Genomic DNA, 121,896 nt, shown 5'->3' with positions numbered 1-121,896 from the left:
GTAAGTCTTAGATATAGATGAAATTTTACAGTATCTACCTTGATCATACTGCCTCATTCACACGATTTGATCTTGAATGTTAGCAGAATTAACTACAGCTTTGATGAAGGTTTACCACTTTGAAGATATTCAGAATGCTAGAGGCTTACTTGGTTCCATCCCATGATAGCATTGTTACGTGTGTGTGGTCTCCCAGGGTGCTTTGGGGACAGTAGTCACTTAGATATTAGAAGATTAGATCTCTTTATATTATACCTTGTAATCAAAGCTCATATGGCTTTTGTACTTCCCTTAGGAGTGACACTTGTCCTTGTTGATAGACTCTTTTCTACCAAGGGGGCGCCATCGAGCACATCAGTTCTTAATTCAGCTTGAGGACATAAACTGGTACACAGTGAATACAGACTGACTTCATGTTTGCCATTCAGGTACCCTCTCCTGGTTTTATGATCTTGCTGCAGCGGGAAGGCAAGGTGATCTTGATCCAAAGATGTTGGAAGAAACTGGGACCATCAGATTTTAAGGTGTCATTGAAAATTGAAAATGTGAATGGGCTTGTAGCGATTGTGAATGTGGCTCTTAGTTTCTCTTTTGTAGGAAACTTTGCCGCACAGAGCAATAGGAAGAAATCAAGGTGTGCCCTTTTTTGTCTTTTAAAATACATTTTAGAACTCGGTGTGTTTTACAGAAACTTTCTGCCAAACCTTTTCATTAAAGGAGGGTTACTCAAAATCTGCCAGATTGTTCTGATATGTGAAATGTAAAACCTCAGGTTTGATATTTGAAACCTAATAGCATTAAACTTGAAAGATTTAAACTGTAGCCTTCCCAAACAAAACAAAATCGAGGGAACAAAATAAAACCAAACTAATCTTACTTAAAATTGCCAAAAGGGACAGAATTCTGTGAATTGAACTTACTAATTGACATCTATAGACTTTTCTTATTTGGTTTTCACAGAATTAAGCAGTTATTCGTTCACTTAAAGGAGCAATTTTTATTTCCTTTTTTCTAATTCAGTGTTCATCTATTCATCTGTATGACTACAGAGAAGCTGTGTGGTTTTCCTAGTTGTCTGTACATATTAGTTCATATGTACATGTGTAATGTTTTCATTTCCAGTGAGCAGTTCACGCCCTAGATACTGTACTGGTGTTTGTTTTTCTGCTGAGGTCTCCCACATTTTAAATGCTTTTTCTGAGCTATTCCTCTTGAAGGAACACTGTATACTGTACTGGAGCAAATGAGGCTTTTCTTAAACTTCCAGTCTTGGGTTTTGCACGTAGCATTGCCATTCCTTATGCAGATGAATGGATTCTTTTTCACCCACTTTACGGCCTTGCCTTATGGAAAGAAATAGGGCAGTGAAAGGAAAATATTTTGAGGCTTGCCTGGTCTCTATAGGGAGTTTGTGACACTTAAAATTTTAAATGTTCGGTTTATACCTTTCCTAAATTTGGTTGCAACATCCAGTTAGGTACTAAAGTCCTAATAGGTGGCATGATTTACAAAAGAAAAAAAAAAAAAATCTCAGCAAAGGGAGATTTTGTGTGAAGTGCCCACCCAGGGTGGGTGTTGTGAAACGTGGGTCCTGGGCTTACCAGAATCACTGCCTCCATGGTAGGACTGTGTGAGAAGTATAGTGGAGTCACGCTGTCATACATGTGTGATTGTTCAGAGCTGGGACAAAAGAAAGGTGCCTTTTAAAGAACTGAGTTGTGCTTAGCGTTCATTCAGTGAGGGCAGCCCCAGGGTGAGCTACCAGCGTACTCAGGGTCTCAGTTCCCTTTGTCTTCTAATGGTTCAAGTATCCTGGCAATACAGTGAGATATTCTAGTGTTTAGAAATAATTCATTTTTAATAATAAATTTTTATGTGGTGCTAAGGATTGAACCCAGTGCCTCACATGCTAGGCAAGCACTCTGCCACTGGGCTATAGCGCCAGCCCTAGAAATACTTTCCCAAACAATGTAGTCCCCAACTGTATTAATTTGTCTCATTTGTCCCTTGGTATCCACAGGGGATTTGTTCTAGCCCACTCCCCACTGCCATGGACACTGACCAAAATCTGCAGATGCTCAAGTTCCTTACATGCAGTGGTATAATAGTCACAACCTATAACATCTCCTGTGTACTTTAGATTACTTACAACAGTACAATGTAAATGCTATGTAAATAATGACAGGGAACAAAGTCTGTCTATTCAGTACTGATGCAGTTTTTAAAAAAGTATTTTCAGTCCAAGATGGTTGAATCTACTGAGCCAAAATCTGTGGATACAGAGGACAGCTGTACTTCATTTGATTTCAGCTAAAGAAATAGGAATCTATTCTGATATTGGAGGGAAGAGCAGCAATTTTTTAAAATTGAAACATGGTGGCATATAAGTCTTTGTGATTTGTTAATGCCAATGTAAAAGTTTGTGTACCGTGTACTTTGGTGACTTAAAGGAATTTCAAAGGCAATTTTGACTAAGCAAATTAAATATGTAATTGAGAATAAGATGCAACTAAGTGGCTCTGACTCTTCCAACATCTGGAAATTTACCTGGTATAAGATGATCATTTAAAGCTTTTTCATCCATGTACTAGGACATTAGAAGATTAAAATAATATGGAGACAAGACTACTAAGAAGGGCTAGAAATTATCCAACAGTGGGATGATTTCATATGACTAGGGAGTTTTTTGTTTATTTTGTTTTGTTTTTAGTACTGGGGATTTGAACGCAGGGTTGCTTAACCACTGAGCCATATCCCTAGCCTTTTTAAAAAATATTCGGACACAGGATCTTTCTAAGTTGCTTGGGGCATCGCTAAGTTGCTGAGGCTGGCTTCGAACTCACATTCCTCCTGCCTCAGCCTTCTGAACCACTGGGATTACAGACATGCACCACTGCACCTGGCATGACTAGGAGTTACTAATTTTATCTGCCATCTCCTGTCACTGGAATGGGCAGTCTCCTTTGGCTTGAATCTGGGTTTAAGAAAAAATGGTGCTTTTTCTGAGAGCGGCTGGTAGAACAGATTGAAACAAATGTGCTTTCTACACCAGCGGGTTGAACGCACCTGCTAATGGAGCACCGGCTGCAGCTGCAGTGGGAAGTGGTGCTGTTTCCCCTTGAGGAGTGACTCGGGATCCCAGGTAGGTGAACAGGGGCCAGTAATCCTGAGTCCACTTAGTTCTAAGTCAACTTTTCTTTCCTTTTTTTTCTTATTCTCCTAGAATCTTACTGATTTTCTGTGCCTTTGCCTTATCCTCTGACTTGGTGTAGGGTCTGTATAGGGTTGAGAAATGTGATATTTGGCTGCCCTGACAATAGGAGCAGCACCCTGAGTCTTGAATATTTTAAAGCAGATTGGAGGGATGCTGACTTGATCAAAGCAGCTGTAGCACACCTAACACTGGCATTTCATCTGGGCCTCTGAGATCTTTACTACTAAAATTGGCCAGATATCAACTAAGCTAACCAACAGGGCAGAAGCAGTAATATTCCCAGTTAGACCTGGCCAATCACAGTTTGTGGTTGGAGTGTTGAGTGTTGACTGGCACAAAAAAACAAAAGCAAAACAAAACAACTTTATAACTCAGACACTTGATAAACTAAAGGAGTGACTTTATGGATAAATTATTGTGGGAAAACCACATGCTATTGTTATTATCTTAAAATCAGTTAATACAGTGCAGTAACTATGGGGGACTACTTTTTCCTTAAGATGTATTTAGTAAGCAACTGATTGTAGAAATTGGAAATATGTAGTGGCAGCAAACTCGGAAGGACTGAGAACTATATCCAGCTATGCAGCAAGGGCATCTCATGGGAAAAGAATGGCTTGGTCTACAGGACGGAGAAGGCCTTACCTTGCAGAGTGATTTTTCTCTTTGGGAGTATTTATTGAGCAGTTACAGCTTACCACATTGTAGAAGTTACCAGGGGAATTCGAGAGACACAGGCATCTCCCTCCCCTCAGGGGGCTCACCAACATGAAGGAAGTGATTGGCATGTTGGACCTTTGGGTCATAGTACTTTGTCTTCTCAGGAATGAACTACTCATTAAATCCAGAAGCAAGCCAGCATAATACCAATAATGTGGTCTTTTTAAAAATATTTTTTTAGTTGTAAATGGACACAATAACTTTATTTTTATGTGGTGCTGAGGATTGAACCCACTGCCTCACACATGCTAGGCAAGTGCTCTGCCACTGAGTCACAACCCCAGCCCTTAGTGATGTGGTCTTAATTGTAGTTTTGGTCTCCCTAAGACAGATATGGAAGTTTTCCCTCCTTCCTACATGTAGCCAAGGCAATGGTATTTCCAGTTAGTGAGTGGAGAGAGAGCAGCTATTCTCAATGTGTCTTTTCACTTCCTTTTCCTTTGAACAAAGTGAATAATGCCAGCCTCTCTGCTGAAGGGGAACACTTTTTTTTTTTTTTTTTTTTTTTACAGAATTGATGTCAAAGGGGAGCCATTGAAAAAATGGAAGCCATTGTTTAAGACTAAATCAAAGTAGTGATGAAAGGGTACTGATTGCCACAAAGAGGACCTATGAAGAATTGCCTTTTTGTGAAGAGAACTTAGGATTAGAAACACTTGAGATGGCTCAAGTTCTGGATAGGATTCCCCCAAAAGAGATGTCACTGGTTTCACCATCTGCATAGGTGGGATGATTTGGATATGTCCTCCAACTCCTAAGAAGCAATTGCAAGTAACAAAACCTAGTGAGGCTAGTCAGTATGGGAGGCTTCGCCCCTCAGGGGCAATTAAGACAAACTTGCTTTTTTCCCTGTCTTGAGAAAGAATTGATTGGAAAGACCAGACCAAGGAAGAGAAATCAGTTTTTGGTTTCTTGAGCTGTGATGCTAAGGCAGGTAGGCAGGCAGCCAGGGAAGAAGACACCAACAGCCCAGCTCATGCCTGAGGCGGTTGCAGGGTCCCTGCACTTCAAGGTGTAGATGGCAGAATCTTCTGGCAGGGCGCCTCAGTGTGGTTCTGGGGTGTGGGCTCTGGGTGGGTTTCTTTGCCTGTGGTTCAGATTGTGCTCTGCGCAGCTCCTTTGACTGATCCAGGTGGTTCACTTGTGTTAGGCCTGATCAGTGATGTTACTGACCTTCGCCCAGGCTGGAAAAGTGTCCAAATGGAAGAGGCTAATGCCCCAGGTGTTGATGGCCACCATCACTATCACCAGGCCAATGACGTTGACTCCCAGGCCAGCTTTCACCTGTAGGACACAAGCCAGTACAGATCCCTAAGTGAGCATTTTCTAGGTCCCCATCGAAGCCTTGCTCCACCCAGGTGGCCCTCATTGTTCCTGGGGCTGCCCACGGGTGCTCTAGTATTGCCTTGTGGGGTGACACAGGACTGTGGAAGGACTGGAAAAAGAAGAGGGATTAGGACTGGGTGAGGGCACCTAGAATCATCTGCACTTCTTGCCTGTAGTCTTCCCTCTAGGAAGTGGAAGCCCAGGAAGTCTGTTAGTTAGGATGTCGAGAGTTGTTTTTGCAGGAAATGTGTTAACAAAATTAAAGAGCTCTTTAAAGCGGGAACTCCGCAAAGCCTCTCATGTGCTCATACACACAAGGAACTTGGAGGGGCTTTATTATATGAACCTTTGCCACTGTTACCTTTTTCCCCCTCCCGGGAACAGCTTAGGGAATTAGAGTGCCTTGGGTCACCTGGGGGAACAGGTCAACTGTCTCTGCTCAGCCCTCTAGTAGCTGCACCGGGGCCTTTGCTTCTTCCCTCGGGGGAATTTTACCTTACTGAGTGTGACCTATTTCATTTCTGACCTGGCCTTGACACTCACAAGCTGAAGGGGGATGTGAGGGATGATGGACTGGCCAAGCTAGGGCCAGTTGGGAAGATGTGTACAGTAAGGACAGCTGGCATCCTTCCAGGGAGTAACCAAGCACACAGTGTGTAGCTGAAACAGGTCTCCTGCCTGCCAGCAAATCGGGAAAATTAAAGGGAAAAAACAGATGCTGGAAAATTGTCCCAAGCAAATGACTGGACATGTCCTCTGTCCTGCCTTTTGACTGGAGCCATGGACTCCTCAGTCAGCCTGGCCCCCTGGACCTTTTGGCGTGGAGAACAGCTTGTGCTTCTCAGCATGTTCTAAGGAGCTAAATTAAGGTCCTTTAGAGCTGAAAGGGACCGCAGGGAGTATCTAGTTGGAACCTCCTCATTTAGCAGATGAGGAAATTAAAGCCTTGAATTAATGGCCCCGCTGGTACTAGAACCCAGGACTGGCTTGCTTCTTGTCATTCAGTGCCTTTGACAAGCAGTGTCTCTGATGACTGGATTCCTGTGTAAATGACTAGGGCTGAACCATGGGTCACACAGCAGAGGAAGCAGGAGGCAGAAGAGCTGGGCGGAGCTGTGTGAGCAGCAGACTGGGAGCAGGAGTGAAATAGCACCTGAAATAGCACCGTCCCTGAAATAGCACCGACCATACAGATGAGCAGCTTGACTGGACTTGAGTATCTACTTCCAGCCTGAAAGCACTTTCTTTTCTTTCATTTGCTGTTTTACAGGGCTGCTGAGAACAAGTTTCGATGGTGGAAAAACTTCTTTCTCACCTCAGTAAGGGTGACTGGGCTCTATTTATATCAGACAGATGGGCCTCAGTTATTTCTATCAGTTTTTTTTTTTTTTTTTTTTTTTTTTTTTTTTTTTTGCGGTACTGGGGATCAAACTCAGGGCCTTGTGCTTGCAAGGCAAGCACTCTACCAGCTGAGCTATCTCCCCAGCCCTCTAGCAGTTTGTTTATCCTCTCCCCAACCCCCATCAGCCTGGATATTAAGAACAGCAATGAGCATGGGTTGAGTAGAGGGTGGATACATTCAACCATAAAGTCAGTGGCAAAATGTCTTCTTAAAGTGATTTTTTTTTGGCCAGGGAAGAGGTGGGTGCCTGGAGATTGAACTCAGGGGCACTCGACCACTGAGCCACATCCCCAACCCTGCAACTCAGGGTCTCACTGAGTTGCTTAGCACCTCACCATTGCCAAGGCTGACTTTGAACTCTCAATCCTACCTCAGCACCCCTGAGCCACCAGGATTACATGCATGCACCACCATGCCTGACTCAAAGCCATTTTTTATAAGCCCTTGACAATTAGAAATAAAGGGTGATGCCTCATTTTTTCATTGTTGCTTCAGTGCTTTCTTACTGGGGGAAAAGTTGAGCAGAAGGATCCTATTCTTACAAAACACTTTTCAGCCTGGATTTACTTTGCTCATGCTTCATTTTCTATGAATAAACCAGTGGCTTTTTGAATGAATATCCCCAATAGTCCAGTGAAGAAATGGAGGCAGAGATTTGTGTAAGCTCATACCTTCTGGAACTGGGCCACACACAGTGCCTGCTCCAGCTTTTTCTATCATCTGCCCACTTTCCTCCAGCTGAGCGTTGGGAAGAGCACATTATTAGTATTCTTAGAGCTTATGTACCATTCAAGAACCTTTTTACAGGTACATTCTTTCTACCACACGAGATAGGGTGTGGCCAGGACAGAGACACTGCTACAAAAGAAACTGGGAGAAGGTTGTGCAACTGGTCTTGCCCACCCTCATGGTGGCTGAACCTGGTGGAAGCAGGCACCTGCGACTCACCATGTCCTTGATCTGGCAGTGCCCGTAGCTAAAGACGATGGCATTGGGGGGGTTGCCCACCGGCAGCATCACTGCAAAGGAGATGCACATGGTGACTGGGACCAGGGTGTAGAGTGGGTTAATGTGCAGCGTTTCAGACTAGGAGAAGAAAGAATTCACAGAAACGTTAACTCTGACGTTAGGCATGCACTTCCTGTGCATGAACATGCTTGAAATGATGGCACGGTGTGGTCTAGCCTTCGCTGGACACCATGTACTAGGGCTAGTTAGTTCCCTCCCCTCCAGGGCATGCAGGGCCCTTGGCAACCCAAGTGGCTAAAGCTTTGAGGCACTTTCTAGGATGAGTGTTTGAATTTTTTTATGCTATTCTAAGGAAGTAGTTCTTAAACTTTATTCTTTTGTTGAAAAATCCTTCCTTCAAACAAAAAAATCTCATTAATAAGTTGCTTTGATGAAAACAAGGATGCCTCACCCTCCGGGTACAGAACTGAGTGCTTTTTTCTAGGAAGCATAATTGTTTCATTTGGGATTCGAACCCATGATATTGCTGTTACTGTTGCCAAGTTTTAAATGAGTGCACTCCCAAGCTCACACACGCAAGATGGTGGAAGAAGTTGGAGACGTCTGACCAGTGGGCAGAGAGAGTGACCATGTGGAGTTTGGGGTTAGAAGAGCAGGAAGAGGCTATTTTGCTAAGATGGGGAAGGGGCCTTCATTTCCTAGATTTCACCTCCCAACGTGGACAGATGCTGCATTGGGTCAAGTTCATTACCTGGTGGTTGCCCTCTATCCCTGTTCCATAACCATTGGTCTGAGGCCATGGAGTAAGGCTGACCTTGCTCCCAATGCTCAGAACCTTCCAGAGGACTTGGGTGGAGGTAGTGATGATCCTGAGAGCTGTGGGTTTGGTTTTTGCAGCTGTGTGTGTTTTGACTCCACTTTCTGTGGTTACTTCTTTGGTCCTACTGTTAGGTTGTTATCTTAGCAGAGAAAGGTTGAGGATCGTGGGGAAATGGAATTCTGGGGTTTTCTTTTTTGGCAGGCTGAGTGAAACCCAGAGCTTTGCATATGCTAGGCAAGCTCTCTACCACTGAGCTGCGCGCCCAGCCCTTTTTATTTTGAGACAGAGTTTTGCTAAGCTTGCAGTCTTCCTGCCGCGGCTCCCAGGGAGCTGATCCTGTAGGTGAGCACCACCACACCTGGCTGTTTGGTCCATTTTCTTTTCATTTGGGGCTGCCCCTAAATTAATCTTTTGGAAAAAGGGTTTCTAGAGTTCTTACTATGAGACTTACTAATGTATCTTTTTATTTTTTAATTGCTATTGGAAACATTTTTTTCAAATTTTGCTTTTAAATCAGGCAGTGAAAGCTGTTGTGGGCAGTGAACAGAGAAGAAGGTGCAGCTGTTGCAGGCCCTAGGGCACCTGCTCAGACACCCGGGAGCCCTGCTGTACTCACCAGGCTGCACAGGATGGGCAGGAAGATGGTGATGGTGGCTGGGTTGCTCACAAACTCTGTGACAATGGACACCAGGATGCATGCCAGCAGGGTGACAGCCCAGGGTGGCAGGCTGCTCAAGGACAACATCTGGTGCCCAATCCACGTGGAAAGACCAGAGCTCTGTAGGAAGAGGTGTTACTGTAAGAAAGATGGAGGAAAAGCACATTCCAAAGGAGCTTAGACTTCAGAGCGTCGGGATTGCTGGCTGGAAGGGACCCCCAGGATTCATCCAGTCTGTCTACTTTAGTCTGAGCGGAGACAGATGCAGTCCTAGTTTCATGCTTAGATCATTTTTGTAGCCCAGAAATTTCTGTGATTGTACGGTATTCAATCTCCGGATATCTCGATCAATTGACTGTCATACGGTGTGTGTAGCCACATCTCATTGCTATGATTCTTCCCAGGACTTTTTCTTAGCAGGGGTTGGAGATCTTTACCCCTCATCTTTAGCCCCTCAACATCATCCTCACCCTATGTAGCCTCTGACACCTTCACAACTCATTGATCACGTTTCACAGAGTCCAAATGTAATCCTTTCTTCTGCCTTTGATATTGGGGATTGAACCCATGTGCACTTTGCTCTTGAGCTACGTCCCAAATCTTTTAGTTGCTGAGGATGGCCTCACATTTGAAATCCTCCTGCCTCGGTCTCCCAAGTGGCTGGGGTTATATAGGTGTGTGCCACCATGCCAAGCTCCTTTCTTCTGTTTTTGATGCCCATTTCTCTTTATCACTCAAGAAAAAGAAAAAACTACTAATCTCTTTATGTAGTAACCATGTGCGTGCGTGTGTGTGTGTGTGTGTGTGTGTGTGTGTGTTGTTGGGAGGTGAGTGGGCCAAACTGAACATTGATAGTTCCACATTATTTCACATGAGTAATGAAGGAGAGAGGGATTAAAAGTCTCTCTCTGAAACTACAGAATGAGATAAAATCTTTGCTAGTTACTCTTCTGACAGAGGATCAACATCTAGAATATATAAAGAACTCAAAAAAACTTCAGGCCAAAAAATCAAATAACCTAATTAATAAATGTGCAAATGAATTAAACAGACACTTCTAAAAAAATAAAATACAAATGACTAACAAATACATGAAAAAATGTTCAACATCACTAGCATTAGGGAAATGCAGATCAAAACTCTACTGAGATTTCACCTCACACCAGTTAGAATGGCAGTCACCAAGAATAAAAGTAATAATAAATGGTGGAGAGGATGTGGAGAAAAAGGAAAACTTTACACTGTTGGTGGGACTGTAAATTAGTACAACTGCCATGGAAATCAATATGGAGGCTCCTCAAAAGACCTTTCATGAAACTACCATATGAATCAGCTACACCACTCCTTGGTATCTATCCTGAAGAATTAAAATCACAGTACTAGAGTGATACATGAATATCTATGTTTATAGCATTCACACTGGCCAAACTATGGAACCAGCCTAGGTGTCCATCATAAGATGAATGGATAAAGAAAATGGGGCATATATACACAATGGAGTTTTATTGAGCCATAGAGGAAAATGAAATTATACTATTTGCAGGAATATAAATGGAACCAGAGACCATCATGTTAAGTAAAATAAATCAAACTCAGAAGATTAAGGGTCATGTAAATTTTCTCATATATGGAAACTAGAGAGGGAAAAAAAAGTGGGGGGTTCTCATGGAAATCGAAGGGAGGTCAGTAGAGGAAAAAGACCAAGGGGTGGGAGGTAGGTCATGCTAGGGGTGATATTGGCCAAATTATATTGTTATATTGTGTGCATGTATAAATACGTAACAACAAATCCCAACACTATGTACAACTATAATGCACCAATAAAAAATGTGGGAGAAAAAATGGGAAAGATGCCTCCTTCCTTGCCTATAGCATAAATCCAAATGGTTGGGTGCAGTTCCCATCATGGTTGACAAGTACATCTGTCAGTGTTTTCTGCAGACACAAGATATAAAGGCATATTACCCAGTCTGAATCTTTTCCATTAGCAACCATTATATGTATCCACTCAAATAAATGAATATTCCCACTTGGAATGACTCACTGAATTGGAAGATACTCATCTGCCAATGGTACGTCTCCTCTTCTAAAAAATGAAAGCCACCAGTGAGTTTTTGAACTATAAGTCCCCAGGTTGCCATATGCATTCTCCTCCCCTCTGCTCCCTCCTCCTCTCCCTTCTGTGACTGACACACTCCAGCTCTTGCTGTGGAACCCTAGATGCCAAGGCAGTAGGGAAATGGCAGTAGGGGCAGAAAGCAAGGCGAGATGTTTTATGATTCCTCAACTTAAAGTCGTGCTACTCAAATTTTACTGTTAAAGATTGCCTTCACTACACTGTCAGCAAGCCACCTTTTCTCCTCTTTCCCAAATTCATCAAAAGCTCATTTGATCTCTACACTTCCCTTACCAGCTCACTGCAAGCTCACAGATGAATGGTGACCAAAGGCCTCCAGAATTCTCTCTGTTGGAGCCCTCTCACCTTGGAGAACTTTTCTTCCTTTTTCTTCCAACTAACTGAGAGTTAGAAACTGAATATGTGAAGATTGCATCAATTAATGGTTGGTACAGTGCTTGCAGCCTGCAGGAACTCTGCTTATTCCCTCTCACAACATTAAACCTAACCCACTGGACAAAGGCAGGGGAGGAAGAGCAGTTAGTTGAGTGGAAACAGTACAGTTTGTGAAAAAAAATGGAGTTTTATTTACCAAGTCATCCCAATAGTACTCATAAGTAAAGTTAAAATTAAATTTTAAAAAACGTATCCCATTTGTTTATAATAAAAATAAATTTTAAAAAAGTAAAGTGACATAATTTAATGGCAATTATTTTTCCAGAACTCTTTTACGCTATAATTTGAAGTAAGTTGATAAATCGGACTGCCAAGTTAGACAAAACGAAATGAAGGAAGTCTTAATTTTTTTAAACCCCTTGGTATGAAAACATTTCACATTGAATTTTCCTCACTAGTGTGAAGACTCTGAAATTATTTCAAACTCAGTAGGAATCACATAGATTGTACCTGAATTACTAAAGTTTAATAATTGGTAGATTCAAACCTATCCAAATAGGTTTTACAGAAACATCAACTATACTATCTGAAATACATACACAATTTTGATTTAAAAATAGGTCTTCATGGCTAGACTCAGGCCAAAACTAACAACTGAAATTCAATAAAGATAAATGTAGTATCCTGTACTTGGAATTAGAAATGTTGACAGTGCACACACAGGATCGGTTGAAGGAATTCTGGTTTAATAGTGGCTACCAAAGAAAAGAACGAAGGGGTGTAGTCGATTGCTATTTCAATAGAAACATTGACTTGAGTGCCTGGGAAACCCTGTAAAAGCTTCTATAAAATTGTAGGCTGGTGCCTGCGTCAGAGGAGGGAGGTGGATTTGGTAATACAATAGTCCATTTTGTAGCAGACTGACCACCCCGGGCCATGTCTGAATAAGCCAGGGTAGGTAAACCACAGTGAGTCCTGAGGCGAGAGATCAGGATGCACCCTTCTTTGAGAATGGCTAAAAGAACGGGGGAGTTCTAGTAGGAAAAACAGATCTAAGAACTGTGTTTATCATTTTACTAATTATCACCCAGGATAGGGTTCCAGAGAACAGAGCCAGAACCAACAGTGGATGATACACAGAAAGTACAGAACAACTGGGATTTAAATAACTACCCTTTGCATAGGGAGTGCCCTGTTATTGAGGGTGTCTGGGCCCTGGCATCTGGGAGGGGACTGTCATCTTGCATAGAAAGTGGGGCTTAATATCCTCTGATGATCCTTCCCAGTGTAGGGTTCTGTGCCCTGGCTGTCACTGATGCACAGTGTGGGCAAGTGCAAGTGAACCATGTTTAGAATGGCTTCATGCATATTAGCAGGGCAGAGGGAGAAGCCATCTGAATCTTAACCCAGCTCATTCTTTTTTTCCCCTACTTTATTTATTTATTTACTTTGGTGGGTGGGTACAGTGGATTGAAACCAGGGGTACTCAACTACTGAGCCACATCCCCAGCCCCCACATTTTAAAAACGTATTTCATTTAGAAACAGGGTTTTGCCAAGTCACTGAGGGCCTCACTAAGTTGCCGAAGCTGGCTTGGAACTCTTGATCCTCCTGCCTCGAGCCTCCCAAACTGCTGTGATTATTGGTGGGCACCACCGCGCCCGGCTCCTACATTTTTTTATTGGTGCATTACAGTAGTACATAATTAATGGTGGGATTTGTTATAGATTCACACATGCACACAATATAACAATATCATTAGGCCAGTATCACCCCCTAGCACTTTCCTCCTCCCTCTCCACCTCTCATCCCTTGGTCCCCTTCCTCTATTGATCTCTTTTTGATTTTCATGACACCCCCCTCCACCTTTGTTTTTCTCTTTCCTCTCTAGTTTCTGCATAGGAGAGAAAACATATAACCTTTAACCTTCTGAGTTTGGCTTATTTCACTTAACATGATGGTCTCTGGTTCCATCTGTTTTCCTGCAAGTGACATAATTTCATTTTCCTCTATGGCTGAATAAAACTATTGTGTATATGTACCCCATTTTCTTTATCCATTCATCTGATGATGGACACCCAGGCTGGTTCCATAGTTTGCCTATTGTGAATCATGCTGCTATAAAAATGGGTATGCATGTATCACTGTAGTAAGTTGACTTTAATTCATGAGGATAAATACCGAGGAGTGGGATGGCTGGATCATATGGTGGTTTCATGCCCAGACTTTTGAGAACCTCCATACTGATTTCCATAGCTAACCCGATTCATTCTTAGGACTGTTCTGTATTTCAGAGAAGGCATTTCAGCCATTTCCCACCACCCCCATTAGAAAGGTCTTATTCTAGATGCTCCCAACTGGGAAACTAAGAAAACTTTACATCAGCTTTGGCAAAGCTTCTCTGAAGTGTTCAATCTACCCTGTTGACCAACAGGGACAATCCACTGTGTTATCACTTAGGCTGTTCTCAGCCCTTACAGACTCATCTCCTATACCACTGTCAGATCCCAGGAAATGGCTACAAAACCCGACAAACGTTTTGCCTGTGGCAGCGTGGGACCTGCAGACAAGGTGACAGTGCTGGTGTGCCATGACCTGTAGCACAGCTGATCTGCAACTCTCTGTTCCCAGCAGCATTGAGAAGGTCAGTGAGGGACAGACATCTATCCTGCTCTTGCTGTTCATCCCAGTGACTGGTAGCCACCATCCTCTCCCTCAGCTTCTTTAAGCCTCCTTCCTAGGGCTGTAATGATTCCCTAGGTAAAGCTTCCGGACTCCTATTTGACCCATAAGAGCAAAATTTAAGACTTACCTTGCTTCCAGAAGCCAGGGCATAGCCTCCTCCCACCAGGATGACAATCTCCCAGGGCATGGTTTTCTGGAAGTCCTTCCATGTTATGATGGGCTCTGTCTGTAGGGAGGGCTCCCGGCTTGTACCTACATCAAAGGTCGAGAGGGATGTGATTTGTGGAGACAGAGACCTGATGGGTGAATTGGAGGATTTGGGAGATGGCTGTACTATTTTGTGGGGAGTCTGAAGAGGCTTGGTAAGCCTCCTTTGGATGATTCTTATTTGGGCATTCTTGACTAAAGCCATCCCCAAATTCTTCCCCTGAACCTTCTCTTACCGTCATTCTTTTTCCCAAAGCAGGGCTTCTTTGCTGGAATGAGGAAGAGGAGGAAGCCCAGGAAGACAGAGACAGTGGCATCAGTGCGGTAGCCTTTCCTAGCAGAGAGACAGCAGGGCTGGAGGAGGAGGGTTGGGAATTCTTGGAAATATCATGAGTCTCAGGAAAGTTCGTCTAACAAGTGCCTCTTTTTAGGACCTAATCTAGAGATGACAGCAACCTGACTTCTTGCCAGTGGCTGGCACGCTGTCCCACAGTGGATTCATAGACCATAGTTAAGGCCCAGAGGCAGTGCCTGGCTGGGTGTGATGTGCGAGTGGAACTCGTGGGCCCATTAGTTGGGGAAGTCCTAGAAGTGATCCTGTGGATCCACAGCTCACCATGCTCTACATGTGTCCCTCCTCAAATGAGAAGCTGGTGCTTGGAGACCTTGTGGCCTGTGTCCGGTCCTGGCCCTCAGAGGAACATGCAGGAGGGGCACAGGATCCTGTGTGTACCTCTCCTTCCTTCCACAGGCCTCGGCCTCTGGGTACACAGTCTCTTTACAATTGGTACTCGATAGACAGTGTCTCCTTTAACTTCCTAACACCCTGTGAGACAGCCGAGGGTCCGAGAGCTCATGTGAGAAGACTAAGGCCACACAGCTGCTGAGCGGCGGCTGCATCCCAAGCCCAGACAGGGATTCAAAATGCTGTGTTTTCTTCCTGACTCCATACTATCTCCTCCCTAGAAGGAACAGACTTCTCAGGCAGTGAAAAGCCCTCTGGTCTCGTGTCTGCCCCTAAGAGCTGTGATGGACAGGTGGTCACTGCCTGAGGCAACTGGGTGAGGGATTGGTTCTTCAGGAAGAAACTACATCACTTACTTTTCAAAGAAGGAGTCCCAGCCAGGGACAAAACCAGGCTCCCGGGTAAACCACAGTACGGTCATCAGGATGAAGAAAAATCCAGTCACCATTTCAGGGTAGCTATAAAATCAAACAGAATGAGCCACTCCAGGACTGGGGAGTTTTGTTGTTGTTTTTGTTGTTGTTGTTTTAAAGCTTTTTCACTGTGCTTTTGGAAACTCCTTTATTCAGAGTTGCAACACTTCAGGCATAAAACACAGTCACTGCTTGCCACTGGAATGGCTGGCAGTGAAACAGGAAAAGGACCAACCAGGCAATGCCGGAAAATAAATAGGATGTTCACCATGTGTCCTGCAGAATTTAGGTGGGAAGGGAGAGAATCCAGCGCTACCCATTTATGACATAATTTTAACTACAGCCACAAGGAGAAGGTATGGAAATGGGCACCCTCGGATACTGTGCTAGCAGGAGTAGGAAGGGGTACAACATTTTTGAGGCCATTCGACCTCAAAATATAGATATCAGGAACCTTAAGTTTGGTCCTTCCCTTCATCTAAGACAGTAATACGAAAGGCACACTGAAATATTGCCTAGTAAAAAGTGAAAAAAAGCATTTTGTTTCTCCATTGATCTCCTGGGACACTGAATGCATCTTGGCACAACTGTGTATCTACTAATGAGAGGCATCTACTAATCATCTTGTTTCCACAACAGAATTCACGACATGAGGACACAGTCACAGTACAATGGTAAGTGAGAAAAGGCAGGATATGTGGGTATGTTCCGTATGAATTTTACCAAAAATACATGTAATTTTGTACAAAAAAGTATGGAAAGAAACATCAACAGTTAACACTGGGATGCTAAGAGCACAAGTCAATTTCAATTTTTCTTTATACTTTCCTGTGCTTCATACATGTTCTACAGTGAACATGTATTCCTTTTACAACTTAAAGCTTGAAAAATAGTTCTCCCTGAATTGTTGTACCCAAAGTTGTACATGCCAATAGCTCTAAGAGGAGAAATAGCATCAACCAGAATGCTGAGGCACTGTGGAAATGCTGATAGAAGTGACTGAGCACTGGTTAGTGATTTCTTGAAACTTCTGTCTTCAATGCTGCCTTATTCTCCAAATAGCACCAAGTCTCCCAGCTCCTAGGAGTGGTCACTGGCTCACTGTGGTGGTCCACTTGAGCAGTGTGAGGAGCCTGACTGGGGAGGGGATCTGGCATGTTCCAAGATGGCGCTGTGCCATCTTTCTGTGGCTCTTTCCCCGGCTGCCTCACCCCAGACACTCCACCCCCATGCCACAGCTATGCCTTGGACTCCAAATACAGCCAAGGGGTAGGGCAAGCACTGCAGTCTGGGCGAGCTTGGCCTCCGCATCAAGTGGCATCTCAATGCCTGGATTCATAGTTGTGGGAAACTCGCCCAATGTCAGGGACTGTCAGGAACAAGGCTGTTTTGTGCTTCATTTTTCCCGCTGTGTTTCTATCCTGGACAAGGGACAAGGGCAGTGGCTGAGGCTTTACCTGATGTCTCCCAGCTTTTCATATTCCTCTTGGATTCTCTTCTCTGACAGCTCTTCCCTTTTGGTCTTCTTCTTCTTGCTCAGAGAACAGGTCTCTTTAAAGCTGAGGAGGGAAAAGGAGCAAAAGAGAAAAGGAAACACACTTCTGAGACCCAGAGGAAATCAGATATCAAGCAGATACCAGACCACCCGCTCGCTGTGACGGCCCTTCTCCTCTTCGCTCACATGCACTGTCCTTCTGTCCTTCTGTCCTTCTGTTCATACAGCTCCTGTCTGCCTGGTTACCCAGGCTTCCACCAGCCTCCCACAGCCTCTTGGGTATATCCATCTGGGACAGCTCTGGTGTGTCTTATGTATCCGTACAGGTGTCTTTACGTGTGTTTGTTTCTACATATTCATGCATAAGAAAAAGAATCAGTGTGATGTGGTATGTATGTCTGAATGTGTGTGTGTCTATGTGTCTGTACCACATGCATGGGGTGTGTGTGTGTCTGTGTGTGTGCATTTATTTGTCTAGAGTTGAGGCTTGTCTGGGGGAAATGTGGATGTGAGTTTTATATTATAATCCTGGAGTTACAGAAATATACAACCATCAGTGGTTTGATAACAGTCCCTGAGTGAAAAGAGAAGTCAGCTCTGAGACTATTCCTTGACCAGTGGAGTGCTGGGCTCTGTGGACTCTTAGCAAAACATGACATGTATCATCCCTTTATGTGTTTGAAACTCATCAAATTTGGATGATTATGAAGGAAAGGATTACTAAACAAATTAATATTAGAAATAATATTGTACTTTTTTTTTTTTTTTTTTTTTTGGTGGTGCTAGGGATTGAACCCAGGGCCTTATACATGGGAGGCAAGCACTCTACCAACTAAGCTATATCCCGAGCCCTAGAAATAATATTGTAAGGGACATACCAAACTTGTTTTTTTGTTTTTTTGTTTTTTTTTTGCAGCACTGGGGATTGAACCCAGGGCTTTGTGCTTGCAAGGCAAGCACTCTACCAACTGGGCTATCTCCCCAGTCCCCAAACTTGTTATTTTGAGGGAGTAGAGCACGTTACTATGATGCCTCTAAAATTAAACCAAAGGAAACTTCTATTTGGAATTATATTTCTAAAGAGTAGTTGGAATTAATCTATATGCTTTGAGATCAAAACTACATTAAACACTCTTCAATTCAGACTTTTAATAAATCAGAGAGACACTCTAACCAATTAGTTGAAATAAGAACATTTCATTTTTTTAAAACAGAGAGTCAAGCAGAGCTCATGGAAGTTTAGAGCTTCTAAAGGAGACATGTGGCTCCCAGTCCAGTCCACTGCCTTCTCCTCGGCATCCTGTTGGTTACTCCCTGCTTTGAGCAGAACCTCAGTGCTTTGCCAGCAGGGCCTGAGACTCACTTGCAGCCCAGGAACAGCCAGTGCATCCAGAACCAGCTAACCACCAGCATGATGAGGGATATGGGGAAGCTGAAGAGGAACCAGGTGCCAAAGTTGACCACCTCTGCGGCTGGGTACTGGCTGGAGGGCAAAGACGGGTCAGTGATTAGAAGAGGAAGGGCTTCCAAATGGTATTTGGGGGGAATGACAGGTGAATGCTCCTGAAGAAGACATACAGAGGGGTAGGGGGAGAGTTAATGATTACAGAATGATGATTCTATCTAGAATTCATTAATTGGTTTGTTGCAACTATACAGAATCCAGACAAGAATCATGAAGTAAGCTAAAAAAAAAAGGTATCTAAAATCGATACCACTAACATATACATCCTCTCCTGAGTGCACTCAGAATTACTCACGACCTGTTTGCCCTTAATTTACATAAAGATTTTGAGAAGTTTAACTCCTCTGGTTTTTGAGACCACAGAATGGAGAGGAAAGGCTGGTGTACTTTGTCATGAAGTCACTCAAGGACTGTGAGTGTTGACAGGTGGACACACAGCAGCCAATTCTAGAAAACCATGGACCCTGGGACCTCGTGAGGGTTCTAGGTATGGATGGGGCCCGTGAAGGACCAGGACTTGGAACCTCTAAGCACATACACACATCAGCAAAATAAAACGTGGGTGATCTGCTCACATGCCAAGAAAAACAGCCTGGAAGAACAAAATGCAGTGAGGAGCCCACTGGGCTTGGCTCCTGGGTGTCAGGTCTTAATTTTCGTTGGTCTTTCCTCTCTCCTTCTGCCCTTCCTCCCGCCCTCCTTTTCCCTTTCCTCTCTGTCCTTTCCCTTCTTTCCTTCCTTCTCCTTCCTGCCTCTTGTCTCTGACCAGTGCTCTCTGCTCTGGATCCATCCTTTTGTGTTTTCTCAGTGGCTTCACTATCCACTGATCCACGGGTCAGTGATTAGAAGAGGCAGGGCTTCCAAATGGTATTTGGGGGGAATGACAGGTGAAAAACCAGAGGAGTTAAACTTCTCAAAATCTTTATGTAAATTAAGGGCAAACAGGTCGTGAGTAATTCTGAGTGCACTCAGGAGAGGATGTATATGTTAGTGGTATCGATTTTAGATACCTTTTTTTTTTTTTGCTTACTTCATGATTCTTGTCTGGATTCTGTATAGTTGCAACAAACCAATTAATGAATTCTAGATAGAATCATCATTCTGTAATCATTAACTCTCCCCTTACCCCTCTGTATGTCAACTTCCCTCTCATCTGGATCGTCTTAAACAGAGCTTAAGTGTCTTCCATTGTTAGACCTCTCCTCTTGCTCCTTCCCTCCCTTTCTATCATCACCTCACTTCTCCTTCCCTCAGTCAGCTCTCCATTCCCTCACTTCCTTCTTACTCCTCAAGGCACCAAGATCTGTCCTCTCTTCCTACCACTTGACCAAACCCCGGTGGCGGGGGCTACCTGTAGCCACGGTGTCCCCCAACACAAGAGCTGCATTTTTACCCCATTCTGTGTCATCCTTCATTGACAGGAAATACTGTAGCTACTCCTTGAAACACTTTCTTCCTGGCTAGAGTGACACAGATCTTCCTGGATTTCCCCTCTCCTGTCCCCTGTTCTCCCTGTCACATTCTAAGTCCTATGACTTCAATTACCAAAGGGCAACATGAAAAGGTGGGCCTCTTGCTCAAAGGGTATGAAGAGTTTCTAGACAGGGACAGCCAGCATTAACCAAGCACGAGGTCCCTCTGAGCACAGTGGCTGGGGTCACAACACAGACCGCACATGCATGGTGCCAGCCTGCAGGCCACGGACTCCAAATCTCTCCAGCCAAAATATTCTCCTGAGATTCAGAGTCATGCCCCCAACTGACACCTCAAGCTCCGTCAGCTTCCCCATTCTTCGTCCTTTCCCTCCAGTCCCTCAGCTGCTGAAACCAGGGACTGAGCGTCAGGCTTGGCCCTCCCTCTCAGGCTCTTTCTGATCCTACCAACGCCACCCGGTTATCTCTCTGTATCTCTCAGATCTGACTCTTTCTCCTGCCTACTGCCACTGTCATCCAAGGCTACCAAAGCTATCTCTGAGGCAAAGGCAGCAGTGTCCTAAACTATCCTTCTGCTTTCTCCTTTCCAATCTGCTCTCCAGTTTCACCCAGCATGAGTTCTCAAAACCATAAACCTGGTCCCCTCACACCCTGCTTAACATGCCCTAAAGGGGTCTCACACCCTTGCGGATGACATGCAAGTTCCTTCACAGCCCTTTGTCTCTGCCACCTGGCCTCCTTTGCTCTTCTCTCCTGCCTGGGAGCCTCCTCCACACTGTTCTCTTTCTGGGAAGTCTCCCTTCATCTGGTGTGCTACAGCTCAGCCTTCTGGAGGCCATTTGTTGTCACCTCTGTGGGGAGGCACTTCCTCCCTGCAGACCTGGTGAGCTCTCCTAGTAGAAACCGGCTTCCCTGGTCATACTCAACTGCAGCAACTTGACTGTCTCTTTCCCTCGTGGCACAGAACCTGTTCTGCCAGCACCTGGAACAGAGCTGGAAGAGCCCGTATAGATTCCCTAGCCCAGGGGTTTCCCAGTTCCTGACGCCTAGCGGTTGGTAAGTATTTGCTGACTGAGTGAATGACTTACTTGTTGAAGTGTTCCAGGAAAATGAGGCTGGTGGAGGTGCCAATGATGGTGGTCAGGCCACCGATGGTGGCAGCGTAGGAAATGCTCAGAGAGAGGCACTTGCAGATCATTTGGTCGTGCTGGGACCTGTACTTTCTGTTCAGCTTCTGGTTCCTGGGACTGGGAGTCAGGACTAGCGACTTTTCCTACCAAAGGAAAATCAGTGAGTCTGCACCAGCTTGGGCTGCCTAGCACACGAAGCCTGAAAGGCAAGAGGCACCTGGTGCAGCAGAAAGGTTTCGAGCTTTGGAATCAGAAAGATGAATCCCACTTTCTATCATTTGCCAACCTGGACATGCCTCTGCACTGCAGTTCCTTCTCTGGTAAAATGGGGAAAGTCATATTTTCTCTGCCATGTTGTTGCGCGGAGTAAATGAAGTAATATACATAAAGCACTTGGCTCACTCCCTGGCATTTAATGAATGGTTAGCTATTATAATTCTTTGTTGTTAATGTCATGAATACTGACAGCATGTGCTTTTTCCTTTTTTCCACTTGAACTTCAGTACGCTGGTTGCTCTCCACATTGTGTTAGAATCAGCAGAAGATGGCGTTAGGGTGACGGTCCTGATGAAAACCTAGCTTCCCTGGGACGAGGGTCCAAGTGTGTGATTCTTTCCTGTCTGCCCCACTCTTTCCTCTCTACCTTCTCCTCCCACCTTGCACATAAACCTCAGCCTTGCCCTGGTCCTCCCAGGCTCTGCTTGGTCCAGATGAGGGCTTTTCAGGTCACAGAGGTGATCTCTGGTTTCAAGTGGACTAAAGAAGCGAGAGTCCCCCACTCCAGATCTGGTCACCATCACTGATTCTTCATGAGACTGAGAAGCCTGGTGCAAATGTCAGCAGGTCAGGTTATAAGAAAACCAGTGGGAAAGAGGTCACCTTGCCATGTTTCTCATGGCCCTTAATCATTGTCTCCTCCTCCGACAAGGGCCACAGGAAGACTGGGCCCTTCCAAACCTCTGAAAGACCCACTGATTATCAGAGCTGGAAGAGCCCATATAGATTCTCTAGCCCAGGGTTTCCTATGATGCTTTCTTCCAATGAAATCTTACACAGAAACCCAATATATCAAACATAAAAGTAGCATTTCATTGGCATGGATGGATTTTGTAACAGGGACACCTGGATTTGAATGGAGATGCTGCTCTCACAAGCTCTTGGGCCTTGGGTTATGATTTCATCACTCTGCCTCATTTGCAAAAACATGGAGTTCAAAATAACTGCCTCATTGAGCAAAGACTGGGGAGAAAATGCTTGGCACATAATCAGTACATCATAAATGGTGGCAGTTATTTATGATGATAATGGATGTTAACCAATCAAGACTGTTTTCATGAACACAAAAATGTGAAATTAAAGGTTGTAAGTGCCTGCAGCCATTTTTTTTTTTTACCAGTTTTAACATTCATTTGGTTTCTACATTTCATTTGTGGTGTAGTATCAGGAAGCCCTCATTTGTGCAACAAAGCAGATGCTTTGGTATCTCAGGATACTAAAATAAAGTATTTGCAGTGTCCCTGAAGCACCTTTGAGGAATAAGTTTGAGCACCTCTGTCTAGACCAACCCTCGGCATTTGCAGTTGGAGAGACTGGGCCCAGGAGGTGGGAGGCCTTGATGAAGCCACGTGGGCTAGGTGCTTCACTGTCACAGTGCACACAGGCCAGATGTAGGTGACAGCTCACGAGCCTGAAACCCTCACAATGCCAGGACAAGTGCCCCTGGGGAGCACCAGACATTGCGGGTAGGAAATAGAAGATGGGATTCTGTTACCTGGGATGGCTGCTTCTTGTCTTGGTGTTGGTTTGCTGTTCTGATGGGGTTGGTGATTGTGGGCACACCATTCAGGTTCTGTTGAGACAGAAGCCATCACACTATTAGGAAGAGGATGTGGCGAGGACATGGGATGAGGGCGTGCACCTGACCAGCTTCACAGAGCCCCACGTGAAGAGGCCTTCACAACCTGGCAAACATGACTGTGTCCTTCAGGAGAGTCTGACTTTCTGGGACTTCATTAGCTAATGAAGAACTTTTTATTATTTGTTAAAAGAAAGAAAATAATTTAAATCCCACCTAAAGAAGTCCACAATTTTATTGGCCATTTACACTCCTTGTAAAGAGACATAAAACTGGCTTTGCGGGTGGGGGATGAGTTTGAACTGCAGTGTACAGGTAAGCACTGCTCTCCCCTATAAATGTACCTCTTTACGTAATCAGATATTATAACTGGAAGCCCCTCAGAGGAATCCTAACCTTATCTTTAGCTCTTGAAATCTGGGTGACTGACTCTTGGATTTCAGTGAAAAAGGTTAAATTGTATTTTATGTGGCTAAACCCAGTACTCAGGGCTGGGGTTTGGAACTATCCAGGCCTTTGCCACGAGCTTGATGGCCCTTATATCCAACCTGTGTGACCACTTTTCTGTCCTTATGTCCCTGGAGGCTGCTGTGATACAGGATAAGCTGACAGGTGTCTTGATGCCTAAGTTACCTTGAGGGACCTTCAAGTGACATCAAAGCACAGAAAAAACACAAGGCCATACCTTGTTCTGCATCAGGGAAGTGAAGTCTGCAGCTGACGTGCTGGAACAAAGCAAAGGAAATGGTAACCGTAGTGGGCCAGATTTCGTGACACTGGGGTTCTCTTCCCCGTGTCAAGGTTTGATGTAAGGGACTTGGCTCTGGACTCCATTTTTCTAGCCTACAGAGTTTTCTACCCTAATCCTCCTTGCCTTCTAAAATGCTATAGGGGGTGCTGAAAAGATTCATGGAGCCAGGGACTTGCTTCCTCCTGAGGGCAGAGGCTGCATGCTTCCTTTGGAGCAATGCTAACACTAGTAATATCATTGAACATGGAGTGCTTGTTAGGTGCCAAGCACTTAACTGTAGACATGATTCCTTGTGACATCATTAGTCCTCACAACAGATTCTTGGCACAGGTGTCACTCAGCACCGGGATGCTGGTGGTGTAAGGACAGGCGCCTCTCCCTGTCTCACAGGGGGCCTGAGTCCTGCCCATGTCCTTGCAGCTGACTTGAGAAAGGCCACTATCTACAAGGAGAGACTTGTGTAGCATGTTCATCTGAGGCGACAGGAGCTGGGAGGGCCTGGCTGTATCCAGGGAAAAGCAAGTGAGCATGAGAAGAAGGGGAGGAATTTCTGGTCAACAGCTGCACACGCCGAGCCCGGCAGGCGAGCTGTGGATCTGCCAACCTTTGTCTGAAGACAGAGGAAGGTGAGAACTTTCCGTTACTGACCGGGTACTCGACGAGTGCCTCCAGTGTGTGAGGACAGCGGGTGCCACCAGCTCACCCTCTGTGAAGCCAGATGAGGGCACTGGGCATACCCGTGCAGGACACGGTGTCCTGTACCACCACCCGCTCCAGGCTCTCACAGGGAAGAGAGGAGGCGATGGAGGTTTGGAGTGAAGCCTTCTTTGCAAAACGTGCCTTTTTGTTTCCCTCCCTTCTCCCTAAACTGGCTGACAAGGGCCAGCAAGGACCTCCTTAGACCACAGGGGGCGGGGCGCTGGCCATGAGAGCAGAGAGCCACACAGCCCTGGCACCCACAGCACAGAGCATGCTGGGAGAGGTCCAGGGACGACTCGGGCTTTCACTATGGAGTCTGGGGACCCAGTTTTACGTGGAAGGAGCAAAGGCAGAAAGTCAGCGCAAAAGGGCAGAGAGGCCGAGTGAGGAGAAAGCACCCACGGCTACCAGAGCAGCCTGAGCTTTGCGTTCAGCAGGGCAGTGCTGCTGCGGAACCCTTTGGGAGGGGGACACACGGAAGGAAGCTGGGCGGGAGCCGGCTGGAAGAGGCAGAGGCAGCCCAAGGACCAAAGTGCTGTGGGGAAGTGAGTGAGCCAAGGAGGCGGGGAGTGGTCACTCCGTGCCTCAAGGGGATGCTCTACGCACCCTGAAGGTAGGAGCCCCACAGGGCAAGAGGCAGGTCTGGCTCTCAGAGAGGCCGTCCACCCCAGCGGCCCTGGCTCCAGCCCTGACCTTTGTGCCTGCACCCTCCAGCCTCTGCCTCAGCCCTGGAGAAGTCAGAAGCAGCAGAGTGACTGGGTGGCAGGGGAGAAGGAGGAAGAGGAGGAGGAGGAGAAGGTCAGCTCCCGCCCCGACTGGCTTTCAGCTCTTCTGCAGGCCTGGGCTGCAAGGGGTGGGGAGAGCTGTGGACCAGAGACTGCAGTTTTGATAAGGATCTGGACTAGACTGTGAGTATCTGGAAATGAGATCATGGTATCTAAAGCTATGGGACTTGCCTGAAGTACCAGGCCAACGGTGTGGGGCGGGGAGGGGTGGGCGGCAAGCCAATGGGTTACGATTGAAGGCAGTGGAGGAGAAAAACAAAGCCATTTTCTGGTGGCATCCTCTGTCATCTATCCCATTATGCTAATTCCACTCCATGTGGGTTTTTGATTTTTTATGAAAGGAGAAATTGTAAAGCCCAGCTCCATTACAAATCCAGATTTTTATATTGTAATATTTGTCACAGAATACCTGGAAGATGACATTTTCATATAAAATCTCCAAAAGAAATACGTTGTTAGTGGATAGACCTCCCATAAATGTTTGACTCAATGTTTCCTTTCCCAGATTTTCCTTTCTACCATTACAGGGCTCTGTCACCAACTGGCCCCTAATCCCCTGTCACCTAAGTTTTCTCTGTCATTTGTAAGACCAGATTTACTAAGAGCATATCTAACATTTATAAAATACTCTGTGATTCTCCAAGAACTTATTCTTCTAAGAGAACATCAATTTAGATGACGTTGTATCTGGTGGCTTGACTGACAGTTCTATATCTACTCAGATTCAGTATTAGTCTTTCTATTTCTTCTCCATCACTGCAGTATTCTGGGGTTAAGGGAATTGCACTAAAGATCCTGGCAAGTGGCTCTGAGGGATGGAGACAGGATGGTGAACTTGGCCCACATATCTAAAAGAGTCGCTTATGGTCACATCTTTCCTGACCTCTCCAACGGGCCCTGCAAGGCTCTTCTGGGAAGAAGACAGTCATACTCACTCTTCATTGACAAAGATGAGTTCCAGAGAAGGCTGGCTATTTACATCGAGACCTATGAAGAAATGGGAGACGTGAGATGAGGGTGCTGGAGCTAACACCGGCGTGGAAGAGCACCCAGGGATCAGGGCAGGGGCGGGAGGTGTTCTGGGTGCCGATTCCCTTTCTCTCTGCTCTGAAGGTAGACTGGAGCTCACAGACTGACAAGGCCCTGGGCTCAGTAGTAACTCTTGAGCGTCTTGGGAGAGGGAGCAGAGGGGGTGCCCGTAAGTAGAGGAGGAAGGAAGAGCCGGGGTGGGGATCAGGGAAGCTCCAGGTTACAGGAGCTGGTGTGGGAAAGAGGAAAAGCGAAGACGAGGGGCTCAGGGGACAGGCACCAAGCTGGCAGTGTGACAAGAGAAGACTGGCAGGAGACCCAGGGAGGAGGTTGGGGGAGCAGGGAGGAGATGAACTCCCGCAAACTGTACTGATGGGCTGGGCCTCTTCGGCGCTGGAGTTGCCGGCCACGAGCTGCTCCTCCTCGGCACTGACCAGCTCCTGCAGCACGGCCTCCACGATGGGCATCACCATGGCGGTGGTGGAGGTGTTGGAGAGCCACATGGACAGCAGCGTGGTGCAGCACATGAAGCAGAGCAGCAGCCTGGAAGGCAGGGTGGCCGGCGGGCGTTGGCAGAATGCCCATGTCCCCGGGCCCAATGGTGGACCCTGCAGAACACTCTCGGGGGATCCTACCTACCTGATGGTGTGGGTCTAGAGATCTGCAGCTGGCCTTCACCCACCACGCCATTCAGCTTTGTACTTCCGGCGCTTGGCACTGAGTGAGCATTGATTTCAATATTTGACACAAGAATGAATCACACTTTGTGGGCTAGTGACCGTAGCCAGGAAAAAGTCCTTACTTAAGCAAAGAAGAGCTTTGGTAGAAGGGTCACAGGGTGTGGACTTACTGATTGCTCTTCTCTCTGTGTGGCTATTACGTGGTGCTTGGCAATGTGTTTCCTGGGTATAAGGGAATTCTTGTTTCGTTCCTGGTGGTGTTGGGGATTGAACCCAGGGGTGTTTTACCACTGAGCTGTACCCCCAGGCCTTTATATTTTGAAACAGTGTCTCGATAAATTGCCAAGGCTGGCCTTGAATTTGGGATTCTCCTGCCTCAGCCTCCTGAGTTGCTGGGGTTACAGGTGGGTATCCGGCAAGGGAATTCTTTTTCTGCCCTGTAGCCAGCAATTCTGAGCACCATTATATTCCCTACTTTGCAGCCAAGTCACCATAATTGTTAGTGAGCAAACAGAGATTAACGTTAGGGGCTCACAGTCTGCCTATTACACACCCCACTGCCAACATGCTAAAAGCGTGGCCCCCAAGTCACAGCAGTGTCCCGTACCACTGTGTGCACGCACTCTTTCATCTGGTATCTAAAGGAGTCAACACTTGTAGGGAAACACTAAGATAACCTTCAAATGCTTTCTCTTTGACTTTGAAACATTGTGCAGTGTGCCTGCAAAGACCTGCCACCCAAAAAACCACCTGTGTTTGTGATGTTAGGTGGAATCATTATTTTTTTTTATTTTTTATGTTTTGGTGATGCTGGGGATCAAACCCAGGCAGGGTCTTGCACTCTACCAACTGAGCTGCTTCCCCAGCCCTAGTGGAATCACTGACTTCACACAATTTCAGGACAGTACGCTTGCCATGTGAGTTATGGCCAAGCAGGGCCTTGTCCTGAAGGTGCCGTGTTTGGGCTGATGGCAGTGTGAGTTTGTCTGTCCTTTGCGTGCCCTGGCACCGGGGTGGTGACTGAGCTGGGTGGAAATGTGCGAGGTGATGAGATATACGGGAAGAGTGGAAACACAAGTGGATAAAAAGTTTTGAAGATAGAACACAGAGGTTTCCAGAAGGCACAGCGTCCTGACACGACGTGGGAAAACAGCGCCATGTGCCTAGGAGATGGAATGTGGGGACAAGATGATTGCTGGGGACTTGACAACCTAGGAGACAGGAGCATATGTGGAGGCAAAACCTGTATGTGTCTAAGGGGCTGATTTTGAAAAGTAATACCATAATGATTTATTTGCACACCAGCTCCCAAAGAGTCGTTGCAGCTTCCATGAAACGTAGAAGCTGTGAAGCAGAAGAGGCAAGAAGGGCCGACCCAGGAACGTGCCCAGGGCCGCAGGAGGGAGAATTCCACAAAGCACTGACCGTGACCTTCCCACCAATCCCCGCCCCCTGCCCGCCTGGGCCAATCTCTACCGCCTGGCCTTCTTGACAGGGTGGAAAGAGGAAGCAGCTGTGAGCGTCCTCAAAGGCAACCTGTTGGTGCTCTGAGCTGCCACAAAAACTCTGGGGGTTGGATGGAAAAATACGTCTACATTCCCTTAAATGGCAGAGAGGGCACCCCCTGCCTGGTCCAGCCTGCTCCCTGACAGACACGAGAAGGCTGGAAAACAATTTCTGCCGGCCCCCGTGTTACCTAATGAGCCCCTTACGTGTTTTAACCCGCTGTCCCCGCAGTCTAGGTTCTCAGGTAAATTCTTTGGGTTCTGCTGAGGATGGCACCAGGGTCACTGATTCAAATCTACATTCCACGGTCACGGGAACTCCCACTGGAGGGGGAGCAGGGAGCCCACAGCTCTAGTGCTACCCACCCCCATGAACAGGACAACAGGCTAAAGCGGTGTCCCCCCCCCCCCCCCCCCCCCCCCCGCGGCCTGAAGACACACTGGGTGCACTGCGGACTGCAGTCTCACTGGGCGCACGACTTACATGCCTGGCTTGGCTCCGGCCATCAAGACCATGCGCAGGGCGATTCTCTTGTGCAGGTTCCACTTCTCCACGGCGGCCGCCACGCAGATGACACCCACCAGCAGCAGCGTGGTGTTCTTGAAGTACTCGGCTGCCACCTGCGGGGAGGCCCGGGCAGGTCAGCTACTCCCCCTGACCCAGGGCCTGGCCGGCTGGGAGAATGGGTGGTGCCCAAACTCCTTCCTAGGCAGAGGCTGGCGAAGAGCATTATCCAATGGAGGGGAGCATTCTTAAAACCGCTTTCCTCGTGGTGCCGGGTTGGAACCCAGGGCCTTGTGCATGCTGGGCAAGCGTGCTACCGCTGAGCTGCACCTCCAGCGAAGACAGCCCATTGGTTCAGAATCGTGTCTGCCCAGCGCCCTCCACGGCAGGCTCTGCGTGAGCACTTCACAAAGGTGACTTCGCTTCACCCGCCCCATGAACCCATGGGTAGACATTCTCCACTTTTTAAAACATAATATTTGTATTTGAATTTGATAGGAATATGATTTTAAAGAATAAACACATGCATAATTTTATATTGCTCTTTAAAAATTATTAAAATATCCTAAGGCTTATATCCAAATCTTGTTTTAATGTTTTCAGAAACATTGAGAAAATTATTTTCTTACTTACATTGAGAAAATTATTTTCTTACTTACATACATGCTCAGTATGGAAAACTTCAAAATATAGAAAATTATCCTGCTTTTGTTAATACCTTAGTAATTTCCCCTCAATTCTTTTTTCCCTATGGCTATGTAGATACATAAATGGATTTTCACATTAGGTAGGAGTTTATATGTTGCCTTTTTTCCCATTTAACATCATACCCTGATCATTTTCTCTATTTTTTTCTGATCATTTTCATGTAACACATAAATTTATTGGAAAAGTTCATTTTAATGGCAACATAATGTACCACAGAATTTATTTGGTCATTTTCCTTTTGTTGAATATTTAGATTGTTTTTTTTTTCTTTTGTGCTTCTACAAATGGAGCAAAGAATGATCTCCTGCACAAGCCATTATCCTTATGTAAATGTGATCATTTCTTTTGGATAGACACTCTCCTTCCCCTTTAGTACTGGGGATTGGCCTCAGGGCCGTGGGCAGGCTGGGCAAGTGCTCTACCAGTTAAGCTACATCCAGCCCTTTTTTAAATTTTGAGACAGGGTTTTGCTGAGTTGTCACGGCTGGCCTCCAACTTGTGATCCTCCTGCCTCAGCCTCCCAAGTTGCTGGGATTATAGGCATGCACCACCATGCCTGGTAGGATAGAGTCCTTGAAGGTGTTTTTATAATTTGCCTTTATTTTTTTTTTATATTTACTTTTTAATGAGTGAGAGAAAGCATTGCCAAATAAGGAAGAAAATTATAGATGATAAAAAGGGAAGAAAAAAAAATCATCTGATTTTATGTAGTTGCCAGAAGGCTTCTACAAGGGAGCATAAGGACACTCTCATGTCCAGCGTTTTGCTGAGACCTGAGAGATGGGACTAAGCATGCCTTGTGCAGCTAGGAAAGAGCACCCTTGGGGAGGAAGAAGCAAGTTTAATAGGAAAGAGCACCCTTGGGGAGTAAGAAGTAAGTTTAATGACTCTGAGCGCATTCAAAGAAGAGAACATCTTTGTGGTTTTGGAGGAATAGTGAGAAAGTGCTATGAACATCTTAAATCTTTAAAAATTTTTTTTCAATAAAACAATTCCAAAATGGAAAATAGCACAAGGAATTTCTGTACATTATTTGGCTACATTTTTCCCCTAAACCATCTGAGGGGAAGTTGCATACATTTTGGTCCCTTATTCTTACATAATGGACCAATGTGTATTTCCAAAGAGATTTTCTCTGATATAACCACAGTGCCACTTATAAATAAATCTCTTTTCACTTTTTAAGGATGAGAAAATTGAAACATGAAAAAAGATGTTTCATAGCTAGGTCTGGTGGCACATGCCTGGAGGCCAAGGCTAGAGGATTCAAAATTTGAGGCCAGCCTCAGCAATTTAGTGAGATCCTATCTCAAAATAAAAATTTTAAAAGGCTGGAATGTAGCTCTGTGGTAGTGTCCCTGGGTTTAATCCCCAGTATTGCCCCCCCTCGCAAAACAAACAAGAAGTTTCACATGTTTTGGGTTCATGGACCAAATCTTCATATGAGTCCCTCACTTGGAACATTCTGTTTTTGCCTCTGGCTGTACATTCTCATCAGACTTCAAAGCCCAGTTCAGGCCCATTGCCCTCGAGAAAACCTTCCTGTGGCTCTAGCTTCTGACTCCAGAATGTTCCCTATGGACACTTAATTCCACAGACCACGTGGGGCAATGTTTGAGTTGTTGCTCTGTGCTTGTTCTATTGTTTGTTCACTTTAAAAAATTTTTTTTATTTCTTACCTTTCAACTCAATTTTGCGCTGCTAATGGCCAAGGACCTTCCTTTATCTCTTAACACCTAATATCCAAAAACAGGTGCTCAATAAATATTTCACATACAGGAGAATTGCTCCTAGCTGGAAGAAACCTGACAGAAACTGAGAGGGAAAGATACAGAAAAGTTTAACTTCTAATTTAAAACTCCTCTTAAAGGGAGAAAACAAAAATTTTAATTGCAGGAAAGATAAAAATGGAACAAAAGAAGGAAACTAAATATAGTAACAAATGTGATGTGTCAGTAAAGTAACCAACATTGCATAATCAAACTAGTGTTAAGTAATCATATAGTGATTACTGAATTTACAAAAACCGGGATGTAACTATATTGGGGGATGGGGGAGGGGCAGCAGAGGATGTAAAAGAACAAAATTGTCATTTGCTCGCACATGAAGTCAACTGATAATGTTTATAAATGTCTCAAGAACTAATGCAACAATAGCATATAGGAATATGGAGCTTAATGGTGGAGGAGCAGGTGACAAAGGTACAAGATCCTCAGTCTGAAGGCGGATGAAGTGGGGAGGGGTGGAGGCTGTTTATTATTCAGCTTTTAAGCTTTGTGCATGTAACACCTTGATAACATTAAAGCCATCGGAGAGTCAGGCTGCTCCATTTCTCCCTCTTTCATTGGACCCATGGAAACTTTGTTGTGTTTGGTCGATGAGATCTGTGCAATGGGAACATCTGCCCTCTTTGCGACCATTTCCTGGGAGAGGAGTTTTCTGCTCTGGCAAGCCTAGTTCTTGTCCCCAAGCCCATTCCTCAGCTGACTAGGGTGGCTGAGGCTCCCGAGAGCAGAGAAGGCGCCTACTCTGGACATCCTGTGTGTGACTGGAGCCCAGGGTTCTTGGAGAGGGGCAGTGCCATGGGGGATGATGCTGCCTCCTAGCGGGATGTGGGAGTGCAGCTGGGACCCGGGGCTTGTGGCTGGGAGTCCAGGACCTTCTCCACGCGGGTTTCCCTCGGGTTCGCAGGAGGCAGCTCTGGACCAATAGGGCTTTATTCTCTGTCTACAGAGGCGCGACCCGACCTAGTTCTTGGAGATGGTCCCCCCACCAGCCACGGGACGTGTACCCGCTGCGAAACTACTGAAGAGCCAGAACCTCTTTGGCACGTGTCATCCCAGGACACCGGTTTGTCTGTGATGACCTTTCAGGAGGCTCAGTGCCTAACAGCAGGTGTGGCTCTTCCCTGTGAGTTCTGCCAGAAGGCAAAGGAGAGACACCAACAGGTGGAGCGCTCAGGCCAGGCATTGTGCAGTTGACATTCACTTTCTCCTTTGAGTTCTACTATGGCCCTATGAGGTTGGTGTCCCACTTACAGATAAGGAAGCTCAGAGAGGTTAAGGAACGTTTCCAAGGTCACAGTGCAGGGGTGGAGGTAGGATACCAATCCAGGTCTGTCTGAATCCAAAGCCTACCAGACAATACGCCAGGTGGGCCAGCTGGAAACCACTGGGACTAGAATTTTCTTGGTCTCCAGGCTGCAATGGCCTGGAGATATTTCTTATCTTCATCCATAATTGCCATCCTGAGGCTGGCCCTAAATGCCCAGGGCTGGGCTATATAAGGGCCAGCTTCAGTGAGATATTGGTTCTGTGCTGTCTTGTCATTGGCATTGGGTGCGGGTGAGAGTCTATTCACATGTCCTTCCTGCCTCTTGTAAGTGTTACTGTGTGCTTGGGAAATGCAGCCTGGGGCTCAGGCAGAGTCAAGTGGGAAGAGCAAGGACTCCAGAGCCAGCCAAGTCTCGGCTGTGTGACCCTAAGCATGTTATTCAACTTCTCTGGGCTTAATTTTTCTTATTTAAAAAAGGAAAAGGTTCTGGGAGACCCTACCTAGTAAGGTTGTCACAAAGATTAAAATGACCCAGCTAGCATGGCCTGCCGTGTAGACAGCCAAGATTCCTAGGGACTCTTCCTGTTATTAAATGCGCCACACAAAGGCTGACTTGGTCTGAGGCCATTAGCACACAGTGGGCTCAGAGCAAAGCCACAGGGCTACCTTTTTGCTTTTATAAATTAAAATCCTGCTCAGTGGTGTTGTTTGTTAGTTTTCTAGCCCATTGATTTTTTCTTTCACAATAAAATCTTGCTTATTCAGAACCCCCCAGGGAACACTAGCGTCCCAGGATGGTTGAGGATTATCTTAATCATTTTCTGAAATGTGCTGCCTCCTTCCTGCCTTTATTAACAGGGCCTGTGTGCTCTCCAGCCTCTTGCCAGCCCTCTGGGATGGCACCCTGAGCCCGCAGCTCCGTGCTCCTGAGCTTTCACTGAGCTACCTGTCCAGGCTGCTGCCATGCCAAGCTCTGCATCTGCATTTTATGCTTTTTTTTTTTTTTTTTTGTCTTATTCTTAGGCGGCCACAGCTAACTGTTAACAGGGTCCTTGCTGTTAGCAGCCCTTTCCTTGCTTCTAATATCCATAATCAATATTCTGTGACTCAGAAGCCAGATAGCAGAGCATGTCTGAGTCGCCTGTGAAGAGGAATTGGATTCTGAAGGGGTGCCCTCCCAGGAAGAAAGCGCACGTGTTTTGTGACATTAGTGTTTGCACGTTGGTTGCTTTTCCTGCCTTTCTTCTCTGTGGTTCTCTCAATGTGCTGGATCACTGAACTCGGAGAGGACAGGTGTATTGGGACTGTGTTTTATAAAAGATGGGTTTACGGAGGCCGCCTGGAAAAGGTGTGGCAGAGTAGAGCAGTGAGGCGCTGGAGCCCCGGAGCAGGAGCGTGGCGTCCCCACCGAGGAGTTAGGCCACTGGACAAGCTAGTGAACCTCGATAGCCTGTCCGCCAGCCTTGTAAGGGCCAGTGGCAATGCCACACAGTTCATTTAATCTGTCATGACATGGGCCTTAAGTAAGAAAGTGCAGGTGGCTTCTTAGAACAGTGCTGGGTGCGTCGGAAGTACTCAGTAAATGATACCATTAAGGAAGTAAAAAGGCCAGAGCTGTAGGCTGAGGCTGGGGTTAGCGATCAGCTCTGGCAGCATGAGCTAATGCAGGGAATGAGAGAAGGAATGACGTCGGAGGGAACGAGGCAGACCTAAGAGACAAAGATTCCTCCAAGTTTTCTTAAGCAAAGACCGACAGCTTCAAAAGAGCTTTCTGACTTCGCCTATATGTAGAGGTAACGAGGACAGAATGCTGGTGAATGTAGTCTACTAACTAACGAGTCCTGTGTTAGGGAATTACAGGTAACATTGGGTAGTGATGAACTTTCAAAAAACCTTATTTTCCATGGGCACGGTATTATTTATTTCTGTCTAGATACAGAAAATTCCCTTCGACTGAAGTTCTGTTTTCTGTGGTTTTAGTTACCCAAGGCTAACTCGGGACAGAAAATATTAAACGAAAAATTCTAGAAACAAATAATTCATAAGTTTAAAATGGCATGTTATTCTCAGTAGCATAATGAAATCTCATACTTCTTGGGACATAGATGAATCAGTCCCTTGCCCAGCATATCCACTGTGTATACACTACCCTCCCATTAGTCATTTAGTAGCCATCTCAGTTATCAGATTCACTGTCATAGTATCACAGTGTTTGTGTTCATGTAACCCTTATTTTACCTCATAATGGCTCCAACACACAACAGTAGTGATGCAAAGGACAGATTAACTTTGGTCTTATATGATGATACTGCAGGGCACATAGGAAGAAACTATATATATAGGGTTCTGTACTACTGGTGGTTTCAGGTCTCCACTGGACAGACTGAAACACACCTCCCCATAAATAAGAGAGCATGTTACATTTTTTATCTTCTAAAGGAGTTTTGAAAATGGGAGGCAGTTTGGGCACAGTGGTACACCCTGTAATCCCAATGGCTTGGGAGGCTGAGGCAGGAGGATCATGAGTTCAAAGCCAACCTCAGCAACTTAGGCCCTAAGCAACATAGTGAGACCCTGTTTCAAAATAAAAAATGAAAAGGACTGAGGATGTGGCTCACTGGTTACTGCCTCTGGGTTCAATCTCTGATATCCCTCAAAATGAAAATAAAAATAAAATGAAATAAAACAGGAGACAGAATTTGTGACTCTAATCCTAAAAGTTTGAGAACGGAAATCTAGATGTTTACCTCAGCTCACTGTTTCTTCACTGATTGTCTGATTCATTCTCCTTGGGACATCCCCCAGAGGCAAGACAGAGACAGACCAATTCTTCCCAGTTGGCACTTTCATACTCAGAATAGTCTGCAATTGTCACAAATCCCCAAGGGGTAGGAATTTCTATTACTCTCATTTTTCAGATGAGTAAGCAGCAGTGAGTTGAGCTGTAGAACTTGCTCGAGACTAGTCAGGGACACTGCTGGATTTGAACCCGGTTCTATCCTGCTGCAAACATGGATCCTGACCTTCCCTGCATTTCCGCCATACTTACTCACAGTGGCTGTGGGACTTCCTCTCCCTACTCTGAGCCAGAGAGCAGCATGTTGTGTACATGACTATGTCTACTCTCCTGACAGGCATTTGGTGGTATTGGGTTGTATCAGAAAGGCAGCGAATTGCCCACACTTGTAATCCCAGTGGCTTGGGAGGCTGAGGCCAGTTCAAGACCAGCCTCAACAACTTGGCGAGGCCCAAAGCAACTGAGGGAGACCCTGTCTCAAAATAAAAGGGCTGGGGATGTGGCTCAGTGGTTAAGCACTCCTGGGTTCAATCTCTGGTTTAAAACAAAGCAAAACAAAACAAAACAAACAAACAAACAAAAAAGTGGAAAAGAAAAGAAAGGCAGTGAATTGTGGACACCCTCTTCAAAGGGTGGAGTGTCTTGGGCCTCAGGAGCCTCATAGTGGTCCCTGCAGCAGACTTAGTTCCAAGCTCTTTTGGTTCATCTGAACAATTGTGTGATGAAACCCTCTAGACCCCAGGAGTGAGGGGCAGTAGTGAAAGGCTGGGTCAGCTCCCTCTCAGCTCTGAGCCCAGGGACCCCATTGCCGCACTCTAGTTAGTGCCCAAGCAGTGCCCCGAAGCCAGCCATCTCTGCCTCTCTGCCTCTCCCTGGGGGCAGGCATGCCTGCTATTTCTGCTTGGATGTGCCAACCTGGGCTCAGACACCCTTCCCATCACCTGACTTGCATTGGCAAGAAGGGAGGTTCAGGGGTTGCTGTGGGGGAGGAAGAGTCCAAGGAGCTGGCTCTCTAGGCCCCCATTCCCAAACTGAGTAAGACTTTTCCTTCCATCTGTTTTATATGTTGAGTCTCCTAAGATTTGAATTAAAGTGTTGCTTATAAGTCTTTGCAAACCCTACTTTAGAGACTCTAAAGCAGAGAGAACCAGATGGGTGTCCACCTGATCCAGAAGCCATATAGCCTCTGCATGGCCAGAGACACTGGTTCACATGTTCCACTCTCCCCCAGTTTCTTCTCCAGATGAACTGCCCAGATGTGGGGAGGCTGAGGCAGGAGCTGGGCTCAGAGCCCAGGGGTGAAGGTCTGGTTTGGTAATGGCTTGGAGGAAGTTTTCTCCCAAGGAAACATGGACTTGGTCTCGAAAGGTGGCAAGGATTGTAGGTTCCTACTTAAGGCCGCAGGCATGCAGCTCAGTGTAGGGCTGTGAGCAGATGGTAGAGGATGATGGGCAGGCTGGGCTCATGCACAGCCTACATATCCAAAAGGCCTGCATGCGAGAGAAGGATCAGCCTTTATGGGGAGTAGAGGCCAGAAAGGCAGGGTCCAGAGTGGAGTATGAAAAGCCTCCAAGTTTAAACAAATAGAGAAAGCTAGGGTCTGGGCAATGGGTGGGCATCTAGTGGGTTAGGAAGATCAGGGGCAGATTCATGACACCAGACTCCTACATCACTTGACTACAGCAGAATTTGCTATCCCAGCAGGAGCTGCCTCTGTTCATCTCTTTTCCTGGCAGGAGCTAGAAGCTGACCCAGAGGCTTACAGTGCAGAGCCACCAATGTAGCTGGTGGGCAGAGGGTGAGAGAGAGAGAGAGAGAGGTAGAAAGGTAGCGTTGAGGAAGGGCTAGAGAGAGAGAGCACAAGAATTTACCACCAGAAGTAGTTCCTGACCTTGGTTTCCTGAAGCCCCTGTGTTCAAACTGTGCTTCTCACCCCTACCCCTACCCTAAGCCTTAGGGTGCCCATTTATAGGCTCTTCTCCCACAGACTATAAATCTTAGCTAACTACATTGACATGGGTGGGTATTGTGCCAGGTTTTCAACATTGGGAGCAACACATTTAGAGGACTTGCGAGGCAGATATAATGATAATAATAAAAGTCACAAGGAGTCAAAACAAAAAACCAAACATAAACAAACCTAAAATCCAGGACCAAGTTCTGTGTAGCAGAGGGAAGTAGTGCTGGATGCTCACACAAAGATCACAGAGTCCTAAAGTCAAAGGGACATAGGGTTCAACCCATCTGACAAGGCTCAAAGTCCATCTGTAGTGTTCCTGATGTCATTTGGCTCCAATTTTCAGGGTCAAGAATGTGAGGATCGGGCTGGGGAGATAGCTCAGCTGGTAGAGTGCTTGCCTTGTAAGCACAAGGCCCTGAGTTCAATCCCCAGTACCACAAAAAAAAAATAAAATAAAAAAAGAGAAGTTGAACATTAAAAAAAAAAAAAAAAAAAAAAAAAAAAAAAAAAAAGAATGTGAGGATCAAACATGGTAACTAACCCATTCCAGAGTTTTCCCTTATCCAGAGTGGAGAGCACTCTGGGTAAGGCACTTTGACTCGTTGAGCCTAGTGATGAGCCATAGAAGCCACAACTCATATCCCTCCTAAGTCTTCTCTTTATTCCTCAGGGACTCAGGTTCCAGATTTTTTACCTCCTGGCCAACCACTTCTGGATGAGCTCTTTGTCCAAAATTTGATGATCTGGACACATCATTTGTTAATTCAACACGAGATTTTGGTATTTATTGCCCAGGGGTCAAGATTGCAAATTTTGGAGTCAAACAGTCCTGAATATAAGTTTTGGCTCCACTACTTAGTAGCTGTGTAACCTTGGTAAGATACTTACCTTCTCTGAACTTCAGTCTCTTCCTCCATAAAATGAGGATAAAAATAATAACTCCTTCACAGAAGATTAAATGATACAGTGCATGTAAATGACAACCCATAGCGACTGGCATATGGCAAATGCTGGAAGTTTTGGCAGCAACATCGTACTGATAGATGACTCACACTAAGTCTGTACTCAACTAAAAGCCAAAGACCTTTTCACATCAACTGCTAACATTTATCCTTATTAAACTTCATTTTGTCACTTTCAGCACATTGTATCATCCAGTCAACATCGACTCTGTCACCATACCTCAGTCACCCCCATCCCGCTGAGTCATCTGTCAATCCTATAATGTGCCTTTAAAAATTTCATCTCAGCTGTCTCTCTGGTCTGATGCCAACATGCCACTCAAGATCCTCTAGTTCAGCTGTTTATCACTCAGACTCCTCAGCTCTGCAATCTTCTAGCCCACACTGCCTCCTTTGAGTGAGGACCATGCCCCACCCCACCACCAAGGAATTTTGAAGCCTCCAAGAAAAAAGGGAATTTATATTCAACTACTTCATTTTAAAAGATGGGAAATTATAAAAGCTTATAGAAAGATTATACTCAAAAAGTGGTCAACTCAAAGTAAGGGCAGTTGAGAGTGTAACTACTGCGGAGTCTTCTACATTTTCCCCATGTGGCCTATGCTTTCTTTCTGCTAGAATACAAATTTCTGAAGGTCAGGAAGGCCATTTCACATCTCCTCTTAGCACCTGAAATCTGTTGAAAGAAGGTACTTTAAGCTTTGCACATGACTCTTAATACCTGCTGGTTGACAAGTCATTACCCTAAAAAGAATCACTTATATGTACTGGTGATGGTTAATTTTATGTGCCAACTTGGATGGGCTAGAGGGTGCCCAGGTGAAACGGGGATTCTGTATGTGACTGTACGGGTGCTTCTGGGTGAGATTGGAATTTGAATCTGTGGACTCAGCAAAAAGCAGACGGCTGTCCTCAGTGTGGATGGGCCTCATCCAATCCACTGAGGTGCGGGGAGCAGGAATTTGCCCCCTTTTCCCAACTTCACTACTTAAGCTGGGACATCTGGTCTCATTTTCTGCTCTTGGACTGGGATTTATGACATCAGCTCCCCAGGTTCTCAGGCCTTCAGTCCCACAATGACACCATGGGCTCTCCTAGGTGTCCAGCTTGCAGATGGCAGATCATGGGGTTTCTCAACCTCCACAATTGAGTAAGCCAATTCCTCATGATAACTCTGTCTCTAGGGCTAGCCTCATCTGTATTTATCCCACATCCCAGTTGGTTCTGTTTCTCTGGAGAACTGTGACCAATACTGCCCATGTCCAGCTTCAGATGGAGGGAACATCAGAAGGGCCAGAAATGAACTTGAAAAGTGCAGAAATTATGTTTTATTCATTTTTGTCACTCTCAGGGTCCCATCCCATCCCATAGCACACGTGGCAGATACAAGACTCAGGAAATACTTTCCAGAATGTTGAGTGAATAACACGAGGGACAAAAGCCACAGTCCCTGAGCCATACTGAGCCTGTTCACGTGGATTCACTAGAGATAACACTACTTACACAATCAAGAAACGCTGTGCTCAGGAACCATGGGTGGAGGGCCCGGCGGGATGGTGCTGGGCTGCATACAGGATGTCAGACATTATAAATTCTGGGGCGGGGTGGGGGGGTGTCTGGAAATCTTGGTGGAGAGAGCGCATGTCTATCAAAAGTTTATATCTGAATGTCTGATGTGGACTATCTAAATGTTAAAACATCAAATAGGCTCAAAAGGAAGAGATCAATACTGAGGTCTTTGAAAAGTCTTTACCAAAGAGAGTAATTGAGGAGGATTTGAAAAGCTGAAGGAACTGGAGAGAACTTGCCAAGGTGGACGAATGGCCTGAGTCGTGGCAGGGGCTGGTAAGCGTGACACGCAGATGATGTGGGGGCTCACGGTGTTTCCCCAGGAGCCAGGGCACATGCTGGTGTGGTGGGGGAGCAGGTACTTTCTCTCTGCAATTAACTGGCCCACGCAGGGCTCTTGCCCGTGTCCTCTAACTTACTGGCATTTCCCTCTAATCTGAGCTAAGAAGGTCAGTTAAACAGACTGTATTTGGACTACGCTGCTCCCTCTAGCCCAACCGCTAAATATCATTGCTAGTCAAAGTCATTCATATCAAACAGATGGATTAGGATTTTTTTTTTTACTTCAAATGATAAAACAGGCCCTCTTGCTCCTCCAGTGCCCAGCATAGCAATACCTAATCCCTCCAGACGCTCTTTCTATTCTCTGTACAGGTTCCTGTTAACCCCGCCAATTGCTGCCCCCACAGACTCTGTCCTTTTGCCCTTCTGACTGTGCAGAGGGTGACCCTTGGATAGCTGTTGCCTAGCAACATCACATTGCCAAGGGCTGATAGGACCAGAGGGAATTCCCACTGTGGGCAGCCCTTGGAGAAACAAAGACATTGTCTACTTGAAGGCCAAGGCCTACTGTTGGCTTTTGGGTTGGCTGTAGAGAAAGACAAAGATTAATTCTCTTAATGAACAGTCATCCCAGTTTAGAATGTTACTTGGGATTCAAGTCTTTCTAAACTTCATTTGTTTCCCCCTCTACCCTCTTCTTTCCCCACCTACCCGACTTGAGGTTTTGGTTTCACAGTTTAAAGAGAAACCTGCAGAACAAGTTTGTATACTTCTCTTAAGATAAGTCATGTTTAAGGTCGATTTTTCTTTTGGGCATGCACAGAAACCCATCTTCCCTATTCTTTTTTCTACCAAAGAAGGAGAAAAATTGAAGTAACTGGTGATACTGGTTAGGGACTAGCTTAAATGAGTCCCCAGGATGCTGGGGTTGTACATTCCAGAGACAAAGGCACTGCTGAGAGTTTCTTTTTAGAAAGCCTGAAGGAAAAAATAAGAGAAGAAAACAGAAAAGAAAGCAAAACCCAAGGTCAAAGCAAACAATAACTGGTCAGTTGAGTTCACCTAGTAGAAATACAGAGCATTCATTTGCACTCACCTAATTCTATCTAAGACTTTCGAGAAAGTTCTGTTAGACATCCCATAAGCCCAGCATCATTTGTCCTCCCTCAAATCACAGAGACTGAGAGACCCACTGTTCTTTGTAGTAACTCCATGGACTGATAACACCACGGAGTCACACAGTACTTTAAAGAATTGTCTTATGATACAGCGAACTTTCAAATCTGATAGGTAAAGGTTTGAATCAAATTATGCTACCTCCTACTTTTCCAAATTTGCAATTTGGGGTAAGTGTCTTAACTCCCTGAGCCTCTTTCCTACACGTAGACTGAAAATATTAACATCTACCTCATAGAGACCCCGGGAGTGCATTCAATAATGTCCACAACACTGCTAGAATATCACTTAATTCTCTTAGCAATTCAAACCTTAGCTCCCTCTCCTCTCCCTGCTCTGCCTCGGCTTCACCTTATTCTCACCTCTTCATCAGAAACTCTAAGTAGAGACCAGGGGCCATAATGAGACAGTCCAAATGGAACCAGATGTTCCTGAATGAGGGCCAGCGTCTGCTTTGCTCCTATTCTGGCTGTTCCCTTCTTCCTTATTTGGGGTAGGCGTAAATGTTTGCCCTGACATTTGGCTACAACCTGAGCTTATATTGATCATTTCTGCTTGAACTTCTGAGAACGCCACAGAAAGTGAACAGAGGGGGCACTCTAGGTAGAGAGTGGGCAAAGAAAATCCACACAGTACTCTGGAGTCAGGGAGGAAGGAATAGAATTTTTTCCGTTTTTGAGAGCATAGTTGGGACTCGGGGAATCATGGTAAGTCTCTGTGTCAGCGTGGAAGCACTGATCAAGCACCTACTTTCTATGGGCTCAGCTTTCTAAATGAGATACACAATGGGGGAGGGGCTGATTCCTGCCTTTGTGTGCAGACAGTAAAAATGGACACCAAGAGGCTGAAAAAGATGAACCACAGATGACGTACAGGTCCCCACCACACAGTTCCTAAAAGGTTTCAAATTGAAGAAGCAATTGGATGTGTTTAATCAAGGTATACTTCCTGAAAGAGGCAAGTTTTGAGCCAGTTTGGGAGGCAAGGGTGGGCTTGCAGGTGGGGAATTCAGACTCTGGAAGAGCAGGTGCAAAGGCAGCATTCAGGGATGGTTCCAGAGGGCAAGAAAGCCCCTCCTCAAGCGATCTATGAGTCTCCTTTTCCCTGGAGCCCTCCCACACCGGCCCAGTAGGACCCAAGCAGAGGGCTGGATCGCAAGTGGTCTAACCTCGCTGGATCGGAGAACTCCGAAGAACGGGTAGAGGAAGGCAGGCACTAAGGCTGCAGCTCCAAGAGGCACCGCCTCGGATACCCAGTACACAGCGGTCACGATCAGGACGTAAGCACACGCAGCCTCCTGGGAGGGGAAGAAGAGGTGGTCAGTCGCAGGGACGGTCACTGCCCCCAAGAATCTGAATGAGACCCAAGGCTGAGGCAGTCGGCACCTGGATTCCCCCACGGGCACCAGGATTCAGCCCTGGGAGGCGCAAAGCTGGATTCGGCAGGGGAGTGTGGCCAACGTGAGGGGACCCATCCTTATGGGTAAGTTACGGCTGCTTCGTGGGAGGACCCATGCCTGACACGTGGTTAGCAAAACGGGCTCAGGACTGTTGAAAGATCACACAGCTCGGCTGGTTCATGAAGCTGTAGAGGGTAGGGGCTGAAAATAGGCTCAGCATCCACACCCACGGTCATAATGCTGTCAAGGTAGAGTTTGAAGACTTAACTTGTGCTGGGACCTAACCTACTGGGGTCAAGTTGGTCAAATAGTAGAGATTGTTGGGGTGGTCTACGATGGGGTCAATACGTGTGATTGGTTCCCATGTGAGCTCTGAGGCCAGCAGTCTAGTTCACAGGTGTAAGAGATTGGGGATGTGGCAGGGTGGTGGGGGCACTTGGAATGTGCCTGACCAAAAGAGAAGCGGACCATAAGATGTGAGATTTACAAGGAATCCACCGGCTGGCTTCCATGCTGTGCTCTTGTAGCCCTGGAAACTGGGGATGTGCCTAGAGGGACCAGCAAGGACTTGAATCCAGACCCCTTCTCCAGCCTCACCTGGCTATAGTGACCCTGCTTTTATTTGATTTATATGTTGGCATAACATGTAAAATTTTATTTGAAAACTTTTTTTGCTGTAAAGATGAATAAATGAAGTTAAACCTCCCTATTTCAGACTATTTGCCAAAACAGGTCAATTCAGTAGTAAAGGTTTTTGTTCTTTTTTTTTTTTTTTTTTTTTAATGGATGGGGTCTTGGTCTGCTGGCCAGGCTGGTCTCAAACTCCTGAGCTCAAGCCATCCCCACCCCTCAGCCTTCTGAGTAGCAGGGATCACAGCTATGCACCACCACACCCATCTTAGGGGCAAATTTTAATCCAATAAATTGTTAGGCAGGAACTGGTTGACTCTTTTCCCATTCAGTGTTCCATCTGGGGTTCTCTGGTAGTGTACTAGTAAGGAGTGGGTGGCCTTCTCCTTCAGGGCCTCTTGGAAGAGTTGCTGAGGAGCCAAAGGGAGCAAACAGGGGGGGCAGGGCCAGCAGCAATCCCAAGAACAGACTCTCATTTTGGACCAGGAAGAACAAACAACTCCTAACTCAAACTTCCTCAACGTTGGGCTCTAATGACCTTTGGGACTGGACAATTCTTTGTGTCCTGTGCAGCATAAGATGTTGAGTAGCATCTCTGGTCTCTACCCACTACCCCCCAGTAGCATCTCCCTAGTTGTGGCAATCAAAGATGGTGCTCATTGCTCTCAGAATGGCTCCAGCTCCCTCATGGAAGCATCTTCCCACAAAGGAAACAGAGGCCCATCCAGCTGCAAGGGGAGGTGGGGACATTTATCAGCCTTTCCTCAAACCCACTCACTTTGCCACTGTGCAACCATGGGGGGCACAGGGTAAATATGTACAGCATTCGTATCAAATCCCAGCCCTCCTTAACCTTGGCCTCTAGTAATGCTGATTGTCTGGAGAGGCACTAATGGAGGTGTGGAGGAAGGCTGTGGCTTGGTAATGATAACATTTTCAGGCTGCGGGACTCAGAGGCCATTGTAGAGAAAATCCAAGTTGGCGGTGGATTTCTCAATCTTCACATAGTTCTAAACCATCTGGACTCAGGACTGACCTGCTGTTCCAGGAACCTGACAAATCTTGCTCTGTTTATTGCTCCTTGAATTTAGAACAAGTTCCCCAAGCTTTTGCATGAAAGGTACAAAAGGTCCCTGTAATCAGTGAGGGTTGGGGGGAGAGATTAACTGGTTTGGTTGGGCAGGACCCTTGCTCCCTCCTGAGAGGCAGGGATTAGGGGGTTGACTTGGGAGATGGGAACTGGGCCCACTGGTTGTTGACTGGAGCTCCTACTGAGATTTCCTCTGGGGTCAAAAGATCAGAGAGAAGATAAAACTTTGGAAGTGCTGATAAGACAACAGAATCGATGGGGTGGGGGTGGCTCCATTTGGATAAGAATGCAAATTAGAGAAATACCCTCTTTATTGAAGACATAAAACTACCTAAAGGAGTTCAAAGCTCACTCAGTTCTGCTCATTCTCATCTTTTCTTTTCTAGGAAAGACAAAATGACAGGTTTAATTCCAGGTGAAGATAAAGGAGCAGAATGTCTGTCCTTTCCTGGGAAGTCCTTATTTTTATCCTTACAGGGTCATAAGTTAAGGGAGGAGGAAGAGAGAGAGAGAGAGAGAGAGAGAGAGAGAGAGAGAGAGAGAGAAGAAGAAGAAGAAGAAGAAGAAGAAGAAGAAGAAGAAGAAGAAGAAAAAGAACGAGGAGGAGGAGGAAGGAGAGGAAGACTTTCTTCAACCATGCACCTTTTAATTTGAATTAGGAAGATTTGGGCAGGCTCAGATGAACTCTCCAGTCTTTCTACTTCTCTCTCTCTATTTTTTTTTTTGGTACTGGGGGAATTGAACAGGGGCACTTAACCACTGAGCCACATCCTCAGCTCTTTTTAAAATATTTTATCTAGAGGCAGGGTCTCGCTGAGCTGCTTAGGGCCTCGCTAAGTTGCTGAGGCTGACTTTGGACTCATGATCCTGATGCCAGCCCAGTACAAGCAAATCCAGCCAGGAGTTTTAAAGATGAGATATCAGAATCTGAAAGTTGGATGGGTATGAGACATAGTATAGCAAATATCATTAGGATTTGGAGCAGGAGGAAGCCATCTTCACCCATCAGGATTAAGGACATTTTTATCTGGATTTTCCTTAGAGCAGAAGAATGGGGGAAAAAATACTTTTGAGGGTCTTTTCATATATTCCCCACTTAGGTCACCCACAGAATCTACATCCTTGTCCTTTTTACCCCTGTCAGTCTTCTCAAAAGTCAGTTGGTGAGCCTGGATTCACACAGCCCAAAATACTCTGCAAAGTTCCATTCTAGAAGTCTGGTGTCCCTTTATCTGGCCCCTGTCTGGCAGGTGGCTCATTAATATTGGCTGGGCTGGACTGCTCTGTTAGCTGACAGGTCTCTCTTATCTTACTAAGGAGAACACGCTGGACCCCCAGATCCCTTTTCAATGCCAGTGGCTGACAGGAATATGGGAGTTGGTGGGTTTTCAGGGAATGCCTTTAAGGGACAGTGCTATTTTGCTCCGTTTTTTTTTTTTTTTTTTTTTTTAATTTAAAGGAGAGAGTTCAAAATTGACATTTCTCCATGTAGAATGTTCCCTACCTTGCTACTTACGAACTCAAGCTTGGATCTGCTCCTTTTCCACCCCTGTGACATCCCACTCACTGGACGAGTCTTGAAGTCATTTGCTGTTATAATGACTGATAGACCCTTTGCAAAATTTAGCTTGGGAAGTTGGGGTGCAAGTTTTACCCTACTGGGGACACGGAAGAAGGGCTGAGTGATGGATGCCCCCTCTTGCATCTTTTTCTTCTTTTTCTGATGCTGGGGATTGAACCCTGGGCCTCGTGCATGCTAGGGAAGTATTCTACCATTGAGCTACAACCCCAGCACTACCCTCTTCTGTAATATGAGAAACAGCCTGGACTCCTGTTTTAGAGAGATGGGCAAGAAAAAGGGGAAAGTCATTTTGATTCCTCCTAATATGTAATGGTGGCTTGTCACTTTGACGAACCATCGAAACTGCAGGCCAGGTGCTCCTGCCTAGGCACTCGGCCACGCCTCTGATGCTGGCCCAGTGCCAGCAAGTTCATCCTTTTAAGGATGAAATATCTAAAGAATCTAAAAATCTGATACCACAGCTGAAGGATGGGTACAAGAAATAGTCATTGTTGGGCCCCTAATTTGTTACTCCTGTGGGCACTGGTTAAGGTCCCCAAGGTGGGGGGGTTGACTTAAAGGGAGGCAGGGCTGTCTAATAACTGTTAGGGAAAGTAGGGTAATGTGTCTCTTGTTAGCATTCCCTGAAATCAACTTGACGTTGAGTAAAAAAATACCATGAAAAGAAAAGAAAAGAAAAAAAATCAGTCCCATTTGGACAAAGCAGCCTAGGAAAAATGTCAGCAGCAATCACCGTCTGTTAATTCCAGCTCAATTTTACTCGGCATCTGCCTGGCATGCTGAGGTATTTATTTTACTAAAGACATAAGCCAGTTTGTTTTTAAGAACCGTCCTAATCCCCTCTATTTAACTTTTTAACTTAATCTTGGTTACCAAGTTACTCAAGGAGCACAGTGGGAGACACTCCACCCCCAAGGACCAGAACCAGCCTGTCTTAGCTTATTCTTCCTGAAATCTCAAGACAGGTGCCAGCTGGAGGCAGGGGAAAAGCCACAGGCAGACCAGAGAGGAGGAAAGAAAGGCAGGGAGCAAGAGGCCAGAGGCTGGCCGGATGCAGAGCTGCAGCTCTGGCTCCCCTGCTTGAACAGTGCTGGTTAAAAATTAGGTCACAGTCCAGGGCTTGGGGGCTCTCCTTTCCTTTCTATCATGTCCTTTTAAGGCTGCCATTCAAGAGCACAGAGAAAGAAACACAGAGGATAAAAACAACGCAAGGGCCATATGCACGGGACCAGGGCAACATGTCAAACTCTGTTTCTAACTTAAACTTTCCTTCCCGAAAGTTTGTAAGATGTTCATGTCTTATTATCAGAGCCCTGTATGCTCTGACCACAGATTCTACACAGGCTCCACCATGTCAGCCTCCCCCATCCTCCTTTGTGTTATGACAGGAGGTCTTCTTGTGTCTCTAGTTGCTCTCATGTAAAGATCCCGGGTTGACTTCTGATGAGTAACTGCTCACCAGTGTGTCCTTCTTATGGGTCCATCGACTGACTCCCAGCTTTGGGCAACACACATCAGTCATTTCAGCCTCATCCCTCACTCTGTTCCCACCTGGCTGGGTCCCAGAGGGTTCGGGGACTGGCACTGAGATGGAGGGATGGATATGGCAGATTTTAGAAAGAAGGCATTTTGGTCTCCTCCAGAAAAGCACGTCCATTCCTTCGGTCCCGCAGTAACCCACTGTGGGTACTGCATAAGCACCCCATTGCCTCCCGACCTCCCTTCTTTGCCCTCCCACTGACTCCCGGCCCGGAGGGGGACAGGTGGGTACTTACGCTGCTGGGGTGGAGGATGGGCAGAGGCAGCAGCAGCAGCGGGACGCAGACGACCAGCAGCAGGTTCCTCGCTCCGAGAAGACCCTGCAGCAGGCCCATGGCGGCCCTATCTCCTCTCCTCGCCCCTGGACCCGCTCCGCCCCGAGCGCCTTTGGTCCTCACTACGCACGGCATCTGTCCAGGAAGACTTCTTGAACCTTTCTTGGCTCCCAAGAGTCCTCTCTGGTCTTGGGGGCAGAAGAGGAGGGCTGTTCTACCCCGGTTCCCACCGAGGGCTGGCTCCTGGCCTTTGCCTTAGGTGGGACTGATGAGCATGGTTTTATGACCACGGAAAAGGAACTGGCAAAGGGTGATAAACGGGGGCATAGCGGGTTCCCTCTTGGCTTGGTTAGCAAGAGTCACTTCATTCTAGGTGGCAGTGAAAGCCCTCTTACGCAATGAAACCCACACTTTGCTGCTGTTTGGCTTTGAGGAATCATTTACGATCTTTAAAAAATAAAAATGCTAAGAGCATATTGTGCTCTCCGACATTCCCCTCCCTCGGATGGCCTGTTTGGGGGAGCACCTCTCTCACCTCCTACCTGGCTGCTGTTGGTAAAATTCTGGAAGCCCTTTCCCTTTAGAACAAGCACCTGAGTCTGCCAGAGGCGCATGCAGGCCTCAGATGGGGCTGCTGCTCTCTCCCAAGACCTGGCACCCTAACTCGTTCCAAACCTCTTTCCTTCAAATTGGTTTCCTACTTATAATTTGCCTTGAGTCTGGGCCTCCAAAGCAGGGGGTGGGGGTGGGGGGGGACCCAAGGCATTCCTTTTTGTCACAGGACAAAACCCTCGGGAGGCCCACCTTGAACTTTCATCCACCAATGGAAAGCCAGGACCGAGGTAGTACTCCGCCCATTCTGCAAAGCCAATCAGCAGGTTGAAAAGAACGAGCCAGTATCTCTTCCAAAGGCAGTTTTTGATTGGTCACAGCAGGGGCCTGCTGAGTCTGCGGAACCTAGGCAGCAGGCAACGCTTATTTTTCCGTTTCTCAAACATCCTAGGGGCTGGAGCGGTGATCATCACCGTAAACATAATTCCGCCTCCCCAAGCACTGCTTTGATGTTTTTGGGCATCCGATGCAGAGCTTTTCCCTGGGAGGGCCATTTGCTGGCTTGATCCTCAGGAAGACAGGGTGGCAGGAAGAAAATGAAGTTTATACTGAAGAAATTTGTCCCAGAGTGCACAATAGTAAGCCTTCCAGACTTTCCTGATGGCCAGGGTCTCTTCATCAGCACCTGGGGCAATACAAGGGTCTGAGCCCTCGGAGAATGAACCTGGAAGAAAGGCCCCTGGAGCATCTGGGAGAAACAGGAGGGAAGCTGCCTCTCTGGAAAAGTCTAGATGCCAGTGTTACTTCAGAGTCCCCTTGAGTCTGATGTCGGTGGTCTGGAGTAGGTACTCAAATACTCCTTTCTAAGGCTTTTTACCAAAAGGAAGCAGAAGGTCTCCTTTGGCTGCTATCCAGGGAAGAGGTGGGAGGCACAGAAGTTGACCAGTTCAGGGACCAGTGGCAGGTGGATTCTGGAATCCTTCCTGCTTACACATTGCTAGAAGCCGTAGCCTCATTTCTCAGAGAGGACTTGTGGATTTGGAAGGAAGAAAAAAGGTCGGGGAGAAAGCAAGCGAGCAAGCAAAAAAAGAAAACCCCCAACCATCTCTAGGTGGTGGTCCTTGGCAATATTACCCTGACCTGGGAGACACTGAGCAGAGTCAGGGTTTATGAAACCCACTCTGTCCCCAAGTCACAGCATTGGAGGAATGGCACCTTCTAAGGTCTGCAGCTACAGCAGTTGGAAATGATCCTCTGGCTAAAGGTAAAGTGACTCCAATAATCCAGTCCTTCTTGACTTCAAGGCAGGTGCAGCTGTGGACAGCCCTGATCTTTGCATTATCTTGCCATTGTAGGACAGGCTAGGGTGACTCATCTCTTTACATGAGTGTTAAAGGCTGGCTCTTGTATTTACTAGATTCTGGCCTCATTTTAATAATGATTTTGAAACTCAGAATGAACAAGACCACATGTGTGATGTTTTGGTTGCAAATATTAGAGAGACCAGATGATAGTAAACAGCTGTTGAAGTCAGTATCCACTACTGGACTCAGAAATCACTTTAAATTCTTTAGTGAGATAATCTGAGATAACAAAGATTCCAGAGAGTTTAGTAACTTGATTGTGGCATTTTTATTATACCATAGATGAATATTGTTAAATAAAATTAGGTAAGGCGCGTAACACAGTAAGACCAGTAGTTCTCCTTCAGGGTTCAATCCATTTATATGAAGAAAACACTTCGGAATCTAATGCTCAAGAAATGTAAGATAGATTCCACTTGAATGAGGTATCAAAAGTAGCCAGACGCTTAAGAACAGAAGATAGAACGATGGTTCTAGAGTCTGTTGCACAGTGTGCAGGACTGTGGACAGAGCTCAGTGGTAGAACTTGCCAAGCACGTGGGAGGCCCTGGGGTTGATTTCCAGCACCACAAAAACATGACAAAATAATAACAAAAAACCCAAAAAGCACCCCTGCAAAACAATGTGCATAGATTTAACACTAGTGTACTGTAGGCTTCAACACAGTTAAGATGACAAGTTTTTAGATCAGTTTACCTATAGAAATGCCTTTTGATTTACCCTTTGTGTAACTTTTTTTCATCCAATTCAAGGTGAGATGACAGAGCAATGAAAGTTTCAGCATGTTGATGTTTGTTATCATCTCTTGAACAATCAGAGAGAGTCATAAGGATGCCAACCATGCAGGTAGCTTCCAGAGTTTTTAGAAACTAAAGTTTCCCAGCAGTATAGAAATGGCAAAAATGGTCCCATAAGTCACAGGCAAGTTTCCACTACAAACATCCAACCCCAAATTATTCTATGAGTAAATGTGACAAAAGGCAGCCCCACTGTGACTGTGGTTATCTAGAGTGTGGTGCTCATGAGGTCAAATGGGAGAGTCTGTTTCTACCCTATGGTTGTTCACTGGGCAATAAGTAGGGCATTTTTTTGTGGAGGGCTTGGGGGTATCGGGGATTGAACTCAGGGGCACTCAACCACTGAGCCACACCCCCAGCCCCATTTTGTATTTTATTTAGAGACAGGGTCTCACTTAGTTGCTTAGCGCCTTGCTTTTGCTGAGGCTGGCTTTGAACTTGAGATCCTCCTGCCTCAGCCTCTGAACCATTGGGATTACTGGCATGTGCCACCATGCCCAGCAGTAGTGCTTTCTGAGTGGAGGTGGTGAGCATATTTGATTTTGTATGTCAATGAAGGTATCGTTTAAAAACTTTTTGCGGGTAAGAATTTATCTGTCTTAGACAAAAATCATGTTTAAGAATCTAGTTGTTGAAAATGAAGTCTTCATTTGTCCTTAAAAAGATCCTGTCCTTTTTTTTCTATTTTTTTTAGTCACTGATTGCCATAATTTATGAATATAAAGTGCCTTTCACTTTTTGTTGCTGAGTGAATGAGCTGTTGTTGCTCCCATCGGTCCTGGGAATGGTCCTTCATTCCCAGATCTCTTACACTGGGAGCTGCCATCTTTGTTTAACATGGTAGGCAGGAACTACACAGATGGGTCTTTCCACCTGATGATTCTGAGTACAAGAAAGTTCTTAGGTTCATTCTGATGGGGGTGGAGTCTCAGACTGACCATCTTGCACAGTATCTAGGGACTGAGGATAATGCCAGTCTCCTCCCCACCCCACATCCAAGAAAGGTACACAGAGTGAAGGGAGGCCAGGAGGCCCATCCCTCAGTAATCCTGACCTTGTCTGTACATTGACCTTTGCTGTGTTCGAAGGAAACTGAATGACACCGAGTGTCAACATATGGAAAGGCAGACAAAGAGAGTGAGCAAAAGTCAACCAGAAGGGATTTGGAGATGTATAAAAAACAGAAAGAAAGACATTCAGAACTGGGCACAGTGGTGCACACCTGTAATCCCAGCTTCCCAAGTAGCTAGCCTAGGAAATTTAGAGAAACTCTTTGTTTCAAAATAAAAAATAAGGGCTGGGGCTATAGCTCACTGGTAGAGCAATTGCCTAGCATATATGAGGTCCTAGGTTCAATCCCCAGTACAGGAGGAAAAAAAAATCAAAATTGGGTCAAAATACAAAGGAACAGAGACAAAAACTAGAATGGAATGAAAGAAAGGACAAGCAGAGAGACTGTGTCAAAGAGAACAGTAATGTTAGAGGAAGATTGAGCAAAAAAGCACACGTCAGAATCTGCCTTTGAGGGAAATAAAGAGTGGTATAATCAGGGAGTGAGAAAGATAACGAGGCTAAGAGTTATTAAACTTCTGAGCCTGAGAGTATCAGAATGCAAAGCTGTATTTTTCTTGGCGATAAGTGCCTGCTTCTGGCCTCTCAGTATTTCTCCAAAGACCATGCAGTTAGTGCTGATAGTCAGTTCTTTGGTTCAAAGATTTTGAGGAAGTCTGGACCTCATGATCATCAAATGATGATTATTAAATACCCTCTAAAGAATCAAATTTAGCCCAGTGAATCCAACTCATTCAAAGATCAAACTTATTACAGTGTTAGCCTCCAGAACCCAGCTGTAAACCTGAGAGGAGAAGCCAGAAGATCTCTGTGCTGGTGAGGAATCTGTATCAGAACGTAGGTACTTCACTACTAGCAGAGACCTTCATCTTTCAACTCTCATGAACACAGAGTTATAGAAGCCTAGCTATCTCAGTTTGCAGGCAACGGAAGTTAAAGAAGAACAAACTATGAAAGTTATATTGGTAGCAAGGAAGGTGGGCTCAAGCAGCTTGGTGGGGAGGGAGGCAGCAGGAAACCTCAGAACTGGACGCAGTGAGCAAAGCCCAGGCTTTGCAGGGGTGGTCCCAACAGCCTAGCAGACCTCTCAGATCCAGGCACCCTTCCTGTAGCGTCTCATGGTCAAGTGATTGTAGAAATTTAATAGATAGAAGGAATCTTAGAGATTATCTTATCCACCTCCTTCATTGGAATGTTCCAAATGATTATCTTAAGATACCAAATAGAAGCTTAAACTATATATACATATGCATATATGTACAGTTTAAATAAATATCAAGTCAATATTTTTTAAATGAAAATTTTGGCATTTGAAAGGGCAAAATTCTGCCAACTGAAAATCACTTTTATCTGCAGCACTTAATTATTTGATGAGGATAAACAACTACCGACAGGCCTGGGTGTTGGTACCACCTCTGTCATTAGGAGGACCTCTTAGCATTAGCTTAGTCTCTCTGTTCAAAAGATGGTGTGAACGGACTGGCAGCTTTTCTCAGGCCCGCTTCCTGTTTCCTCTCTGTATGAGAATGACCTTCAGCAAAGATGAGTCAAGACACAGAGGTCTCACACGGACTGATTTTCTAACTGATTCTACCTGATGGCTTTTGAAAAAGTCCAGTCCATCCCTGGACTGAGCACGTATTTGTTAAGATATGGATCTACCTCTTTTACATTTACTATAGAACCTTGGGAAATAGGGTTCCTTCCCCTCAGCACCCTGGTTCCTTAAGGCCAAAGGAATCTGTTTCCCACCTTCCTGCTATGCCTAAAAACTATGATGTCTTCTGTACTGTATCCTCACTCAAGGGGGTGTGTGTGGCAATTTCTCTGGTTGAAGTACAGCTTGAACTTCCGTGTGTCACCTGGCAAACCATTCTGTATCTGGAGGTATCTTGAATAACCACTCTAGTCCTTTCTTTCTGCCCAGGTCACATTATGACACGAATCGGGGGGTGTCTGTCAGGAAGCACCAAGAGGCAGAAGAATATTGGGGTTACTCTTATGTTATCTCTGCCACTCTCTGTTAGTGGTGTGCTTGTGGCTGGCCTCTGGAGATGGAGTAGAGAGTGAACTTTCTGGATTACTGTGTGTGCTGGTCCCTGTTCCAAGGTCCTGATGTGGGCCAGTCTCTGAGGGAGGCACTTAGGGACTTGAGGATCGCATCAAGTCGTGCCTCAGGGCCTGGAAGAGGCTAATGAGGGACTGGGCCCAGATGTCCTTCTGATACCCTTGGGACAGGGCTGTGCGATAGGCTGCGTAGGCGAGGGTCAGCACCGTCCTTTCAAAGTCTTCTTTCTTGAGGATGCCAGGGTAGCTGGACAGGCTGGCACTCAGCCGGCGGATATCTGGGATGCGTTTGGGGATCACATCATTGCAGACGGTGTGGAAGTTCGAGGCCTTCCTCCACGAGGCCAGCTCCTCATCCTTGATGGAGATCTCCAGGGCAGGGCTGATCTCAAGCTCGGCCAGCAGGAACTGGAGAGAGACATGGGATGTGGAAAGACATGAAACCAGGCATGGCTGAGGATACAGCGATTGTCACTATCACACATAGTCACTTAGGGAGCTAGCTGTGGAAGGGACCTGGGCTCCACATCTGATCTTTACACTTGCTGTGTAACCTTGGACAAATTGCCTCACTTCTCTGGTCCTTACTTTCCTTCTCCTCAAAATGAGAGCTATTGGGATATTGGGATTTCATGATAGGTACATAAGACACATATGGACACATATAACAGTGCCTGGCCCTGGTAACTATTTAAGTGACCAATGATTGCTCTAGTGTCTCAGATCAGTCCCTTCTTTCCTTTTTTCCTCTCACCCCCTAAGAATCTTCTAAAGCATACATATTTTGGATAATTTTTAAGCAGAGCTTGAGATTTAAAGGATGCAGATAACTGTGCTGGGAATTCAGTGGGATACAGAGATTTGGCTTCAACTCTCATCAGTTTGTAAGAATAGAGTCTGAATCTGCCACCCTTGTCCCTCCCAGGGCCTGGCTCATAGGAGGAACCTGGTAAACACTCGGATGGATGCCTCCACATCTCCAGTCTGCTCCATAACACTGTCTGCTATCTTTCTAAAGCTTGGCTCGGTTCTGTGACTCCTTAGTTCAAGACTTGCCAGTCTGTTCCCCAGGATAGGGTTTGAAATCTCCCTGGCTCAACTGTGTGGCTACTGTAGGCTGTCTTTCTCTGAATCAGACAGTGCTAATACACAGAGTCTCAGGTTGTAAAAGCCAGAGGGGAATTTGGGGGGCCATAGTTGAACTTCTTCATGTAACAGTTGAGGAGATTCAGACCCAGGGAGAAATGGCAGCTTATACAAGGTTACACTGCTGAAGACTTAAAGCTCAGAAATTGAACCTGGGATTGTACCACTGACCTGAACCAAGAGCCTCAGGAAGTTTGCTTTGTAGTTTGGAGGAGTAGGATCTCAGGGGGGCAGGTGTGAGTGGCAGAAGAAGAGACCGTGCAGGGTGGCCCAGGTTTCTGGAGACCTGACTGGACTAGCAGGCTAGCCAGACAGCAATGCTGTCCCAGCAAGCAGGGTCTTAGAGCCTTAGGGTCCGCACCCAGATCCCAGTGTGGCATCGCCTGGACACTGCTGACAAGTCGGCCTCCAAACCTTTGCTGGGGAATCAGCCACACTGTGTGCCTGAGTGTGGGCGGTGGTACCTACGGGACAAATCTAATCTCGAATTTTGCCTGGACTGAACTGCTAATTCCGTCATTCCCTGTTCAGGTTCATGGGAAAGGATTGGAGGTGTGAGGAATTCCTTCCTGTGGGATGGGCAGCACTCTGTGACCCCCACAGATGGGTCTAGGCCCTTCCCTACCATGGCACAGGTCATTCAGTTCAGGGATTCAGATGGTCATCTCTTTTTTTTCCCCAAAAAAAGATAAAGAAGGGCCGATCTCAAGTTTGGCCAGTAAGAACTGGTGAGATGCATGGAACAGTGAGATACAAGGCTGAGGACACAGTGATTATCATGATCACACAGTCACTTGGGAGGCAGCCGTGGAAAGAGCTTGGGTCGAGCCCTTTCCTCTGCCTACCTGGTAGAGCAGCTCTACTTCCTCCAGGGAGGTCTGCAGGATTGGGTTCAACGGCATGGATGGCGACCTCTTTGGCCGATGAGCAGCAGGGAAGAGCTTGGCTGGAAGAAGAAACAAGAGAGTGAGCTCGTAGACTGCTGTGCGCGCTGACCACGTCCCTCCACTTAACCCGGAGGGTGACCTGTGCATCTTGACCTGGCGTGGGCAGAGGTGATGGACTCCCCTGGTGTGTCTCAGAAAGCTCCCAGGCATGTCAGGCCAGCATCTTCAAACCCGGCTGCTCACTTGGCAGAACCAACCGAGAAAGTGTTGAAAAATATACGTGCCTAGGGATACGTTTGTGCTAGAGACCTCGTATTAAGACAGAACCACATCAATCAAAACAGAAGTGAAGGGCTGGGGAGATAGCTCACTAGGTAGAGTGCTTGGGTTCAATTCCCCAGCACTGCAAAAAAAACAAAACAAAACAAAACAAAACAAAACAAACAGAAGTAAACAGCAAACAAAAAGCCTCAAATTCAACAAGCGAGTTCCTAAAAATATTGTTCTCTAATAATACCACACAATCAAGCACTTTATATTAGCAGTATGGAACACTTTATATTATCATTATAATCAGTATACTGGATTATAGTTTTTCACAATGCTGTCAACCAGAGAATCAGACTTCTGTTTTTTTGTTTTTGTTTTTTTTTTTTGGTCCCCTCTGAGGGGCCGGGGATTCGAACCGTGGCCCTTGCGCATGCTAGGCAAGCACTCTCCAAAACAAGCTATTTCTTCAGCTCCAGAATCAGACTTCTGGTTACCCTAGACATCTGCAGTGTAGCTGCCAAAAATTTGAACCCAGGTAACAAAATAAAGGAAGAGAGCTGCCACAAGACCCCGGTGCTTGGCTATAGGGGATTTTGTGGTCAAGCTCAGATTTTCCCCTAGGAGCCCTGAGATTTAGCAATGCATTTAGTATAAAGTCAGTGACTTCACCTTGTTCCCCAGTGGTTGCATTTAGAAAGGTAGCTGAAGGAACTTGATGTACTGGAGGTGCAAAGGAGAGGGAGGACTGGGAACTGATTGAGGACAAGGGAAAGAGAAGGCTGTTACAGGGTGCCCTAAGATTGCCATAGGCTGCCATCTTCCAGGATCACATCAGGCTAGGAGCAAACAGCCCCTGCCATCTGCTCAGGCCCTCTGTGCACTGCCACAGTGGTAAACGTGCTGCCAATGACTCGGAAAAGCTGCAGCTTCTTTAAGACACTTGACTGTGATCTCACCAGAGAACTGGAGAAAGAACCGTGGAAATCAGACTACAGCAGGAGCGGCACCCCCTGCAGTTGTGCAAGCTTACTTTGCGTAACCATTAATGACAGACCTACGAGTGGATAATGGTGCCCTTGAGCCATGGAGAAGAGGTCAAATTATGCTAAAGAAGGCAGGCGCTTCGTGAAGCAGTTTAGAAAGATTTCCATCAGAGATGTTAAAAATGGAAACATCTTCAACTTATAGGGAATTTCCTGAAAAACTCACTTAGGAATCTCCCACTTCTCAGAAGAAACTGGTAGGATGCAGATTGCTGAAATATTGTAACTCATTTCTGATGAATACTACAAATTCCCCAAGGAATGGCTTCACGTCTCTGTGTCCTATCAGAACCTGAAGTAATGAGTGGAGGGCAACGTGGACGAAGTTTGCCTCAGATTTCTCCTTGGTAGGATGTGAAACCAGGACATGTGGTCCTAGATCAAGTGAACCCCTTCCTCAGGACTACTTCACATCTTTAATTCTTGTCCCTGAATTAATTTCTTATTGCAAAATTAAAGATACCTTTTCCTTAGAAAAAATTCATCCCCTAGCAGAAGATGGGGCAGGGAGGGAATGTCATGTCCGTGGCGCTCTCTGCTCCAGATGACAGGCTTTCTGTGGTCACCTCCGCCGAGGTTATTACCCTCTTGGATCTGGGCATTCTTGGTTCACTTGTTTCCCTGTGAACAGCTCTTTTCACGTGCTTACCCCAGGTGGACCCCAGGCTCTCAGAGTTGAGAAGAAAATACTTCCTGATTCAAAACCGAGCTCAATAACGGACACTTGGCTATTCCCAGAAGCCCCTGTTCTTACACCTAACAATAACCTTTTGGTGGAAATTGTTAGGATTGGCCTCGGTTCTCTAGCCTGGGGAAACCTGGCTGCTGGAGGAAGTGTGTGTGGGGAGCACAGGAGTCTAACTGGGTCCCTTTCTCCCTTCTCCCTTCCTGCATTTGTCCAATCCCCTGGAAGTGCTGCCCCCTCATATTTCTGTTGCCTTGACCGTGTGCATTGGATTAGAGATGGGGGATATTTATGTTCTCTTCCGCTGCTGGAGGGCTTATGAGGTCTAGCAGCTGCCAGAGTCTGACTCTCCAGGTGAGATCTGGAGAGAATAAATTCTTCACTGATGATGCTGGAGGTGGTGGGCAAGAAATAGCTCTCTCAAGGCCATGTCAAAACATAGAGGTAAAAGTTAAATGGCAGCCATTCCCAGATATTCTTGTCCATAATGATAAAGGCTGGATCATGACAGAGGTGCCAATGGTCAAAACAACTCCACACACATATACATATGTGCAAAGCTTGAAGCTAGATCTGCTTCTACATGATTAGAAGAACAACCTCATTTCCCTGGGAAGCCTCTCTTGGACACCCAGCCACACGCTGCTTTCCTTCTCTATATTCTGAGGCTGCTGGCATCTATTCTGCACATTTCACATCTTGCTTAATAACTCCTGGAAAGTGTCATCAGCACTGCCAGGTCCTGGAGGGAGGGAATGGGTTTTAGGCTTCCTCTGCATGACCTTGGCACCTGCATAATGCAGGGCTCAGGGTTCAGGATCAATGTATATTTGGGAATGATCAAAAAAAAAATACACTAGGTATTAAACAAAATAAAACCAAACAATAGCCTTGGACACTGTTCAGGTTTTGCTGACTTTTTTCTTCCCTTTCCCTTCTCTCCCATCCCCCAAACTTATGGCGGTCACCATAAGCTCGGCTCCCCGACCCATTAGAGTGAATGCTTTGCCCAGTGGTGCCGTCTCAGCAAGGAGGGAGTCCTGAGTGCTCCTTCCTGGGCAGCCATTAGCCATGGCACCTTCCCTGAGAGAGAAGGAAGAGAAGGGGAGCAAAATGGGGAGCCCAGAGACTGGCAGGAGGGTACCCCTCCATCCCAGGGAACACAGCCTCAGATAAGAAGACTTGTCAATCATTGGCTTTGGGTACATTTTGCTTGGTGTAAAACTGGGACCATTCATTTTCTTTCTTCTCTACTCAATCCCCACACCCAGTCTGTTCTCCAGGTATTTCTTTGGAATGTGAATGTGCCCAGAGTGTCTGTCCTGGGGACACCTGGGCCTCACTAGTCTCCTTGCTTGAAAGTCTGCTGCACAGATTGCCCTTGAGGCCTGGAACTGAGAGCTACTCCCCTCCTCCCCAGCTCCCCAGACAATGAGTATCTGTGAGACATTGGACCAACCAGCAGAGAACAAGTGATTCACTCACCAAAGATCCTGCCATGTGGATTAAGTCTCTCCAGGAACCCGATCTAGAGATTCATGATTCATGTGTTATGGCAGGTCCCACCCATGTCTCCTGTTGAGACACCATTGGGTCTCATTCTAGAGCTGTTAAAATGTGAAGCTCAGAAATAACAGTTTGGGAGCGCCCACTGTGTGCCAGCTGATGGGCTTTGTACTCCCTACATACAACTTGAAAGGTAAGTATTAACTCCCCATTTTCTAGGTGAAGAAACTTGGAGGTTAAGGAAATTGCCCTGGGCCACCCAATTTGTTTGAGATGGGACTAAAGATCAAGATCTTCCGGACTCTGAAACCCAGTCTCACTGATATGGTGAACAATGCTCTCTTTTTTGTGGGTACATCTGTCCAAATGCTGCACATTCTTCACTTCTGAATGACTACAGGAAGGATCAGGTAATTAATCACAAATGAGTGAATGAATGAATACATGCATGGGAGATAAAACATTCTTTAAGGCACATACACGGCAAAAAAAATCTAACTTCAATTTATAATCCTGTGATATGCCAGGTTAAATCACCAAGGCGCTTGGGTTCACTCCCTTGTACCTCTCCTGTGTTCCCTTCCTGTCCCTTTGCAATCACTTGGCGAAAGCACTATTCAACCTATCTGTTCCACACCTGCACCTGCGCACCTGCACGAGGCTGGAGAGAAACACTGCCACCTCAAGTGGCCTTACTTTAAATTCACTGTCCCTCATCCCGCATGGGCCGGCAAGTGCTGCCCCTGGCCACCAGGTTTCCGGTGCCTCTCAGTTTCCACTTCTCGGATGACTGTTCCACCCCCTCCTGAAGCTGGTGGCCTGCCCTCTGTTCACACGCCAACTTCCCTTCTGCTCTCCTCTCATGCCCCCATCTAGAGCCCACATTTCCTTGTGTGCATAAGTCTCCAGGAAGACGTCCCTCCAGCACAGCAGCCTTTTCTTTCCTGCATCATGAATTTTCTCCTCTTTACTGGATCTTTCACAACAGCACGACTCACGTTGCTCTATCTACCATCATCATAAAAAAAAAAAAAAAAATCCCTGCTTGCTGGCCGCCCTCCTGCCGGACCTGCTCACACCCCGGTGCACTGGGCTCTGGCCTCTTCTGCACGCTCGCCTCCGTGCCGACTCCAGCTGTGCTGATTTCCAGGCCAGACCTCTGGATTTCCTACTGGGATTTCCTCTGTGGACGTGTGCAGCTGTTTCCCCTTACGCCACCCCAACACACACGCACACCTCTGCGCTGCCTCCAGGCTACCCCATCTCTCACCAGGGCTCCACCTTTGTCTCTGGCTTTCTTTGACATCCCATCCAGCCAGTCAGCAAATATTTTTGACTGTTTCTTCAAAAATGATCAGGAACTCGCCTTCCCGCCACCTCCTCTGCAGCTGTCTGGTCCTGGCCAGGAGCATCTCCCCTGAGCGGCAGTGACCCTGCCTCCTTCTACTCTTAACACAGCCACCCAAGTGAGTCTGTGGAGACGGAGGTCTGACAGTGTGGCTCCTCTGCCCAGAACCCTCTCTGCCTTACCATCTCTCTCAGACCCAAAGACCTTCAAATGGCCACCAGGAGCTGCGTGATGTGACTTCTCGCTCCCCTGGCTCACACCACTGTGCCACATGCCTCCTCACAACCCCTTTGTTCCCGTGTGCTTTTGAGCACACCAGGCAAGCTTCTGTCACACGGCCTTTGCATTTATATTCCTTCTGCCTGGAATATTCTTCCCCAGACTGCATGACTCCCTCCCTGCCCTCTTGGGTCTTTGTCTCTGTCAGTGAGGCCCTGTGTGACTACCATACCCTCCATATGGCCCAACCTCGGTCCTACTTTGTTATCATCCAACATATCATAATGTTACGTATGTGTTGGTTTTCTGTGTCCCCTCCCTGGACTGTGGGCTACATGAAGGTACAGGATTTTGTCTTTTCCGTTCACTGCTGTGTTCCCAGTGCCCAGCACAGTGCTCTGTACGCTTTGTTGGATGAATAAACAACCACACAGCAACACATTGCCTACTCCTGCTACCAAACTTGCATCTTTTCAATCAGAGTGCTTTACAAAACCTTCCTCTTTCTAACAGGGTGATTCTAGAGTTTTCTGTAGTCCCAGGTCCTGGCTAATGATCAGAAAACACAGTCAACTTCTGTCTCCACCACATCCTTCCTCTATCTGGAGGAGCCCCACTTCTGGCCCGGAAGGAGCTGCTTCGGTTTATCTCAGCAGAGGTGGCTGCTATCTCCCAGGCCTTATCCCTTGTAGACTTCCTTGCCTAGACAGGCGCCTGAAGTGGAGTGGCCTGCCTGGCTTTGCAGTCTGACCTTCCCTTCGACCTTTTGCAATCTGGGTTAAACACCTCCTCCCTGCTCCCAGCCTGGCTATACACTCACCTTGACTAATACGTCAAGGATGCCACTGTGTTCACGTCACTGTGCACTTGTAGCAGAGAGCCTGCTGGAAAGGATTCAGACTGCGGACCACACCAAGCCAAAATCCAACTGTGGTTTTAATGAATCAGTTGAAGCAACTCTATGGGTGTGGAAAGGAAAGGCTCTCACGGTGAAAGATCTTTTGCCAGATTCTACTGATGTCATTCCCTCTGTGGCTCCTGGGCCACCAGCCCTTTGGAAACACAGCGCTGCTCAGAAGGAGCCAGGGTCTCTCCTCGTGTGCGGGGAGTCCTCAGGTGAGCTCTGGAGAGGAGCCACCTTGGCTGGAACGCTCCACCACTGCAGGGCATGGAGAGATGATGGAGACGGGGTGAGCGGGGACAGCGAGCCCATGCCAGACAGGCCCGTCAGGGTCACGCTCTCCCCTTCTTGCCCCACCCTCAGTTTTGTCACTTGTAAAAGGTCACACTCGCATCTGCCTCCTGGAGAGACTGTGGCGGTGACACTGCATGACCCTCCCAGGGCCCGGTGGGGCCAGTCTGTCACCAACACTCACGGAGCCGCGACCGCAGGCCCCGCCCCGCAGACCCTTCACCAGCTGAAGGCGCAGGACTCTAAAACGCACAGCTGACAAGGACCCGGATTTCACCAACAAGCCAATGACCAGCTTCCCCAACTAAACTGCAGCTTGAACGGTCATTTATATTGTTGAACAACATAGACGCTCCTATCAATTAATAGATACAGAGTGTTCATTTTTTTAAAAGTCTGGTGGGCCCGTCCCCTCAAGTTGCTCTGGCAGGACCTGGGTGTGCTAGGACGTGGGCTGTGTGTGTGTGCGTGTCCCGTGTCCCTGGATCGATCATGCTGACCGCAGGTGAGTCACTTGGTCTTAATCAAGCTGGAGGACTGGAGCGGGCAATCCTGGATCCTGGCGTGGAAAGCACCTCCCAGGGTGGAATCCTCGAGAGCACTTCTTGGGGAGAGGTTGGGAGTGGTGGAAAGAAGGGTGTGTGCCAGGCTGGTGAGCTCCCTTTGGGGTTATTTCTGCATTTCTACATGCAGAGCAGGGCGCGGGGTGGGGAGGGTGGAGGAACCGGAAGTGGAGAGGAGACCTTCTAGGGAGAGGTCGCCCTCACACTCTTTCCGAAGGGGCTTCATCTGAGCCAGGGCTGGAGGCGGGTGGGGATAAGGAGGAAGATGAGGGGAACACACATTTGGAAAAATTCTCATCTACTTGGGTGTGACCCTCATTCATCTTAAAAAGTTGACAAGAATGGTGTATTTTTTTATAATTAGAAAAAACATGTTGTAAAAAGATCAGCTGCGTGGAAGACTTGGGGTGAGGGCTGTACTTGGGGTACGGGCTCGCTGGCTCCAAACCCAGATTTAAACCACCACAGCAGCCTCACATCAGCTGCCTCACCACAGACTTCCTGTCCCTTTCACTGGCCTTGAGTCTTTATAAGACCATGGACCTGCTGGGGGCAGATCTGCCCAGCTGAGGGGGACCTGGGCCAGAGTAGTTGCTCCCAGGATGTTATCAGACTCTGTTGAGAGTCTTGGACTTTAATGAAAAGTTATCAGTTTAAAAAAAAATGGTAGGTAGTGACGAGCATTTATATAGTGCTTCATCATTTACAGAGCATTCCCATTTATATTTTAGAATATGACCTTCATGAGGTTCATAGCCACACACCCTGAGGGTTAATTTTGATACTATGAATATATTATCTGTTAGTGACTAACCTCAGAGAGGGTAAGAGACCTGCCAGAGACCACATAGCCAATCAATTAGTTACTTTTAATAATTAATTGATTACCCTTGCAGGATAGCTCCTAAAATAACCAGAGGGTTTAGGAGCCGTATTATAAGTAAAATTATTTCAATAAGCTTCTTTCCTTTTTCTTTTTCTGTTTTCTTTTCTTTTTTTTGCAGCATTGGAGGTTGAACCCAGGGACTGGCCCAGGCCAGTCAGGCACTCTGCCACTGAGCTACACCCCTGGTTACTCTCCTCCTGCATTTTAAAAAAAAAAATTTAAGACAGAGTCTTACTAAGTTACTTAGGGCCTCACTAAGTTGCCCAGGCTGGCCTCAAACTTGCAATCCTCCTGCCTCAGCCTCCTGAGTCACTAGGATTACAGGTGTGCACTACCGTGCCTGGTTCCTTTGACTTTCTAACAGCCTGTGTTTTAGGAAGAGTAGCTATTGTGGTCCCTTCCTAATAGATAAATTAAGTTGTGCCCCCAGTGTGACCCAGGGGTGGGTGGCAGAACTCAAATTCTAGATGGCTCTGCTCTGTTTCCATTACTGCCCCAAAGTCTATGCACCCCACAAGCAGGGAGGTGTGTGAGGCGTGTGTATGTGTGGTGTGCGCGTGAAAGAGGTCATCAGGGGACTGCTGTGTTCTTTGCCCCTGGACATCAATCATTTGGTCAGCTCGCAGGACTGGGAGGTTCCCAGTATCAGGCTTCTGCGTGAAGAAATAAGTCCAACGTAAACGTCGTGGCTCTGCGGCCGCCGCCCCTCCATCTCAGGGTCTTCTCCCCCAGTGCTGCTGTTCCTCCACTCCTTCCTTCCCGGGCCCTGTCCTCGAGGAGCAGGGTGTACGTCCCATGTCACCACCCCAGCCTTCGTCCCACTTGGGTCTCTAGAAACCCGTACCCATCTGACCTCAGCACACCCCGTTCTTCTTCCAGTTCTTTCTGGGAAGATGAACTCAGTTGACTTCAGACAGTGGGAAGCTTTCAGTTCACATGGGCGCAGAGCGGGCGGCCCTCTTGCTGCCTCCTCTCCTAATGTGGTAACCCGACTGCTTCCACAGGCTGCCGGCGCCTGCCAGGCAGAGCCCGTCCCAGGGCACGGAGAAAAGATGCCGTCCCAGCTCTGAGGAGTGACATCCCGAGGGGGAGGGTGTCAGCCAGGAGAGGAAAGCTTTTGCAGGGCACTTTTCTTCCCCTGGTGGCTCTGGGGGGCCAGTGGGAGTGGCCAAGCACTCTGAGTGCCCAAGGGTTCTTTCCTCATTGCCACTGGCCAGCCTGACCGGGCTGCAAAAATGCAGCTGCTCCTGGTCAGGGGGCAGCCTGGAGGCCTCCCTCCTGGCCACCCAGGCTGGGAGTCCCTTGTCCGGGCCACCCAGGTAGCACGCCTCCTTCCTCCCAGCGCCCCTATTCCATGATTTCGGCAGAAGACCTTGACACCTGCTCTCCAGAGGGTCTGCCCAGCTGCAGCGGCTGTGTGGAAGGGAGTCTGTCACATTCCACGCAGCAGAGAGGAGCCGTCCTTTGGCCTGCCAGGGGATGCCCTCTCCGTTCTCTACCTTGACCAAGTTCCCCAGTCAGCAGCTCCGACGGTTTCCACTGTCATTTCCCATCGTCTCCTGATCAGGGGACCGTGCCAGGGTGCACTGGCAGAGATGAGGCAAAAGGAGGGCGGGGGCTTCTACTTCCCCTCCCAGCGCTAGTCATTTTTAAGAAACAAGAATGAGCGTCAAACCAACGAATGAATAAAAAGTAACTCACCCCGGCTCCACCTGTGGGACACTGTAGCCTGAGCATTGTAATATAACAGCAGCAGCAGCAGCGTCTTCCAGTCCATCTTTTCCTCCCAAAAGGTGAAAAGTGGACCCTCAACCCAGGTGGGACCCCAGTGGCTACAGGTAGGCCCCGGAATTCCTCCCAGGGAGACGCAGATAGAATTCTCGCCCCCCTTCCCTTTCCAGGAGTGAAGAAATGCCCTCTTCTCGCCTCCGCAGGGTGGAGGCCAGCCACTGCCTCCTGGGTGGGACGGAGTCGGTACCTCTCTTAATCCGACTCTCTCTGGGATTGGGGACTGGGCTTCCACACAGAGTCTCTGTTTTTGAGCACATCTGGAGTGACTCACGGGGCATGTGATCTCCTTGGCAGTGGGGTGGATAAATATCATTTCTGTACTTGAGTTCCATGTGTTGGATGCGCCCACTGGAATTTTTCTTTAACAAACAGACCCGCGGAACTTGTTAGAGAGCCCGGCGAAGACTTGGCTGCCCTCCCTGTCCGTCCACACATACTACATCAGAGCCAGGGGCGAGGACTGAGGAAGAGTTGGGAGGTTGCCTGGCAGATGCTGGGCCTGGTGGAGCCTGGAACTGCCTTCAGGACAGCAAAATCATTGTAGTGCCCGGCCTGATGTCACCGTTGCCCATCCCTGGAGCTGGACCTAGGGATCTGGGGGCCTAGAACCTTCCCGGGTTCTGGATGGATGAGGAGTTGCCAGGCTGTGAGGGAGCACAAGTGGAGAGGTGACATGCACAAGTGCAGTATGTGTGAGTCTGTGTAGATCAAAATCCAGAAACCCAGAGTTGGCCCTCCCACACCATACACATCCATGATGCTTGTATTAGGCTCTTTTCTGTTGCTATAACAAAGTACCTGAGGCTGGGTACTTTGTTAAGCAAAGAGGTTTATTTAGCTCATGGTTCTAGAGGTTCAAGGGCATAGTGCCGGCTTCTCAGCTCTGGTGAGGATCTCACGTCAATTGGCATCACAATGGTAGGAATGCATGTGGAAGAGATCATGAGGTGAGACAGAAAGCCTAGAGAGCTTGGAGAAGGTGGTCTGACTCACTCCTTTCTAATGTCAACCCACTCCCACGAGAACTACATTAATCCCTTCTGAGGGCAGTGCCCCCATGACCCAGTTCCCTTGCAGGAAGAACCACCTCTGGATGATCCTATCACCTTTCAATACTGCCACAGTGGGGACCAAGATTCCAACACATGAACCTGTGGGAGACAATCACATCCAAACCTCCCTTTCCACACGGTGCTCAGATCTGTGACTGGCGCCTTTCAAGCCTCCAAGCAAAATGGCAGAATCTCCCCATGATCATTTAGAAAGTACCACAATGGACACTTAGACTTTGCCTTCCTCACTTCTGAAATTACAGCCGGGGAATACTAAAGCTTGAAGGGCACCTGAAGATCCCCACCCTGTGAGCGTCCAGTCCGTGGAGATGGTGACAGGGTGATGGGCTCCCGGCGAGGACACCTTGAGGTCTCCTCTTCTGCAATCCCAGTTCTTGCCCTAACATTTGAAAACCACTAGTCTCACCAACACTGATAGCAGCTACTGTGAGCTTCCGTTGTTTCAGTGCTGTGCTAGGTTCTCTCCTTGCAGTCCCTGGTTTAATACCTACAACCAGCTGTGAGGTCAGTGTAGAACAGCACTTGCCAGAAGACATATAGCGCAAGTCCCAAAAGTAATTTAGAATTTTCCAGAAGCTATGTTTAAAAAGTGAGAGGAAGTCAGGCGCGGTGGTGCGCACCTGTTATCCTAGCCGCTTGGAAGCCCGAGGCAGGAGGGTCACAAGTGCGAGGCCCTCAGCAACTTAGCGAGACCCTGTCTCAGAATAAAAATGAAAAGGACCGTAGATGTGGCTCAGGGGTCAAGCACCCCAGGGTTCAATCTCTAGTAACCCACCCCCCAAAAAAAGTAAGAAGAAGCAGGTACAATGAACTGTAATATACTTTTTATTTAACTCAAAATATCTGTTATTTAATTTCTATGTATCAGATATCTTGTATTCTTTTTTTGCAGAGTTTTCATGCTTACAGTAGATCTCAGTTCTAACCAGCCCCATGTTGAGTCCTCAATAGGCACAGGTAGCCAGTGACTTGGGACCACCTCAGGCAGTATCAGGCTGGAAGATAAGAGGGCAGACTCTGCTCTGGCTGCCTGTCTTTGTATCCACTGTTGACTCCATCACTTAGCAGCTGTGTGATCTTGGAGGAGTTCCTCGATCTCTCCGTGCCTTGCTTCTCCTCTTTTATAGATTGGGTTCCTTCTTCAGGTGTTGTTGCGGGGAATCAATGAGCTGATATGTGTAAATGCTGAGAACAATACCCGGCACATAAGAACCCTTCAATGCATCGGTGCCTTCATACAATGTGGAAATAGGCTCAGAGCGGTTAAGTAATCTGCCCAATGTCACACAGATAGTGGAGCTGGAATTTCAGCCTGGGTCTTTGTGATTCCATAGCCTGCGTGTAAAACCACTCCCCTCACCTGCCTCAAAGCCTTACATTTTGGAAACCCCTTAGGGCAGTACAGGTGAACATATTCTGGAGGGGTGGGAAGGGTGGGAAGAAGCCCTGATTTGTGGTGCTTGCCAGCTTTGCTGGCAAAATACTCTCACCATGCCGATTTCAAGTGACTGATGGTTAACATGTGAAATATTAACAATCTGCTCCTGGGAAGCTGGTATGAACTGGTTCCAGCACACCATTCCCCCTTATGGGGTTGGTTCTAGGGGCTTCGATACCTCCCACTTCTAGTGTGGAGTTTTCTTTCTGTACTCTGTACATCTGTAAGCATCGCCCAAAGGACCCGTCATGGTGCTGAGCAGAGAGCACAGCCCTGGCTTGCAGTCCTGGACTTTGTCATCTGCAAGCTCAAATCCCCAAACTGTCACTTACTGATTACTCAACTGGGGATTAGCTCTTGGTTTTGGGCTGGGATGAATGAGTTTGTAACTCATTTCATTTCACAAGATGGCAGACCAGGCCTTCGTTCCCCACTCCCACCTGGCACAGGAGGCAAATGTCTACAGTTCCTCAGGGAGACCGACCGATGGAAGCCTTGGCAAGCCCTGGCCTTGGCACAGAACCTTTCCTCTTGCCATGTTTTTCTTGCTCTGCTGCAAGTCTACACGCACTGGTTGAGATCAGTATGAAAATGAGGCACTCTGCCTTTTGAGTATCCTTCTTTTTTTTCTTCTCCCCTCTGAGGGACAGGGGATTCGAACCTGCGTCCTTGCACGAGCTAGGCGAGTGCTCTCCAAGAGGAGCTATTTCTTCAGCTCTGGAGCTCTGCCTTTTGGAGAGCACAGAGCACAGAGAACCCAGGATGACGGAGCTTCCCAGAGCTGTGGATTGTGAGGGGGGGTGTTCCAGCCAAGACAGCAGTCGCCAGGCACACCTTCCCTCTGAACGGCCTCTGCACCTGCCTGCGTCTCTTCATCCATCTTCCAGCTCAGCGACATCAACCACTCACAGAGTTCTGACCACACGCCTTGCTTTACCTCAATCGACTCCATAGAGATTCTGTTCCTCCTAAGGAGAGACCCTTTGGCATACGGCAACTTGAAGCTTGGGAAGGATAAATAATCAGGTTCCCACAATTCCCAGAGGTTAAGCCCTGCCATGGACTGACTAGCAGCGGCTGAAGCGAAAATGAGAAAACCAGTAAGTAGCATCTACCCGCTGAGCGCAGAGCAGTAGAGGGAGGGCCGGGCTGGGTCCGGCATGACCGTAGTAGGAATGGGGGAGATCCTGTCCACTCTGAAGGCTTCAGCACAGAAGTGGCACAGTGAGCTCCCATTTCTTTTCTTTTCTTTCTTTCTTTTTTTTTTTTTTTTGATCATTTGCTCATTGGTTCATCTAGTTTTTAAACATCTCCTCTGTGCCAGGCACATGCCAAATAAGACACAGTCTCTGCTGGCAGGAATCCTCCTTCCATGTACATCCTGGAAATTGACATCTATCTGAGATACAGGTGGCAAGGATTTTCTCCCATTCTGCAGGTTCTCTCTTCACACTCTTGATTGTTTCTTTGGCTGTGCAGAAGCTTTTTAGTCTGATGCCATCCCACCTACTGGTTTTTTATTTCATTTCTTGACCTTTAGGAGTCTTGTTCAGGAAGTCAGTTCCTTTGCCAATATGTTGAAGTGTTGGGCCTACCTTTTCTTCTAGTAGGTGCAGGGTTTTTGGTCTAATGTCCAGGTCTTTGATTCACTGAAGAGTTGAGTTTTGTGCAGGTTGAGAGATAGGGATTAACTTTCATTCTATGACATATGGATTTCCAGTTTGTCTAGCACCATTTGTTGAAGAAGCTATCTTGACTCCAGTGTGTATTTTTGGTGACTTTATCTGGTTTGAGGTAACTATATTTATGTGGGTTTGTCTCTGTGTCTTCTACTCTGCACCGTTGGTCTTCATGTCTGTTTTGGTGCCAATACCATGCCATTTTTGTTACTGGAGCTCTGTGGTATGATTTAAAGTCTGGTATTGTGATGCCTCCTGCTTCCCTTTTCTCACTAAGGATTGCTTTGGTTATTCTGGGTCTCTAAGTTTTCCAAATGAATTTTGTGACTGCCTTTTCTATTTCTATGAAGAATGTCATTGGAATTTTGATGGTAATTGCATTGACTCTGTATAGCACTTTTGGTAGTATGACCATTTTGACAATATTGAGTCTAACTAATGAGGGGAATACATGCCTCCCTGGACATTTAGAACATGTGATGATGGGAAATTCCCTGGTAGAAAATGAGAGGGAGAGAGGCATCACGGAAGGCTCCCTGCGGGGGTTGATGTCTGAACTAAGCTTTTAGAAGTGAATTGAACTGAACTGGATTGTGAGGAAGGAAGGGCTAACCTGAAAAACAGGACAGAGTGAGAAACCACTTGTTCACTGAGAAGCTACAAGTAGCTCTGCCTTGTTGGAAGATGAAGTATTAGCCCAAGAGCAGCCAGAGGTGTGCTGGTGAGAAGGTAGTGCCTGGTCAGAGCCCGAATGCCACCGGCTCTACTGGTAATAGGGAGTCCTGGCAGGTTCCCCTCGGGGGAGCAAGGTGGTCAGCTCTGTGGTTGGTAGTGCTGTTGAGGGTGGATTTGACAGGGCTGAGACTAGTCAAGAGGAATCAAAGTTCCAAGGAAAGACTAGAGGGACCTGAGTCAGGGCAGGAGCCAGGCAGGAGAGGGATACGGATTTGAGAAAGATGGAGGAGGTAGAGCTGGAAACGGAGAAATGACATGGAGGAGGAGATGAACGTGGGAGGAGCAGACAGGAAGTTCTATAGTCTCCAGCAGAGACTGAGCCAGAGGAGGATTTCAGTGTTGGCAATGCCCAGGCCCAGGGGTGTGGGGTGTTGCTGGGACTTGGCTCCCTAGACTCCATCCTCTGACCTGCTGGGGTTCCTTTTAGCCTGGGGAATGGCTTCTGTCCACCTCAACGCTTCTCTTCTGTGCTGGGGTCTCTGTAGTTGTGAGGGTGGGAAACAGCATCAATTGTCTTTGAAGGGAAGAGCTACTCGTGGATTGGAATGTGAATGAGAACAGATCCCCGCTGAAGGGGCTATGGACACAGGGACATAACTCTTGGGTCTTCTCTCTCAGTCAGGAGGGAGCCTTAAGACCCCCTCTAGCCTGGTGGACGTGTTCGTCTTCCCCACTTTGCTCAGACTCCCGTCTCCTAGGGAAGTTCTTCCCAGCCTCCCAATGAGGGTGGTTTAGCACTGACACCTGTCCGTGGCACCGTGGATCCCTCATTTGTAGATTTTTTTCCCAAGTGGAATTTTACTTTGATATTTTGGTTAAGCCCATTTAAGCTGTGGGCAGTGGAGAGCGTGCCCGTTGTCACTCACCATTACCATTATGTTGCCAGCACCTTCTGGAGCTTGGCAGGGCTCTGTAACCAGCTAGTCAGGCCGTAGGGCTTCAGTCAAAGACCCTGCAGGAAAAAGATGACACCTTCCATAAAGGAATCGATGAGTCCAACAAAGGGACTACTTATAGAGGAGTGAAAGGATTAGGGAAACAGTCTAGGGACTGGTCACAGGAGGGGGCCCAGAGCATCATTATGGATTGCAGTTTCCAATCCCCATCCCCAAAGTATGTGAAAGTTCTCACCCTCTGTATCTGATAACGTGATCTTATTTGGAAACAGGGTTTTAGCAGATGTCAACAAGTTCAGGTGTGGTCTTTAGAGTAGGCCCTAATCCAACATGATTGGTGTCCTTATGAGAAGAGAATAGGAGACACAGAGGCACAAGGGGAGAGGACAGTCACGTGGCAATGGAGGCTGAGATCAGGCGATGCATCTATGAGCTAAGGAATGCCAAGGACTGCTGGCCATCACCAGAAGCTAGAGGAGGCAAGGAAGGATTCTTCCCTACAAGTTTCAGAGGGAGCACGCCCAGCCCACACCTTGATTTTGGTCCGCTAGCTTCCAGAACTGTGAGCAGATACGTTTCTACTGTTCTAAGTCATGCAGTTTGTAGCATTTTGTCATAGCAACCCTAGGAAACTAACATGCCACACTCAGCCCTGAGGAGCGCGGAGAGAAGTGAGCCGTGTGTGGCAAATTGCAGCAGCGGGGCCACCTACTAGCAGCTCCACACTCTGCCCAGACGGCACACAGTAGTGCAAGCTAGCAGGGGCCAGCGGAGGAATAAACCCCAGGACTCCCTCTCACCTTCTCTCCCCTGCCTCCCAGCAGCCGGGCCCATCTTGCTGCCAGAAGGCAAGGGAGCTTGGTGAAGGGCTCCTCGGAAGTCAGCCTCCAGGCACAGCGTGGCCCAGGGGAGAGTGACCTGAAGGACGAGGACAGCAGATCCCATCCAGAAGTAGGAAAAATAGTGAATGAATGAAGGAATGAATGGGGAGCGGTGCAGACAGAACTCCAAGTTAGCTTTGTTTCCAGCTTGGAAACGGACATGTTTATGGCACTTCTATTTCTGTCAGGAGGAGAGAGGAAAGGAGTCACAGGTTTTGAACAGTTAGGACTTGTGTGTCTAGTGTCAAGCCCTCCTCTCTGGCTCAGAACTCAGGTTCCGAGCCTTCAGAAGGCTCCCTCTTTGTCTGCTCGGCCAGCACCTTTAGGCTGGAATCTATTTTAAGGCTGTAAGTGAGGTAATTTGGTATGACAACAGAAACACAGCTGTAATTATGGAGTGCCAACCTCCCAAGCATAAAAGTCATCTGGCCCTCAAGGGTTGCCAACACAAATGACTTGGGGAGTCCATGCGCACTAGCGCCGTCCGGGTCAGAGCATCCTCCTGCCGTGTGGAGGTCTGTATGCACAGAGGGTTCTCTGCCAGGTGGAAGAAACCTTGGGCAATTCAGTTCCTGTGTCTACGTGAGGCCTGAACATCCAGCTGTGGCTTCCAGCTCTGCTATCCAGAGCCGGAATTCAGGGCAGTAAAGCTTAGGTTCACCAATGGATAGGCCAGCTGAACCGAGAGCGTCAGGCCTTTCCTCTGGTGGAAAGGTTGTCACTGAATTGGAGGAGCCCCCGAAGCTGGCTTACGTGTCACTGAAGCACCTGAAATGCAATCACAGAGCAGTTTGGCTTTGTGCAGACCAGTGACCGTATAATCTGTTCCAAGCACAGGTGCCTTGTTGAAGGGCCCAGAGGAATAGAAATGCATTTTTGTTTGACTTATCCAGCCAGGGATCATTGTAATAACCAGTTATACCTTTTGCTTCTAGTTTTTTTGTTGTTTCCTTTTGTTTTTAATGAGAGGTTTACTAAAACAAGGACATAGCACGGATAGACACAAGTTCTAGATGGTTCCATTTGCCCCTCAGGCTTTCTGATTTTACTTATGATGCTAACCTTTCCTTTAGAATTATCCCTGTTCTCTTCAGACAGCAAATATCTTCCTGTGTCCACTGGACACAGATTGCTGGGGGGCAAAGGTAGGTAGATGGTGGCAGTGTCCTCTGAGAGATTACTATTTTTTCCATCTTTAGCAAAAAGAACTGTCAATCAATTTCTGTAGAGGCTGAGTTAAAGAGCAGATGTTGAGACACACTCATTTACTAAGGGCAGGAGACCTGGAGAAAAGATGCAAAAGGATTTCTTACACAAGACTCTCTGGGTATGCAAAGTTCTGGTCTAATTCACACAAGAGTCCCAGGGTCCTCTGAAAGTGAAGGGCTGGTTATTCTCTTTATCACTCAGAATCTATCAAGTTGTGCCACATAACAACTTCAAAGTTTCAAGGTCATACATCAACGACAATAAATAAAGGTCAGTTTCTCAGTCATCATGAGTTTGCCATGGCTTCTCCTCCCTGTTGCAGCTTTTATATGAACTACTGCTTGGTCATCATGGCAGAAGGGAAAAGAACTTGCAAACCATGCCGGTTCTTGAAATTTCTGCTCCGAAGTGACATGCTCCACATGTAAAGAGCTAAAACAGGTCAGAGGGCAATTCCTGAGTTCAGCAGCCAGGGATGTGTGATCCTCCTACAGCGTGGAAAAGCTGGCAAAACATTAATACCATCTACCCGTGCTTTCACACCCTCCCCCTGGGGTCCAGAACTGGGGAGATCTCGTGGACATGGGCATTGGGCCGACTCCAATCAAGTCCAGTTGCAGAAATGGGTAGTTGGATTCTCAAAGTAACTAGTAAGTTTGAGAGGGATAGATGGATGGATAGATAGTTAGAGATATGTGATGCATCCACCTGGTGGAGGCAGGAGAGAAGGGGATTATGGTTCTGGGTCCATGAGGTACTTGCTGGAGTCCATCCTGGTCCAGTGCTGCTGGGAAGTAGCTGAAGGAATCCTTGAGGCAAGGAGCTCAGGTCTTCGGCATAGTTTTCTTGACTGCGTACAGCCCAGAAGAGTCACCTTGCCTCTCCCACTGTATACCCAGGGACACAGAACTCTTCTCTAGCTACGGGCCTGCCACTGCTGCTGGTGTAACCAGGCAAAACTAAGTAAGATTTGACTCCGCACTTCTCATTGGCTTTGTGTTTTCTTCTCCCATCATTACTACACAGCGGTAAGAATTCAGTTAACTTTGGATATATAAAGGCAAAGGGGTTGGACTTGGGAAAATACAGACTGGATTTCTAGCTACTGCCAACTGCCGGGCGGTCAAACATTGCACTCTGGGACCTGCTTGAGGGTATGCTATTTACACTACAAATTATGAAGACGGACATCATAGTTCTACCAAAAATGTGTAAATCTCAGTTCCTCAAAGAAATATGACCTAGAAGAGAAGAAATATAATAATAATAATAAAAAAACTAATAGTCACATTAAATGTGAGAGACAAGTATCTTCATAACATTGATTCACTGAGATGTTGGAGGTGCTTGTTACAGCTCTTAGCCTACCCTAATACACTGTGTGTATGTGTGCATTGTGATTATGGTTGAGAGTGGTGGAAGGGAGGAGTGATTCCAGAGGGAATTTTCCAGAATGATAAGATACCAACCCTGAGGGATTTAAGGAATGGATTCGAACATTCACTGTAACTTACAGTAAGTGGCTGGTCGGCCTTAGTGGTTAGAGTCAGTGGGTGGTAGGACTGGGGACCCAGGAGAAATGATCAGGGAGGAGCTGGAGTCTGGGCTCCCAGCAGGCTTGGAAGACAGACGAACTATGCAGGGAATTTCCTGGTTCTGCAACCCAATGCCAACAACCACAGCTTAGCTAATTCACCTCCTGGCCACTTTTGGTGAATTTTCAAAAAATAGCTCAAAAGCTCTTTTAGGTTTGTCCTTAAAATTCAAATGCAGTCCAGGACTAGTTCACTTCTGAATCTGACTTGGGGTAAATAACTGACAACTAGTTTATTGTGGTCCCAAATCAAAATGGAAGAAAAAAAAATATTTTTCCCTCTCTTTCTCTGAATTTAGAAATGCTGGGGAAGAATTCGTTCTTGAAAGAAGAAGAGGTGGGTGGAGAGTGGGGAGAGGTTAGAAAAATACCCTGGGTTTTGGATGGCGTCTGCAGAGCCCTGATGGAGATGGGGCCTACTGAGGTGGGATGAGGGCTCGGGAGCTGATTATGCAGTGTTGTCACTTTAAGAAAAGGGTGAGGCCAGCTTAGGGAAAAAACCAGGAGTCTAGCATCAGGCAGGCATCAGCCCTGAGCCGTGAGGCCCAGAGAGCCCTGAGTTCAGGGACCCCCCGATCCGCTCATTAGGACCCCAGAGAACAGTCTCCCTCCACACCTTGCTAAAGCAGGTGAGATTCGGGAGGTGTGAACCTTGATTAGAAGGAGCTGGGGAAAACAGCGGTGCCTGGAGCCAGCTGGGGTACAGAGAAGGTCTTCTAGGGTACATGGGCGGGTGGGGAGTTCAAGGGACCAAGAGTACTAGACAGGACACAGGGATCTGAATGGCTTGAGCAAAGGCTCTTCAGTGGCAGCGTCCACATCTGGTTGTCCTCTTCCCTTTTTTCTGAACCTGTAAAGATCAGAGACCAATAGAGAGTCCAGGCTAACTAGGAAAGGGAGAGGTGAGCAGGGGCCTGAGAGAGGAGATCAAGGGCAAACTAGGAAGCGGTGGGTGGCCTCTGTTTGCCCCATGGCCCTGCCCATGGGATTTTGGTGGCAGCCTGAGGTGTGAGGAGGGAGGACCTCAGTAGGTATATGGATGGTTGGTTATCTGCGCTAGATGTTATGTTCCACAATTGTAGTAATTTTGACCTTTGGAACTCGGGTCCTTATGGCTCAATGAATATTCATGGAATAAATCTCAAAGCAAAGTGTTTTGTTTTGTTTGTTTTTTGTTTTGTGAATGCGTGTGTCAATCAAATGATTACCTGTCCAGGTAGAGTAATAAAGACCCTTCCTCTGGTTAAATCAATGCTCAGTTTTGTGATGGAGCGAGGTTGCACCCTGCACTTAGACTCCCAGTGTTATGGTTTGAGTGTGAGGTGTCCCCCATACGCTCCTGTGTTGATGCAGGACTGTTCAGAGGTGAAGTGATAAGATCGTGAGAGCTATAACCTGATCAGTCCATCCTCCTTTGAATGAACTAACTGGGTGGTGACTATAGATAGATGGGGTCTGACTGGAGGAAGTAGCTCACGGGGGGTGTGTCCTGGAAGCGTTCATTTTCCCTATGGCTCTTTCTGCCCCTCCTGTCTGCTTCCGGGTCACCATGAGGTGAGCAGCTCTCCTCCATGGTGCCCTTCTGCCATGATGCCCTGCCTCACATTGGGCCCAGAGCGATGGAGTCAGCTGACCATGGCCTGAACCTCTGAAACTGTGAGCCCAAATTAGACTCTTTCTCCTCTAAGTTGTTCTTGCCAGGTATTTTCTGGTCACAATGACATAAAGCTGACTAACACAGCCAGATATAGAGTGAACCCATTATAGTTAGAATTAAACAAAAAACAAATCAGAGCAAGAGAGAATGGTAGAGATCCACTGAAGGATCTGAAAACTGCTTGATAAAAATGCTTTGGAGGGAGACCTGGTTAATAGTTCCACTATTCTTTGCTGTTCTTTCCCATATATCTCAAAGAGAAACCACTCTTGTTTTCCATGAGGACCAGAAAGTATCTTAGTCCATTTTTTTTTCTACTATAACAGAGTACCAGAGACTGGGAAATTTCTAAAGAAAAGAGGTTTATTTCAATTCATGGTTCTGGAAATCCAAAAGCATGGCACTCGCATCTGCTTGGCTTTTGGTGAAGCCCTCATGATAGAGAATGGTCCTCTATGGAAAAGAGGAGAGAAGAGGGGGAGGGAGAGGAGGACAAGGAGCAAGAGCTAGAAGAGGTGCCCAGCCTACTTTATAACAACCCACTCTCTCCGTAACCCACCCCATCTGACAAGATGGAGGCCCTCCACCCAGGAGAAAAGCATTAATCCCTTTTGATGACCTAATCCTGCTAAAGCTCCCGGTGCCTCTCCACACTGGTTTGGAGACCAACCTCAGCTTGAGTTTCTTTGGAAGATCTGTTCAAATATACAGCAGAGGACTGGCTGAAGCTCCTTCTGGTGGGTAGGACAGGGGAGCCTGTATTGTTAGGGGGAGATGTCATCTGGTGGAGACCTGGGTGTGTTTCTCATACTTGAATGAGAGCTCTAGGCTCTGTTGGTGAGTTCATGAGTGAGGGTTCATCCTCTGTGTGGAGACGGCCATTCTCTGTAGCGCAGATCCTAGAAGACCCTACTGCCACGCAGTGCCCAGGGGTGTGGCACAGCCTCTCCCAGGCAGAGGAGAGGTTGAGTTACAGGACCTTGAGGCTGAAAGGACCTCCCAGGGCATCTACTCCTTTCTATCTCATTTTTTGGGATCTTTGGAGGATGACTTTCATAAGAGTGTGTTTAGAGGGGAATTAAAATAGGCACATGCTTTGAGACAAATTAACGACAACAAAAATCGTCCTGCCCAATTTATGTCTCTTTAGAATAAATAAACATAATAACCCAAACCCTGAAATCACTCCAAATGTCCATCAATAGAAGATAGGTAAATATGCTATATTCATACAATAGAATACTATTCTGCAATAAAAGAGCAAATTACTGCCCAGGTATGAACCCAGAATACCTTAAAATGAACAAAGGAGTGTGGGGTTGATGATGTGGAGTTGGCGGACAGGCAAAACGAAGCTATAGCAATACAAGTAACGACACAGGTGATTCTAGAAAGCAGGGTGGCTGTTGACTGAGGCAGGTTGGAGGGACCTCTCTAGAAGGGTGGAAATGCTTTGTATCTTGATCCCATACAATGCTGCATGGGTATACACAAAATAAATGTTACCGAGCTGTTCACTCAAGATTTGCCCATTTTACTGGGTATAAATGATACCAACCCTCTTCCCAAACAAAATCCCAAATAATGGACATGAAACATATGACTAACATTTATTGTTGATCAGTTCAGTGTAGCAAGTTTGGCAGTAAGCGTCCTTGATAGCAGCCTCTCCTCGTCTAGTAGTTTAACTCACTGAGCTCCAAGTTTTCAATTCTGTGAATATGTTACTAAAATTGACACAGGTGTGTTAAAATTGGTTGGAAATCATAACCTAGAGCTTATATATATTATTATATTAATTAATATTAAACTTTTTATATAATTCTACAATTAGCTTATAATTATATTAACTGTAATATAGTGGTCATATTAATATAATTTGTAATGTACTAAATTATATAGTTTACATAATTATGTACTAGATTTTACACTATATTTAAGTTTTCAGAGGTGTTCCATATGTGGGACCATGGGACAAAACGGGTTAAGTAACTTGGGCGTGTTCCTTAATGCGTCTGGATTTTCGTTTTTCCTCTATTAAAAAGGAAAGAAGAGGGCTTATTTGTTCATCGCTTGCAGACTCTGCAACCTCAGATGGCATTGGACGGAGAGGACACAAAGGTGCTCCAGTTGCAGACCTGGCTGCTGTTCTGCTGGGACAGCGAGTCCAGTGACACTGAAGTCAGGGTTTCTGCCAAAGCCAGCCCCGCCCTGGCTCCTTCTCCGGCCTGTCTGGTGAAAGCCTGCTCCGCCCAAGCACGGAGCACGAGGCGGCCCTGAGTGCAGGCCAGGCAGGAGCCTCTCCCTCCCCGGGCCCAGCTTCCCTGGGCTCCACCACTGCCCTGGTCTTCTAGCCTGTGGGGCCTGACAGGTGCCTTCTGATTGGTGATTGAGTTTAAAGCCACAGGAGAGACAGGCTGAGTGGGAATGAATCTCTGGGATTCGCACGACCACCCTCACATATGTGGCCAAGAGGCCAATTCTAACTCCTCAGACCGACGCAGGACAAAGGTCCACCTTAAGGTGGTGCCACGGACACAAGAAGAGGCACTATCTCTGCCTGGCAGCCATGCCTGCACCACAAGGCTGGTCCTGAGCAGGGTCCCTCCTACCCAACGATTCCTCCAGGCCCTTGAAAGGCAGGGAAGTGATATTTGTGGTTGGACCTAGCCACTGGAGCTGCATCCAGGTAATCTTCCATCTTGCTTCATGTATTCAAACCTTTCCTCCTGACCCCAGGAGGCAGACACGTTAAATGCTCTTGTTTGCTGATGGGAAAACTTAGGTTCTGAAGATAGAAGAGTCTCACTCAGGGTCCTCGGGCAGAGGTCACACTTATCCTCCCTGATTCACACTCTGGATCAGCACAGGTCACTTGCTTATCTCCTGGACTTGAAGCAGAGTAAACATGTTTTCGGCCACTGCATTCTGTGGGGAGCAGAGTTCAGTGGAAGCTCAAACACTGACCCAGTAAAACCACAGATTCTCAGACCAGGAGGGATTTAGAGATCAGAGGTTCCAACTTTATTTTGTAGATGAGGAAACTAAAGTGGAGAGGTGAAGTAACTAGCACAGGGACACAAGCCAATGACAAAAAGAACAGGAGTGACCGAGTGGTCCAAAGTTCTGAGCTAACCAGAAAGAACTGACTATGTCCCAGCGTAACCCATGAGACCAAGGTTTCTCAACCTTGACCATGCTGACCATGGGGGCTGGATAATTCCCTGCTGTGGGGGGCTGTCCTGTGTATTTGAGGATGTTTAGCAGCATCTCTGGCTTCTACCCATCAGATGCTAGTAGCAACCTGCATCCAAGTTGTGACAACTAAAAATGTCACCAGACATTGACAAAAGTCCCCTGAGGGGCAAAATCAGCCTGGTTGAGACCCCAGCCATAGGGAGTTAGTGCTTTATTCCTCTTGACACATTGTGGTGCTCTTATTATTTGCAGATCTGTCTCCTGCCCATCAGTCTAACTCTTTGAGGGGGGACAGACAGGATCTTGTTGACCTATCATTTCCTGTGTTTTGCACAGTACCTGGCATGGGAGAGATCCAGTGAATGGTTTTGAATGAATGAATAAAAATATTAATGTGGTGACTCTGGAAGATAAAATTTCCTTCGCTGGTTATCTGCATTATACTAAATATTAGCCTAATACAGTCTGGCAGGAGAGGCAGGAGAATGACCTGCATGACCTTCTGCCCAGGGACAGTAGGGGCTGGCGTTCATCCACCTCCTCATCCACTATCACAGCCCAACAGAAGGCACCTGGAGCTCCTTTCTTCAGCTGCAGGCTTAATTATGTGGCTTCTTTTCATTCTTATAAAACAATAGAAATAGATAATACACAGAAGACCTTTTTTCTCGCTGCAGATAGAGCCAGCCTTCTGGGATGTTAAACCTTGAGATTCTCACAGTTAGAAGAAGTTCTCAAATACAGCCATTAGCAGCCACGAGTCATGGGAGAATATTTGTCACAGAGTTATGAAATTTTGGCATTGGAAAAAGTCACAAGTAAAATAGAAAAGGAAACATCTCTACCACAAAATCTGATGGTATTGGTTTTCTTAATCCCAGATTTTTTTTTTTTTTTTTTTTAAACCAGTGTTGACTTTGGGGAAGTGACTAGAAAATTCTGTTTCTGTTTCCTAAATGATAAAATGTTTGAGAGTAGAGCTCACTTTCATGTAAATAATAAAAAACAAGAAAAAGTGCTGGGTGCCTTCAGAGGACCTTCAGAGTTAGATTACAAAATATAAAGTCCCAGTGAATTTTCAGAGAGTGGGTTTACTTTGGGCAGAATAAAAATGTGAGACACAAAGTGAGAGAAAAAAAAAAAAAAAAACATGAGCTATTGCTTTAGATAGTTCTTACAAGCTAATTCATTAGAAAACACAAAGATAGATTGACCTTTCATGAACGTTACTGGTCAATTAATTCAAAGGGGCAAATCAAACACAATGGGTGAAAGAGAACATATTTAAAACAGCAATAAGCTCAAGAAGGGAATGAAGACCTGCAGTGAGAGGGAGAATAATTATGTTAGAAGAATGAACCCTGGTGGTATTGGGTTAATGTTACTTTAAAAATGAATTTTACCGAACTGCCAAAGTGCATCAAGGACCATAGCATGAAGACATCGTATTGTGTTTAGAATTCAGATGATTGCTTTTCAGCCTAAATTTGGCAAAGTGACAACTTATCAGGGGTAAGGACTCTTGCTGACTGCTGCTGGGGGAAGTGGGAGAGGGACCAGGGACAGTGGGAAAGTCACAGACTTGGGGTCCCAACTCAGTGACCCATGCTCTGGATGGGAGGGTGAGGTTAGAGGCCAGAGATGTGCCAGGCATTTCAGGAAGTGCTGGGAAGTAGTTTGTTACAGTGAGAGAAGGAGCTGGGCAGGAGCATGTCCCTGGGTGTCCCAGGAGAGTCTGTGGGTAAAGGTTGGGGCAGAGGGCTTTAGACCCAGTGTAGACATCACTGTTTTCAGAAGAGGCTCAGAGAGTGACATTTTCCACAAACTTCCCTGAATGCCTGGGGGAGAACTCCTTTCATTTTCTGTGGAAAAATGGTTTTTCCGTTTACTCTGAGAGCGTGGAACACAGTTATTGGTTTTTCATGGTGTTCAGTGTGACCTCAAACAAGTGTGTCTGAAGCAGCCAGACAAAGGTGACTCCGAATGAGGTTTATCTCCGACGCTGATCAATGCTGAACTCAGATCCGTGCCACTCTTGTGTGTTTCTGGTTGTGCCCTGAAAATCCTCATCCTGAGGAGTGGAATTGTGTGGTGCTTCAGGTGACCAGCCCAGGACTCTGTGGTGGCCAGGGAGGGATGGAGATGGCAGGGGTGGGGGACAATGAGCTAGGCTTGTCAGATTCAGTCCATAAAAATGTAGGACAGTTTTAAATTTAAATTTCAGATGAACAATGAATAATTTTTTTTTTAGTATCTAAGCATATCCCATGCAATATTTAAGACATACTAAAAAAACTCATCCACTGTTCATCTAAAATTCAAATGGAACGGGTCGGGTGTCTTGTGTTTTATCTGTCAGTTCTTTCTTGAGATTCTCAGCAGGAAAGAAGCCTATGACCTCCAGGGTAGTGAGCTTGCGGGTGTGGGTGCTGCCCCTGTCCAAATGGAAGAGGGCTGTCTAAGTCTGCCCTCATCCACGTGCGGTTTCCAGGAGAGACAAGAAATCCTAATGCCTTTGAGAAGTCCGGGCAGCCTAGGAAGGAGAGGAGCCTTCCTAGGCCATTACTGCAACACATTCCCCTCTCTAGTCCCCTTTTGTCTTGCTCCAGGAGGAACAACACACTCTTTAAGGATTGAGGACAGAAGGAAACTGGGGTTGATAAAGCCAGCACACACTGTAGCTTGTGTCCTGGGGAGATAATGGCTCTGAACCTGCTAAAATAAATGGTCTGCTTTGTTCTTGAATAATAATCAGTTGGCAGCTTTGTTCTCTCTTCCCAGCAGCTGGAGGAGGAGATTTTGATTTCAGAGGAAAAAGAGTGACCTCGGCCTGACCATATGGGATGGAGGAGAAGGGAAATTTACCACCACAGGAGCCCCCCTTCCCCCCGCCACCGTGTGGTGATAGGGACTCTTGCTCCAAAGTACGTCCCCATCGCTTGTCATAATGCCTAAGATTCTGACATTAAAGTTAATGACCTTCTCCTTAAAAAATGGCAAACAATCCTGATAATATTATATACTATATATAATATAGTAACATGCTGAGTTAGCATCCCTTTAAAATGAAATTGTTCTTTAGGGTGATTCTAATCCAGCTTTTGGCTGAGAGCAGGGTCTAGAGGTTATTGGATTCTAGGGCACATGTACTTATAGGTACCGAGTGTCAGAGTCTCTAGGGTCACCTAGAGAGAGAACATGAAGTCCAGACATAAAAGGGTCTGAGAAGTTCAGGGCAATGAGAGCAGTCCATGCAATTTTCCATTGAGAATGAATCGTGCCGTCTCCCTCCTCCCAGAAGTCCTGTGAGTTCCAGAGCTTTCCCTCTGCTGTCTTGGCCAGCTAACGGAATGTTTCTAATTCAGATAATAGCAGAATCTGAAACGTGACAGAACCAGCTGCAGAATTCTCTCCTTGGATGGATAGATCCTGGCAATAATAGGGTTAGGTGTGTAGGGGTTACAGCCTGTACTCCAGCTCCAGCTGTCTGCCCTAGAAATGTGTCCTCCAGGTTTCAAAGGACAAAGAATGCAGCTTTTCCCTGCATGTGACAAAAAGCTGGATTTAATGACAGTAAGAACTTTGGAGTCAGGAGAACAGCCCTAGTTTCTTCCCTTGTCCAGTTGGATGGTGTGGTACAAGGATGATTGTTTCCTCTGCTATAAAATAGGGATGAGAACCTGGGCTTGCCCCTTTTATTGGAAGGGTGTTGATAGAGAAGCACATTTTCAAGTTTGCTGATTGTGATCACAATTGTGGATGGAGAGTGTCAATTTCATAGTCAAGGGGCAACCCACTGGGGACTCTGCCACTCTTGTCCTTGGCTAGGACTGTGGTTTCTAGCCAGTGGAGCTGCTAATCAAAGCACAAGTGGTATGAATTGGTCCACGTGAACCAGTGGAGAAGGCCTTCGCATTTCCACTCTGGCTCATGACAGGAGTGGGGATTCTGTGGCCCAGCTGGACTGTTCAAAAGAATTGCCCATCTGGAACACCACATATCTCTAACTGTGTCCACAGTTTGGGCTAGGGACCAATAAGACCAAGTCCTATTATATAAGCCTCTTCTGCCTAGAAGGATGCGAGAGCCCACTTCTTGGTGGATACTGCTGTTTACCTCTAGTTCTGATCTCCCCTAGGAGAGAGATACTGAGTTCCTTTTCATTTTCTGATTAAAAAAAAAAAAAAAAAAACAAAAAAACAAAAACCATATTAATGTAAAAAAATCTGTTTTTCCAGAATGGTTCAATGAAGACAGTTATGCAGATGATTCAGGTATACCCTTGGTAAATTTGGGTACCCTATGTGTTTTAGTCAGCTGTTTTGCTGCTGTGACTAAATGATTCAATCAGCACAACTGTAAAGGAGGAAAGGTTTATTCGAGGGCTCACAGTTTCAGAGGTCTTAGTCCATAGAAGGCAGGCTCCATTCCTCGGGGTTCAAGGTGAGGCTGAACATCACGGCGGGAGAGGGTGGTGGAGGGAAGCGGCTTACATCACAGTGATCAGGAAGCAGAGAGAGACTCCACTCGCCAGATACAAACATATATACCCCACAGCCATGATCCAATTCCCACCTCCTCCAGCTACACCCTACCTGCCTCCAATTCCCACTCAGTTAATCCCATCAGAGATTACTTCACTGATTAGGTTAAGACTCTCAAAACTTAATCATTTCTCCTCTGAACGTTCTTACATTGTCTCACACGAGAGCTTTTGGGGTCACCTCACACCCAAACCATAATGGTATGCATTCATATGGGGATGTAAAAGGACAGAAAATGATGGTTTGCTTTTATTGAATAGCTACCATGGACATGAAAGTGTTTGCACATATTATTGCATTTAATTCTCATATTGTCCCACTGAGCAGAAAACTAAAATTATACCCATTTTAAAGATGAGGAAACTAAGGTTTAGGAAGGTCTTCTCATGCAGTTAGGAAGTAGCTGGCTGCAGCCTAAATTCAGAACTGTTTGATTCCAAAGCTCATGTTCTTAATCATCATGTAATTATTTACTTCTTTACCTTACTTTCTTCCCTGCTTGTAACTTCCAATCAATCTCCCAGAAAGCACAGCCTTTTTTTGCCTTTCTTCTGATGGTCAGTCCTGGGTTAAACTCCTCAGCGAGGCCCTGCCACGCTGAACAGGGAGTGGCATGCAGGGTCGAGCTGTGGCAGGCAGGCTTGGAAGCCATCGGCAGCATGGGCACCCTCGTTGGCAATGACCAAGGGAGCTGAAGACGCCCCTGGCAGTTCTTAGGGAGCAAGTGGGCAGGGAAAATGAATGGGCCTGGGACAGGATGCCCTGTCATCCCAGAGCACTCCCTGAAGCTGGCAGGGGTCCTGCCTTACCTTGCCAGCTCTGTTCTGTTAGTGCCAACCCACGGGCCATCCCGGGCTAGAGCTGAAGTCGTCTTACTTTTTTCTCTTTGAAATGGGCATAATGGTGTGATGCCAAGGGACAAAATGAGGAGAAAAGATATTTGGCCAGTTGTTTGAATCAATCTCGTGCCTCCCTGCGGCCAGCCTTCTTGTTGCTCTTCATCTTTCTCAAATCAGTGCCCAGTCACACCTCTGGGAGGTCTTCCCTGGAGACCCAGGCGGGGTGAGGGTCCCTCCATCTGAGCATTGTTGGTGAATGAATGAATGTCTCGCCCTGGACTGGGGGCTCCTCAAGGGCAGGGGTGACCTCAGGACTTAACAGATTCTTCATGCATTTTGATGGCCCGAACCATGACACCGAGTTGAAGAAATCCCATCCATTCCAGAGGATTTTTGCTGCTGTTTTTGCCCATTTGTATTTACTTCCCAGTTCTTCCACCTTTGAGGCAGAGCTGTTGGTTGGGATTTTTTAATGTCTTTGGAAGTTTCCTTGCCTCATGGAGATCTCTGGGTCATGACTTAGTGTTCTGGGGAATTCTGGGGAAAGAAAAGTAATTTTTCTTCTGCAAACCCGAATGTCCACTGTTCTGATAAAGGATCCCAGCTGTGACAAGGAGATTATTTACTTGAAACTAATGAGCAAAGCTAATTACGGCAGTAGATTTGGGTAGGGACAGAGTGTACCAGAGCAGGGTGCTGGCGCATGTTCCTAACCCTCCAGCCTGGCTTCTGAGCCAGGGAGCCCCCAGACGTGTCAGTGCCTTCTGGTCCTCAAATCGCCCGCTCAATAGCAAACAGATTGGAGATCGTGGTTTGGGGCTTGATTGTCTGGCAGGAGCCAAGAATGAATTTCTGTGGCTTGTTCTTGTCCTCTCTGGTTCTAACTTTTATGAAATATATAAAACAATTAAAGTCTGACGTTTTTGAGGGTGTGGGATTTTGGATTCACCCATCACTTCCTCCACCTCATTCCTCACAACTCCTACATGGTTCCTCTCCTCGAGAGCAGGGAACTTACTTCTTATCCCTCCCCCACAAATGGCCGGTTCCCTGTCTAAGGCTTGTCCCTTCCAAACGGTGCCTGGAGTATCTGAACCATGTGAAGTCAAGCTCACCTTCCAGGAAATGGTCACCACTGACCCCACCTGATGATGTTTATGACTTTATTTGGCATTCTAAGCTGTGCTTGTACAAGGTGCCAAATCCCATTATAATGAACTATGTGCGGCATCCAAAGTCTTTTCCTTTGGAGGAATTTTGTTAAAATTAGGCACAAGAGGAGATAATCATGAGCGGTATGGGGCGAGAAGGAAATGAGTTAACATACTATAAAGTGCCTAGTCTAGTGCCTGGCACAATTTATGCACATTTTTTTAGACATTTAATTTAGGTATGCATCTTTAGAGCATATACCATAAGCCCAATCCTGTAATCTACACTGAGCAAACCTCCCCTCCCACAGAAACCACAACCCTCCCTACATAAACCCCCCTCTGTTCTCAAAGGGTTTGCATTTTCATGGGGGACACATACATGTGACAAGTTAACAGCAATCCTAAAGTGTACACGGGGAGAGAGAAGGCATGAAGCACAGGCAGAAGTATTGAGATTTAAAGTAAGAACAGGACACCCCAGGGGTGAGGTTAATTGGAAAAGGCTTAATGGGGAAGGATAGTTGAAAATGTGATTTCTGGTTTGCCAGAGACTATTGGAATAGGCATTGTGGGCATGAAGAGTGTGTGGAGACCCAGAGATGGTTACCATGGCAACAAAGGATGCTAAAACTGCTGAAGTACAGGGTCTGACAGGCCACTATAGGGTGTGATGGGCACCTGGAATCGATCCCTAGGGAAACCGTCAATGACTGAGCACTAATGACTTCAGGAGAGGGGTTAGTAGCTGGTGGGCATTTCACAGTCTGAGTAAGGAAGACTGTTGGTTTCCTTTGGAATTGTGGAGTTAGAAGCAGGTAGAAAAAAAGAGTCTCTTGTTGAGAAGAATGAGTTGAGGTGTACCCTTGAAAATGGTGGGACCAAGGTGGCAGGGGAGGGAAGAGGTGACAGTGGCCTATGGATGGGAGCTTCTCAATGTCAGCCTTGAGGAGTGTCACAGGAAGCTCTCAAGCAAGAAGGCATGAGCACCAGGGTTAGTAAACACATTCTGCGCTTTGAATCCTAAGGACTAATAGGGAGTTGTCATGGATCTAAGTTCTCGAATTAAAAAAAACTTATAATAGTGAGATTCTTATTCCATACAATTCAGTCAAGTAATAGGTCAAAGTAAAGGGGAAAAATGTTGAGGAATCGGTTTAAAAATAAGATAAATAAATATCTTAAATATTTTGTTTTGCTCTGAAAGGTAAATTGTACATTTATTCTCTAATATTTTCATGCCAAATCAAGACTTCTGCTTTGGTTATGGGTGTACTGTTCAGGCTAATTTTTCTTTGTATGAACCAATTCATACAAAAAAAGTTTGCAGTAATGTCTGCAAACTTTTTTCTACTCCTCCCATTGAGAGGTGGAGATGGTTTTTCTTTACTTGAAGCTGGGCTGGCTTTTTCCTGGGCAAATAGAACGCAGAGAAAGAGATGTTGTGGGGAAGTGATGTTGTTGGGTTTGAAAGTCTTTGCTGGCTTCTGTGAGACCCCTGCAGAAACCCCTGCACTGCCACGAGAGTTCACTCCTTTGAGTCCTTATGCTTGAAAGGCTACCTGGGGGGCTACAGAGGATGGTCCCAGTGGAACTTAGCCTCTTGTCATCCTTATCAAGGTGCAAGACATATGAACAAAGCCTGTCTACCATCAAATGACCCTTGTTGATGCTACATGGCACAGAATAATTGAGCAGCCATGTCCTGTCTGAATTCCTCACACACACCTGTGAGATGTAATAAAAAGTGGTGGTTGTTTTAAGCCGTAAAGGTTTAGATGGTTTGTTATGTAATAGGCACCAGGAGCTTCACTGGGAAGAAGGCCAGACACATGTTCTCAGAGCTGGGAGAGACCAAGAGGCCAGGTAGTTCAGCTCCTTGGTTTGCCCATAAGAATTCTGAATATTGGGGTTGGGAATGTAGCTCAGTGGTAGAGCCCTTGCCTGGTCTGCGTAAGGCCCTGGGCTCCATTCCCAGCACTAAAAAAAAAAAAAAAAAAAAAAATCAGTCAGAGGCCTCCAGAGGTGACCTCAAAATGCAGCTATTTCTCAGAAAGTGCTTGTTCTTCCTTACCTTGGCCATTCCCCACTCTCTCAGAGGCCTGGGCTGTGTTTTCTGTCTGTCTGGCTTCACTCTTCCCATTCCTTCTAGAAGGCCTACAAGGGAGAGGCCCCTTCCAGTTCAGTGGGCAGCTGCCTAGCTTAGGGAGAGCTCAGAGGTTCCCACCTGGATGCTGAGGCTCCCATGGATGATCCCATGGTCAGGACTCCACACACAGGAGAGTGCTCCATTTAACACGCCGCTGTCGCCATCCTGAAGCTGTTACTACTTCTGGAACTAGGGGTCCTGCACTGCATTTTGCATTGGATCCGAAAACTATGTAGCTAATCCTTCCTGACTGTGGCTCACACTAGGTGACACCAGAAGCTATGGCCATTTGTTGGCACAGCCTGTTACTATTTCACAGAGAACCAGGTGGAGAGGAGAGGTCAGCGAGGAAGGACAATCCACAAGGCAACGTGGTGCTCCTCATTCCCTTTGATCGATAGATCTCTTCTGACACCTTCAGAGCAGATCCTCCCATCTGCCATCATGAACAAAATGGCCCATCTCTGGCAGGAGTAACTGGGCGTGAGGGATGCTTGCCTGGGAACAGGGGTGGAGGCAGACAGCACCCTGTGGATCGGGCCTAAGACAACAAAACCCAGAATGTGCTGACTCTGAGTCCTTCACTAGGAACCAAGCTGAGTCTTTCCACAGGGGGAGACATGGGGTGGGGAGCACGGCTGTCAGGCCATTCTGAGCCACGGAAGCCCAGAGAGCAAGGGCCTTGCTAGAGGTTTGGGGATCGGGCAGAGGTGAAGGAGGCCCACTGTTCCTTAGGCAGCAAATGTGAATCCTACTCCTCAGACACTGTTTCGGACTTGGTAATCACTTTTAAAACTCCACCTGCTACGCGTCCACCCTTTCGCATACCTTCTCCCATCCAAACACAGCTGTCTTTCCCGTGTCACCAGCTGGGCCTCAGAAAACATCAACAAGGCTGGGTCCAAGACCTAGCTCATGTTTCTTTGCCTTTTTTCTATTTCTGTGTTATCTTAGAACTGTGATTCTGCAACGCTGGTCCCTGTCCCAGCAGAGTCAGCGTTACCAGGTAAGCTGTCAGATAGACTAATTCTTAGACTCCACCCCAGCCCCCCTGAATCTAAACTCTGGGGCTGAGGCTGCTAATTTGCAGCTTAACAAGCCTTCCAGGTGCCCCTAATGATCTCAGAGGCTTGAGAATCATTCTCCCTGAGTCATGCAACAGACATAAGGCCCTCTACCAGCATTCAGAATTTCAGAGTTGACACCTGTGTGAGGGATGTGTGTCATTTTGGAAAAGGAAAAAAATAATAACTGTTTTTAGGTAGTCTGCAGGCACACAGAACAGGGTGGAGAATGACTGGCTCCTCATTCCTCCTGTATTTAACATCTGTTCCCCACACTTTAGGTTGTTTGAACAAGAGAATCAGTATCAGAATAAACTGGCTTGTAGGATGTTGGGAGGTAGGTGCGGCCTGCCCCTTTTAATGCAAGCTGAGAACAAACGCAGCATACTGAGCCCAAATCAGCCTTCCGCTGCTAGAGACAGAGGTGGAATTTGTGTTTTGCTGGTCTGAAGCCCCCTGATGGGCTGCCTCACCTTGGGGCCTTAATTAGAAGCAGCAGTGACCCTCAGGCCTGCTGAGCTTCTATTTGATGTGATTGCACAAAAGAGCTGAGATGGAAAACTAGACCTTTTGTTATTCCACATATTCTGAAAGCTTCTTAAGATTTGTCATACATTTCCCAGGTCCAATTTATGTCATCTCAGCCCCACGTTGGCTCTCTGACAAGGGGTCCACCCCTAGCCAGACACCTCCCCATTTAATCACCACTGCTCTTCCTTCCCTACCCCTTTCCCTTTTCCTGAGGGTTTTCTAGAGACATTCTAGTGTTTAGTATTGGCTTGGAAGCTTGAGCATTAGAAAGAAAAATTCAATATAAAAGTGAAAATACCCACTTGAGATGCAGGTATATTAATTTCATAATTGTATCCCTCTGAAAGACCTGCTAAATAAGGGCTGTGGGGGTTTTCTTGTGTCTTGCTTTATTCCAATACAAGTAACTGAGGGTCTGTTGCAGGCTGTGGGACTTCAGCCCATCCGGGTGAAGATAGGAAGTAAGAAAGAGGAGAGAGGAGACTCTGCCCCTGGATCTGCATATCTATTGTAACAAAGTGCCTGAGCTTAGCCTAATGACGTTTCTGTTTCTCAGCAAGTCTGAACTACCATGTGGCACTTTCCTGCTTAGCAGAGTAGCCTTACCCGGGGTTAACAGAAAACATGTAGGTTCTGATGTTTTCTGACACATCAAGAGGGTCTTAAACCTGGAGCTGTGGAGCTGTGTTGGTAGGATAAGCTTGCACTGTTCTGTCTTGATTATGTGGCTTTCAAATCATGGCTATTCTTTTCCTTTTTATCCGCACTCACTTAACTCCTTTTAGGCACAAAAGGGAATTTATTGGAAAAACACTGGAGTATCTCACAAAACCCAAGGCCAAGCCTGGCACAGCCTGAGCTTCACAAAGGCCCAGATCAGGAAGCGGTGGAAAACCATCCAGAACCTAGTTGGTTATTTCATCCTCACTTTTCTCTCTCCCACTCTCTGTCTCACCTGGAGAGACACTAGGATCCTTTCTTCTTTCATTGTACTTGATGTTCCCTCCTTTTTCTCTGACAACAGCTTTTACTTTTTTGGTGTGAGCATGTACAAACATGGCTGCCACAAAATGGCAGACTCTGCTCCCTCATTCAAGGGGGAGTTCTGAGGATATCCCCAGACTCAACAGTAGATGGAGAAGCTGAGCCATGGAGGTCGGGTCCTAGGCTGTGGTCAAGGATAGGGTCATTGCTGTCTGTGGTTTATTTCAGTAGATGGGGGATTTGTTCTGTTAAGAAAAATCATCTCAAATTTGGAAATAAAGTGAAAGGAGGACTCTGGGTCCTTTGAATTTCCTGTTGGAGCACGTTTTACCTCTATGGGTTCTTTATTTAGGGGGATGTACCTCTAGCGACTCGCTTTCTCCTCCTGATTGAAGATCCAGACTCTGAAGTTAGATGTTCATTTGCAGAGTTTTGCAGTAGAGATGCAAATGATTTCCCTCTGGGAATGATCCCCAGAGGCCATGGCTTTGTTTCTCAGGAGTGCATTAACCTAGCAATCTCATTTCAGCATTTTCTTTCTTAATGACTGTACAACCTCTCAACCTATACTTCTCCTCTGAACCAGTCCCACTGTCCTTCCGACGGCCTCATGGTTGTGGGATTTGCAGACAGGGACAGGGCACTGGGACATTCAATAGGAAGCAGTGTTCATCCTGGGCCAGCACAGACTTGGCAGAGGCTCATCCAAAGGCGGCGCCCGCCCGGAATGCTGCAGGGCTTTGCCTTATATGGCCCCTGCTAGTCCCCCCACCCACCGTCTCCCATTACCTATTAGCTCCTTGGTCTGCCCTGCATGGAAAGAGACATTTTGCATGGGTATTCTATACTGTAAAATCATTAAGGACGCCCCCACTGAGCTGCGCGGGCGCCCTGGGGTGGGTCCTCAGGCGGTGCGCGCTCCCCGAGTGTCAGCGGAGTTGAGCTTGCGCACTGGTGCCCGGTCGCCTGTCTGTAGTCCGGGAAACTCGTGTGCGCATGGTTACTGAAGGCGCCGTTTTTCGGCCATCGTGTCCTTGTTTGAAGAGGCCTCCTGCCGTGTCATAAGCGAGTTCGGCAAATTGTGTTTTAGTTCTCACACAGAGGGAAGGACTGAGTTGACTCCTCAAAGTTACCTTTTTAAAATTTTCTTTTCTCCTTCCTGTGAATTTCCTGTTTCTTGATGACTTTATTTCCACTTTAGTGAAAGCCTTGTTAGTCATCTTTCTGTTTTGGTTGATCTGAAATATATTTATTTAATTTTTGTTCCCAAATAATGTTTCAATGGATGGATTTTCTAGGTTGATGTTCCAAGTTGACTCTCTCTTAGGCCTTTGAGAATATTGTTCTACTGTCTTTTGGCCTCATTTATTATGTTTGAGAAATCAGAAGTCAGTCTAATGTTACTCTGTCATAGGTAATTTCTCTTTTCTCTCTGGTTACCTTTTTGGGGGGGTGGTATCAGGGATTGAACCCTCAGGGGCACTTAACCACTGAGCCACATCCCAGGCCTTTTTATATTTTATTTTGAGACAGGGTCTCACTAAGTTCCTTAGAGCCTCACTAAGTTTCTGAGGCTGGCTTTGGACTTGTGATCCTCCTGCCTCGGCCTCCCAAGTCACTGAGATTACAGCCTGGCTCTCTCTGGTAACTTTTAAGATCTCTTTCTCTTTGGTATTCTGGTACTTGGTAATAACTTTAATGTGGATTGATTCTTTATACAACTTGGAATTCATGAGGCTTCTTTATTTTGAGAATTTGTGTTTTTCATTAATTCTCGGGAACATTTAATATCTGCTCAAATATTACTTGTTCCCATTATTTCTATGATCTTGTTTCCAAATTCCAAATAATTATATGTTAAATGCTTTTATTCAATCTTCCATGTCATTTAACTTACATTTAATCATCTTCTCCCTACATCCCACCTCCAGGGCTATATTCAGGGTATTTTCTCCGAGTTTATTTCTGGTTTAATTCCTTCTTTAGCAGTGGCTAGGATTCTCTTCCATAAACATGAGAGGTATTCATCATCATTGTAATCTGGAAAATACAAATATAAATTATTACACTTTTACCAGAAGGGAAGGCTTAAAATAAAAAAGAAAGATAATTCCAAGTGTAAGAATGTGGAGAAGTATGTATACTGCCTTGGGAGTGTAAGGGACAATCCCTTTACAAAACAATTGTCATAGTTGGGTGCGGCAGCATATGCCAGTAATCCTAGTGGCTCTGGAGGCTGAGGCAGGAGAATTGTGAGTTCAAAACCAGCCACAGCAACTTAGTGAGGCAACTTAGCAAGACTCTGTCTCAAAAAATGGTGGTGGAGGGGGAACCTGAGGGTGTGGCTAAGTGGCTAAGTGCCCCTGGGTTCAATCCCTGTACTAAAAAAAACAAAACAAACAAAACAAACAAAAAACCCAATTATCATTATTTAATGATAAAGATTTTCTTGCCCTTTGAGCTAGCAATTCTACCTATAGGTGTAAAATTAACACAAATACAGGCACATAAACACTTACAAACTTACAGATCATAACATTATTCATGATGGTTCCAGACTGGAAACAATCCAATTTTCCACTAAGAGTAGAAACAATGAATTGTGAAATATTCATATAGTGAAAAACTGCAAGGAATTATAATGAATAAGCTCTGGTTATACACAATAATGTGGATGCATCTCACAAGCACATTATTTTTTTTTTGATAGTAATTTTTTATTTGTTCTTTTTAGTTATACATGACAGTAGAATGTATTTTGACATATCACACATACATAGAATATAACTTCCTTTTCTTGTGGTGGTACTTGATGTGGAGTTACACTGGTTGTGTATTTGTGCATGAACATAGAAAAATTATACCTGTCTTTCCCATTTCCATCCCCCTTCCTTTCCCCCACATTGTCCCCTGTCTAATCCAGTAAACCTCCACTGTTTGCTCTCCTAGCCTATTGTGAATCAGCATCTGCATATCAGAGAGAACATTCAGCTTTCAGTTTTTTGGGAATTGGCTCATTTCACTTAGCATGATAGCCTCCAGTTCCATCCATTTACTGCCAAATGACATAATTTCACTCCTCTTTATGGCTGAGTAATATTCCATTCAATTGTGTATATGTACCATAATTTCTCTATCCATTCATCTATTGATGTTCACCTAGATTGGTTCCACAACTTAGCTATTGTGAATTGAGCTGCTATAAATATTGATGTGGTCACATCACTGTAGTATGTTGATTTTAAGTCCTTTGGGTATATGCCGAAGAGTGGGATAACTGGGTCAAATGATGGTTCCATTCCAAGTTTTCTGAAGAATCTCCATCCTACTTTCCAGAGTGGTCGTACCAGTTTGCAGTCCCACCAGCAATGTATGACTGTCCCTTTTCCTCCACGTCCTCACGAACATTTACTGTTACTTGTCTTCTTGATAATTGCCTGTCTGACTGGAGTGAGATGAAATCTCAGTGTAGTTTTAATTTGTATTTCTTTAATTCACAAGTATAATATTGAGTGAAAGAAATAAGGACCAAAAGAATGTGTTCCATATGAACCTATTTATACAATAAGCAAAAAGCCAACCCAAAATGCAAAACTAAACTATTGGGTTTAGGGGTAAACACTTAGGAGTAAAACTTAAAAAAAATAAAACCATGGAAGGCAGACTGTCTTGGTGAGAATATGTGGTGACTGGGAAGGGCACTCGGATTTTCTGGGGTACAGACAGTATTCTGCTTCTTGTCCTAGTTGGTGGTTCACTTTACAGTAGATCATAGACCATGTATTGTTCCATGAAAAAGAAATGTTTTTATTTGCAAAATAATGATAGTACTACATACCTAAATGTATGTAAAAGTGGTATTTGGAAGGAAATTTATAGATTTAAGATGCTTATATTATAAAATAAAAATGGTCAAAAATCAAAGAACTGAACATCTGATTAAAAAAGTTAGTAAAAGAACATTAAAATAACCCAAAGAAAGTAGAATGAAGAAAACGATATTCAAAAAGAAATTAACAAGACAACAAATAAATAGATTAAAATATAGAATAAAAATGATCAATGCAAAGAATTTGTTCTTTGATATGACTAATACAATTAAATTTCTGGCAATATCGATGGAGATAAGAAGACAGGATAAAAATAGTCAATATTGGGAATTAAAAAAGATTATAAGATAAAAAGATTACAAAGATAATAAGAAACTACTATGAACAAATTTATGCCAATAAACAGCAATTAGTGAAATGGGACTTTTATAGGAAACTGTAACTTACAGAAACTGATTTAAAAATCAAAAGAAACATCAGATAGTTCTATGATCATTAAGTAAATTGAGATAGTGGTAAATAATTTTCACATTAAGAAATCACCCCCTTAGATAGTTTGTTAATAGTAGGTTTGATCAGACTTCAAGAAAGGGTTGACGAAAATATTTCTCCAACTCTCACAGAGAAGAGGGAATACCTGCCTCCCAGTTTGGTTTATGATGTTAGGAAAAGCATTCATATCAAAGATGAGCACAACGAGAAAGGAAATTATAGGCTGATGTAATTCGTGAAGGTAGAGGCAAACCTCTCGAACAGAATTTTAGCAAACTGAGAAAATAGTATATGTTTGTAGACAAGCATGACTAAAGTAGAACAAGGGTTTATCCCAGAAATGGATGACTGATCCAATGCTTGAAGCCTGTGGTGTAATTTACTGTATTCACGGGTCAAGTGAGAAAGTCCTCATTGAATTCTCTCAACAAAAGAAGAATCACTGTTCAAACAACATGCAGTGTCAATATGTGTTGTTAAAGACTCTTAGCAATCTAGGAATAGCACTTTCTGAACCTGATAAAGGACATCTGTATACGAAACAAAACAAAACAACAAAAACTCATGGCAATCACTACACCTAGTGATGAAGCAGGAAAACAGGAACGAGACAAGAATCCTGCTTCCACCACTTCCTAGCCAGTAAAGAAAGGCAAAGGAAAAAATAAATAAATAAAGGTTTCTAAGGTGTAAGGATTGAAAAGGAATATGGTCATTATCCATACATAATATAATTATATGCATAGAAACAGGGATAATTTGCTAGAATTAATAAGAGAACTTAGCAAAATTGCTAATTCTAAACCAAATATAAGCAAATTAATTACATTTTTATACACCAGTAACATGGACAATTTAGTTAGGACAAGCTATCATTTATAAGAGAAAAAAAAATCTAAGGTGCTTAGAAATAAATCTAATAACAAATAAAGGTGCCCACTTTTATTGAAAGGCCGTAAAGAAGAAGACATAAAGACATGGAGAATACATAATCTTGGAAGTTATGTACGTTTTTCCAAATTTGAACTCTAGATTTAAAGCATTTCCAATAAAAATACCAACATGGTTTTTCATGGAAGCTAGCAAGCTGATTCTAATATTTATTTGGAAAGGCAAAAGTCCAAGAGTAGCCAACACAGTCTAGAAGGAAAAAGGACAGTGGAAAGTTCTCCCCAACTAACCATTAAACCTCATACTAAAGCAACAGTAATTAAGACAGGGTGGGGTATTAGGGCAAGGTGGACAGAAGAACTCAGGAACAAAGTAGAGGGCCCAGACATGGATCTAGGTACGTTTAGAAACTTGAAAAGAGAAAATAAATTGGCACAAGAGAAAAGTGCCAGACTATTTAATAATCACTCATATGGAAAACAAATGAAATCAGAGTCCCGCATCACACCGCGTACAGAAATCAATTCTAGCCTGATTAAGGACTCATAGATGAAAGACACCACCTTAAGCCTTTTGGAAAAAATGCATAAAACATCTTTATGGCCTCAGGGTAAGGAAGAATTTCTTAAACATGACCCTACAAGTGCAAGTCACTAAGGAGAAGGCGAATAAATTCTACCTTAATAGAGAACTATCACACTCCTTTAAAAAGAGTGAAAGTAAGTGCTCCAAACCTGGAGAAGATATCTGTAACCCATATAAACAAACAGAAAAGAGTTATTAATCAGAGGATAAAAACAACTTCTAAAACTCCCTAAGAGAAACATAGAGTACACCGTTTACAAATAGAGAAGACAGCTGAGAACAGCAGACCCCAGAAGAGGAAACAGGAACGGATAAGGACCATTCCACCTCATTACCGACCAGGGCATGTAAATGAAAATAAGGAGGAGATTCTATTTTACAGCATCCAACTGGCACAAATTAGTAATTCAGACAATAACAAGGACGTGGAGCAAAACACCACTAGGGGAGTGTAAATTAGCACCATTACTTTGGAAAAAAAAGTTGGCATTATTAGAAGAGTTAAAGTTGCAAAACACCACTTGGCCCAGAAATTCCACTCTTGCACCCTAGAGAAACATTCCCAAATGAGCATGAGGATTTTCACAGAATTGCTCTTAATGATGAGAAAACTAGAGATGCCCCAAATGTCTACCAAAGAGAAAATGATACGTAAATTGCGCTACGAGCAGTAAGAAGTAAATGAAGTTCATACCTGGAAAAAAAAATCTCAAAAACAATGTTGAGTGAAATAAGCGATTTGCAAACCATCACATACCCCTTGGTTCTATGCTTATGAAGTTTGCAAACTTGCAAAACCAAACAAGGTTTTGTTCAGAGGGATATATATATAAATGCTGAGACATTTTTTGAAGCAAGTCTTGTAATAGATACATTTTATAGGCGAGGTTACTTGCCTGCCACTTTGGGCAAGAGGACCATCACCTGCTTCTTTGAGAGAAGAAAGGACAGTGAGGGAGGACCTCAGACATCCTCAGGTCTGCCCTTCCTTGTTCCTTGCTTTATCGGGATAATTATAAAAAATAACTCCGCAGCCTGATTGTGTGAAGTCTCCCATCCCAACAGATGGAGCCAGGTAATAGTCTCTGTCTTCATTCTCAGTTTGTGCTTGGCTCTGGGACTGAACCATAGTTTAAGCAGGGAAACACAGACTCATAGACCTCAAATTTAGTGACTTGACACGAAGTTAGATCCCCCCCCTAGTTTCAGGGTTCTTTGGTTTTACACCTACATCAAGCTGACATGATACCATTTTTTATTTCAAATACTAGGACACAGTCTGAGGTGTACCAGGGAACATTTGGGTACAGCTGGAGTGGATGTCACTGAGTCTGGTCCCTCCTGCTCCATAGGCGCTGAAGAAGCCAGTTTCTGGCGATGCTGGGCAGGGATCCTGGGTCCTGTGGGCGGCAGCTGCTCCCGCTGAGCATCAAGGAGAGCTACGGGAGCTCATGCATCTGCCCCTTCCTTCCTTTCCAAGGCAGTGGTTCCGGTGGGATGCTGAAGGGTTAGGAAGGAAGGTGACAAGGGAGGGTGTAGGAGGGCAGGAAAGGAGGCAAGCGAGGGATGGAGTCGGGGAGAGACCAGGCAGGCCTGCCAACAAAGCTCGTGAGACCCTGAGCCAGGATTTTTTCTGAAACACACCAAGTCCTTTTCCAGCAAGGTCCAGACAGACCCACCATTCATGTGGATAGCGCCTTTTTCCTTGCAGAAAAGAACCATTCATCAGCCAGCCGCTCCTGGAATGTGGGTTGGGGAACTCGGTCCAGGGGGCTGGCCCTCCTTCACCCACCGATGCCAACGGCCATCAGGAGACCACATCACAGCCTAAAAATAGCCTCCATCTTTACCCCCACTGCTCCTGTGCCCTGAGCTTTCCAGGGACTCCCTCTCCACGCTGAGAAACAGGGAGTATTTCTGGAAGAATATTTCTAGGCCGAGCTGCCTTTTCCTTCCAAGTCAGGCCACTTGAAAACATTGGGTTTCAATGAAATGTCCACTCAGATGTGATTTCTACAGTATTTGAACACCTGATTCAAAACCGAATTCAAATGCCAAAGTGCTCTCAGCAGCCTGGGTAGGTGAATGCACACAGACTCGTGTGAGAGAATAGAGGTAAAAATGGGCCCCTCTGCAGCTTGGTGAGCAGGGTTTCCTGAGAGAACTCCTCCAAGCCTGTAAATCAGCAAAGCTAATGAGGCTGAACACTAGCGAGTTCAAAAGGAGTGAGCCAGAAGTTCAAGGTAGACCTTTATACCTTCTCTGAGTTTGTAGTCAATGAACTTAAAAGACACACACATAAAAGTCATTGGGCTAAAATATAAAAAACATACTGGAGGGTAGTCCAACATGGTGGGCCATAAAGACAGTGACTTGAGGTTCCTTTTTACGTGTGAAGAACCACGTGAGGGGGTTTAGTATAGAAGATTCTGCTATCACCACAGAGTACTTCTCCCCACCATCTCATTAATGTTATTAATTAATCTTGTTAATCAGCTTCCCATCCTGAATCCCAGATTCCTTTCCCAATTACCTGATTCTTCCCAGAGGAACACCCAGTCCTTCAGGCAAGGTTATGAGAACCTTAAAGTCTTTGAAAATTCTTCCCTACACTTCCCACTTTACAACCAACCTGTCCTCAAGAGTAATCATTTTCTTCCTTAGAAATGCAAAATTTGTTTTAAATTTTTTTTTCTTTAATTCTTATTTCAACTCCCACTATCTGACAGCTCTTCCTGGAACCCCTGCCTAGTCTAACAAGCTTGGGCTAGGTCCTGCTCGACCACCTGCGTGTCTTTGTCAAACTGATCTTACTGAGGCCCTGCTGGGGTCCCTCCTTACTCAGGAATGCACTGAAGCTCACTCCTGCAACCTCCACCTGTTTCTCCTTGGATGGCTCTCACCGTCCCTCCTCTGCCTTCTGTTTTTGCAGTTACTCACTGTGTACTTTCTGTAATTTATTTAACTGGTGTCTTATTGATATTCCCTAAGCTGATCCAGTCTTTTGCTATTGTGTTCAACATTTCAGTAAATAACTTTGTACACAGTCCGTTTTGCCCTTGTAGGATAAATTCCTGGAAGTGGAATTGTTGAACCAAATGGAATATGCCTGTTTGAGTTGGTAAATATTGCCCAATTACTCCAGACGGGTTGTATCAATTTACACTCCCACTAGTCCTAAGTGAGAGGACCTGTTTCCTCTACAGGCTTCCGCATTATTAAATTTTGGATTCTTGCCAATGTGGTCTGTGGGAAAATGGTATCTGATCAGTTTTAATTAGCATCTTTTATTATGAGAGAGGTAAAGCATCGGTATTTCCTTTTAGTGGGCTTATTTTTCTTCGGCCCATCAATCTGTTTTTGGCCAATTTGTAACAGCTTTTTGTATTTATGGGATGTGAATTGCAAATAGTTTTCTATTTTTTATTTCTCTTTGCTTATAATATTTCATTTGTTTCTTTTTATCCATGCAGAAGTTTTAATATTTATGGAGTAAAACTTTTCAGTTTTTTCTTTCATGACTTCAGGATTTTGAATCCGGTCTTACCCACTCTGAGCTCATAAAAGGATTCTCATATGTTTTATGATAGTTTTTTCCCTTATATTTAAATTTCTATTTAATTTGAAAGTTATCCTGGCATCTAGCGTAAGATATGACTTACAAATGTTTTTGTGATGACTATTCCATTGGAATAACAGAGTTATTGAAAAGTCCATGTTTTCCCCACTAAGTCCCCAAATTTCCTCATTCAGCAAATTCCTTCATATATTTGAGAATATTTCTAGACTTTCTATTTTGTTACATTAGCCTGATTATTTCTAGACTAGTCCCATGCAATTTAAAATTTGGAGCTTATTAATATATGCTAATACCACTATACCAACATGTTAATTTTGTATATACCATATATGCCAATATGTTAATACTGCTGTTGCTTCGCAGAATTCTTCTACTTCATCTTTCTTGGAGGTCTTTGGAATCATCTTGTCTAGCTGCAGGAAAAAAGGTTTATTTGTATTTATATTGATGCAATGTTAACTATCTGAATTCATTTAAAAAGAGTACTGACATATCACGAGACTGAGCTGTTTTCAATTTTTCTTCCTGTAGGTCCTGAGCTTTTAAAATTTGCCATTTTAATCTCTGGTTTCTATGATAAATGGATTTTTCCTCCGTTACATCTTCCAACCCAGTACTGTTTGCTCATTAGTGCAGTAGCCTCCTACCTCACTAAGTATTCTCACTGTTGAGGTACTTTTTTCTGTCAGTTTTCTGGTGTACCATCACAGAACCTGTAAATAGTATGTTTTATGTTTTCCTTTCCAATTTTTATATCTCTACGTTCCCTTGTCTTGTTCTAGGAAAGTTCATGGAATGGCTTTTTTAGGATAAACATGTCAAGCAAGTTCATTGTAACGATGAGTTTGGGCACATTTGTATAACAAGCATCCTGTGGGGGTAGAACTGGACTGAGACCCTAAAACCTTCTCTATGAAATCCAATGTTGTTACAATCTATATGGTAGGCTGAGTTGGCCCAAGAGAGGTCAGATGGCAGGAAAGAGTAACAGGCGGCTCGGAGGAAAGCTCATCGCAGGGCTCAGAGAGGGCCACAGGATTTGGCTGGATCAAGAATCACACTTGATCCAACAATCTTGGAGCCATGGGTATGACTTTGGGGAAACAAATGACTCTGTGTGTGAGCGTTGTCTTCCCACAGTATGCCAGAAAAAGAAGACCTGTAATATTCGAAGTTCAAGTTCCCAACCACTTTCAGGGCCTGTGCCATGGCTGAGAGCAGTGCTGCAGGAGAGCGCCCCCTGCAGGGCACACGGCTGCACTGTACTTTGGGCTGCCTATGTTTCTACAGTGAAGTGCCCACGACTCTGCCCTGGTGACTCCCAGGGTAAAGGGATCTGTTCTGGTATTCGAGGTCACGTCATGAAGGAGCAGAGGCATCAAAACTGGAGAACAGGGGAGATCTGAGCAGTGCCCAGAAGCTTCTCCACCTACTACTTCCCACTGCCCGGTTCCAACTTCGGAGCCAAAGCGCACAAACACTGTCCATCCTCAGCAGGTGGTTAGTGGACGCCATGCAAGTCCTTTCTCAGCAGCCATGCAGTCTATTAGTCCACGATGTATTTCCATGTATGTAGGGTATTAATAGTAGGTAGTATGATTAGAAGGACCAAAAGCAGATTGAGTGACATGGGAGATATCTGACAAGCAATGGGAAGATGAGGGAGAGTGATGGATACAGTCAAAGCATTTTACGGGAAGAATTCCTTTGTCAAGAGTTTTGGCTTCGTGTTGGATCAGATGGTGGCAAGGAATTTGCTCAGGACCTGTAAGTCTATATGTGGTGAATCTGCTGCTGCAGAATGGTCACAAGTCAGAGATGGATCACAGCTTCAAGGCCTGTTCAGATCTGTTAGCATCAAAGAGGTAATTTGAAGGATGGGAGCAGATATGAAGCCCTAGAGTTCACAGCTCTGCTAAGGATTTTCTCAAGATAGTTACGGAGACCATCCAGGATGGGGATGACAATGGCTTAGTCTCAAGAAGATAGCCTTGCAGGACACATATCATCGCCAAGTGTTGCTAAGGCTTCACACAATTGAATCACAATCCTTGATGGCAGGGTATCCCTCCCAGGGAGCTGGTTAGCTTTAGGCGTTTGGTCCTTGGGAATCTGTTCTGCTTTTAAGCAGGAAAGCTTGTGTACCTGGCTGCCCAGCGGTGAGGTAGGACGGCTGATGGGTCTGCATAAGCAACTCTGGGATTTTTTGGAAAATTGTTTTGGAAGGAAGTTCTGGAAGTAGGTCTTGTCTTTGCACTAACTTGGGCAGCTGGGAACTTAGAGAAACGTGAGAAACGTGACTCATTTTTGCAATGTAGTGGTCACTTCCTGCCCTTTTCCAATGTTTATCTTTCCACATGCTGTGTTCTCAGTTGTGTTGGGAAACAGAGGCAACATCCTAGACCCTGAAATATGCAGTGGTGAGTCTGAGTTTTCAAAAACTCCATTCCTCAAGGGGGGAAGAAGCACAGTTACTAAACCACCAAAATTGGCTGGAAACTCTGCTGGTAGCAGCCCTCTCAAGCAGTGGACACACGATCCCTGACTTCTAGCCAAATGTGGTGTCCAGCATGTGAGAATGAAAAGAACCAGAAGACTTGGTCAGGAATCTGCAGTTCTGGCCTCATGTCAGAATTTTAAGAGCTCCTGGAACATTTACAAATCCTAGTTGCTCAGACCTCTTCCCCTAGAAATGCTGATCCAGTAGGTCTGGGAGGGGTCCCAGTGAATGACTCAGATGTCCAGCCAGAAACCACCGATTTAGGCAGGTTCCAGAGCAGTCATTAGGGAGCTCAGTGACCTTTGGCAAATCACTGTTACTTCCCTGGATGGCAGTTTCCTCATCTCTCAAATTAGAACTTGGACTGGAGGGATCTGGATCTGGTGGCACATCAGCAGCTCCCAGGGCGTTTCAGAAATGCAGATTCCGGAGTCTCACTCCAGACTACTGAACTGGAGTCTCTGGGACCAGGGCCCAGGAACCTGTATTTTTAGGAAGCTCTCTAGGAGATTCTGATGCAGACAGTCACCTGATAGGGACTACTGGTCTCAGTGGTGACTTGGGCTCCCTCTGGCTCTAACATGCCCAAATGTATGTAAAACAATAAGTTGAGCGGCTAAAGTTGCATCAGGTACCAGTAGTTGTCATGACTTGCCTACGTGCTATGTCTGTTCGAGATTATTCTCTGGCTGTGCTGGGTGTGAGCCCTTTTTCTTCCTCTGCTGACTTTAGGCTGCCAGCATCAGTGCCTGGTACATATTAGGTGGCTCAAAAATGTAAGAATGAATGAGTGGACAAATGAAGTCCTTAGGGGTAGAAGACAAGGTCTCCTTTTAATATTGATCTATGCCAAGAAGTGCTGGTGACACAGTAGATCCTAATGAATGTTTGTGGAATAATCACATGTGGACCATTTTGGCCAGTAGAGGTGGCAGACTGAGCAGGCAGAGTGGACTCCAGTTGAGAGTGTGAGTGTTTTGTGTGGGGGGCAAAGTCTGCGTAGGCAGCATTGGAGTGTATGGGGTCTGCATGAATCTGTGTATTTTTCTTCTTTGTGCACAAGAGTCCTAGGGCCAGCCAGCTGTTGGCCAGCAAGAGAGGGTGTCACCGTGGAGCAGAATCCCTGTTGCCAGGGCAAGCTCTAACCAGGCCTGCCCTGCAGGGTGTCTTGTGCAAGCCTTGCTGGGCACTGACCTCCGGAAAGCTGGAACCCTTCCCTGCAGCATGGCCAGCAAAACAGGAGGGGCCTTGTGCTTTGTTCTCTGGAAGGTGGAGCAGAGTGTCACACCACAGTTCACGATGTCCTGGAGATCACAGCCTTGTGGCTGTGGCTGGGGCTGTGTCCTTCTGGTCTGGATGACAGTCAGGGAGAAAGCAGTCATCAACGTCCTCCTGGTCACCGCCCTTGCCTCAAATGCTCCTGGTAGGGATGGAGCTGTCTTCCTTGGAGTGGACAAGGCGTATTTCCATAGGTTGTCATACTGAATGATTCGTTGTTATTCGCTGAGTTGTTTATTAGTGTGACAGGGTGGGGAAGTAGAAAACCATCTCTCTTCAACCACATTGGTCAGAAGCACAGATGCCATCCACTCCCTGGACTCCCTGGTTGCTGGCTCTCCTCTACCTTTACCTTCCACATTCAGCAAAGAATGTTTCTGAGAACAGCAGGCTCCTCTGCTCTCTCTGTCATTGAGTTTTGTCTGGAAGCTGGCAATGAGTGAACAAGGGAACTGATTTAAAACCAAGAGGCAGCTAGGAGGAGGTCCTTAGAGAAGGACATACACAGGCCCCCTCATTATCTGAGGGGAACTGGTTCCAAGCCCCCTGCAGACACCCAGATCTGAAGAGGCTCAAGCCCCTTGTATAATGTGGCGTGGTGTGGTGTTTGCACGTAACTTATAGACATCCTCCTGCATACTTTAAAACATCTCTAGATTACATATAACACCTAATGCAATGTAGGCGCTGTGTGGCAGTGATTATGTTGTACTGTTTAGGAAATAAGGACAAGAAAAAATCTGCACATGTTCAGTAGAGATGCAATTTCTTTCTTTCTTTCTTTCTTTCTTTCTTTCTTTCTTTCTTTCTTTCTTTCTTTCTTTCTTTCTTCCTTTCTTTCCCCTCCCTCCCTCCCTCCCTCCCTTCCTTCCTTCCTTCCTTCCTTCCTTCCTTCCTTCCTTCCTTCCTTCCTTCTTTTCTCTCTCTCTCTCTCTCTCTCTCTCTCTTTCTTGATACTGGGAATTGAACCCAGGAGCACTTAACCCCTGAGCCATGTCCCCAGCCCTTTTTGTTTTGAGACAGGATCTTGCTAAGTTGCTGAGGCTGGCTTTGAACTTGAAATCCTCCTGCCTAGGCTTCCCAAGCCACTGGGGTTACAGGCTTGTGCTCCTGGCTCTTTCCAAATGTTTTCGATCCATGGTTGGTTGAATCTATAGATTTAGAACCCAGTGATACTGAGGGCTAACTATATGTTCAGAAACTTAATGGTAACAAATTTACAGTGACATAACATCTATAAAGTTTTCCCTCAAAGTTGGCTGAATGAAGTCCTTCAGTTTCATGGGGACCTTGAGTGGTTGGGTGACTTCCCAGGCAAGCCCTGTTGATCCTTCTTCTCTGACTCATTGCAATATGGTACCAGGGTGTCACACTCAAGGTAGGAAGAAGGGCAAAAGTGTCGCCATTGATGAATTTCCCTTTTATCAAACAAGCCATCTTCAGAGGCTCCACTTCTCTTCCTCTTAGATGTCATGGACTGTGTTATAGCACAAGGCCACACCCCAGCTGCAAGGGAGTCTGGGAAGTGGGTATTCAGTTAGGAAGTGAGCAAGAGGAAAGGAAGTCAACATGCGTGTCTGTCACACTCTCCCTTCCTCCTCCTCCATGACACACTGTTCTCTTATTCAGATGCAAGGACCCTTCCCCCTTGCTCCTCAGGTACTCTTGGCATCTCAGTTTCAGCCCTGATACACTCTTGCCTATGACGGTTACCAGCTGTTTCTGAGTTTATCTTATTTCCTTTCTAGACTAGAAGTTCCTCAAGAGCAGAGACCATCTCTAGTTTATTTCTACATCCCCTATAACATCCACTACTATTCCTTAAACATGGCCTTTATACAAATGTTTTAATATTTGTGAGTAGACTTGAGTTTAAGAACTATACTTTTGTGTTACTTGGTTAAAGCTCTGCACTAGTACATTTCCTTTATGAATATTTTGGAATGTTAGATGGGAATCACACCTGACACTTGAGTTATTTTAAAACAAAAATTTTTAGATGTTAATAGACCTTTATTTTATTCAACTATTTATATATGATGCTGAGAATCAAACCCAGTACCTCACACATACTAGGCAAGTGCTCTACCACTGAGCCACAACCCCAGCCCTGACAATTGAGTTCTTACCATCTGCAAAGCATGTGAGGGTACCTGTAAGAGCACGGCACTCTGTAAGGACTAAATAAACAGGAGGTGTTGTTGTGCCTTTAAAGCACAGTGACATTCCCCTGAAGTAGGTGCCATTATTATGCTTGTAATACAAATGTGGTGGTACAGGATTCAGAGAGGTGAGTTTCTTGAGTCCAAACATACAACTGAGTTGCAGTGCTGGGATCTGAATCCTGGACTGTCTCAATCTGAGGTCCACGATTTCAACCATTAGCTCTGCTATTCCCAAGCTAGACTGGATTTCCTTCCTTACCTCCTCCCCCAAGAGCTGCGACTTCATGGAGATTTTGTTGGTGGCCATCAGCTCATTTTTTCTTACACTCTTTATCTACGAGGGCAGGGGCTTGGTGCATTGGCCTGCATGGCACCAAAGAAAATAATTTGCTGGTTAGGCTGAAACTGGCCTCCAGTGGTCTTGCTGCCTGTAGTGCTGTGACCAAGTAAGCCCTGTACGGATCCCGAAAATCCACACCTTGCAAAATGGCCCTCTCTGAAGTTGAACCTCAGACCAGCAGGAAGCCTGAGTTTGATCAAAGCAAGGCTCATCTGTAGCCCATTCACAGAAATGATCTGGGATCTCTTTCCTCATTCTTTTGATCTTTGAAGGATTATTACTCAATTCCTTCCCCCTTTGCTTTTGTTTCTGACAGTTGAATTTGGCTTCTCCAGCCTGGCCAAAAAAAACTCTGCCCTTTGGTTTTCCTGTTCTCAGTGGCGACTGGCATAACTGGAGTTCAGCTCAGCCTGGCAGTTGTGACCTCAGCCTGGCCACGTGGCTTGGCCTACTTGACGAGGAGCCTCAGAACAAGAAGAACTTGAGCTCAAGGAAAATGTTCACCAGTTCAGCAGCTTAAAAAATGTGCACTATTTAGATGTAGCACCATTCCTTCCTACCACTAGCCAGCCGTATCCATTCATAAACTTGGTTATTAAAACTTAACTGTCTTCACACAATGCCAAATATCTGAAGGAAAAGTCAACTATGTGAAGATTCTCAATGTTTCACAATCCAAATATTTGGCTTTGAGAGAACCCTGGCATCTGTGTGCATGAAATGTACAGACACCCAAGCGATTGGATGAAGAATGACAAACTCAGTAAATACAGGGAAAATTGGCATTTGTGGAGAGATTGAATGACTGACTAGTCTACAAGCTGTTCCGGATGGTGTAGACAGTTACAGCGTTTCTCACACCAACACAGACTCTGATTAAAGATGGGCCCACGTCCAACGAAGTGGAAACGGGAGGCAGAGTCCCATGCCCACCTTTCCGACCCACCTCTCTGCCCAGGGGCATGTGTGAACTTGTGCGGCTTCAGTAATCTGCTTTCTCCGCTCTGGCTTGATTTAGAAGGCAAAATAACTCCTTTATTCCAACATAGCGCAGCTACTTAGATGTGAAAATTTAACCTTCTTAAGATGAAAATCCCATTATTCACCTTGTCCATTACTCTATTGGAAAGAGTCTAATAGACTGTTAGAAGCAGGCGAGCTAAAAATATTTCATCCATAATGTATCTATTCTAAAAAAAAAAAAAATGACACCTCTAAGAAGCTGATTACTTCCACGAGCAAGCATATTTGAACACAGGGCGAAATCCTGTTTTGTAATTTTCAGTCTTTATCACCTTTGGGGCAGTTGTAAGAGAAAGGACTAGGTGCTCCCCAGACACGTGGCTTTTCTCTTCGGGCCCATTTTTGTTTTGTTTTGCTCTCACACTAGCTATCCTTTGGGTTGGTGTGAGGATTAGATGAAATAAGGTGTCCCCTCGGTTCTTTTCTGGATGGACATGTTAGTTCTCCCGTGCTCCCCACCCCTTCCCCGCTGGTATCTGTGTCGTCTGTCCACAGTCTGGAAGGTAAGATGGAGGACCCAGCACGGCAGGAGGGCACATCCGTATTCCTGTGACCTTATACAAAAAGCTCACATGGTTTCCTTCTATGGAGATTTTCCACAAGCTTGGCTTCCTTCACCTGTTCTTTTCCTCTCTGTTCCACCGGTAGAGGAATGAGATCACTCAGAAAGCACATTCTTTACCCCAAACATCAACAAACCCTCCTGCCTTTGAACAGCAGAAATCAAAGGAAAGCAAACAAACAAATGAGAGAAACCCTGTGCAGCCTGAGAAGGACTTGGATCCCAGCCTCTGTTCCAGTTTCAGTTGGCTAGAGGAGCTCTGGTCAGTTCCCTCCAGACTCCTGAGGGACAGTGCCCCCTGTCTTCCAAACCCTTGCTTTTCTCTCACAGTTCCCAAGTTTATGATAGCTGTCTGCTGCAGCTGTTGGGGACTCCCTTGCTCCACAAACATACCGTGTGTGCCAACCACGAGCTGTTCTTGCAGCCAGGCAATTGTTTGGAGTTGCATTTCTGGGCTAATGGATCCAATGCCTAGTTATACCACAATTATTTGTTAGCCTTAGGCAGAGGGGAGTCTTAAAGTAATTACATTCAGAAATTGCCCAAATCATCAAATTATTCTAATAGCATAAGAGTAAATTCTGGGTCCCGGAGCCTTCAAAATTTAAATAAGGGATTTTCCGATTATCTGCAAGCAGCAAACTCAATAGCCCTGTCTGTAATATGTCTAAGTCATTTGACTCTACCCACATACCCAGTCAGTTTTTTCCCTCTAGGACAGGGAAAACCTTTTCTTCTCCCCCACTCCGTATTTTCTCCCTGAACTGTTCCCCACATTGAGAGAGTTTGGAGAGGTGCCCTTCCCGGCCTCTGGCAGTGGGAACATACCTAGTTGGTGCAAAGGCGGGTGGGGCCTCCGAGCATGCGCAGTCCCGGCCTTTCTGGCTATGCGTCAATGCTGTCAACGCCACGGGCTCTATGAAGTTCCTGTGAATTCTCCTCTTCTGGAATTGATGTTGTCTCCCTCCATCATCTGAACTCATACAAGCCAGGCATCAGTGGGGGCTTCCCAAGGTCACACTCGGCAGCTAACCTTGTCTTAATCTTCTTTCTTCCCTTCTGGCAGTGGATGTAGCCAGGGTCACTGCAGCCGCCAGGTCCCGGTTTGTGCTCACAGCTGCCCAGATGTAGACCACAGCTACTTCAGTTGCCAGAAAGTCCCCTTTGCACCTGTCACTCCAGGGGATGGCATATGCTTCTTAGAGTGGGTGCTCACAGAGAGCGATGGTCCCCCCTCCACACAGTGGGCCTCTTCCTCCTGCCTCCTGACTTTCTTTGGAGGCCTCTCTCTTTCCCTCCTTCCACCTCAGCTTCCCTCTGCTCAGGGTTCCTGGTGCCCCCACATCCAATTCCTTAATACCGGCCATCTAATCATGGTGTTCACCAAGTGACTCTTCCAAACAGGGAGTTTCCTCTTGAAGAGAAGTTTTGATGGCGGCTATTTCTATCCCCAATTCAGCTGGCATTGCCTCGGGAGGGAGCCTACTCTGAGGCTGGGGTCTGCTGGTACTTGTGAGGTGGTTTGCAAGGAGTGTCTTTTGCGGCCCCTGTTCACAGGGAAATGCCTCCACTGTTTTCTGCTCAGTTACCCCTCAGTCAGGGACTGAACCTGTGTGTGGATCCAGGGACTTACCTGGGGACATGTCCAGGACATTGTTCATAGGAAAAGCTGGCAGGGGCTTCTACTTGAAGCTCGTCTTCGCTCACAGGACTCCTCTGACAGGAGGGTCTCTTCTACCTAGAGAGCTCCTCATCTTTCTGGACTCCAGACCATCCTACATTCCTGTTTCCAGCGATCTTTGACTTTTCTTCCCCTGCCCTAGGCCTCCAAGGTGAAAAATCGTTGTCTTTTACCCACGTGGATGGGAGTGTTTTGTTTTCGCTTTGGTTAGGTTGGGGAAGAGGAAATGACCCTGAGGTAGAGGTAACAGAGAAGAGAAAGCAGAACTAGACTCATGACCTGTAAGGGTGCATAGGCTTGCACTCATAAATCCAGAGGTCCTGTTCACGCAGTAATATGACATGAAAGTGGAGTTCACAGGATGATGGCGATGACTCCTTTGAGCTCGGTCTCTTCTCAGTCAAGGGCAGTGCGGAGAGAAATGATGTACTTTGAGTCCAAAAAGTCCTGATTACCTCGGCTGGGTCATCAGCTCACCAAATGGCCCTTGACAACTGCCTTACCGTCTCAGAACCCCGGTTTCCTCATTTAAAAGGACAATGATAACACTTCCTATACAGAGTCGCTTCGAGGATGAAATGAGACCTTGTGTTAATTTCCTAGCATGTTCTTAGTGCCCAATAAATACCATATCCCCAGAAGGATGGTCCTGGTTGGAGGAGTGTTTGCAAAGCTCCCTCTGGGCCCTTTTTAAGTGAAGATATTTGGAGCTTTGCAGTGGATGCTGAGGGACTATCGGCTGGAGGTTGAAGAAGATGCATTTATTCTTCTTGGAGCCTCATTGAAGGAAATCATGGATTTATCAAGGTATGTGGCCTCTTGGGGCATCTCAGAGGGCAGGTGAATTTTAACAAGAACCATTACAATTTATGGAGCACAGACTATGTTCTGCACCTTCCATGTGTCACCAATCTCATGAAAATCAGTTCTTCTGATACTGGACTGGAATTTGGTGTCTTTATAAAAGGGTGGAGAGATAACATTTCTTTGCTTCCTCTTCTTGGCATTGCTTGGTACTTTTGTAGATCACTGCATTCTTGAATCTGGTTGGTTCCATGAGCACCTCTGCCCCTTTTGGCTTATCTCTGAGTAGTGACTGGGAGACACTATAGGATGAGCACCATTAGGGGTTTCTGGTGGTGCCCTGGAGCCAGCTTGCACCTGCTGCTGCTGAGAGCAGATGGTGGATCTCTTCTGAGCTCGGTGTAGCAATGTCATGCTGGTCCTTGAAATCAGCAATGGTGAGAGTATTTGCATCAGGGCAATTCGCAAATGCTAGAAGTCAGGAGCAACCTTTGGCTGCCCACACACTGTAGAGAAAAGCTCAACAGCCTGTTTCAGACTTGGATGGAAAAGCTTGTCGAAGACCTTTATTTTATAGACATGCTTTACATGAAGAATTTCAGGCAGACAGATTTTACTTCTATTAAGCCCAAAATAGAGGAAGAAAGTAATAGGTATTAAAAAACCATGCTGAAGGGCATCCTCTGGGGGCCAGGTACATCTTTAGAATCATGTTCTGCACTTGGAAACATCTTAACCTGCTTTGGGACATCTTTTGTTTCTTAAAGAAAAAAAAAAGTAAACCTGGCAGCTATAGAATATGTGCATTTATAATAGCTATTTTATATATTGTAGTGTCAACATTTTTAAATTAAATGTTTTACATTAAAAAAAATCTTATGTTTCTTAAAATGCAATGTCTCAGTATACTCTGGAAATTAAACCGGAAGACACAGGCCAAACTATAAGGAATCTGAAGAAAAAAAAAAAATGGGTTGGCATATTCCAAACTTCACTGTTTGTACACAAGGTGGCGCTGTCTTCTTAGGAGAGGAGAACAATTGGAAAAGATGCTACCAGCTGAACCAGCAGCCAGAGGGTTCGACTCCTGTTTACAATGCAATTGGTTTGAGCTGAGCAATCTGAAGGTCAAAATTACTGGCCTGTTACCTTATGAATATGTCCCTGTGATCATCTGTGTCAGCATCAATTATTTCCACTTCTGGGGAAGGGAAGGGAAGTAGGAAGAAACAAGTTCCTCTGTGAGCCCTGTTGCTGGTGAGCCTTCTGTCTGCAAGGAGGGGAGATTAGAATTGATCCCCCAGCTCCAGCAAGTGGTCAAAGAGCTCCTCAGTCTCCAAATGGAAGACAGAGGGCGTCCACATCCCTCTTAGGACCCTAACTCATGCCCCACCCCTCTTCCCCTTGTCCCTCCTGGTCCTTCCACATGCCACCAACTCACATTCACAGCTCAATCCTACTGCAAATTCCAGGGATTACAGGGAACAAATGGTGTTCGATGAAGTAAGTTGCAGATGTGATCTCTTACCACTCTTACAACTAGGGACAGATTTAGACACTGACCAATCCACTTAAGGTCTCTGTCAGTCTTGGACCCTGGCTAATGTGCAGGCCTTGGAATTCTTGTTCTCATTGGCAGTCTGCATACTGGAAGGCCCAGCCCATAGCCAAGCTTTTTCCTTTGGCCCATGTTGGTCACAGAAGTAGCTGTCTCCTCTGACCCAGGCTGGAACAGCGCTCCTCCAGGCCTCCTTCCCTGCAGGCGTGGCTCGTGGTCCCTCTGGTCATTGCCTCTGGTACTATTTGTGGAGATTTCTGCTGCTGCTGCCCCCTCAGTCAGATCTCACTGGAGGTCATTCCCATCCTCATATGTCAATTGCCCAGGTTCCTGGGCATTTCTCGTCTCATTCCTGGTGCTCCAGATCAAGTGGCCTCCTGTTGTTCTTCTGCCTCACCAAGAACAAAGGGCCTTTCTGCCCTTGGCAACCCTTTCCGTAGGCACTGTCCTGCGGAAGTGGGTTCTTGGGGGTTTTGTGAAATAGCCCTGCTACTGTTACCAATATTTTACCTTACTGGAATTGTGGGAACAATAACCACTGATGGGAGCAGGTTTATTCTTGGTCATGAGTAGGAGAAACATGAAGAAAGGCTCACAGATCAGTTTCTTATCCCACTGGGTGTCAGCAGGTTTTAGCTATAGGGTAAAAGAAATGAGGAGAAGGCATAGGCTAAAAATGAGAAAGATAGTCAAATCTTTTGGGTCTGGGTGGAAATTTTCTGGGAACGCAGGCTCCCTCTTTTTGAGGTACACTTGTAGACTTTGGGTTTATCACCTGTGACACAACACCTGTCCCTGTGGAGCAAAAATCTAACAATCAGGGCTCCATCACCTGCATTACTGCAATAAGATTGATAACATAAAAGAACTCCTTAACTGCTTCTAGACCAATCCATCTTGCCTACCACTGCCAGATTCATCTGCCCCAAATACCTGTTCATCCCTAAATTTTCTTTTCTCTGCTCAAGGATGCACAGTGACTGTGAATGGTCTTTTGGGCTAAGCCTAAACTCAGTCTATTTTAGTGACCCTATAATCGATTCCATTATTCATACAGCCCATTGTCCACTCTGAGCTCCAGCACCAGAGTCCTCATACTCTGACCCATACCAGGCTCTGCCTTATGCAGGCCCTTGTGTGTCTCCCACCTGCTCCAGCCCACATCACCTGCACGATTGTGCAGTGCCTGCTCAGCTTTCAAGCTCTGAATAAACCTTCATCTTTTCCATGAAGACTCCTTGATAGTTTGAGAACATGTTGATGTTTGCCTGGTTTAGAACCCATCGTAGTTGTCACTAGGATTGGGTCTCACAATCTCCTTGTTCCTCAAGGGTCAGTCTTCACTGGTGAAAGTCATGGGTGGAGAATTTAGAAAAGTTTTATGGAATGGTCAATTCAAAGCTGCTCTTGTACCCAAGGAAACTATTATTAAGGAACACTGAACTTTTGCTTGGTCTGTAAACCCAAAGGGAATTAGAAAAAGAAATAAATGCCATTCTGTATAATAATGTGATTTTCTGACCTTATGGATTGGAGATGACACCTTGGAAATCATGAAAGGAAATATTTTCTTACTAGGAGCAGATGCTATCCTTGAGAATTGATATGTGTGAGTGTGCATGTGTGCATGTGTGTGTGTGTGAATGGGTTCTATGCCAACACATCCAACAGTTAAGGAATAATCATGACTTTAGCCCACTTTGGAGAGGTCACAAAGGCAATCCGAACTAGGAAATCCTAGACCACTGGGAAGCGGGAATTCCAAAGCTGTTCCCACTGAACTTCTCTGTGGAATTTGGTGTGTTAAAGGCTGTCTTAGTTGGTTTGTGCTGCCAAAACAAAACACCACAGACTGGATAACTTACAAAGAACAGAAATTTGTTTCTCAGTTCTAGAGGCTGGGAAGTTCCAGGGCAAGATGCTTCCAGGTTTAGTTGTCTGGTGAGGGCCTAGCCTCTGCTTCCAAGATGGCGCCCACCTTGTTGCTGCATCCCCTGGAGGGGCTGAACACTGTGTCCTCGAATGATGGAAGGGCAGAAGGAACTTTTTCCCTCAGACCCTTTTTCAGAGCACTAATTGGTTCACGGAGGCCGAGCTCTCCATGTCTAGTCATTTTCTAAAGGGCTCCATACCTTAACACTGTTGTGTTGGTTTGAATAGTATACGTAGTCAACAGGAATTTCAGAGGTGACAAACACATTCAAACACATGACAATGACCTTCAGTGTTTATCTAGGATAATTTTCAGGACCCTCTGCCATCCTAGTGATCCAGAGTTGGGAAACGACACCTGAGGAGAAGGGAGAAGGCGAACCCTGAGGTTACTTTCAGTGTAGAGGGTTTTCCCAGAAGGTAACAACGGGTTGGGAGGTGTGATGACTGAGATGCTAAGAGGAGAGATATGGGAGGTCCAGGCCAGGGCCACCTATGTGGAGGTGTTCATGTGTTTAGATACTCTTCCTCTGAAGTTCGGGAGAGTCTTATTTATTTAGTGCTCAGATTTATCTCTTCCCCTCTGAGTTCTTTTATTTGACCTAATTCTTGTGAGTGTACCCCTGGATGGCCTGGTATGGAGGAATAGGGGAGATAAAAGGGCCAAATGGAGGATTACAAGCCCATCTCAGTGGTCTGTAATTTTTTCGCAATTTTTTTAAACTTTATGATTTTACTTCCTGAAAATCTAAAAATGTTAATCTAAGATTTTTTTTGAATGGCCATTCTTTAAAACTTATCATAATATTTTCATGCTTACATTTATACCTCTGTACCCAAACACATTTGCATCAAGTGAAAGCCCAGAGAAATCACAGTAGATGTTAGGAATGAAACTTTGCAGCTAGAAATAATGAGGTAGGATGGGAGAATTTTGTGCACATGTGGCTTAGCATGGTGCAGGTCTGCTGACCACTATCATGTCAACTTCAGGTTTTATAGTGAAAACTTCAGGGCTTCTTTTCTGTATATAACAAAGAATCTGTACATATTTTTTATACTTTGTTACGTAAATTTTGCACAGAAAGTTTTTGTCATAAAAAATTATTTTCTTTTAGTTTAGTTCTGTGCATGCACTAATAAAACTGGTTGTTTAATTTTAAAAGAATATGTAAAACTTTAACCCATGTTATTTTCATTTTTCCTGGTTATTATTTCAGATGTAGGATTTTTTTTTAGGTTAAAATTGATTTTTCAGGGATTGAACATTATTGTTAGCAAGTGCCTAAAAAAGATGTGAAACAGTTCACATATGTCAACTACAACAGTAAGGTCCCAAATGGGCCCATTCCCCTAATAGTTTTATTTTGAAGAAAGTCATACATAGATGCTTCAGACTATCTTGCTATGCACATTATACTTGTATTGTTTTGTGCAGTTTATCTACTTTTTTAGTGAAGTATTTTTTGTATAAAACCTGTTAAAATTGTGTTTCTTAAATTGAGCCTAGGAATGGAATTGATTGGAAATACATAGTAAATACTAATAATGTATATGGTGTTTAAAGAATGGTAAGCATTGTTAGTTTCATTGTTCATTGTTGATGAATGTTTCCTTCAATTAAAGTTATCTTAAGTTTTGTGTTTAAAAAAATAGTGTCACACATAAGTGGATTTGCTGTGTGCTCAACTGTTATCTTACAACTCGAAGTTCATTAAAAATACGTGTAGGAGAAAATTTATAATACAGAGTTTTTCTTCATGTAGTATAGGCAATACCAAGATTAAATTTGATACAGACTCAAGAGTGTCACAATGTTAATCTTATCTTCAACCAAATTAGCTTTACGGTGTTATCAGAAGATGCACTGAAATAGGCATTTGAGAATTGCATGTTGGTGAATTTTGGTTAAAGATAAGGTCTGGATATTCTGAACTAGCAAACAAAGCCTTGAAACCATTTATGTCATTTTGAACAGCACTCTTAGGTAAACAGGCCTTCCCTGAATTAGTATTAGAAAAGCCAAACTATAAAGCTAATTAAAGAAAGAATCAGACCTGAGGCTCTTTCTATTATTAAACTGAACACCACTAATTTGGTTTTAGCAAAACAGTATCATTAAATTGGTGTTGTTAGCTTGAATATTACTTGTTTTTCCTGAATTTTTTAAAATAAAGCATTTACAAATATGCTTTGGTCTTTATTTGTAAGTTTAAAGCTTTATACCAAGTTTTATGTTTATACATATTTAAGTAACATGGTAAAAAATTTTAAGTCACACTGGAAGTTTCCTGAATGTTTTTTCCTTATAAGAGACTATTTGTTATCTTAATTTGAGAAGAAGTGTGGTTGGGAAGATCCCTGGGTTACATACACGTGATCAGCATCTGTCATGTATCTCATAATCTTCTATTAGTTCTAAGCATGATAAACGGGCTCCTTATCTGTTTATTTTACATCTTTGGTACCTGCCTAACACCCGACACGTAATGGCTGGCCAGCAAATACTGGCTGAAGGGGAGTGTTCTGAGCTCCATGAGAAGCGGGAGAGATGAACTAGGAATGGATCAGAAAGAGAGTGAGAGGCAGTCCTCACTGCAGAATAATCGAGGAGGCTGCAAGTTCAGATAATATAAGGCCTGTGTGTCTCCCCTGGTGCGTAATACAGAGGAGGCGCTCAGTCAACACTTACAAAGTACAGAGGCCTTATCTTCAACAAAAGGAAGGCTGCTGTCAACAACCCCGAAGAGTCCTACGCATGCACAGCCACCGAGAGCCACTGCTTCTGCATAGGCTGGTGCGTGGCTCAGGTCCACGGGCCCGAGCCCGCATCACACGCACAATGCGGACACACACACACACACACACACACACACACACAGACGCACACTCTTTCTTTGCAGGGGAGTGGGATGGTCCAAAGTAGAACACTACTGATGACAGGGTAGGCCATTTGAAGCCTTGTCCCCATATGGCCTCCCCTGCATCTGGAAATCTGACCGCACAGGCTCAAAGGTGGAAATCTAATCCTGGTCACATTTTCAGTGAGTTCTCAAGTGTCGGCCGCCTTCCTGATACACACCAAGGGCCGAATTTCCCCATGGCCTGGCCCAGGTCTGCCAGCCATTTCAGAACAAGAACACAGCTCCTGTGGGTGTATGCCTCCTACGGCCAGTCTAGGTTTCTAGGGCTCCTGCACCTGCCGGAGACCCACTAACTGCTGTGGCCATTGGTGACAGCCAAGCAAGCCATGGCTGTAACCGACATGCCTGTGAGGAGACCATGCGATAGACTTTGTGCCATTTTCTAATGATGCATATATTAGGAACGGAAGGGAGCGTCCACCTCCTCTCCACCACCGGAACTTCAGGGCTTTGGGTCAAGACCTGGGGTTAGGGCAAAAACCGTCTGTGGCTGAGACCCCGGAATCTGGATTTTTCCCATGATCTCCGGTGACTCTGATGCACGGAAAACTACTGACCCTAAGAAGGTGATCAATACCGTTAGTCCTTCCCCCACACTGCCAGCCACCAAGTTCAGCACTTCTCCCTTCCCTGGGTGAATGGGCATCTTTTGAGGGCCCGGGGCCACACAGCCAGGCCTGGGAATTGAGCTGTGGCCACTAACCTCCCTGTAGCCCCAACAGCTCCTGATTTGCTGCAGTTTTGGGCCACACGGAGGCAAGGCCGCTCTGACAGTCATATCTCACTCTCCTGTTGTAAAATGTCTTTATCACGACAAAGCCTTCCCCTCTCCTCCCAGCCTCCTCCCGGCCTCTGCAGCTGGTGGCTGCCTTTCCCTTTTCTTTGTACCGCAATCACATGCCTGGCATAGAGAGAGAAAAGAGCTAAAGTGGCTGGTGGCTGCGATATCGTATCTCTTGCCTGTGTTATGAGCTGTGAGCCTCGTCCAAATCAAGGGGACTATTATCAATATTAGCAGGCCAAGGGCAAAGTGCCAGGATGATTCCCTCCCCTGGTGCGTGCTCAGGAAAAGCCAGAGATTAGAAAAAGGTACAAAAGAATTCTCTCCATTCTTTTCTCTTCCCCCTCTGCCTCCTCCATCCCAGTTACAGTACTGCATTCCAGAATTAACGAACATGAATGACAAAAAGATTTGACTGACCAAGGGCACAGATTGCTACATTTTCCTGTCCTTGGGCTGGTTTAGGATACTTAATAGCTGAGCTCCTTCTCTGCACCTAAAAACTGGTGGAGGGATTTGACACTATTCTGTTCTTAATTTAATATTATTGTCACTCCATAGATGATTGTTGTCCTGCAGGGCAAATGCAGTCAATCCAGAAAAACTAACCTGATCATGAAGAACTCAGGAAGGCAGGCAGGTGAGGATTTGCTCCCAGAGGCTGTAGAGTTGCAGAGTTTTTTAGCTTTTCACACATAGTTTTCCTTTTTCATGTCTTTTGTACCATCATTTTTGAAGGATCTACCAGGTGCCTAGATTTCAGTGTGCACTCCACGAATTGAGTACCTACTGCATGCATTGCTCAAAGAGTGATTTCTAAAACTGGCATTTCATTAGAATCATCGGGAAAGCTTTGAAAAATCCAGGTTTCTACTCCCTGAGATTTTGAGTTAGTCTGGGATAGGAACCTTGACCCTTCACGATGGGAGGTGCAGTGGGGATATGAAAGAATTATGACAACCCTGTTTCTTTGAGGGGCTCACCATCTATTTGGGGATGAAAATATGAGACGCTCTATGGCATTATGTGTCATGATATTAGTGAGACTATTACAAAACCTAAGTTGGACAAAAGTGAAGCATTCCTTAGTGACTGTGAATTTAGATGTAAAGTTCATTGATTTTCCTCAGGCCTTCATGGGTCAATCGTGTTGAAGACGGGAAGGGACAGCATGCCAGGCTCAGAAATGCACTGAGCTGGAAGGAACCTTTCCTGATCTGAACCTGTCTATTCACGGATGAAGACACTGAATTCCAGAGAGCTGGTGGGACCTGCCAGAGCTCAGACGCAAGCTCCCGGCAGAGCGAGCACCTCAGGCTCCTGGGAGGGTCACGGCATCTGGTCTCGTGAGACTGGTGCTGGGTGCACTGTAAGATGATGTCATCTCTGAGATGGAGCCGAGTGGGGAGCTTTCCCACAGAAACACCCACCTGCTTGGCTGGGTGACACAGGCCCCTGGTGCTTTGAGCTGCATTTCTTTTCACCTCCAGCTTCTGCATTTCCTGAAGGTGAGGGAATTCACAGAAAAAGCTGTTGGACTTGTGTAATTAGCGCCGCATTTGCCACTTGAAATGATTGCTAAGTGATCTCACACCAGGGTTCTGCGGGCAGTCCTGAGGACGCTGGATCATCCCACCCTGCAAGGGCTTCCTCCTCCGACCTGAAATGCTCCTGTTCTGGGAAAGTCTAAAATCACAACCCAGAGCTAAAATCACGACCCAGAGAAACTGTTATCATTGAAAATGACCAAGAGCACAAAATGCTATGTCTTTCTATCCTTTTGCTGGTTTTCTACCCTTCATAACCTCTATTTGTAATTGAAATGGAGTCTATATAAGGACCAGTGTGTTAGCCAAAGTCCTCCAGGGACATAGATATGGGAAGAGGTGAGAGATCAACTTACTTGCCTTTGGAGGCCGAGACATTCTGTGACCCGTTGCTGGCAAGGTGGGGACAGGTGGGGGTTGATTCCACTCTGAGTCTGAAGATCTGAGAACCTGAAGAGCATGGGGTAAATGCCAGTATAAAAGGCACGAGAAGGCCAATCCCAGCTCAAGGAGGCAGGCAGAAAGCAAAGGGGCAAATACTTCCTTCCTCCACCTTTTTGTTTTCTTTTGGAGATGGGGGTCTCTCGACGTTGCAGGGACTGGTCTTGAACTCATGGGTTCTTGTGATCCTCCACCTCAGACTTCTGAGTAGCTCTGCCACCAGGCCTGGTTTTCACCTTTTTGTCTTTTGTTAGCCCTTCCACAGATTGGATGATGTCCTCCCCACCTTAGAGAAGGTGATCTAGTACCAGGTCTACAAATACTGGTCTTACCTGGAAACACCTTCACAGACATGCTCAGTTTACTTTGGGCAACACGTGGTGTAGTCCACGGATGCTGAAAATCAGCCAGAGCAACCAGCCAGCAATAGAATGTATGGGGAGGAGAGAAGGGAACGCAGCCTCAGGGGTGGGGAAGGGGTAGGGGTGGAGAGTGTGGGCAGGCTCATTATCTCCACTTCAGAGGTAAGGAAATTAGGTCCAAAGAGCTCAAGTAACTTACCCAAGTTTACAAACTAGTGAGTGATGGTACCGGAACTTGAACCCTCTCAACCAGTAGAATCCTCTATCATTACAGAGGATTCTCCTGCCTCTCCCTCCTGAGGATTTTATGTCTGGGTCTTTTATTAGGTAGTTGTAAAAATGAAATGTGTTTTTGGCATGGGGATCCTACACTTTGTCCATTAAAACACTCTTCCAGGGTAGGTCCTAAACTAAACTTCCCAATGGCCGATGGCTTTGGAGATTGGTGACTTCATTTTTCATCATCTGAACTGTTTACTAAGCCCCTCTCTCCAAGGGACCATGCTGAGGATCCTGCCTTTGAAGCATCAAGTGGAAGAGAGGGCATGTAGACAAGTCCAATAAACAGTTAAAAATTGATATCTGCTAGGAAAGAACACTGAAGCTTGGTTGGATTCCTGGAGTTATTATTTATACTTCATGTAAGTTGCTCTGAATTTCTTGTTGGGCACCCATATAGTCAGGATTATGTCCAGGGAAAGTTCTTGTGGAACTCAGGGAAGGGGATGAGGGTTAGCTCAGAAAGTGACCAGGGACAGCAGATGTGGGTGCCTCTGGGATTAATGGGGTATCAAAATCTCCAAATCTGCTCAGTTCCTTAGTTACAAAACAACTCTGTGTAGGAACCAGTCCTTTGGCAACACAGGCAAGAAATCATCTATATCTGTGAGGAAAGAAGGAATCTTCTCATTGGATTGTATTCTTTGAGATATTCCTGGTCGTATTTTAACTCCAAAGGTTGAAAGAGAGTACATTTTGTTTCTATGGGGTTGGGAAACCAGGAGACCCTGGGTTGCAGGTTACCTGGCAAGTTCAGCCCAACATCCCACATGGAGGAAGGAACCCTTGGAGCACCATGTGGGGCATTAATGGCCTGACTCACTCCACACTGGCAGGCTCAGAGCAGACCTACGTATTTCTGACCCTTGCCTCTGTTCCTATAGCAGGTTTGGCCTTCGTCACCAGGGGACCCAGCGCCATCTCTACTGGGACCATCACTCACCTAATTGTTCAGGTAAGAAGTCTTGCATCACCTCCCTCCCGCCCTCTCCCACCTCACCCAGCTGTCTCAGATACATTTGCTTCTTCCTATCTCTGCTGCTGCGCTCTGGGTTCAACAGCATCGGTTCCCACCTGGACTCTGCAGAGTCTCCTTTCCTGTCTCCTGCATCCTCTTTTTTCTTTCCAGTTTCTCTCCATGCACAGCAGCCTAAATAGTTTTTTTAAAGATTAAATTGTGCTATTTGTGCCCTTCTTATGACCATTCAGTGGTCTACCACTGTTGTTAGAAAAAAGTCCTACCCTAGCAGCATGGCGGCGAGGCCCTGCCCGAGCAGGCTTCTGCCTCCCTTTCCAGCTTCATCTT

At 45.9% G+C, this 121,896-nt stretch overlaps 2 protein-coding genes across 3 annotated transcripts; both read right to left on the bottom strand.

Moving 5' to 3' along the window:
- Positions 1-3,003: 3,003 nt before the first annotated feature.
- On the bottom strand, positions 3,004-48,688 carry Slc13a4 (solute carrier family 13 member 4). 2 transcript variants are annotated; one of them, XM_047560947.1, is made up of 17 exons: positions 48,562-48,688; positions 47,988-48,214; positions 42,680-42,808; positions 28,983-29,119; positions 26,684-26,856; positions 26,220-26,271; positions 23,735-23,774; positions 22,966-23,043; positions 21,153-21,337; positions 18,530-18,649; positions 17,129-17,230; positions 15,615-15,716; positions 14,750-14,847; positions 14,434-14,558; positions 9,068-9,229; positions 7,611-7,748; positions 3,004-5,218 (listed from the first exon to the last, which is right to left on the bottom strand). In XM_047560947.1, exons 1-17 carry the CDS (start codon positions 48,638-48,640, stop codon positions 5,081-5,083), a joined length of 2,085 nt encoding a protein of 694 aa, XP_047416903.1. In that variant the 5' UTR covers positions 48,641-48,688; the 3' UTR covers positions 3,004-5,080. The 2 variants fall into 2 exon arrangements, with proteins under 2 accessions (XP_047416903.1, XP_047416904.1); XM_047560948.1 differs by having other exon boundaries at positions 47,988-48,161; positions 48,620-48,668.
- Positions 48,689-50,207: 1,519 nt separating this feature from the next.
- On the bottom strand, positions 50,208-65,610 carry Fam180a (family with sequence similarity 180 member A). The gene is made up of 3 exons (XM_047561464.1): positions 65,324-65,610; positions 55,869-55,969; positions 50,208-54,285 (listed from the first exon to the last, which is right to left on the bottom strand). Exons 1-3 carry the CDS (start codon positions 65,397-65,399, stop codon positions 53,953-53,955), a joined length of 510 nt encoding a protein of 169 aa, XP_047417420.1. The 5' UTR covers positions 65,400-65,610; the 3' UTR covers positions 50,208-53,952.
- Between the last annotated feature and the right edge of the window lie 56,286 nt (positions 65,611-121,896).

This window comes from Sciurus carolinensis, chromosome 8 (genome assembly GCF_902686445.1).
Source record: "Sciurus carolinensis chromosome 8, mSciCar1.2, whole genome shotgun sequence".
NCBI classification, from domain to species: domain Eukaryota; kingdom Metazoa; phylum Chordata; class Mammalia; order Rodentia; family Sciuridae; genus Sciurus; species Sciurus carolinensis.
Note: the sequence above shows the minus strand (reverse complement) of the source record. Positions and strands in the feature narration are given on the sequence as shown.

Excerpts from the sequence above, each read along its gene's own strand:
- Fam180a (XM_047561464.1), bottom strand. The coding sequence starts at position 65,399 with ATGGACTGGAAGACGCTGCTGCTGCTGCTGTTATATTACAATGCTCAG. Across the intron at positions 55,970-65,323 it reads GTCCCACAGGTGGAGCCGGG|CCAAGCTCTTCCCTGCTGCT; the intron begins GTGAGTTACTTT and ends TTCTTCTTCCAG. Across the intron at positions 54,286-55,868 it reads AAGTAGAGCTGCTCTACCAG|TTCCTGCTGGCCGAGCTTGA; the intron begins GTAGGCAGAGGA and ends GTCTCTCTCCAG.
- Slc13a4 (XM_047560947.1), bottom strand. The coding sequence starts at position 48,640 with ATGCGCCTCTGGCAGACTCAGGTGCTTGTTCTAAAGGGAAAGGGCTTC. Across the intron at positions 14,848-15,614 it reads TGGGACTCCTTCTTTGAAAA|GAAAGGCTACCGCACTGATG; the intron begins GTAAGTGATGTA and ends TCTCTCTGCTAG. Across the intron at positions 9,230-14,433 it reads CCCTGGCTTCTGGAAGCAAG|AGCTCTGGTCTTTCCACGTG; the intron begins GTAAGTCTTAAA and ends CTCTTCCTACAG.